At 39.7% G+C, this 144179-nt stretch overlaps 1 protein-coding gene, 1 long non-coding RNA gene and 1 pseudogene across 5 annotated transcripts; 2 read left to right on the plus strand and 1 right to left on the minus strand.

The window, feature by feature from the left end:
* Nucleotides 1-9031: 9031 nt before the first annotated feature.
* On the minus strand, nucleotides 9032-48720 carry E2F7 (E2F transcription factor 7). Its single transcript, XM_059186397.1, has 13 exons — nucleotides 48519-48720; nucleotides 47716-47808; nucleotides 40136-40411; nucleotides 36872-37040; nucleotides 32171-32461; nucleotides 30421-30579; nucleotides 28796-28930; nucleotides 19978-20163; nucleotides 19426-19498; nucleotides 16396-16864; nucleotides 15075-15330; nucleotides 13170-13591; nucleotides 9032-12053 (listed from the first exon to the last, which is right to left on the minus strand). Exons 2-13 carry the CDS (start codon nucleotides 47806-47808, stop codon nucleotides 11883-11885), a joined length of 2700 nt encoding a protein of 899 aa, XP_059042380.1. The 5' UTR covers nucleotides 48519-48720; the 3' UTR covers nucleotides 9032-11882.
* Nucleotides 48721-48864: 144 nt separating this feature from the next.
* Nucleotides 48865-108912, plus strand: LOC131839202 (uncharacterized). 4 transcript variants are annotated; one of them, XR_009356853.1, is made up of 9 exons: nucleotides 48865-48994; nucleotides 49888-49990; nucleotides 53758-53878; nucleotides 62311-62406; nucleotides 63863-63993; nucleotides 87063-87131; nucleotides 87670-87817; nucleotides 88384-88551; nucleotides 107225-108912. It is a non-coding gene; the product is annotated as an uncharacterized LOC131839202 (long non-coding RNA). The 4 variants fall into 4 exon arrangements; XR_009356854.1 differs by having other exon boundaries at nucleotides 88403-88551; XR_009356855.1 differs by lacking the exon at nucleotides 62311-62406.
* A 32270-nt stretch (nucleotides 108913-141182) lies between these two features.
* Nucleotides 141183-141283, plus strand: LOC131840037 (U6 spliceosomal RNA; annotated as a pseudogene).
* The last annotated feature ends 2896 nt before the right edge of the window (nucleotides 141284-144179 follow it).

The following is a 144179-nucleotide window of genomic DNA, read 5'->3' on the forward strand; positions in this document are numbered from 1 at the left end:
ATTTTTTTTTTTTAAAGATTTTCTGTATTTATTGGACAGAGATAGAGAGCAGAAGCAGGGGGAGCAGCAGGCAGAGGGAGAGGGAGAAGCAGACTCTCCACTGAACAAGGAACCCCATGCCAGACTCAATTCCAGGACCCTGGGGTTATGACCTGAGCCGAAGCAGACACTTAACCGACTGAGCCACCCAGGAGCCCCTAGAATCTTTTTTGAAAGAAGAAATAAAACATTGTAGATGAGGTTGAAGCCCGTCACCAACCTTGTCTCATTCCTCTTTTAAGCCCCTACCTTCTAAGAAATAACTATCCTGATGTGAGATTTATTATATTTATTATATTATATATATAATATGTTTATTACAAAAGTGCTTTAAAAATATACATAATGTAAAATGTACATGTCTTTAGCATTTTACTCTTTCTACTCAATATGGTAAATCTTAGATGTATCTGTGTTGATGCGTGCAGATTTAGCTATTTCACTGAAAGTATTCAGTACTATGTGATAATGAATATGTCACTATCCACATTGTTGGAACTTTCCTTATAGCTTCTTGTTATTACAAAAATGGAATGACCAACACCTTTATGTGTGTTTCTGTGTATAAGACAAGAGTTTCTCTAAGATTTATGTCCTCAAAACGATCAAAACACTTCACGAGTGGCCTTGCGGGGTTGAAAGAGCTAATTGCTTTTGCAAATCAAGTTGAAGCTTAGAGATGGCAGCTCCGAAGGGAAGAGTGAACAGACATGAGGTCCAGAGTTACCTGAAACCTTCTGGGCAGAGAGTCAGAGACAGCCTGACAAGACTTCTCTGGGCCCCTGAGACATGCACAAAGCAGGGAAGACCATCGCCCTAGAGAACTAGAAGTTTTCCTTGCGGCTGCCCGTGCTGTGTTGAATGTGGGCCTGAAAACCTGCCGGTAGCTGGATGAGGAAGACCCAGTAGGAGATACCGGGGAGGTTGAAGTGGGTCTAAGGAAGTCACAGTGAGTGTCAAAAGGGATAGGAGGGACCAGAGAGCAGAAGGAAAAATGTACATCTCCGCCGAGGTCAGTTTGAAGAGTCGAGGACTGAGAAGCCATTTGTCCTACCCCAAAATGCAATGCTGTGTGACTGCAGGGAGTCGGGGAGGACCATCGTGAAACTGCTCTGCAGGCCCGCATCTACTTCCTGCTTATTACATTCTGACGGAAGCCCGGTTTTGTTCAAGGGCCCACCTCGGCCCCTGCTGAGCCCCCATGCTTCAGTTACCGGGGCAGGTATCAGTGGAATAAAGGTAATCCTGTACCCCATACTGATGCTCGGTCTCGAAATGGACATGTTAGGCAATTTGTGCCAATAATGAGGAGGGATTTTCTGGAGGATCTCTGCAAAATGTCTTTCTTACTCCTCTGGAAGGCGTTTCAAGATATGTTTCTTCTCTTTGAACTTGGTTTGTGTGGAACTGTGATTGCTGCAGTCTGATAGAATTGGCATATGGAAAAAAAGAACCAAAGGGATTGGAGTGAAAAAGCTGGAGTCCTTCTGCCTCTAGACTTCCACTTGGTGCTTTGTAAGCACCAAGGCTCCTTGTTATTGAAGCCAGTCTGAAATATGTGTTGTTTTTTTAAAAAGATTTTATATATTTATTCATCAAAGAGCAAGCACAAGTAGGGGGAGCAGCAGGCAGAAGGAGAAGCACGCTCCCTGCTGCGCAAGGGGCTTGACATGAAGTTCGATCCCAGGACCCTGAGATCATGACCTGAGCTGAAGGCAGAGGCTTTAAACCACTGAGCCACCCAGGAGTCCCTGAAATATGTTCTTAAGTACTTGCCACTAAAAGTACTGCTCCGAGAGAGTGGCAAGAAGTGTGTGGTGGGGGAAGGGAACTGAATTGACCGGTATTATTCTGAATTCACTGAAATTAATTTATGCCACTAGGTAGAATAAAGGCTTAAAATAGAAATTAATTTCAATCACAGAATCTATATAAGCAAAAAAATAAAAATAAATAAAAAAAGAATGTATACAAGCAGTCCTTGCTTCACACTGACAGGCACACGTCAGTTAAATAACACCAGTCTCCCCGCCCCATAGCTGGCTTAGATTTCAGTTACTCTGATATAATATGCTATATTAACCTTGAGTAATTGCCTAAAGTACAAACTTTGCTGCTTCAGCCCACAAATCTCTACACCAAAAGCACATGCCTATCAGGACCAACATCCAGTATCACTCCTTGCCAGGTCTGTTGTTCACACAGAGTTCTCAGTTCACACAGACAGCAAAGCTTAGTCATGTTGCGTCTTCTTCCCAATGATAAGAACACATGACTTTTTTAAATAAAATGAATGCTCAAAACAGAGAATTTGTCAGCAAAGATGAAAGTGAGGCAAAGAAGCAGAAAGGGATAAGGCTTGAGTTAAAATTTGAATCAGATAATCCACACAGGAGGAAACAGAGGGCAGTGTTGATGTTGATATTGATGACAGTGTTGATGTCACCACTCGAGAGATACTGGATATAGTGAAGGTGAGCTTATCGGCATAAGTGACGATTGTGGGGAAAGGTTGGAGATGCTCTGGGTAAGGGCTGCCTGCAAAAACTTTACATTGAGTGAACTGTTGGAGATTGTTTATGGAATTAAACGTACAAAGAGGGTGCTTTGATGGCTCAGTTGATTGGGCATCTGCCTTCAGCCTCAGGTTATGGTCCCAGGGTCTTGGGATTGAGCCCCCACATCGGGCTTCCTGCTCAGCCAGGAACCTGCTTCTCATCTCCTCCCTGCTTGTGCTCTGTGTTGCTCTGTCTCTCTCTGTCTCAAATAAATAAATAAAATCTTTAAAAAATAAAAAAATTAAAGTAAAAGGATAAAATCTGGAAGATGACCCAAACTTAGAAAGGAGTATAATAATCCAGCAAGCTACAGGAAAGATGATCAGCACTTATCTCATTTATATGATAAGAAGCAAAAGCACTGGTCAAACGATTCTTGATATATTTTTTAAAGATTTCTGTGTTTATTTTAGGAGGAGTGGAGAGAGAGTAGGGGGAGGGACAGAGGCGGAAGGAGAGGGAAAAGGTCTCAAGCAGACTCTGTGCAGAGCTCAGAGCCTGACCTGAAGCTGGATCCATGATCTTGAGACATGACCTGAGCCAAAATCAAGAGTTGGACACTTAACCGACTGAGCCTCGCAGGCACCCCCTTGATGTTCTGATGTTTTAGATTACATATTTAACAAATATTAGTTTTACTATTTTTTAATTTCCCTAAATATTTATAGTCAATAGTAAAGGGGCTTAGATGTTTTGATAGAGATATTTATTTATCTATTTATTTGTGGGGGTAGTGGGGAGAGGCCAGAGGGAGAGAGAGAATCTTAAGCAGCCTCCATGCCCAGCGTAGTGCCCAATGTGTGGCTCGATCTCACGACCCTGAGATCATAACCTGAGCCCAAATCAAGAGTCAGATGCTTAACCAACCTGGTACCCGGATAGAGAGTTTTAAAGATGACAAAACAATTACAATTATTCCTCCATGCATATTTGCACCTCTGCCTAAAATGCTCTCCTCCAACCCCCGATGTTTCTGTCCTCTACCTGGCAATCTCCTATGTATCTTCTGAAACCCAGTATAAATGCTGAGGTTACTTTGCACAGTGTCCGCTTGCTGTGCAAAGAGAGCACTGCTTGTGTAATAAAGTCCCAACGTTCTGTACTCTCAAGTTAGTGATCTGTAAAATTCACACATGCTGAAAACTGGATAGCTTTGTACAGATGACTCCTTCAACATCTTGTTAAGAGATTTTGCCTTAGCTTGATAGGTGTGGCATGGCGAAGGGACAAAGATGCTGGATAGGAACATTTGGAGTCTTGGGTTCTGTCCTCAACCTTGTAGTTAAGTAGCTGTGTAACCCAGGGTAATTCGCTTAACCTCCTTGTTTTCCATTTCTTCTCTGGAAAATAGGGGAGTAAATAAGACGATGTTTAAAGTTCCTTTGGCACTACATTTCTATAATTCTGTACCATTATTAGAGAGAGATGGGGGGGGCGACTAGGTGGCTCAGTGGGTTAAAGCCTCTGCCTTCAGCTCAGGTCATGATCCCAGGGTCCTGGGATGGAGTCCCATTTCCGGCTCTCTGCTCGGCGGGGAGCCTGCTTCCCCCTCCCTCTCTCTACCTGCCTCTCTGCCTACTTGTGATCTCTGTCTGTCAAATAAATAAAAAAAAAATCTTTAAAAAATTGTTAAAAAAAAATTTAAAAAGAGATAAAGGGGCGGACCCCCCCCAACACACTCACCCAAGAGTACTTCCTTTTGCATAGTAATGGTAATATTTATTGAGTGATTGAATGATTAGCATGATTTCAATGGAGTAGAGCTATGTATGATCCGATGCTGGTTAGAAGCTGTTGTTTCTGGGGCCTGGATGGCTCTGTCAGTTGAGCGTCGGACTTTGGCTCAGGTCATGATCCCAGGATTCTAGGATCAAGCCCTACATCAGGCTCCCTGCTCAGCGGGGACTCTCTTCTCCCTCTGCCTGCTGCTCCTGCTGCTTGTGTGCACACACTCTCTCTCAAATAAGTAAATAACATCTTTAAAAGAAGAAGAAGAAGAAGAAGAAGAAGAAGAAGAAGCAGCTGTTGTTTCTGGTACTCACCATTTTCATGTTGTGGATGTGCGTAAAGCCTCCCCAATCTCAGGGTACACTATCATGTAGCTTCAGCTTGATCCATCTACTCACTGAGCATGGTGCTAGGCTCTAGATAAGAAAAACTTAATTTCTGCCTGGGAGCGTCTCACGGTGTGGTGGGGGAAACCAACTCATGCTTCCTGAGAGAGGGACATTTGAACTGGATTTTGGAAGATGCATATGCAACAGCCCACGAGACAAAGAGGAGTGGGAACACAGGAGTTGGATCTTTTAGGAAGAGAGGGTGGGTGGGGCAAAGGCAGGGATGCAAAAGGGAATATGAGGAATGTGGACGCAGAGAGTGACATGCTGGACAGAGGTGGCTGGAAGAGAAGAAGGGAAGAATGGTGCAGACAAGACGGCTGGGTTTTGTGTGGAAATTAGGAAACATTCTAGGTATTTCCAGCAGGAAGTTTTTAATACAGGAATTTGGTGCTTATAAAATCACTGAAGGCAGGGAAAACAGAAGTGTTCAGATTATGTCACCATGGCTGCTCCCCAGAGCTTGCAAGGGGTGCTGTTTCCTCCTGATGGTCGGGAACAACATGAAGCCATGGCCAGGATCACGGCTGGTACATGGTCTTGGACTAGACAGTAGCATCAAGTCTGGCTGCTGCAGAATCTCAGTGTGCGGCAGTCCGTGCTTGAGGAAGAACAGCCCCAGCTGCTTTTCTCTCTACCAAGTCCTGCACGAGAGGATTTATTTATTTATTTGTTTGTTTTTAAAGATTTTATTTATTTATTTGTCAGAGAGAGAGAGAGCAAGCACAGGCAGAGTGGCAGGCAGAGTCAGAGGGAGAGGCAGGCTCCCTGCGGAGCAAGGAGCCCGATGTGGGACTCGATCCTAGGACACTGGGATCATGACCTGTGCCGAAGGCAGCTGCTTAACCAACTGAGCCACCCAGGCGTCCCCCTGCACGAGAGGATTTATAACTGACAGAATCACAACTGGGACCTGGTAGCAAGGGGGTCTGAGAAATTTAGTTCCCAAGCTTTCAGAACCTGTGATAAAGAGCTTGGAAGAGGAATGAAATGAACGTAAGGGTCAATAGACTATTTCTAGGGTCTAGAGCTGTGAGGGGAAGCTAGGGCCAGACTGTGAAAGGACCAGAGAGCCATGCTAAAAGGGTCAGGAAAATGCTGCATGGGATGCTCTTGAAAGCTCAGAAGCAGGGTTATGACAATTCAATTTATTTTATAAGCATTGGTGGGCTTGGTAGAGGCCATTCTTTTGGACTAAATATGAGGGGATCCGGGGGGCTCAGTTGAGCGTCTGACTGTTGATTTCATCTCAGGTCATGGTCTCAGGGTCCTGGGATTGGGCCCGGCACTGGGCTCCGTGCTTAGCTCAGAGTCTGCTTGGGATTCTCTCCCTCCCCCTTCATATCTCCCTCTTCCCCTTTATATCTCCCCCTCTCTGCCCCTCCCCTTTCTTGTGCTTGCTCTCTCTCTAATGAATAAAATCTAAAGAAAATAATAATAAACTAAAAAAAGAAGAAACACAGACTATACTATTATTTATTAAACAACTCTTAGGTACCTAAAGCCATGCAACGAAAAAGCCTTCAAAGGTGGTTTTTTGTTGTTGTTGTTGTTGTTGCTTTTTCTTTTTAGTGATTTGTGGTAATTCATTCTCCAGTGTTCTTCCCCATTTTTAATTGGGTACACATTTTATGGAAGACACTGTGAATACAGATATAAATAATGTATGGTCTCTGACTTTAAGAAGCTAATATTGATCCCTTCTCTTTTCAGTGAAGTGTAAGAAAGTTTTAGAGTTGTTTGGTGGATTAATTTATTGCTTCTTAAGGTGACTTTTGCCAAATTCTAATTTTGCACATTAAGAAAAAAAAAAAATGGTCCCATTATCAAACCAGTTTAAAAATGTTGTATATATACTGTATTTCTTCTTGCAAAAATTAAGTCTAATAAATCCTGTAGTAAAAATAAATTAACTGTTTAATTTTAAAATTACACTTCTATTTGACTCTTAATATCTATTAATAGTTGAGTTCTTCAGGGTGTAGTTGGGGAAAGACTGGGTGTTTATATAGAAGAACCAGTTCAGCTGAAGACTATAAGCAGGCTATTTACAAAATGGGATGGAAAGAATGGAAGTTTATAACTATTGTAACAGGATGTTAAATAGCTTGGCTGTAGCACCAAATTCTAATAGATGCGGCATTCCAAAGAATCGATAGAGCAGGTTTTGCAAATAAGTTATGCAACTATGGATTTGCTTCACCATAAGCCTTTAGGTTGAGCAAATGGAAATCAAAATGGATTTTGTGATTTCTTTGGAGAATTGTACTGTGCCTCCAAACACCTCTGCCTCCGAAGCAGGAAGGAAGGGTCATTGCTTGCCTCTCTTCTCTGGGTCAGACTCTGGCTGATGTAGGGCATATGGGTGAGCCAGTAGCTCTGGCAGCAAAAGGAAGGAGATGCTGCTATGAATTTTGCCGGGGCTTCTCTCCAAGAATCAGGGCAAAGGACACCTCAGGTGGGCTAATGGCAGATGGTCCTAGCCTGGGACTGTTCTAAAATCCTGCCCAAGAGCCTGTGTGGAAGGGACTGCAGGAAAACCAGAGACTAAAGGAGAACAGCAGCTGGAGGAAAATGTATTGCCTGCATTGCGGGAAGTTCAGGCAAATGTTCCCACACTTCGACCTTGCTGGGCTTAGAAATCTATGCAAGTACGAGGAAGGGGAAATGCTCAGTAGAAGCAAAGATCCATGCCCTCTTTGCTCATCTTGAGCCCCAGGTGCAGAAGTTTTAAATGCTCATTTGCATAATAAATTGAGACTGTCTTTGTAACTTAAAATGACTGTTAGCAGTTCTATTATTGACTATAACCAGAGAAGACACAGCACCTGACCTAGTGTTCATACTGGGGTGAATGTGTTACCTCTGTTAACCAGGCTTAAAAGGAACACCGGGAGACAAAATCACTTTCATGATTACCTCATGAGTCCTGCTTGTTCAGTACACTTACACCATTAAAGACCAACAAGGAGGGGCGGATATTAGTAGGGAGGGAGAAGATATTAGTAGATGCCTGTAATAACAGCGCAACTCCATTATAACATGATATAACGCTAACTGTATGCTAGTGAGATCCTAATACTGGCGTTTGTGTAGAAACAATTTTTTTTTTTTTAGAATTTTATTTATTTATTTGACAGAGAGAGATCACAAGTAGGCAGAGAGAGAGGAAGGGAAGCAGGCCCCTGCTGAGCAGAGAGCCCGACGCGGGACTCGATCCCAGGACCCCGAGATCATGACCTGAGCCGAAGGCAGTGGCCCAACCCACTGAGCCACCCAGGCACCCAACTGTAGAAACAATTTTATGCTGTTTTCTCAATCAGCTAGCCCTTGAATGACATGGACTTGGACTGCACAGGTCCACTTACATGGACTTTTTTCAATACATACAGTACTGTAAATGTATTTTCTCTTCCTTATGATTTTAACATTTTCTTTTCTCTAGCTTTATTGTCGGAATACAATATCCAGCACTTATTTAAAATGTGTTGTTATTGGTAAAGTTCTGGTCAACAGTAGACTATTAGTTACATTTGGGGGAAGTTTGTTATGCTGGACTATTCTGGCATAGGGGTCGGCGCCCCCTAAACCCCGTGGTGTTCAAGGGTCAACTGTATAGGTCTTGTGATAAGGGAGGCTATGAACTGGGACAGGAAGTGATGTGTCAGAATGAAGAGGTCACAGTGAAATAATTGGTGAGAGAGGACTCAAACAGCCCTAGCGAAAGTGTAGGCCCTATTGTAGGGGGTCCTATAGTTCCTCCGTTCACCATTTTGGGGGTTGCTGAGTACCCAGACTGGATTTGATACTGGGGTTTCAAAGCTCTTGTTTTCCCTAGGGCCTCACAATTTAGCAGGAGGGACCGAAAACCACATAACCTAAATGACTCTGCAAGTATAACAAAGAAGGGAATATGAGATGAGGTCTGTTCGGAGTTTACCTGAAAGTGAGGGTTAGCAATAGTATTTGGCTCTGAACTAAGTAAGGGTAGGCATTTGTTAGAATGAGAAGCATTTAACCTTGCAGATGTCATGAGAAGTTGGGAAAGTGATTCTTAGAAGTGGATAAGCCTCAGATTCATCCAGAAGCTCTGAACCTGAGAGTCTGTCTCAGTGGAAATCCGAAGCTCAAGGGCATCATCCTCCTACCCTCTCAAGCTCCTGTACAATTGTAATATATTACGTTTTTTGTTTGGGAACTACCGGGAGGGCTCAATAAAAGGATCGGGTTTCGGAGGGCCTGGTTAGCTGTGCTGCAAGAGGTAACGGTTTTGCTGAAATTGGTACACACGGCCCACCACCAAATACAATCAACATCTCGTGAAATGAATTAATTTTTATTGCTAATTTATAAAGCTTAATATCTTTCTAAAAGAGAAACAAATCAGTTTACATGTAGTAAAGTTACAAGTAGATAGCTATAAATATAGCCATTAGAAAAAAGAACAGCTAAATAGTATGAAGATGAAAGCAGTAAGCAGCAATAAAATTAATACCTACACAAAACTAGCAGTGCAATAAGATTAGCTGAAAGCAGCTTTACATTGAATAAAAAAAAACAAAGTTACTTAAATACAGAAATAGCACCTTACAAAAAAGAATTGAGAAATGTAAACTTGGTAGGTAGATTCAAGTATAAACGTTATACTCCCAACTCTTGTACCAGAATGAAAGGGTTTCACAAACCCTGGACAGTGTAGGGCACACATACCTCCCTCATTGCCAAGTCAAAGCTGCATTTCCTTAGCAGGATCCCCAACAATTATTTTGTCTGTTACTAAGTTATACAATGATAGATTCAAGATTGCCATTGCTTCTTCACTACCCCGAATACCCAAGTCTAGCTTAGCAGCTTTGCTACGTTTTCCTGACAGAAACAACCCCTGCATTGTTTTATTTTGATCTTTTTACACATCACAAAGCCACATTAAAAAGCGGACACTGAATACAAAACAAGTTGCTTCTCCGTTTTCTGTTGCTGAGTATGGTCACAAAGTCATAATACTCTGATTTATGGGGTTGCTTCTTCACACCCCCCAAGAAACCGTGAATTCTCTGAGGTTTATATGGTCATATCATGAACAGAATTTAAAAAAAAAGAAAAAAAGGAAAGCAAAGAAGTTAAAATAGTAAGTGGCGAGCGTCCAAAAACAGTGTGGGGAAAATCAGATTGTGATTTCATCTAAATGTAGACCTCACAAGTGAAAATATTTTGTGGAAGTTTTTAAGCATGGTGGATTTAAACATGCTCATACCCTGTGCGGCTAGGGATGCTGTGTGTCCTGTACTTTCACTGAAAAAAGCATATTTTTGTTTAAGGGAACTCCTCATATTAGCTCCGGGTAATAGTTACTGGGAGATTGTGGATTAGAACCATAATTTTATCTGTTTAACACTAGAAAAGATTGTAAAAAAAAAAAAAAAAAAAAAAGGAAAAGAAAAAAAATGCCATCTTGTAAACTTCAAAAGTTTAGTGTTGATAAAAAATTTTATATAACAAATTTATTTAATCTGGCTACCTATCTCAAGTTTTCAAAAATCTTGTGGGTGTAATAATGCTAATAGTATCGTGTAGTTAATATAAAGCTACTTTAGTCAGACTCCCAGAGTCTCTTAAATTAATATTTTTATTTCATATAACATTTTATTGGGTCCAAAAATAAAAATAAAATAGAATCCTACACCAAGATTCCAAATCTAAGACAGAAGCTTAAAAAAGAAAGAGGAAAGGAAGGAGGGAAGGAAAAAAAAAGGAGAGAGGAAGGCATTTACTGGAAGAGACAAGATTGAGGTACGTCAATAAACCTAGGAATATAAAGAACTAGTCTGGCTTCTTAATGAAATCCTAAAGCAGTATGGTTTAACAAAGGGGTATTGCATAAAGTTTCCAGAATTGTATTCATGCTAGAACAATGAATCCCTGCACTCACCGCTCTTATTTTTCAGAAACGTTCTGAAAAATAACTGATTTGAATACTCTTGGATATTGAACATAACGTGTCCATATTCCCTCTTACCCTTCCACAAATAAAGAAAAAAAAAGCCAAAGGGGAAAAAAAAATAAAATGATCACCTATTGGTCCTATATCAATTTCTACATCATTATGCTTCAGAATTCTACCAGAAGGTCCCATCTAGGTTCCAATTTTCCATATAATCACTTGCTACCTTCCTGATTTATTCAATAGACAGATATCCTTCAAAGGCATCCATACCTGATACTCTACAGTTAATATTTAAGTTAAAAAAAAAAAAAAAAACAACCCATGGGGCATGTGGTGAAGGAAACTGCACATGGTAGGACTTTTACAAACGAACAATAAAACCTTAATGTTCACACAGGTCAGCTCTTAGGCTGCTAGCGTTCATCTTGCTTCTCATGCCCAGACAGGGTCAGCACAGTTCATGATAGCAAAGGTGCCGTTCACAGTTATTTTGGTCGTAACATTCCGTCTGCATACACATCTATCCACATTATTAGTAGGTTGTAAGGTAAGTGCAGGGCAAATTATAGGAAGAAAGTATAAACATTCAAGTCGTCATACCCTGAAAAACATGTATTTTGCTGTCGTTGTAAACTTCTTGCACTAAATCCCATTTCAGGAACAAAATAAATAATACCATAGGATTCACAACTGGAGTCGGCTTCCTGATGAAGCCTAAGGAAGCAGTAGCTTTTTATACACTGCAGAAAAGAAGTTTCTCTCACCACAGATCTATGCTCAGGGCGAGGGGAAAAACCTGCCAAGAATGCTCACCCTAGTTAAGTGCTAGACGGCCCCCTCCCCCAGTAGAAAAACCACAAGGCTCCAGTAGCCTGTTCAGATCGGCTTCCAGCAATAAGAGGATTCTTGAATCGAAACCACAGAAGTCAGTCGGTGCTTTCACTGTGACACCACGCACGGAGTCTGGACTCTAGCTGATATTAAATGCACAATTAATAACAGTTGCTTTCAAGAATAGATGATTCATGATGATGGGAAGTTAACATTAGAACCAGTGGGTGAAAGAGGACGATGTGTGCCGAAGACCGGATGGTCTGCGTCCTGCTTTGCATTCAGTGTCAGGGCATCACCTGGGACGGGGAAGGTCAGGTCGGGGCGGGGGGGCACCCCTATCTGGCACGGGGCGGGGTAGGGGGGCCCACACCCGTCTGGCACAGCGTCGGATTAGTCAGCCTCGCTGCTGGGGATTTCAAGTCTCCTCTGCGCTGAGCTGGTGTTTCGTGTCAGATTCCTTTCTCTTCTCCTAAGGACAGGGTCTCCCAGGCTGCCAGGCGTCTTGAAAAATGTCTCACGATGTGTTCGTCGGATGCTCTTGGGGGTCACGGGAACTGGGGACTAAAAGAGCAAACACAAACAGGCGAAGTCAAATTGTTCTCAGTTTCTGAACTAAGCTCTTTCTTGACCTGTGTCAGTACGATCTTTATGCGGCATTCTTCTTTTCGCTTTTCTGCCCCACTCCTCTGCTTTGTCTCCTCCCCAACACTTCCCACAACCGGAAATTCACTTGTTTTGTGTGCGGAAAGGCTGCCTAACGAAGAGGCTGGGAGCGTGCCACCAGCACGACTAGCTGGCTGACATGGGCAAACTACTTAGCCAAGCTGTGCCTCGGTGTTTTCATCCATACAGTGGGGGTGACAAAGGTGACGACTTCACGGGGCTGCATGAATTAGACAAGATAATATTTATAAAGCACTTTGGGCCATGCTAGGCATACAGTAAGTATGTGCGTCTTGGCTCTTTCTCATCACTTGCTACTATGTATCTTCTGCTATATGTTGCATATTGATCTCCTTAACGTGCCCTAAAAGGGCAGGGACGATTATCCTGTTTACTTTCCTATCTTAACTGGCTGGATGCCTGGCATATGACTGGTGATCAGAGAGCACATTCTCATCACCTTGTTTAAAAACTAACTTGTTTAATTTCAACATCTAGCAAACTTGGGAGCCTCTGACTATTTGTCTAAAATATTTTGGGCCACAACATAAAACTCTGTCTCCGTGAGAGAAAGGAACAACTCTGGACAATGCCTAAGGCACCAACACATGCTTGTTGACTACAAATGGGAGTTTGGGGGAAATACAGTACTGATTAATTAATATTGATTATAAAATTCATATATGTACATTTGTGTGTGTGTGCTCTCCTGTCACTCATCTAATGAAATGAAAGCCTGGAGAAAACATCGGAATATTCAGCATTCATCAACAAGCCCCCTGAACCATCCTAGAAATAAATCCCTTTAATTTTAAGGAACATACTGACAACTAAAAAATATTTTTGGATTCAAAGCACAGCATCTCTAGCCGCCAGCTCCAACAGAAGCTGGGTAGACCCTGACCTGGAGCCTCTGTACTACTGGCAGGAGACTAAAAACAAAGCTCATGAAATGCAGACTGAACTGACCCCATCGCAGAATGATGACCTTCCCGGGCTGACAGCACGACTCACCTGTTGTAATTTTACTATGGGGACAGGATGCCCCGCGTACACAGGGGATTCAGGCTGGATGATGTTGTGTGATCTTGGCATCTCTGGACTCATGTTGAGTGAGAGCGGACCCTGAAGCTGAGGGTCTGTGGAGGGGAGTGCTGATGATTTTGGATTAACCATGTTTGCAGGGCCGATGAGAAGATGAGCTGTTGATCCGAGGCCAGGCAAGCCAAAATTCACAGGTCCCGCATTTGGGAGAGCACCGGGGGCAGAGGAAAGCGGCCTGGCCATCGTGGGAGAATAGAGGACAGGGAAAGAGCCCAGCGTCGGAGATGGTAAGACCATGCAAGGAATGCTGAGGGATGGCAGCTGACCTGAAGGGGGTCCCACGGCATGGGGGTTCTGACCGCCAGATAAGAGCACATTGAAACCATTTAATCCTGAAACAGAAGAACAAGGTGAAAGTCAACAGAATGTACGTTTCCAGCACATGTCCCCCATGGCCCTTCCAAATGGGAACCCATGGTGAATGAATTCCACCTGACCAGGCCAACTCCCTTCCTTGCTCTCCCCACCCTGCACCGCTTCTCCCCAGCAGTGGACCCCCCCTGAAATCCCACCCCACTGTGGGATAATGTGGGGAAGTCAGTGTCTCCGGAGAGAGTCAATTAACATGTGTTCCACCGAATGCAAATTGAGGAGGAAAGTGAACTTGGCTGGGAAAAATTTTATCTTTATTTTTGTAAACTTCAAACAAATTTATATCTCCCTCAACTTGGATCACAGGCAACAAATCCAACAGTATTACTAGCACTGGAATTTGTCACTAGTAAAAAGCACATATATATTCCTATAACATTAGAGCTATGGGAGATTGTTACTAGACTGTCAAGGACATTACGACTTTGAAATTGTAACACTGGAACTACTGTCGGATCTTCTTATTACTATAATTTAAAAAATTATTTTTTCTAAGGGTATTTCAATATAATTGGCCTCCTTTGTTATCCTATGTATTTATTAATTCTATGCATTTTTAAAACATTCTGAGGAGGAATCCACAGGCTTTACCATAGTGTCAGCAAAAGCTAAGAATCCCAGTGCTGGGCTGTCATTTCCATTCAGCTGGGACTGAGTCTGTTTCTTGTTTATCGGTGTGTCTGCACCTTTGAATATCATGCTTATATCAAACCCTCAGAAAATATTTGCTAATGGAATAAAGAATGTTTTGTAGATAACTCAATAGTAACACCTACCTAACCTATGAAGTGAATGGAAAACTCAGGAAAATCAATTTAAGTCTTTGCATCGAGAGCAGATTTATGTACACAATGCGGGGTCTTAAAAATTAGGGATCTATTATATTTCAGCTTTATTTCAAAACACTGACAGCGTTGTGGAGTCTTACTGTCAGGCACTATCATCTGAAGTGTTTCAGATGATCAGATTATCTATAAAATGTAATACAGTTTTGAGAGCACCCACCCGGCACAGGTGCCATCGTTAGTGCTGCTTTACCACGAGGACGCCTTAGTATTGAAGTTCATGGAGGTAATGAGTGGCTCTAATGTCCAGCCCTCTCTAGACCTGGCCCTCGACCACAGTGACATGCTGAGTACCTCTGGATATGCAAGACATCAGCACGCTAGCTGTACAAGGTGGCCAAAAGTTTAATGCATTTAAAAAAGATGACTTGCCCTAATTATTTTCATAGTTTCCTTCAAGTTGGCCAAAGTGATAGCAGCCTCTACCTTCATTTCATTGATGGAGGGAAAGAAAGGGCCGAGAGTGAAATGGTTCAGAGGCTGTGTAGACAGCAGCTCACTGATGAACCACTTCGTCAGGTGACATGGAAAAGATGTAAAAATCTAATTTATGACCCGACCATCCCGAGGGGCCCTAAGACACAAGGACCCTCCTTACCGGCCGGTGACTGCACGTAAAGGTACTGTTGCAAAGAGGGCTCTTTGGTGCTTTCATTTTCTTTTGAAGACTTTTCGATCTCTGTGTCTCCCGAAGGATTTCCCCACTCAGAAGAAACAAAGCAGTTGGCTGTGGCCTTTGCCGAAGGCTCCTCTGCAGCTGAGACTTGGGCCTCCATGTGAATGTCTTCGAGGGGTACAGGGCCACTGTTACGAGGGGTTCTGGGGGAGGCAACGACTGTGGACTCTGAGGGTTTCTACGTACAGTCAATGAGGAACCGGAAAAGCAAGAAAAATCACAATAGCAGCTTTCTCAACACAGCGAACACATAAACAAACAGGTCAAAGACCAATGTGTGCCACACCGAATTGCGTGTGTCTGTTGTTTCTGTCATGCTTATTACAGTGGTCTGAAAATCATTGTCCCATCACGTACTTCTACAGGCTTAGGATTCTTAAGCATAGACATGATGGAGTTTTAACAATAACAGGCTGGCCTTTGTGTTTAGACAGAGATAAATTTCAGAGCTGCTGACACATAAAGGGTGTGGGTTCTAGACTTTGAGTGGCCCAGTAACGACTGCAGGAGGACTGGCCCAAAGCCAGTCTTGGTTATCTAAGACCTATATATACCAGTCAGTCTTTCACTGCCATTCTGCAACCCCAGGCTACATACAAAATTAGAAGGAGTCACTCTGGCAAGAGAAAGGAACAGAAGAGAAAGCATCCTCAGTAACAGACTGATTTCCATGCGGGTGCCTAGTGAACCCAGCACAGACGCCTGCCAGGATCGTGCTTCTGCTTCCTGAGTGTTGGACTGGTCAGATCTTGTTCACCTCTGAATGGCTACTAAGTGGGAGATGTGAACAGCTCATATTTGCATTCCCTTCGTTTGTAGCTGGGGAAACGGGATCTCTAAGCTGTGATGAGGACAGACACAGACACTGAAAACCAGCAGCCCCCACACTGCCGACTCTGGAGCTCGGGTGCATCCTGGATTCAGATGATTATGTCAGTGACCTCAACTCATTTAAGAAAAAAAGGATAAGCCAAAAGACGGGGAGGAATATACAAACACACTGACTGATTGACTCTATGTGGTAGGATTATGCGTCTTTTTTTTTTTTTTTTTACACTTTTTAGCATTTTATGCAAAGTGGGAATTTTATAAAAGTCACTTTTATTATGGTACTACTTTATGGCAAGATTTTATGGCAGAGCCAGTCCTGGGCTTAATTATATAAGCAACACATGAAATACCTCACATTTCAGACTCAATGGCTTATTAGCACCTGTACATCTGAACACCCGAACTCCCTTACCTTGGGCACGACAAGAGCTAGAGGGCTGTCTTCGTAGTCCCTGCTCTGTCTTTTAGTGGCTGGCTCCTCCTCCTGAGGCCTCTTCTCCTCCCCAAGGCGCTTCTGAACTGAGGGTGTGGATGGGTCCCTCTCCGACCCCGAGCTGGACCCTGGGGACGGTCCCTCCTGGAGGCTCCCGTACAACATGAACAGCGAGGTGGAGGGCACGTATACCACCGGCTGGCCGGCCAGCAGGGCTGGTTTCAGGGTCTCCATGTCCGAGGCAGCCAAAGCTGGTGAGACACTCATTCGTCCAGTCAGACTGTTCTGCATGGAGAAGGCCTGCAGGTCCGTTTGGGCCACAGAAAATACTTGGTGTGGTAAAGGATTAGCAGAATATTCTGAGTCAACAGACAAGCCATGGAAAGGAGCAGCAGGGTCCAGGCTGCCTGACGGAGGCATCACTCTCTTACTGACAAAGGCTTTCCTCCTGCAGTAAAAAGGAACATAATGGGTCCCATCAAGTTACCACATTCCACCAGATTCTCTGCTTTCCCAAAGAGAGATGTGCCAAAGCAGAAATGAGATAATGCTGCTCAAGCTGATACTAAAGTGTGTCCCTGAGCACCTACAAGCTGACTCCAGAGCAGATGACCATACAACCTGGACGGATAGTTAGGGATGAGGTGGGTGAGCCCTTGGGGGACTCTCAGCTTAGAGATCACACCGGCTCTCCCCTGCCTCCTCTATGTCTAATCGTTATCAGCACATAGTGACTGCTACCCCATAGCAGGCCCACAGATGCCCCATGACTAACACAATATAATAATTTTACATAATTATAATGATAGTTACCCCTTGCCAGTTGACGAGGGAGGAAAAGTGAGTGACTGAGTGATCAGTGACTGATCAGCCTATTGAATGAAGGTCAACCGGCCTGCTTGAATGTAAAGAAGACAAGGCTGACACTCAGGCACTGAATGACATTCTGGGTAGAGAGCCGCGACTGGACCAGAGGTTCATTTAAAGGACACATCTGGTTTGTCTCAAATCCACTGTGCGACAAATGGAGTGGGCAGTGAGTGAGGAAATAAAGTTATCTACTAAATTATTTTCTGTCATTCTTATTCTGCTCAGAGTTCCAATTTTTAGGCACAATTCATTCAAAATTAATCCCTATTTAATAGATTAAAAACAATGTCTGGGCCTTTTATACAGGAAGATTTCTAAATAACCAAAAAACATTTATGTCATTAGTGTATTTTGGGAAATAGATGAGGAAAACCCGTTTAAGACTCCTTTAAGAACAGTAAACAGAGGGGCGCCTGGGTGGCTCAGTGGTTCAATCCTCTGCCTTCGGCTCAGGTCATGATCTCGGGGTCCTGGGATCGAGCCCCACATCGGGCTCTCTGTTAGGCAGGGGGCCTGCTTCCTCCTCTCTGCCTCCTCTCTGCCTGTGTCTCTGCCTACTTCTGATCTCTGTCAAATAAATAAATAAAATTAAAAAAGAAAAAAAAAAGAACAGTAAACAGAGGAGAGGGATTTCTTTGAGCCTTTTTGATGGAATCAGTAAGATGTACTTTGCCTTGTCTTGTTGTCCACATGCTGCTGGGAATCAGATGGAGGGCCCTGGGCTGCAGAGATGAGTAAAGCTCTCTGGCCGCAGCCCCTCTGAATGAGAAATCACTACTACTCAGCTCTGTGAAGCTCAAAATACCCATACTGAATACATCCCCCACCGTCCTACCTACCTCCAGTCATCTACCTTCACCCTCTGCATCTCCACCAATAGCAGCACCATCATCTGAGACCTAGGTGTCCTTTGTGAGGCCGCTTTCTATCTTGGTGAGTTGTGCTGACTCACCGTCTTACATTGATTTCCACTCCTTTCCATCTGCAGCTGACACAGCTCAGACCCGCACCAGAATGGCTGCAGATGGGCCATTCCGCCTGCTTCAAACAGCCATAGTGTTCTCAAGGAAGTCTGCTGTAGGTCTTTACTGTCTGTCTCATAAACCCAAACTCTTCTACCTGGCTTCTAAATTTTTTTTTTTTTTTTGCCAGTTTGACCTATTCACCTCCAACACCCCGAGTTCTTTTTATGAACGAGGTTTCCTTTTGCTTTCCTATTTGTACAAATCTTTATGGCTAAACTTATCAGTGTATGGTCCCCATACTCCCTGACCCTTCCTCACAATCTGTTTCTTCCCAAATCAGTCATTAAAATCCTCTCTTATTCCCACATTAGCATTTCTTCTGCTTCCCCCCATAATATGTGATTTCTTTCAAAATCAGACCCAAAACTTGAGTCTGATGGCCTGGGTTTGAATCCTGGCTCTATCCCTTCTTAGCACTGTGCCCTTGGGCAAGTTATTTAACCTCTTTGGGTTTCTGTTTCCTTTCTGTAAAATAAAGATGAGAGTACCAATCTCAAACGACTGTTGTTGGGATTAGATGAGTTACTACACATAAAACTTTCAGAATGGGACCTGGTGGTTCATAAACAAAGTTAGCTACAGCAATGACAAATGATTCCAAGAACTACAATTATTGGTTCTCAGGGCCATGTTAGTAGTAAACTGTCTTTTATCAATGTATTTATTTTTATTTTTTTCCCCTATAAGCTTTCACTAGCTTAGGGTATAAATTTTTCATACTTTTTTGTCCCTGATGCTACACCCAGCACAATGATGAGCACAAAGGGAAAACCCAGAAAATTCTTAATGTACAAATGGCTGACTTAGGAGCAAGACTGCTAAAATTTACATTCTGATAGGTGGCATTTCAATGGAGTCAAAGTTAACACCAGAAAATAGAATACACTCAGGGCACCTGGGTGGCTCAGTCGGTTAAGCGTCTGCCTTCGACTTAGGTCATGATCTTGGGATCCTGGGATCGAGCCCACATTGGGCTCCCTGCTCAGTGGGGACTCTGCTTCTTCCTCTGCTCCTCCCCTTGTTCATGCTCTCTTTGTCTCTCTCTCACTCTCAAATAAATAAAATCTTAAAAAAACAAAAAAGAATACACTTAGAGTTTTTGAAGACTACTCACTGTGAACTGTCTTCTATTTTCTGTCGGTAAACAGCTGCCAGACTTCCAATTTCTAAGGAGTAGCCACCTGACCCTGAAAAGAAAAATAAAACTCTAACAAAATATGGCAGGGGATTTATGCACACCAATTATATACAGCTGGATTCATTATTCACTGCTCAGGGATTATAAGATTATCTGAAATCCATTCCGATTTTGATTTAAAGAGAGAAATTTCCAGATGCTAGCTGTTAATGGGGAATTTAGGTCTTATCAATAATTAGAAAGAAAAAAATGCAAGTGTTGCTTTGTAAATCTGATGAATGTCTGACATGCATCAAACAGACCAACCCTGGCAAACCAGCTAATCTTCACTGGTGGACTAGAATGAATTTCAGGCATGGGGCCATGTTCACTTCCTGTGAAGCAAGCAACTCTTTTACCCCCAACCATCATTTCACTTCAGGTAAGTGGAAGAAACAGGCAGGGCCTAGAGTCAGCTTATTTTAAAATGCCTGGGTAGAGTGACTGTTACAGGACAACTGATTCCACAGAATATGGAAAGGCAGATACCTTGTTCCTCTTTATAAGGGCTGCTGGGCTCCGAGTTCACTTTCCTCTGGATCCTCTCAGAAGCCTGAACTGTGCTGAAAGAACCATGTCGAGCCAGCCTCTGTTTTGCACAGACTTGAATCTGGCCATATGTTTCTCTTTTCAATTCTGGTAAGACAGATGCAGAAACATCCACTAGTTCTTCATCTAAATAAATGAGAGAATTGGTAGTGTTGTTATATAGCTGTAATTCTGGATAATTTTAGTCTTTTAAAGATATAGCTTTGAGAGCCTGTAATTGTAATGGAGCTTCTCTATAAATTAAAAACTAAGACAGTCAAAGGAATTTTATGAGCCTTGTCTCAAACCCCAATTTCTTTTGATGTACTAATTTTTTAAGAGTTAGTAAAAGACTATAAAGTGAAACTGAATCCACATATATTCTAAAATTATCTAAACTGCAACAAAAATAGAGCAAGATGTTCTCCAACCCAAATTAGAACGGACCTAACATTTCAGATGCTTTCTCTGGGCAGAGATATCAAAGGAAAACCCAACCATGCTCAGCCCAACACACAGATTAAGAGATTTTAACACTAATTGAGATCAGCCTCTTAGGCCACAGCTCTACCACAATAAGAATCTCTACTTTCTATTATGTTGCTTTATTATGTCTTTCTTATGCAGTAGTAAGCTTAGTTACTAAGTGACCAAGGGAATAAGGTCAGCAAAACCGTCATGGTTGAAATGCTGCAGAACAGTAAGAATAGAAGCGTTAAGAGGTCCATTTTATGCTTAAGGGAGCCTGTGTAAAATCAGGACAGAATTTTCTAGGTAGAACCAGGCCTATTTTCTACAGAGAAATAGTTTCGGGTGCTCAGTCATTCCTACCCTGTTCATTTGTGTGATTTTTCTAAGTTCAAAGCATGCACATTTTAATTATAAGACTAATTTAATAAGTGGAAGTCTCAGCTAGACTTACATTTTCTAAAACACACAAAAATTTTTTAAAAATCACTTATACAGTTTTTCTCATAACAAAACCCTCCAAAATGCTCTTTCTAGAAAATAAAAAATTACAAAATCAAAAAGAAAATGGGTCAAGATGGTAACAGGGAATACATTTACCCTCCTGCCTTAAACACAGTATCAGACAAAACAAAACAATGGCTCTCAAGACACTGGACAGTAGGAAAAAACAGGCAGTGATCCTCAGAGACAGGAATCAAATAAGGTGAAACCAATATTGCCCTCACTTGCTGCCCAGAGAATATTTCCTGGTTGGAGTATAGGGAAGGGAACCTGGACAGAGATTGGAAATCTCCCCAACTTGAGGTTGGAGCTGGAAGCCAAGGCAAGCCAGGGCAGCTAGAGTTTGCAGGGCAAAACTCCAGGGAGGAGAGCCATACCAAAAGAATGCTGAAGATCTGCAGAAGGTTCCCCCCTCCCCTGCCCCACTTAAGTGTTTAGTGGAGTACTCATGCATATGAGACTACCCAAGGTCAGGAAAGGAACCACTTAAAAGGAGAAGAAGGAATAGTGTTTGCAGCTCATCCAGGACTGGGAATAGTGCCTATTGCCAATAGCCAGCATGGAAAAATCTCCTAATTCATGGATTACTGGTTAGAATACCCTAAAAAGGGTATTATTGCCTCAATAGTGAGGGTAATGCACTGAAAATGAACTTCTAATGATCCTGTCTACCAAAGCTTAAAAACAAGACCTGAAAGGTTCACTGTTTCCAAGCAACTTCACTGCATTGCAGAACAAAGCTGAAGAACATTTTTAGAAATACTGGAATATCTAGCACTCAACAGTATGTAAATCTCACTGTCTCGTTTACAATTATTATCAGGTACACAAAAAAGCAGGGAAATATAACCCACTATGAGGACATAAATCAAGGAAATGGATTCAAAAGTGACACAATGATAGAATTAGTGGACAGGCACATTAAAACAGGTATTATGATTGTATTCCATGAATTTAGGAAACCAGAAGAAAGATTAGGCATATTAAGTAAAGACACTGAAAAATATAAAGACTCAAGTTAAACTTTGAGTGGTTAAAAACCATAATGCTAGAGAAGAAAATACAGGGGATTAATGGCAGATTAGACACTGTAAGAAAAAAGTAGTGAACTTGAAGACGTAGCAATAGGAACCATCCAAAATGAAGCACAGAAAAGAGAATGAAAGAAACAAAACATTGGAAAACTGTGGGATAATTTCACACAGTCAAATATAAGCATAACTGGAGTCTCCAAAAAACAGAAGGGAAAGAAAAAAATAATCGAAAAAATAAGGGCTGAAAATTTGTCAGTGGATAAACACTTCCAACCCATAGATCCAAGGCCAACAAATCCTAGTATAAGAGACATGAAGAAAGGAACCTCAAAGCACACATACCAAATTGTTTAAAACCAGTCAGAAAGAAAATCTTAAAAGTAACCAGAGAAAAAGATGCATTACATATGGAAAAGGAAGATGATGATAGATTTCTAACCAGAAATAATCTAAATCAGAAGACAGTGGAGTGACTTCTTTAAAGTACTGAAAGAAAAAACCTTCATCCTAGAATCCTTTACCCACTGAATATATCTTTCAAAAACAAAGAAGGGTGCACACTTCCAGTTACATGATAAGTACTAGGGATATAATGTCCAGCATGATGGCTATAGCTAATACTACTGTCTGTTACATTTGAAGTTGTAAAGAGAGTAAATCCTAAGAACTTTCATCAAAAGGATGAGAATAAGGAAATTTTTTTTTCTCTTTTCATTGTATTAAATATGAGATAATAGGTACTACCTAAACTTATTGCAGTAATCAATTCACAATATATGTCAAATCATTACACTGTACATTAAACTTACATGTGATATCAACAAGCATATCTCAATAAAGTTGGAAAAAAGGCAAAATAAAGATGCTTTTAGACACAGAAGAGCTGGAAGAAAGAATTCATCACTGACAGATCTGCACTATAAAAAATGTTAAAGTCCATTAAGGCAAGAAAAACGATACCAGATGGAAAGAAATCTACATCTACAAAAAGGAATGACAAGTACCAGAAATGGTGACTACTTGGGTAGATACCAATTTTTTCCCCTTATTAAATCACTTTAGAAAACAATAGACTATTTAAAACAAAAGTGATAACAATGCATTGTGGAGTTTTTTTATTGTTTTTTTTTTTTTTAAGATTTTATTTATTTATTTGATAGACAGAGATCACAAGTAGGCAGAGAGGCAGGCAGAGAGAGAGAGGAGAAAGCAGGCTCTCCGCGGAGCAGACAGCCCGATGCGGGGCTTGATTCCAGGACCCTGGGATCATGACCTGAGCCGAAGGCAGAGGCTTTAACCGACTGAGCCACCCAGGCGCCCCATTGTGGAGTTTTTAACATACAGAGAAGTAAAATATTTGGCAACAACAGTACAAAAGTCAGGCAGGGAGAAATGAAAGTATGCTATTGTAAGGATCTTATACAGTATAAACAGTATAATATCATTTGAAGGTGGCCTGTGGTAAGTTAAAGGTGAATACTATAAACCCTAAGGCAGCCATTATTATAACACAACAGACTTATAGCTAATAAGCCCATAAAGCTAATAAATCAATAAAGCCAGTAAAATGGAAGCATAAAAAAATAATAAATCCCAAGGAAGGGAGAAAAAGAGTAAAAATGAACAATGAGCAGATTGGACAAACTGAAAAGAAATAGCAAGATAGACTAAAATCAAACATCAATAATCACATAAAATGTAAATGGTCTAAAGAAGTCAACTGAAAAGCAGAAATTGTCAGATTAGATTAAAAAACTCTTGTCTGTAGGCTACCTACCAGAAACTCACTTTAAATATAGATACCAAAGGTTAAAAAGGAAAGAATGAACAATATACACTATGATAACTAATCAAAAGAAAGCTAAAGTGACTATATTACCATTAGATAAGGTAGATTTCAGAGCAAAGAATAACATCGGGTACAAAAAGACATAGTGATCAATCTTAAATGTTTAAGCTCCTAATGACAATTTCAAATACACAAAGCAAAACTCGAGAGAGCTGGAATTAAATCAGACATTTCAACATTCCTCTATCAGTGATTGATAAGACAAAGTTAGTGAGGATATAGAAGAATTAGACAACACAATCAACCATTTGATTGATTGATTTGATTGATAAGTTGTCATTTATAGAAGATTCCACCTAACAAAACAGAAGATACATTCTTTTAAGTACATGTGGAGAGATCATATCTGTACCATAAAACAAACCTCAATGAATTTGGAAGGATTCAAATTATATAAAGCATATTTTCTGTTCACATGGAATGAAGTTAGAATCTATAAGAAAAAATTCTGAAAAATTCCAGAAATTTGGAAATGAGCACACACATCTAAATAACTTGTAAATCAAAGAAAAAAAGGGGAATTTAAAAAAAATTATTTATTTGACAGAGGGAGAGAGAGATCACAAGTAGGCAGAGCAGCAGGCAGTGAGAGGGGGAAGCAGGTTCCCTGCTAGCAGAGAGCCTGATGCGGGCCTCGATCCAAGGACCCTGAGATCATGACCTGAGCTGAGAGCAGAGGCTTAACCAACCCATTGAGCCACCCAGGTGCCCCAAAAAGGAAAATATTTTACACTGAAAGACAAAACACATCAAAATTTGTGGAATAGAGATAAAGCCGTACTTACAGCAAAATCTATAGCACTAAAAACGAAAAAAAAATTATCTTGAATAAACTCCATTTCTACCTTAACAAACTAGAAAAAGAGTAAATTGAACACAAAGTAGAAGAAAAGATTACTAGAGATAACCTCAATAGTCCTATCGCTAAAGAAATTGAACCTTTTGTTAAAAACCTTCTTATGTAGAAAACTGCTCACCCACATGGCTTCACTGGTGAATTCTACCATAGGAAGGCATGTATGTGAATATTCATTTAGCTTTATTTCTAACAGCCCCAAACTGGAAATAATCCACATGTCCACTGACAAGTAAATGAATAAAGAATGATATATCCATACAATGGAATACTCAGCATATAAAGGAATAAAATTATTGATACATGCTACAATATTATTAGTTTGAAAATATGCCAAGTGAAAGAATTTCAATAAAAAGAGTATACAAACAACAGTCAGTTCTTGTTATTCATGGCAGTTATGTTCTATGAAGTTACCATGAACAATGAATTAGCAAATACTGAACCATTGCTCTTAGAATAATAAAGGGTTAGGTTGCTGCCAGCCTCTGGTCACATTTTTATCAACTGATAAACACATAAACCTGTTGTATATGTGTTTATTGTGCCTTATTTAACATATATAGTTGATCCACTAGCACTGAACTCTTAGCCAACAGCACTAGAACACACGCCTGAATGGGGCTCCTCTAAGATATGTATTTCCTGTGTAAGACACATCACTCCTTCTTGCACTCGAAATTGTTAGCACTTTAGTAGGACGCTTGGGAACTATTTTAACAGCAAAATCCCGAACACAGAGCACAAAAATGTGAAAACATGGCACTAAAAAGACCACGAAAAGGTCACTCGTTTAGGGTAGGAGAGCCATGTGGAAATGAGTATGAGAAACAAGAGAACAGAGTGTTTCCTTGTTTGACCTCAGCTGGGAGCACGGGTATGCTCTCAGCCAAAATTTTTTGCCACTTTGCAGGTCTGTGAATGACTTGAGAAAATACTGTGAGTACTGATTCTGGAATTATCACGTAATTTTAACATATAAATTTGCAAATATGCACTTTAAATGATGAGCATAACTCTATATGAGCCCCTTATAAAATTTTTTAGAAAATATGTACAAACCTAGAATGAAAGAGAGCAATCAGTGGTTGCCCTGGGGTTGGGGTTGGCGGGGGTGAGGGGCAAGGAGGGAGGAATTACAAAGGGGCAGGAAACTCTGGAGGGTGATGGGTTCATTATCTCGACTGTGGTGACTATTTCACAGGGGCCCACACAACACAAAACTTACCAAATTGTAATTTTAATGATGTGCCATTTATTCTGTGTCATAAGATCTCAAAAAAGCTGCGAAAGGATGAAAAGTCCATGTGGTAGGAAGGAGAAGAGGAAAAGAGATATTTATTAAGTTTATCTGAGTGGGAATCACTACTCAAGGAGTGAAGGAGAGTGAATTAAGAACATCAAAGGTAACTTTTTTGAAGTTCGGATTTGATGGCTGGGTTGATGATGACAGTTGTATTGTCAGTAACGAAACCAGATATACAGAAAAAAGATCAGTTTTCTGTCAGGTAGAGAAAGCGAGTTCATGTTGGGGTTCCTGACCAGGTCCCAAGTCTTCTTCTCCTTCTGAGAGCAGAGCTGTTCCAGCTGTTATCCTTTTGGTTACACAAATCCCTTAATTTCCTGACTCCTCAACCCCAGCTCGGTTCCCTGGCTACCTAGTTTCTTCAATGACACTACCACTTTTGAGTCCCTCTTCTGCTTTAATTTATCTAAAGATCCTTCGTCACTTCTGCCTGCTACATTTAGGACAAAGTTCTGGGTTTATTTTGAAGATTTCCAAAATGTGGTTCCAACCAATCACATTTTATGTTTCATTATTCCCTATCCCCAGCCCTCCACTTAAATCAGGGCGATTGTTCTCTAAACACACACCAAATTTGTTTTTAGGTGTCTGTTCCTTGAATTGAAAAGCTCTCTTTCCCTCCAAAACCCAACAGTCTTGTCCATTAAAACGTAACTTATATCCTCCCTGAGTTCCCAAAGAGCCAGGACGACCATGTGTACTGCTTAATTGTTCTCTAATTTTCAAATGTATGCTAATTATACCTTCAGTAGAAGCTCATAATCAACAAGAGTAAGTAAAAGCACTGATCTGGGTCTAACAGGTAATCATGGATGAATAAAGACCAAGTCTGCTTTTAACTCATTAGGAATCTACCTCTTCAGAAAACAGTTCCTTAAATGTCAATTCCTTAAATTTTTCCCCCTAAAATTCCTTATAATTCCTTAAAATGTTAAGCATAGTGCTACCATATGAGCCATCACTTCCACCCCTAGATATGCCGATGAGAGATGCATAAGATGTCCATATCAAAACTTCTACATCAGTGTTCAAAGCAGCATCATTCACAATAGCCAAAAAGTGGAAAAAATCGAAATGTCCATCAACTGCTGAATGAGGAAATGTGGCATGTCCATACAACAGTGTGGTATTCCACAATGGAAAGCAAGGAGGTAAGGACACACATTCTAATGTTGAAGGACCTTAACAATACTGTTCAGTAAAAGAAGTTGGTCACAAATGACTATATGTTGTATGATTCATTTATAGGCAATCTCTAAAATAGGTAAATCTATAGAGATGGAAATATATTAATTATTTTCCTGGTGCTGGAAGGGAGAGGTTGGGAAGAAGTGGAAAGTGCTAATGTGCACAAGGTTTCTGTTGGGGACTGTGACTTTGTTTTCCAAGTAATTGCGGTGATGATTGCACAACTCTGCACTAAATTTAAATTGATGAATTATATGAATCATATCTTAGGCAAAATTAGATGTTATACAGTTGTTAAAAATTCAAAAAAAGAAAAAACCAAACAAACAAAACAGACCTAGTCTGGTTTCAAATTTGTAGAGCTGCGGTGGAGGGGCGGTTGGGGGGGGCGGGTAGCGGCGGCGGCGGCGAGGACAACGATGGCAAGACTGTACCAACCTCCCTGAGTACAACAGGACAATATTAAATCACAATAGCTCCGGAGAGACAGTCTTTGCTCTGGGTGACCAGGGAAAACTGGAGGAGTTGACATTTGAGCCAGATCTTGAAAGATGAGTAGAATGGTTGCATGTCGAAAAGAAGAGGGCTTCACAGGTGAAAGAAATAGAAGCCAAAGCCAGAGGAGTGGAAAACGGCAAAGGTGTAGAATTCATGCAGGCGGGGATGGTGTCATACACGTCTTTAAACCTCTCGTGGCATTTAGTATAGTAGCTGAGCACGGTCCGCATGCAGTAAGTACTTGCTGGGTTGAATTAGTTATACTTGATTTTAAGTGGTTTCATCTAGCTCCTAAGTGAATAATGTATTCTAAGCGAAGTAGAGAGCTATATCTTTTATAAGCCTGGGTTAAGTGGCAGGAATTTATGCCTCGAATACCAAAATTGGAAGGGTAATTTAAAAATAACTTTAATGGCTTTTTTTTTTCCAGGCAGCATTGCTGTATGTTAAGTAGCTGGTACAGTAGGATCTAGTCCCCAGTTGCTCAGATATTACCCATCAAATAAGGAGAAGATAATACCCTTTCCGCTCTAGTTTAGTATAATTATGACATTTGTAACCTGTTAAACAAATTACCAAAGATGTGTTCATTACATCCATGCCATATTTAGAAGCCATCTTTACCACATACTCGTTTCGTGATAGTTACTGATACAATTTTTACATTCCCTGGAGTTTCAAAGAAAAATAATGCTTTATTCTGCTGGTGCAGAAACCACCAGAGTTCATAAGAAGGGTTATTTTTAATCCTTAAGCCCAAACTTCCAGGAGCTTTGGAATAAAATTAAAAAAAAAAAAAAAAAAAAAAAAAAAAGCTAATGAGCTATAATTTAATAGTTACAGAAACTCCCACATCAAAAGCTCTCAGGACTTCCCTTCCAGCAGGATGTGGGCTGTGGCACACACCACTTACAGACAAAGGTTCGCTATTTCGAGGGATACCACTAGACTAATTTTGAATGTGACGTGGGTTATGGAAATGAAGATCAATCTCACTGGGTAGAAGATGCATGAGTTGGAACAGGAATTGGGGACTGCAAATAAAAGAGATGCCTCGAAAAACCACCCGACCTTACCACTGGAACTGAAGTCCACAGGCCCGATCCATTTGAAGGCTGGTTTACGGCCTCGCTCTTCTGTCACGTGCACTTTCTTTATTAGAGCCAAGCTGGTCAGAACATTGGCTATATCATAGAGGCGTCGTACCTTTGCTTAAAGATATAAAACACAATTACAGTCACGCCATCTGTGACACCACTATATTTTAGTTGATGTGACAAGTCACTTTCCTCAGCCACCATATAAACCTCCAGCAGAAAGCAGCGGGGTGCAGCAGAGGCCGACAGCTCTGTCGTGCAGTCACCTGGGATTTATGTATCTGGTGTGTCCGAAGACACATTCTAAGGGAAGGTCAGTGTGTCTTTCCTCTTCCACAACTTCACAGCCCTTGTATGAGGCACCTGGTGACAGGCAGGGAGCGCTGAGATGGCAAAAACACCAAGGGAGGGACAGGGGCTGTAATTAAAGGCTTAGCGAATGTAATTCTGCTATGTGGCATGTCAAAAGCTTGCTCTGAGTTTCTCCCAGCAGGAGGTGGTGGCACCAGCTCGAGCAGGCCTCGAGCAGGCAGCTGGCCTGTGAAAATGACAGGGATGTCCCAGAGCTTCCTGTGAGGCTGCACTCCGGGGCACACAAGAGGGTTTGGGGGTCATGGTGATGAGGTTCAGCTGTGCCAATGATAGGTAGCTCCTCACCTGAATCCTAGTGTCTGGCTCCCTAGTGGGGGAGGAGTGGGATGGGCATTCCCTGAGTCTTAGGAAGTCTGGGAAGAGACATTTGAAAATGCAGGTACTAGAAGAGAAATTCAGCAGGGGTGGTAAGGCATTCGACAGGCAGGGCAATGCCCACAAAGTAATTTCTATTCAAGAAATTGATTTATAGGTAGGAAACCCACATGACCTTGGGCTAAGATCAAGCAAAGGAGCTGTGATTATGGTTCAGAAACATCAAACGTTCACCCCAGATGTAACCTTCTTCCCAATCCTGATAGAGCTGAATTTTATCTACTCATTTCTCCCACAGGTTGGCTATAATTCCACTGGAAACAGACAATGCAGAGAAAGCTGAGCTCCTGGCTTCCCAGGGCTTGAAAGGGCTACTGGTAGCCGAGGGTATTTGGCTCCAACCGAGGCTTGACAGGAAAAGAAGATGCCCTGGGTGTGAAACTCAGAAACTCTCTCCTTGCCCAGTAGCTCTGTCCCACCACCCCTACCCTACCCTGGTCATTCCTCTGGTTCTTACCTGCAGACAACTTTCATGTCCACCCATCAGAAGAGAAGGCAGGGGGTGAGGAAAAAAGGGGAAAGAAAACTCAGACATTCCGTCTTGGATGCAGCGATACTAAAGAGAAATGCAAAGTATCTTACACCCTCCCTGACCTGCATTTGTGGGATGGCATTCTGCTTCCACCATCCCCTCTGACTGCTGAGGAAAAGGCATCTGACAGAACTTTAATGGGAATTCTGGTATTTACTAACTTACCTCTCACAGCACCTTTCAAGAACCTTTATGAGTGCAGGAAAGACTGCACTTCTTAAGAAAAAAAAATTTTTTTTTTTCCAATCTCAGAGGCAGAAAATATCAACACATGAACTCCCACCCTTTTTGCACTGATAAGTCAATTTAGGTGAAGATAACTTACTTTTAAATTTACTATGGTCCGGGGTATCCTGGCTTTCTTCTATCAGTATTTTGGCAGCGACGTCGAGAGTGACAATCTTGGTTTTGGACACGAGGAACAGCATGACAAACTTCTGGCTCATAATTCTCAGAGACTTGTCTTTTCTACTGTTTGCAGATGCTACAAAGGGAATGAAACAAAAGCATCAAAACATATAATTTACCACATGAAAGACGGTACTTGGGGTTTGCCAGAACTGCGAACTCTAATAGCAGATGCAAAGATCACTCTGGTAACAGGCAGAAGCTTACTGGACACACATCACAAAGAGATGGCTGGTAAAGAAATGAGATGGACATCTTTTTCTTTCCTTTTTAAGTAATTTCTATGTCCAGTGTGAGGCTCCAACTCATGACTCTGAGATCAAGAGTTGTAAGCTCTACCTATAGGCAGCCTGGTGCCCGAAGAAGTGAGATAGATTTTCAAAGATTTTTTATTTATTTATGAGAGTGAGAGATCACAATTAGGCAGAGAGGCAGGCGGTGGGGCGGGGAGGGGGGGGGAGGTAGGCTCCCTGCTGAGCAGAGAGCCCGATGTGGTGTTTGATCTCAGGACCCCAGGATCATGACCTGAGCCAAAGGCAGAGGCTTAACCCACTGAGCCACGCAGGCGCCCTGAGATGGGTTTTCTAATGGCCTGTGCAACTCCTCTCCAGTAGGCATAAACTCTGAAATGCATAATTGAAACCACTCATCATGCTTTATACTCCCACTTCATAGAATATACAATCCATGAGGTAGTTTTCCTGAAGCAACTTTTTGAAAAGATTAATGGGGAAGGAAAATAGGAGAGGGTAGACTTCAGGGACTATTTTCAGAACATCAGCTCTTCCCTTAAGGGCGAGAACACTTGTTTTTATTTCTCTGTGCCTACAATAATTTGACTGTCTGAAACACAGTAGGCGCTCAGCCCTGCCATTGCTTTTCAGAAGGAAGGAAAAAAATAAGCTAGACATGAATACGAAACACTGATCAGACGTGTGCTGCTGTCGAAGGCAGGCGACCCATCCCTGACAGATGGCTGTCTCCTCTGGTTATTAGGATAAGAACTGGCTCAGGGGGTGGTGCTAAAACGCACGAGGCAGTAAATCTAATGAAAACGAGGCCCACGTTTCCATTCCTGTTGTATTTGCAAGTGAAACGTGATTGCCACTTGTACTTTATCGTCTTAGCAATGGGGTACAGGGTGAGAATGATGGAGATCAATGGTGACAATAGGGAGAGGAGACATAGGAGCTGACGGGGAAGAATAATGGAGACATACATTTAAAAAATGCTGCATCATATGACAGGAGAGATTATCTATCTTTCTTATCAGCATGTTCTCCAAACGGGGTTCTTTTCTAAGTAATCTACTCTAAGCAAAAAAATTGAATTCTCTGAAAAGATGGCTTCTTTCAGAGCAAAATTTCCTTAAAGGCTCACAAACGGACTTCAGCATGGGGCTGTCATTCTGAAATGGAGCACTGTCCGTGATCTTTGGTCCAAACATACCCAATACCAAACAAACTGCCACTAGACAGGCTTGAAGTGAGGCTGAGGGGGACGCCCAGTCAGGGAGCCATCTGTCTCCCTTTCTTCAGTAGATCAAATCAGAGGGCATCTCCCTCCAGGGCTGTCAGTCTGGCACTCCCCACCTTAGCAGTGAGTTTCTACGGGAAGAGACCATCCCTCCCTCTCGGCCGTTACTCGTGTGGTTCCAGTGCACTCACAAGAAGGGTAGTCGGGTTCTGAGAAATCCAGTAGCTGTTGATCTTGAGAATCTGGACAGCCGTCTTTTTTACGTTCTCCTAGTTTATAATCCATCAGCTCTAGCTCCTTCTGTTGGAGATGAGCCATCTGTTCTTCATATTTCTGCTCCTCTCCCAGTCTCTGGAGGCTCCTCAGGGTTTTTGGCAGGCTCTGCCGGCCATGCCAGCCATATTGATTCTTGGCCACCCGGCTGACCAGATGCAGTGATTCCAGCACATTTACAATGTCATAGATACGTCTCCTTTCAACGCCTGTTTGCGAAATAGAAGCTGACGGTCATGCAGGCAAACATTTTCGAGTAAAAATTCCTTGAGGGCCTGGACTGCGTCTGTAAACTAATTTACACGGTGCCCGGTATAATAGCCAGCCAGTGCAGATGCTCTAAAAATTCAACCTCTTAGGATACAAGCAACAGGAATTATTTTTCTTTCTTATTCTTGGAATCCAATGCTTAGCAAGTGCTAGGATAAAACATCTACCCAGACATGGACGATAGTTCCATCTCTATTACATGAACAGTAGTATGTTGTTTCTTTGGACTTGTTAGGTAAGACATGCCACCATTTCAGCATGTTTAAACAGGTGGGACTGAGCACCGCATGTACTAAAGTGTCTGATGGATGCCTGATGAACACTGTTGACTTGGACTTGTATTCCTAATTATGCAGACTATATAATAAACTGTGTCCAATGCATGATACATCATTTGGGCAATTCTAGCCTTTCCTGAAGTTTGAACGATGTGAAATAATAATCTTGCTAACTCTCTTAATGGCCCGGTTATGAAAACAGATGGCAAATATTTTGTTTCCTATTTCGCATTGGCAACTCAGGAGTCAAGAGCTTGGGCACCCTTCTCAAGTTGCTGGAGGAAGCTACAGCCACGGCTGAATAACATACAAGTTTCCTTTTGTTCATCTTGGCCACTGATACCTGTCCCTCCATTCCCATTCAGGGGCATTTGGGCCCAACAGCCCAGCAGTAAAGTACAGAGACTCTTCATGTACAGTTCAGGCTGACCATGAAGTTCATGGTCACTTTCCCAACACTCACAGGAGCGGTCTATCACATTTACCAAAATATGTACTGCAGTTAAGCCTGGGGACTTTGAGGTCAGACTGCCTGGATTAGAAGCAACCCTGCTCTATCCCTTAGTAGTTGTGTGATCCTTGGAAGTCACTTCATCTTTCTGTGCCTTAATATTTATCTCATAAGGTGATGAGGATTAAATGTGGCCATAAAGGTACAGGGTCTACAACAGAGTGTCAATTTTATCTACTGTTTGTATACTATTTTGTAAATACTTCCCGCACAGCATCGGAAATATCCCAAATCCCTGCTAGCCTGAGAGGTCACAGTAGAAACAGATTTTAAAACCTCCTCTGCCTCAGCCTGTTGTGCAACAGGCCCTTAGGCTTTTGAAACCCACTGGATCCTTTGTTCTTCTCTAAGTCCCCATAACTAAAGCCTCTAGGCAGCTCCCAGAAAACTGTCCAGCTACAAAGATGCCCTCTTTCTGCTCACTTGCCAGAAGGTGTTCTATAACCAGAGCAGACTCAGTGAACATAGCTTCTGGCCCTTCTAAGATTTAATAGAAAAAACTGACCAAATTATGATGAAAACTTCAGAGGTGAAGTGAAGTTCTTTCCTATGCATCAAGACACATTTCACAGTCAACCAGAACATTTCAGCTCCTGACCCCGAAAGGTTCTTTCTTCACCCTCAGAAGCTCAGGCTTCAGTGCCAGATGCCTGCTGGAAGGTGCTGGCAGGGGCCGTGAGCGGCCCCTTGTCCAGATCTGCCTGGTTTTCTATTCCAGTCTGTTTTCATATATTAACACATCTTGTTTAGAGTGTAACATTCTATAAACCTTCCCATTAGAAATGTCATGTGAATGCAACTGAGACACCTCAGGGCCAGCCATATGCTGGGCTGTTTTGTTATTTTGTATTTTAGATACAAACTGTTCCCTCTCCATCTAGTGGATAGGCATCCTAAAAAGGGGAAAATAAAGGAAGATTCTGACCACTTGGAGGGTGAGATGAATGTTTAAGATGTACAATGGGTGTTTAATAGGTGGTGCTGATAAAAGTCACACTGGCAGCTGCCTGCCTAGATAATCATCTTTTCAATCTGGACTGTTTAACTGCTTACAGGCTGGGGCACTAAAAAGTTCCATTTCACAGGTCTCAAGATCTTCAGGTTACTCTGGGGCTTGCTCTGTCGGGAAGGTTTTTCCTGGCACCCAGCCTTCCTTTTCTTTTGGATCAACACAATCCTATTAATCCTGGTCATGGCATTAGTTACGCCTCCCCAAGGATTTAACGGTCACTACCATGCTTCCCTGAGTCCTCAAGGGAGATAATCGAGAACATCTCTCAGCCCAATAAATTCATTTCTAAGGCTGTGCTATTATCCATTTACTAAAGTCACTCCTGGTTCTTTAACTTCTTTTTTTTTTAAAGATTTTATTAATGAATGTATTTATTTGAGAGAGAGCATGCTCAAGTGGGGAGTGGGGGGCAGAGGGAGAGAATCCCAGGAAGACTCCCTGCCGAGTGTAGAGTTCATCAATTGTCTACCCACTTTCCCAACACTCAAAAGAGCTATCTATCACATTTACCAAAAATACATACAGCAGTTAAACCCGGGGGGCTTTGAGGTCAGCCTGGCTGGATTAGAAGTAACCCTGGGTTTTAGTCCCACCACCCCGAGATTATGACCTGAGCCAAAAATGAGTTGGATGCTTACTTGACTGAGCCACCTAGGCACCTCTAGTTCTTTTTCTTACCTGTAATATCCATGTCAAATCTACACGGGACCACAGTCTGGGAAATAATGCGGCTGAAATGCTCTGAACATTCTTGGTTAACATATGTTCTTAGAGCTTGTGACCTGGGTTAGAGCAGGGAGTTTAGACTCAACCCCAAGATATGGTTACCACTGAAATAGCTTTAAAGAAGGGACCCCGTTTTTGGACATCACAGGAAGAGAGATGGCAAGGTCATTTGGCAAGTCTGGGTGATCGTGAGGCATTAAGAAGCTGTTTGTAAAAATCTCTGAAATTCTGCTCTGACCAGCCATAACACGGGCATCTGTGACTCACATGAGAGCAGGAGTCCCGTTTCCTGTCTGATCCCTCTCACCCCCAGATCTGTAACAAAGCCTTCCAACATCCAATCTCTTGTTTTCCCACTGATATCAGTTCAAGGTCCCTGATAGAAGTTGGTACAGGGTGGAAGCTGGCCTCATGAATCCCAGTGAGAAGGACACTGTGTGCTATTGTTTTACTCTCACCCTCTGTAAGACTAGTTTCTAGGACCCTGTACCTCGAATGGGTGTATCCTAAGCCTCTATCCAACTGGGTCACCTTCCCCTTCTTGTTTCATTGGCACCGATGCGAAATAATGTGTTCTACTTCTGGGCTCCCCAACCAAGACACCATGCTTCTCATCCTAGAGGTTGAGAGGACAATTTGAGGAGGGCAGGGCTATCTAATAAGAGTGGAGTAGAAATTATTCCACATAAGAGTAGCATTATCCATGCTAGGCCCTAAGTTAAGCATGTTGTTGATATTATCCCCAACTTTGCTAAGTTTCTGCAAGGCGCTGTGATCCTTGTGTTATAGACAGGAAAAGGTTAATTAACCTTTTTTAAAACTCTCATGGCCTGTAAATTAGAGAACTGGGCTTCAAATCCAACCCCATCTGACCCAAAGCTCAACCCATGGTCTTTCTATCATAACCTATTGCTTTCTCATTATCTCAGTATCTGGTAACTAAAATGATTTTAGCCATCAGTTTGAATAATTCAGATTGACAATCATCTACTAGGACACACTTCTCGGGGCTATGAGAAGAAAGAGAATTAAAAAAAACCCAAATTAAAAATATAATCTATCATACAGCCTGTTTAGTTGATTTTTAATTTTTTTCTGTATGTACAACCTCCTTGTTTTTTAAGGGGACACCCTCTACCACTGTGATTTCTGCTTATTAAAGATGTCAACAATGTTTACTCTGAGACCCATGTCCACTAGGGGTCTCTATCCTGAGACGGCTGTCTGCGTTATCTACAGCCCATACACCACTGCACATTACACACACCCAAGCCATGTGAACACATGCACTCCTCTTTGTTATGAGGTTTAGCTGTTTGAGTTATGTCCAGATGTGCTTTTCCTCGTTTTTCAGGAATATGCTGTGAATATGCTAGTATATGGCTTCAAACACAATCGTCTTGCTCTCAAATCCTGTTTGATAACAGAAATAACACCAGGTCTGAACTCTTAGAAGCATTATTAAAAATAAAGACCAAGGCATTTTTAAGTGTTTTTTGACTGTCTGAAATAATTTGAAATTAAAAATGAGATATTAATTTTTAGTGTGAGTCTTTTTATATAAATATTTTATAAGGTTAAAAAAACTTTTTTTTGTTTGTTTGTTTTGTTTGACCCTCAGGGCCAGAAGACTCCCTGGAATCCTAGGTATAAGGATGAGAAATTTGATGACAGAAGGCAGCTCGACTTGCTCCTCCATCCTTACTGTTCGGAGCCCACCCTTTGCTTAATGAGAAGCTATCCGAAGACTTCAGCCTGCCCAAGGAAACTGGTTTCCCACTGTGACTACAGATAGGACTGCAGGTAATCTGACGATACATACCAAGACTGACAGCAACTTCATCTAGGGAGATGGTTGTTTTCTCGGTTGACAAGGGATAACTTGGATAGCGAGCTAGAAACTTCTGGCACAGGAGTCCCAGACTTTTCTGTTTTCTGCTTGGCCTTTGCTTTTCAAATTCATCCACAGCACTGTCCCCAACCACATCAAGCTACAAAGGGCAGACAAAAGGGAGGGGAGAGATGTCATACTTAACATCCTAATAGAGAAATTGCATGAAAAATGCAAGAAAAATGTATAGAAAAATGAGAGTTATTAGCAAAGTGAGGGGGACATCTCAGTACGTATCATGCTAGATTTTCGTTAAAATACATTTCCTAATCCAATTTTCTTGATGTTTTACTGATTGTTTTCTTTGGGCTGAATTTTTTCTCCTTTGAAACTTGAAGGTGAGTCTTTTGGTTAAAAATTTAAAAAGTGAAAAATGAAGTTGTTTATCACTTGTTACACCCTTGCTACTAATGTGCTCATTAGATTAGCATCACCAGGAGCTTGGAGAGTCTTAGGCCGTATCCCAGACCTGATGTATCCGAATCTAGATCTTGGGTGATTCCTCCTAACATAAAAGTCTGAGATCCACTGGCCTGCATTGTGTCACCAGTGTTTTACTTTTAACAACTGACCAAGGGTAAATGGAACTGAACAAGGGCAGCTAAGTCTTACTCCTTTTTATTCTTTTTTATGGCAAGTACCCTGAGTAGTATCCTTGTCTCATCAACCCACATTTGAAAAAGGCTCAATTCAAGCCTGAGAAAGTAAAAGGCTTTTCAGTGAACAGATTCAAGGAGAAAAGTGATATGATTTTCTCAAAGCTTTCAGAAAAAGCATTTGCTAAATTTAATACTCATTCACGATTTTCAAAAATGCCTTAAAAACTAAAAATGGAGAACTTCTTTAATAAAAAGTGTATCCATAAAAAAATCCAATGGCAAACACATGTCTTAATGGGAAAATCTTGAAAGCATTTCCTTAAAATCTGAAAAATGATAAGGATGCCCATTATCACTGCTCTTCTTCAACACCATATTGAAGATCCTAGCCAGTGCACGAGGACAAGAAAAAGCAAGTGAGGCAAGGGATTAGAGAAGAATAAGCAAAACTTTCATTCTACAGAAGACACGATTGTTTATATACAACTCATAAGTATCTCAGACAAATTATTAAAAATAATGAGTGAATTTAGCAATGTAGCTGTAAAGGCAAAACAATGTATCTCAAAAATCACTTGTATTGCCATACAGTAGTAACAACAATGAAATGAAAAGACATTATTTACAATAACAATATGAGTGATGTTTTTAGGAACAAATCTAGCAAAAATCTATTTGCATAAAATATTGAAACTTAGATCTTTGAGAAATGCACTTAAAACTTAGAGAAGTATACTATCTTCATAGATAGGAGGGTGCATTACCGTAAACAGATTTATTCTTCTCAAATCAATCTACATGTAATGCAATTCCAACTAAAATCCAATCTGAAGTATATAAGGAAAAACAAAAGGTGAAGAATAGCCCATATATTCTGAAGCAAAATAAGTTGAGTCTTGCTTTCCCTGATACCAATGCTTATTACAATATGTTATTGGTGTAGGGATGCATAGATTGGCCAATGGAATAAAAGATAGCCAAGAAACAGATGACAGAGATAGCACTCCCAACTTGGGAGAACAAGAAGGACTGAGTAAATAGTTCAGGGACAATTGATTACAACAAGTAACATGTTAAAAGATATACACCAAAGTGAAAAGTAACACATTAAACTGATAGAGGTTTATTTTCAAGAATATACAATAAACTCTTATATATCAGCATGGAGAAAAAGAACCCAACTAAAATCAGCAAATTATGTGAATAGACACTTCACAGAAGAAAAAAACATTGTGGCCAATAAACATGTGGAAAGAGACAGCCTTATTGGTAACCAAGGAAAAGCAAATGAATACTACAAAAATACACAACTGTATACCCATTAGGTTGGCAGAAATTAATACATTTGACAGTGTCAAATGTCAGAGAGAATGTGGATCAATAAATGCTCATTCATACTTGGGAAAGCAATTACTTTGCAAATATTTGCATATCCAATGACTTAATAATTTCACTACTAGTATGTATAATTTCACTATCTAGTATGTATAATTTCACATACATACTAGATGTATACCCTAGAATGGTAGTCCTCAAACTTTTGGGTCTTAGAGTCCCTTTACATTCTTAAAAATTACTGAGGAATATCTTCTTTAAATGTATTCTTTATTACCTTTTGATAGAATATTTGGTCATATAAAATATACTTTTATATATATATATGCTCACATACACACACACACACACACACACACACACACACACACACACACACATTTACATACTTATTATGTACATAATATCTTTAGCACCCAAAACCAGATTCAGGACATCTTTTTCTCTTTTCCTGTCCCAATTTCTTCATTTTGGTAATATTTATAGCATGAAAAATCCCCCAAAGGAGAAATAACTGACTTTTCTTAGCAAATCTGAGAAGTTTAATGGGAGATTGAAAATTATTGACCACTGATTTTTTTTTTTAAATATAGAGATGCTGTTTATTCAATAGCTCTGGTTCCCTAGAGGACAGATAACTTAAAGATGATTTAACTTTAGAGTCCCAAACCAAAGAACTGAACATATATAAAAACAATGAATTTTCCCAGGTCTGAAATATACTATTGCCTTCAAAATAGGAGCAAAATTATAATTTGTGGCAACATAAAAAAAAGTCCAAGCTTCCGTATTAAATCAAAATTATAGTTTTGTTTAAATAATTGTTATTTTTAAAAAAATTATTTAAAAATTATTTTTAAAATAATAATTGTCAGTTTTAAAATGTGTAGTAGGAGTACTCAAGGGAGTAGCATATAGACGAGAAAAAAGCATTCATTGTGAAAAAAATGAGACAAAGTAAGAATTCCATTTTAGCTATAAATAAGATATTAAGTTTTGATATATTTTGATATCTATAAAAAACAGGGATTTGTAGATGAAAGATACTGCCTACCTAAAGGTATTTTACCATTACAGGTATTTGACATGCCATTAAATCCCCCCAATAGCAAGAATATACAAATAAACAACAAAAAAAGAAAGCATGTAGTTTAATACTGCTTTTGGCTCAATAGTAACTGAAGGATTGAGAATTCTATGACTTAAATAATCAAGTAAAAATGTTAAAAATCTATAAAGCCGGAAGATATAGCCTGTTTACCTGCAAAGAGTCTGTAAAGGCACCATCCTTGTTTTCAATAGGTCTGAATAGTCCCTTTTTCTTCTCCCGGTCTCTTATGTCAGGGCTGGCGGCACTAATGAGCACCTTCAGGTTAGCCGTGGGCGTCCATGGTTCTGCCTGCTGTCGGTCAACAAGCTTAACTGGAGTAATGGGGTTTCTTTCTGGAGTGAAGATTTTTTGCTTTGATAAATCAATTGGTTCATTTTTTATTGGAGTCTTCGGGGCCATCCTTGAACGATCAACAAATATATTTTCCTATTTAAAAAAAAGAGACCTTTTAGCGAGAAACAGAAAGGGCAGGTATAAGCTAAGAGCCTTTTGTTCCTATGACTCACCAAGACATGAAGATACAAAGAGACCCCATGTTTAGGGCTGAAAAATATCAGGCTAGGACTAATGAAAATAGACAGAAGGACTTGTGGAATCCAAGAGGGGCTCAGCGAGAAAATGATCATCATCTACTGCTTTTTAAAAGAATTTTATTTTATTTAAGATTTATTTATTTTAGAACAGGGAGAAGGGCAAAGGAAGTGGGGAAAGAGTCTCAAGCAGACTCCCTGCAAAGCATGTAGCCTGATGTGGGGATCAATCCCAAGACCCCGAGATCATGACCTGAGCCAAAATCAAGAGCCAAATGCTTAACTGACTGAGCCACCCCAAGTGCCCATCATTGACCACTTCTAAACATACTTCTCAGGCATCTCTGAGAACAAAGTCATGAGTTTATCTGTCACTGGTAGATGCTTGTAACAGTTGAGGATGATAAGGGCAACTGTGGGTTGAGTACATAGTGCTTCTCTGTTTATAAGTTTGCACGAACTAGTGCAGTACAATTATGCTTTTGTCATTCAATGTTCACCGGTGCTAATACAGCAATTAGTAGTAGGACCAATGGAAAAGTAGCTAACAAAATGCCACATGTCAAACCAACCTGGAGGGCTGTAATTCCCCTAGAGCAGTGCTTTTCTATCCATGGTGAAGGCAGGGTTTTTTATTTCCAAACTCCCACATACTGATGCGTGGTTTTTACTTCATAGGACTCACATGCCACTCCCACGACCTGTGACTCTCCGTTTGAGTTTGTCACTCAAACAACCTACAGCCTGCTCAACGGGAAGAGACCCTTAATCATAGGCTTAGATGCCACAGGGGGCAAGATCAGATTGCTACAGAGCTTTCTAAGCATTTGACTCAAGTTCTGTTCTTTTTTTTTGCAATTTTTTAAATTAACATATAATGTATTATTTGCCCCAGGGGTACAGGTCTGTAAATCATCAGTCTTCCACAATTCACAGCACTTACCATAGCACATACCCTCCCAATGTCCATCACCCAGCCACCCTATCCTTCCCTCCTCTCCCCTCCAGCAACCCTGTTTGTTTCCTGAGATTAAGAGTCTCTTATGGTTTGTCTCCCTCCCAATCCCAACTTGTTTCATTTTTCCTTCCCTTCCCCTCACAATCCCCTTGCCCTGCCTCTCAAATTCCTCATGTCAGAGAGATCATATGATAATTATTCAAGTTCTGTTCCTAGTTTTTTGCAGTTCAGTAATAGTTTATGGACTAGCCATGTGCCCCCAGACCACACTTTGAATAGACTTAGATAATTATAAGAAAAGATCAATGATGGATCCAATATGTTCCTTAGTCAACTATGAAGGACTGGCTATATGAAAGCCACATTTACCAAGCAATGAAAACAAGTTTCTTTCGCCTACAATAAGTATTTGTCTTTTGAAAACAGAAAAATTCTACTCGGTCTATACCAGATTTCACCTCCAGGCAATAATATCTCACATAATGATGAAGGCAGATGTGTTAAACATTCGTCATTCCTTTTCCTATACACATGTCACTCTGCAGCTACTGCATGCTTACGTTTTGGCTGGGGAGTGGTTTAAAAAAGATGCTTTCCTATAAATGAGCAGCATATGAAGAGAGGCAAAAAAGAGTGGAAGCAACTGGAGTTTGTGTTAGCAGGGCCAACTCTGGTTCCTTGGATCAGCAGAAGCTGCCAGCCGGCCATGGTGAGGCTCTGCCCTCGTGTCACTGGAAGGAAGGCAGGTGGGGATGAGGGCGATGATTTCCCACCACAGCAGCGGTAAGCAGCCCGCCCGGAAACTTCATCTATCCACATCTCTTAACACATCCCTACTCGTGTGCAGTTCTGATGAAGTCTTCTACAAGGGAACTCCAAAGGGAAAGTATTAAATGTTTCCTATGGGCCACACCCCTTTTTATGTACTTTACATCGATTGCCTCCTCATCCAATCCTGTGACCTAGGTGCTATTATTTTCTACATCCAATCCTGTGACCCAGATGAAGAAACTGAGACACAGAGAGGTAAAATAACTTGCCTGAGGTCACATACGACCTTCATTCAGTATAGAAGTCGTTGGTAGGCAAGAAAGAGCTGATAGCAGAAGTTTCTGAACTCCTGCATCTAGAAATGAGCAAACCGGGGGTGCAAACTGGGGGTAAGTTACCTTTACCATAGCTCCCACAAAAGGTACCCAACAGGCCCCGGATCCTCACTGACACCTATGGAGAGGCAGTATGGGGAAGGAGCTCTGCAGGCAGGCTCTTGGGATAGCTTACCTGCCTCTGCTACTTAGCAGCAGTGTGAGCACGGGTAAGCTGCTTGTCTTCACTGAATTTTAATTCTCTTCACTGAACATGAAGTTCATAAAAATACCAACCTCAAGGGTTATTAGAGTAGTTCCTGGCATATACTGAGCTCTCAATAAAATGTAGCTGTTACCTGTTCCCCTCTGCCCCATTCTTTATTCCTGTTCATTCTGGCACTCAGAGCTAATACAATATATAGCATGTCATATTGCTATTTAACTTCTCACGTGCATATCCTGACTCATTAATGAGACTGCACTTCTGGAGGTCAGGGAGCAAGTTCCATGTGTCTCATTCCTCACAATTTTTGGCAAAACGCCTTGCCCCTTACAGATGCTGAAAGAACACTATGCCTCGTTTATCTAGTTTTCCAAAAAGTATCCCTGTGGTAAAGGGTGTGGCCCAGACTCACTTAAGTGGCCAGAGATCCACCCTCCTTCTGTACTGCCTCTAGGGTACTTATTCTTGTAGGAATTATGAGCTCCTACTTTTTCCCTACGGAGGAACAATTTAGATGCATTATTTCCTCTAACACTTTGATATACTTTCACTACAGTTTAAGAAAAACTTAAAGCAGGAAGGGAGTTAGGTTACCTGCTAGGTTATGATTATAGCATACATCTACATCCAAAGGAAAAAAATGCCACGTGTATTTGCATTCTGAGATCTCAGATGGGCAGAAAAAGTCAACTGTATCCTAACCGGACCCTGCTTGGTCTGTCTAGCCTGCAATCCTCACACCGTGTTAAGCGGAAAGGGAGTTAGAATCTGGAGGTGTAGCTTTTGTCTCAGTTCTGTATCTTTTTGATTCCGGAACAAAATGCTTGTTCCATCTGGGCCCAAGATACCTTATCAATAAAATGAGGGGTTCCAACTATAGTAACTACCTCCAAGCCTTTTCCAGCAAGGCTTCCCAGCTGTGTGGTGGCCACAGGGAGGCACTGAGATCTCTTCAGGAACGAATGACTCAGGATGGCTCTGAGGGGTCATCCTAGAACTTCTAGTTGGGTTAAGTCTAGACCTCCCCTGAGACTGTGTTACAGATCTGCTTCTCCCTCTGTCCAGTTCGGCAGCCTTCCCCTTTCACCCACATGCCTGGACCCCCAGAATCCCCCTACATACCTCCTGTGCACTGACTCTATGTCAGATCTGCCTACCAGGAAATCTAAGCTGCGATGTGCAGGAAGTCACCTCCCTGGCTAGAGAGGGCCTGGGAAGTGTGACCATGAAACAGGCTCTCCAGTTCTCATATGCAAATGGAGACCACACAGCCTGGCTTACTTGCCATAGAAGTGCTGGGAAGGTGGGATCCGAGAAGTAACTTGTGAGTGCTTTACAGATGTGTGTGGTCATGAATTATACCAGATTTTGACTTTGCCGTACTCTGCCAGAGAGAGGCTTTGTAGTTAGAAGATCTTGGTTTGAGTCCTGCTTGTGTCTCAGATACAGCTTTGATTGTGTCCCTCAAATAACATATACGATGATCAGCCTTGTCCAGGCCCTTGGCAATATTTTGCCAGCAGCTTTTCCAGTTCCATCTCATGCCTACTCCACATTTTACCCAAATAGTACACTTGTTTTTCTTCAAACCTGCCCTATACCATGACTTTGTCTTTAATGCTCTCAGTGAAACTTCGCCCACAGAAACCCTATCTATGCTTTAGGACTCACTGTAAAGATGACACCTTAGGAAGTGTCTCCTTCTAGCTACCGACCAATAACTCTTTCCCTTCAGAGCGCACTTTCTAGAATAATCCACACCAAGGGTTTCCCCTGCTCATCTCCCAGGGGTTCCTCAAACCACCAGGCTCTTCTGATCTGTCACCTAGGTCACCTTTCACTGATCTTTCACCTTCTGATCTTTCACCTAGGTCACCTTTCACTGGCCAGTTCAATAGTAAAACACCTCACATGATCTCACTGCCATGGTTGAGACTGTTGACTGTTCTTTGCTCTACAAAACACACAGCCCTTCTAAAATAGCACACTTTCTCTCTTGGTTCTTTCTATTTCTTGGACTATTTCTTCTCAGTCTCCTTCCTTGGTTCCTCTTTTTCCACTCTTAAAATCTCTGCCCTCCAGTCTTCTCTGTTCGCTCTGGGAGAGTTCACCCACTCTCATGTCCATGGCTTTAAAACCAACCTGTATGCTGACAGTTCCCAAGTTTGTATCTGGCTAGGACTTTTCATGAATTCCACAATCAGACAACCAGTGCCTCCTGCACATATTTATCTACCTGTAATCACACAGGAACAAATATAGATATATTCCAAATTGAACTTAACCTTTTTTCTTAATTACTCCAAAAAGTTATGAATGACCTTCAAGGAAAACCTGTGCCCACTAAGTCTGGGTATTGTCTCCAAACATACCTGCTCATTTCTACTCCTTACCAGTTCCCTTCATCTATACTTGCTTAAGTTAGCATTCCTTTCTTCCAGCCCTTGTGAGGCATTATCTCTTTCACCAAGCACCCCAATAGCTTAATCCTTACTGCTCACCCCTGTGTGCCAAACCATTGGTTTCCTTTTGTCTTCCCCAAAAGAGCTGTGAACAACTTAAGAGGAGACTCTGATTTATTTCTCATAACTGGCCTCAGTAAACTTGGGTAATGAAATTGAAAGCTCTTATTTATATGTTTACAAAAATTTCTCCATAAGTAGCAAGAAAATGCATGCACAGTACAGTACTTACAGTTGTTGACCAATGTGCAGAAAGTCAAAAGAGAAATCCTCTAAATGCCAGCTGACCCACAAAACACTGTACTAGGCATTTCTCAGAGGGCTTCAAGTAACAATCCAACACCACTAGCTTCTGGCCACTCTGGAAATCTTGAGCATTTCTTGAATGCCTACACCTCATGTGGTTTCCTCTGCCTACAATGTCCGTCTTGCTCACTCTTGTTTTTTTATAGGTTGAATGTCCTCAGCCACTGAGGTTTAGCCCAGATGTTAACTCCTCTGTGAACCTTCCCAAATCTCCCAGAATTCCCTGCGAATTTATTTCTTCCTTCTTTATTTTGCCAAACATTTTGTGCCTGCTCCTATGATGGCACTTACCAAATCACAGTACAGTTGGTTAGTTTTGCATCTGAGACCCTGAAAGTCTCGCAGGTAAGGGCAGGGATGACTGTTTGGCTTTGGGTCACCAGTTCCACTGAGGATAGTGTGAGCAGCATGTATTACTGGGTTACAAATACCTAAAGAGGGACGTGCTATTTATTAGCTCTAATTTACGGAAGATAAAAACAGGCTTGAGAGAGGTGAGGAAACCTAAACCGCTGTGTCCCAGCACCTAGAACATAAATATTTATTGAGTGACTGAATAAATGTATTAATTCAAGGTTACAGAGCTAATAAGTGGCAGAGCAGGAAATCAAACCCAAATCTCCGTTACTGCAAATCCCATGTTCTTGCCATCACTAGAAATCCTTTCTTTACTACAGAGCAAAGTGAAAAAAGGACAAAACCCCTCCCGTATCCAGGCAGAAGCGCTGTTCTCATTCCTTTCCTTCTCTTTGAGAGGTGAAATAATCCCTGCTCATACATTCCATTTCAAACATTTTAACTGTTTTTCCGATCTCTTTTGAGTAATTTGAGTTCTTCTCTGCACGCATTAAAATGGGAAAGTTCAACTGGACATAGCCCTTACTGATGCTAACTAGAGTAGAGTGCCCTTGTGGAAGGCACTTAAAAAAATCACTGACCCAGAAGGAAAGAAGTGGACACTGACTCAGGCTTTATATAAATGTGTACACATTCCTTCAAGGCTGTTCCATCCAAATTATAAAGAAAAACAAAAAGTCTTGCTCTGAAACTCCCAAAGCCAAAACTCTCAATCTACATTTTAAAGTCTGGACATTTCATCATCATATAGCTTAGGTAATTTTTAGAAAGTCCTCTTGAAAACAATAATGTTTTGGCATACTTCTCCGAACAAAAAAATTTTGAATGCTAGGAACAACAATCTACAAAAAACATACAACTGCACACCTATCCAAATAAACAATCGTCAAGTATTCTTCAAAGGTCTACATAACAGGTGTTTTTCCACCAGGCAGTTTCACTGTTGATGCTAACTAAGCCTAAAAATAGAGACCTAGAAAAGATCAGTGCCCAAGTAAGTTGTGATGCTCAGATTTGTATGCAAAGTTTCTATATCTGGGTTTATTATATCTATTTGGTTTCTGCCTAAAAATGCTTAGACATTTGCTAACAAGCTACTATACCTTTTCAGTAGGGCACTGGCTGGTGAGTACAGCTGTGCTGATGTGGCAATAGTGATAGCTTAGACTATGGCCACTTTATTTCATTACATTTCTTGAAGACACAACTACAGTCTTAAAAATCACAAGGGGTGCAAAAAGGGAGGAAGAGGCTTAGTATAAAACCAGCAGTAGCACTGTCAAATATTCAGCGTACACTACTGGGCCAAGTCATTTTATCTCCCCATATACAGGAGGCACAGGTCATAATTTTGGGTGAATGGAACAGCCACTAGGAGATTGATCATTGGTACAAAAGAACATTCCACAGCACTTTAATAATACAGCTTTTACAGTATAAGGTCTATTTTTTTGGGAATTGAGGCTTAACATTCCTGCTCAGCATGAGCTAACTCCATTCTTGACAGCTATAAATAAGTATTACAAACTTTCAATTGTCGTGTTCAGCACATCTTTGATTCATATAAATTGGTTCCAACAATTACATTTAACTTAGCCTCTCTCCACTGCAAAATCAGTAAGAAACTCAACAATAATGGTTTGGAAGTCTCCATTGTAAAAAAAAAAAAAGTATATGTCTATAATGTTCATCAAACTAATTATTATGTTTACAAGACAAGTATGGGTGGCATGTTGGAACACTTTATTGAATAAGACACCACCATCCTAAATATGTTAGAGCTTTAAGGTATTTAAGTGCACTTACCTTTTGTGCATTTTCCCCATCTTCAATTGCAAAATCTAGTCTGGACTGCCTGGGGTTGATCAAGTCTTTTAGTGTTAAACAATTTACCTCCATCTGTAAAGCACAATTATGATTTTACAATTGGATGTTTTCTCCTCTAACAAAAATATCTATCCCTTGCACGTGAACATGAACTTCCCTTCCCTAAACTCATCCTGGGAATTTCCAGGAATGTAGCCACCCCCCAACTCTAAAACACACATGAAATGAACACGAACACTTAAAGTGTGCTTGGAAATTACTAAAAACCTGTGAAGAAAAAGAAATAGACAAAAATGGTAAATTTTTTATGAAGAGCAACAGCACAAAACAAAGTTACCAAGTCAGGAGAGTGCAGGGCAAATCTGTCAGAAAGTACAGGGTCTCCTGGGTCAGTTAATTTTGGCGCAAAGAACTGGGAGGAATTCGGCTTTGAGGGGGTTTTGAGTCGGGGGGGGGGCGGGGGGGAACGGGAGGGAAGGAAATCTGATCGCCAGACCAAACCCATTCAGCTTTTAGCGCAGCCCCTTCCCAGGCCTCCAAGCGGACCCCAAGGATAAAGTCTTCCAATGAACCCCTCAGATCTTGAGGAAAGACAAGTCTCTTCTACTGCTCCACGGGAGGCAGGAGCTGGTACCAGGACACCCCACGCACGCCTGGTCCAGTGGCAGAAATGCCTCGATCCCCGCCAGCAGGAGGGTGGCAGGCTGGCAGCCTGGGCGGGGGTGTCCCCTTTCCCCCCAATTCCCGCCTCCTCGCAGCGCTTAGGGCCGCACGCTACTTACTCCCACTTTGAGGAGGCTTCCTGCCTCTGGGGACCTCCACGACCCCCACACCGGCGCGGGACCAGCGGGACGAGGCGATCAGCAGGCGGGCGGCGACATCGGGCGGGGAAAGTGAGGCGCGCCGATCCCCGCTCCGAGTGCCCTGAGCTGGCTGGGACCCCGCGGTGTCCGGGCAGCGCCAGCGCTCCAGCCCTGGATCGCAGTCCCCGCTAAAACACCTCCTCTGGCGCCTTGAGACCGAATTTGAGAATCCACCAATCAGCGGAGGCTGGCGGGGCGGTCCCGGCCAATCACGTGGCGGCACGGCCCGGGCTCGCCGCCCCTCGGAGTCTTGGCGCTCCGAGCCGCGCGTTTGGCTCTCACCCGCCCAATTGTTGCCGCCTCAGCCCCCTCCCCCTTCCGGGTACCTGGAAACCTCGGGCCCGGGAGCCAATTCCTGCCGGGGACGCGGGCCCGGGCGGCCGCGGGAAGCCAAGGTGGGGGCGGCGCGGGGCGGCGGGAGAAGGAGGAGGAGGGCTCTTTTGTTATGCGTAAAAGGCCCGCTCCGGTCCCCTCGGCTTGCCGCGCTGGGAGACCGCGGGCACGGCCAGGGGTGGGGAAAGCAGATGGAGTTTGGAAAAAAACGAAGTTCGCACTCTGGACGCCGCTGCCGCCACCCCCTCCCCCCTGCAACCTGCGCGGAAGCGAAGTTGTCCAGGCTTGTTGGGGCAAACTTCCTAACACCGCACGCTGGTGTGACACGTGAACCATGGTTACCACTCTGCTGCGAGCAGATGGCACGCCAGTTAGTCCTGGAAACTAGACTGCAAGCAGAACCAGCTGCTTTTTTCTTTTCTTTCTTTTCTTCCTTTTCCTTTCCTTTCTTTTCTTTTTCGTAATTCCAGAAAAGTTTTTTTTTTTGGTGGTGTGCCTTTTTGAGAACATCGCCCATAATTAAGGGCAAAAAGCCTTATTAAATAATTCTTAGCGACATGCAGCAGCATTCTGGCACGTAGTCGAGAAAATTTCCTCAACATTACTGATTTGTATTAAATGCTTCACTTCCTTCAACTTTAGTTTCTTATTTGAAATATGAATATTGATAGAGACAGCTCTGTGTGTGTGTGTGTGTGTGTGTGTGTATACACGTGCGCGTGCGGTGTGTATTTTAGTAGACTATTGCTTAGAACAGTTTTACATTTATAGGAAGATTGAGAAGATAGGATGCAGACTGCCCCTACATCTGGCACCCAATTTTACCTGTTTATTAACACCTTATATTTGTGTTGTACTTCTGTTGGAATTAACGAACCAATAATGATATGTTATTCTTTAACTGAAGTCATTATTCAGATTTCCTTACATTTTTCCTAATGTTTTTCTCTTCCAGGATACTACATTTAGTGCTCATGTCTCCCTAAGCTCCTTGTGGCTGTGACAATTTTTCATACTTTCCTCGTTTTTGCTGTCCTCCATGGTTTTGAGGAATACTGGTAAGTCATTTTGTAGGATGTCCTGCTATTGGGATTTTGAGACAGCCTTTTTAAAGCATGTCTACAGACATTGCCCTACAAGTCATATACTTTACAGAAGGGATATTCTTCTTATCCTTTCTGTAACTAGTGCTCTGAGATCCACTCCTCACCTCCCAGAATTTAAGTGCACTGTCTGCAGAATTTAGAATGCTCAATCAAGTCCTTCACTTTGTACTCTGTTTAGGCTGCTGATAAATATAGCCTAAAAATCACTGTTAGATCATACTCAAAGGACAAGCATGGAAACATTAAACATATAGAAAAATAACAACAGTAATTTGACATTTTTATATTAGAAATGACATTTTGAACTGAAATTTATCTTATAGGTAGAAGCATGAGGAGAAAGTATAAAGAATAAAACTAATTTATTAAATTTTGTACTTCTGTAGAAGCAGAACATTGGATTAGGAAATTTTTTTCCCCCAACTGTATTAATTTCCTGTAGCTGCTGTGACAAATCACCACAGACTTTGATTTAGAATAATAGAGATTTATTCTTTCACAGTTCTGGAGGCCAGAAGTCGAAATTTAAGGTGTTGGCTGACCACATTCCCTCTGGGGCTCTAGAGGAGAATCTGTTCTTTGCCTCTTCCCGTCTTCTGGTGGCAATCCTTGATGTATGGCTGGCTCACTCAGATCTCTGCCTCAGTGGTCACATTGCCTGGTCCCTTTCTGTCTGTTACCTCTCTTGTGTATCTCTTACAAGGACAGTTGTTACTGAATGTAGTTTCCACTTGTATAATTCCGGATGGTTTCATCTTAAGATCCTTAACTCAATTACCTCTGCAAAGACCTTTTTTCCAAATACGGTGACAGCCATGGGTTCCAGGGATTAGAACATGGATATTCCTTTTTGGGACCACTATTCGCTTTTTAGACCCACATTCAAATTATTAAAGTTTGTTCATTTCTTTGATATTTCAGAATGATAGTGGTTGTTACTTTGAGGATAGGCAGTTTTGTTACAGACCTTTCTAGCATTTTCAGAGTATTTTTTCTGTTTCATTTCAAATGTAGCCACTATTCAGAGCAAGAAAAACTTGTGATGTAGCTTCCGTTTGCTTAAAGTAAGAGTGATCTTAAATTTGGAGGAAAACTGGAAAATGAGCATTTATTGGGCAAATTCAGAGACATTACTCCAATACACTTATTTACTTTGATGCTTTCGAGCCCCAGATTTTGTAGATAAGCTGTCAATCTCTCAGTTACTCAGTTGACAGTGATGGTGACTGGGAACTTGGGTGGAGCATCAAGAAGGATCCCTGCAGTCATGATCCCGGGGTCCTGGGATCGAGCCCAGCATCGCCCAGCATCGGCATCGGGCTCTCTGCTCTGCAGGGAGTCTGCTTCTTCCTTTCTCTCTGCCTGCATCTCTGCCTACTTGTGATTTCTGTCTATCAAATAAATAAATAAAATCTTAAAAAAAAAAAAAAAAAAGGAAGGATTCCTGCATATGGCTTCTCAGTGTAGCCTGATCTTTCTTCCTTATGGCCTGGTGGCTGAGGAAGTCGGACTTCTTTGGGGACTCAGGGCTCCAAAATGCGTTCCCAAGCCCACAAAGTGGAAATCGTATTGCCTCTTATGATGTAGCCTTTGAAAGAAGATAGCATCAATTCTGCTATATTTTTTGGATGAAATAGTCAAAGATCCACCCATATTTGTGAGGAAAGGACACACACACTACCTTTCTTTTCTTCTTCTTTTAGTTTCAAGTTTTTATTTAAATTCTAGTTGGTTAACATATCTGATAATACTGGTTTCAGAGGCAGAATTTAGTGATTTATCACTTACCTACAACACCCATTTAGCCCATCCCTCACCCACCTCCCCTCCAGCAACCCTCAGATTGTACTGTGTAGTTAATGGTCTCTTATTTTAGTTAGACCATTTAGACTATTAGTTAATAGTCTCTTTCTTTTTTCTTCCTTCCCCTGTGTTCATCTGTTTTGTTTCTTAAATTCCAGATGAGAGGAATCATATGGTATTTGTCTTTTTCTGTCTTATTTTGCTTAACATAACACACTCCAGCTCCCTCCACATTGTTGTAAATGGTGAGATGTCATTCTTTTCGATGAGTGAGTCATAATTTCATTTTACACACACACACACACACACACACACACACACACACACCTTTACTCATTCATCAGCAGATGGACATATGGGCTATTTCCATAGTTTGGCTGTTGTTGATAATGTTGCTATAAACATTGGGAGGCAGGTACCTCTTCAGATCTGTATTTTTGTATCCTTTGGGTAAATACCCAGTAGTGCAATTGCTGGGTCATAGGGTAGCTCTATTTTTAACTTTTTGAGGAACCTCCATATTGTCTTCCAGAGTGGCTGCACCAGCTTGCATTCCCACCAACAGTTTAAGAGGGTTCCCTTTTCTCTGCTTCCTTGCCAACATCTGTTGTTTCCTGTGTTGTTAATTTTAGCCATTTTGACAGGTGTGAGGAGGTATCTCATTGTGGTTTTGATTCATATTTCCCTGATGATGAGTGATGTTGAGCATCTTTTCATGTGTCTGTTGTCATCTGGATGTCTTCTTTAGAAAATGTCTATTCCTATCTTCTGCCCATTTCTTAACTGGATTATCTATTTTGGGGTGTTGAGTTTGATAAATTCTTTATAGATATTGGATACTAACCCTTTATCAGATATGTCATTTGCAAATATCTTCTCCCATTCCGTAGATTGCCTTTAGTTTTGTTGATTTTTTCCTTCGCTGTACAAAAGCTTTTTATCTTGATGAAGTCCCAGTAATTTATTTTTGCTTTTGTTTCCCTTGCCTCCAGTGAGGTGTATCTGGTAAGAAGTTGCAATGGTGAGATTAAAGAGGTTGCTGCCTGTGTTCTCTAGGGTTTTGATGGTTTCCTGTCTCACATTCAGGTCTTTCATCCATTTTGAATTTATTTTGACAGACCTTACTTTTTGGTGGAAGAAATGTCAAACACTTTGGTGCCATATTTTAAAATTGCCACAGCAGGTTTCATGCTGATTTTGTGATTCTACCTCTATAAGCTCTGCCTGCAAGGTCATTGACTTTGCAACAGTTTTGCACTACACACATGGCCATAGTCCTCAGGGCTCCACATTGTATGAGGCCTGTGGTTCTCAACTCTGTCTGTGCTTCAGAATCCCTTGGGGAGATTTTTAAAAATACCAGTACCTGAATCCCATACCCAGAGACTTCCAGTTTACCTGCTCTGGAGTTGCGCTTGGGTATTTCTTACCCAATGCCTAATGTCTTTTTCTTTACCATCATGCTGGTTGTATGCTTATTCATCAGTGTTTTTGAATGCTTCTGAATCCATGATTTCAGAAATCGAGCCTTCGGTGCCATCAGTGAAGATTTGGGTGGGTGTGTCACTTCTGGAGTAGGTGCAGAGTTGCAGACGGCTGGCTCTTACTTGTTTGTGGCTGTGTCACTGCTTATTGGAAGGGGTTGAGGTGGTCAGTGAGAATTCACGGGTGAGGTAAAAGTTTACCAGAAGAAGGAACAGCAAGAGCTGTGATCTAGAGAATATACACAGATGACCATGTGACCTTCCTCTGTGCAAAAGACTTGCTCCGTAGCCTCTCAAACTTGCAAATGGTCTTTTATCCTTTTGGGGTTCCAAATCCCAAGATTTATTATACATCATTCATGTCGTCAGTCTGAGCCATCCAGTTACTATTTCAGCTTCCTCAGATGTTGTCCTTTTCTTCCACTCCCGCAGGTGCCATCATCTCGGTGGAGCATCTGTTCTCAAAAGTGTAGGTCACAGAGGGAATGACATCCTGATTTTTCTCTGCACGGGCGACAGAAGGACCTTGGCTTCATATCCTGGCAATTCTCAGGTCTCTTTGAGTAGATCAGTTTAAGTTCTTAAACTGAGGACTCTCATTTAAAATGGCCTTTGTCTTCACCCATTCAGGGGCCTGGGAATGTGATACATTTGTTTCTCTAACTGCTAGCAAGTTCAGAGAAGACAGACAGTTTATTCTTGGCTGACTATAAGCAATGTCAGGAGAGTAAGTCCGTGATTGGTTCATGCTGATAGCCTTAGTAACAAAACTTAAAAAAAAAATAAAAAATCATTGTAATACCGAAGGGCAGTTATGGCTCCCATCTCAAATTGCATCCAGATGTCCAGCTGTTCTAAGAGAGGTGCTTAAACTGTGATTTCATGTCTCATAGGGAACAGAGGAATTCATTCTTTATCTTTACAGACTCCTTATCATCTTTAGCACTGTGGAGCAAGATTATTTTCCTTCGTGATCATGTAATTTGTGTTCTCACTGAACGAAAAGTTAGCATCCTTGGTGAGCATGTGTGGTACGTGTGTCACTGTGTGTGCATGTTGAAGGCCAGGATGTGGAGAAGGGGTTGTGCTGTAACAAACATTCTAGACCACAATAGCTAGGGTGAATTTTGAGCTGGACAAGGTGTTTCTGGGAATGTGATAGTGGAGACTATAAAATTGGGCCTCCCTTTATATGGTGCCATATTTATACTGTTGTAGTGGTTTGGAGGGATCGCAGTGAGTGGGACAGTAAAAATGGGAATTGAAAGTGCCCTGGTGGGGCGCCTGGGTGGCTCAGTGGGTTAAAGCCTCTGCCTTCGGCTCAGGTCATGATCCCAGGGTCCTGGGATCGAGCCCCGCGTCGGGCTGTCTGCTCTGCAGGGAGCCTGCTTCCTCCTCTCTCTCTCTCTGCCTGTCTCTCTGCCTGCTTGTGATCTCTGTCTGTCAAATAAATAAATAAAATCTTTAAAAAAAAATATTTAAAAAAAAAAAAAAAAAAAAAAAAGAAAGTGCCCTGGAATTGAGATTGTGGAGAAGATGAGGTACAAGCTGGCCAGCACTTGATGGGTAACCTTGAACAAAAGTTTTGCATACCTAGGCCCCAGGTTTTTCTTTAAAGTGATAGGGCTGGCACTATTGTTTTCAACTCTTGACTTTGGCCCAGAGCATCATCTCAGGGTCCTGGGATCGAGCTCTGTGCCAGACTCTGTGCTCAGTCGGGAGTCTGCTTGAGGATTCTCTCTCCCTCTGCCCTCTCTCTGCTCATGTGCACTCTCTGTCTCTCTCTCTCAAATAAATAAATCTTTTTAAAAATAAAAATAAAGGGGTAGGGTTGATTTGGAAGTCCTCCAAACCTGCCAATTCATTCTAAATACTTATTTGACACTTAGGTTATCATCTTAAAACCATATGGTAATAAGTCCTTATCACTTAGTATGGATATATAAGGATACTGCTGAAATCATTTTTTATTTCTATACTTGGTGAAACTGACTACATCTCTACTTATTACATTATGTGATGTACATACATTAATAAGGCGAATGTTAGAAAATATCAGGCCAAAGACTAATCTTTGTGACCTTTATTCTTCTAAGCTTAGAATTAGATGGTTGGATGTACTTTTTATACCTATCTAATAGCATGATATTCATAGCATTTACTCATTGTAATCCTTTGCAGGACCACATGAAGATGTTTTCATTGTGCACTAGAAAGAGGAGGTTGGGGTTGGAAGTGGTGGAAAGAAGACTTCAGGTTAGCAGCTCAGGACTAGAATCTTTTGTTTAAATACTAGAGATATTGCCTTTCCTAACCCATAGCCACCTTATCACATGCAAGGACTTCCACCTTGAAAAAACTAGAGAAGTAGAGCCAACTGGAACCCAAATGGAGATGTATTAGCCCAGGCCTCCTCTTAACAACCAAAGGCAAGTACAGAGGTAAAGAAGTTAAAGTACAGAGGTAAATGTATTGTCTACCAGAAGTCCCTGTTAAAATGCCAATTGTTCCTGGAGAGAGCAATCATTTAGCCAACATTGCGCACATAGCACAGTAAGACATCTTTCGTCAGCCCACCCCCGGGGATGAAAATAGGGGAAATTTCTCTGTAATACTTCACATAATACATTGGACTTTCTTTCTAGCCTTGTTTAGAGACTCACCCCTACCTCCCCAGTGAATGCTGGGAGTCCCTGGTCCTACATGCCCTCAAAGAGGTCCTTTCCGTCTTGTCTGATGGGAAGATCATATGTTGGTTTCTTTCTGCCCCTACAAGTGATGTGGGACAACAGGGGTCTCCAGGGAGTGTGGCCACATCCAGCCAGCAAAGCTATTGGCATTTCAGGTCTGGGAGACTCTGTGAAGCCATTGTGCCCCCATCAAGGGTGACAGCTGCCACTGCTGGCATCGCATGAGTCCAGCACTGGATCTTCACTGCTTTTAGGACTGGCCTTGCTACCGCTGCTGCTTCTGTGAGGTGCTATTCCCATGGAGTACGGGAGATGGCCTTGGGGTCCTCACACACCCTCCTCCCACCCCCCAGCAAAGTCGTATGAGGCCAGCGCCTCTCTGTGCTGAAATAGGGAGTCTGAGAACAGTCTTTGTTGGTAGTTATTTTTTTTACCTTCTTACCCCTTTCTAAGCATGGGGCCTGGGCTGGTGGCCAAATCTGGACTGTAGACACTATGTTCTTCTAATTGCTTCCCTCTCAATAGCAGAGACATCATGATTGGACCAAAGTTTGGTCTTTTTCCATAGATATTTCCCAAGATGCTCCTCTCTACTGCTTTGGTCACAAACTAGCATGGCTGCTTCTTAGGCGTATGCCCTAACGGCCTCATAGCTCTCAGCTAAGTATATCAGTGTGGCTGTAGAGAATAGGACCCTGAAGGCATCGGCCCCAAGAAGAGCGAGCTCAGGATGCCATAGTTGAGTGCTGCAGATGTGAGCAGAATGTGATAACACTGGGGTGGCAGTTGGTCCTTCTTCCTGGAGGAAGCCTTGAATGGGAGGAATCCTTGAATGGGAGGTGACAAGGTAGGAGGAGAGTCTCCTCATAAAAGGAGAAGGATTCAGAAGGTAGTGTGGACAATAGCAGCCTTCCTGACCAACTTAATAAAATCATTCAGGATCCCTAGATTATTATTCTTGTCAAAGATTTAAAAGATATGAATAAAATCTTCACTGGTTATGGAGAGCATGCCTAGCAAATAAATTGTTGCTTCTGAGATGGTAGAACCGAGACTTTTGTCTCTTTTTTATATTCAGCTGCACACATGTATGAAGAATGATACCATATCGCACAGGAACCTACAAGTCCCTAAGAATTAGGACATACTCTTTTGATCTACATTTTAGATTTTATTTATTTATTTGACAGAGAGATCACAAGTAGGCAGAGAGGCAGACAGAGAGAGAGGAGGAAACAGGCCTCCTTCTGAGCAGAGCCTGATGTGGGGCTTGAAGGACCTTGGGATCATGACCTGAGCTGAAGGCAGAGGCTTTAACCCACTGAGCCACCCAGGTGCCCCTCATCTCCATTTTAAAGATGAACTCACTTTAAATAAGTTTTCTTTCTCCCTTCTCCAAATGTTGTCTGTTATAAAAGGCCCATCAAAAATCATTGTGTTTTGGCCAAAAGAATGCCAAAAAAATTATGTTTCTTCTGTTTAATGTTATTTTTAAAAGTTGTAGTTCCTTATCCACAAGAAAGCATGATTTCCTTTATTTTATCTTATATTTTACATAGTTTAAGTGAAGTGACAATATTTTTCTACCTTTATGTGTTCTTTTATTTTTGCAAATAATATCTAATATTTTGTTGCATTTATTTTTCCCCCTTAGGCCTACACCAGCATAGTAAAATGGTCTCATATCCTGTGTGTGTGTGTGTGTGTGTGTGTGTGCGCGCGCGCGCATGTGAAAAATCCTGTTTATTTCAGTTATTCAACGTTTTTTTGGCTGATGAAATTAAATTTTGTTTATCCTTTTGATTCAAGGAGGATCTCTTCCTATTTTCACACCCAGTAAAACTGGGTTTCTTTTTGTTTAATTATCTTCCCACATGGCCACTTCTGTCTTCTTAAGCTCGCTAAAATTTACCCTGGAGGGGTGCCTGGGTGGTTCAGTGGGTTAAAGCCTCTGCCTTTGGCTCAGGTCATGATCCCAGGGTCCTGCGTTCGAGCCCCACATCGGGCTCTCTGCTCAGCAGGGAGCCTGCTTCCTCCTCACTCTCTCTGCCTGATTCTCTGCCTGCTTGTGATCTCTGTCAGTCAAATAAATAAACAAAATCTTTAAAAAAAAAAAATTCACCCTGGAAATGTGTTTTTCCATTTTCATGATCTTTACTTGTCTCATGGTTGTTAAATATTTTATTGATGTTTGCAATTACAGGGCATGATGCTGGAGTATCCACTTAGGGTAATTAGTATTTGCTCTTTTCCTCAACTTTCTGTAATCTTGTAATATTTTTTAAATAATGAAAAATTTCAACAAGATTTCACCTTAGTCAGTGTCAGTGTAAACCAAGCAAAATTGCTAGTTGAGGAAAAACACAGTTATAAAAATGATTTACCTCCCCCCACCCCCAACCCCACCCCCAGTGACTCCTCTATAGGAGGAAAACAATTACAAGCTCTGCTGAAGCCTAACGGGGACATGTGAAGGGAAGAAAAGCAGACGATAGTGCTGGTGGGGAATACCACATGTTGCAACTATCAGGCTCAAATTAAACATGTAAAAGCAAGAGATGAATTAAAATCTGCACACTAGTAAAAATAGTCTTGCGTTCACTATTCTCTGATGATTCTCTTGTTCAACATGCAATGAGAAAGTAAGAGAAAGAAACCTCCGTGTAGCCTGAGGGGAAGCTTCACTGAATTTCATGGCGATTAAACTGACATCTTTGTAGTTTTCCTATTTAAAAAGGTGGCCGATGTTTGCTTGTTTGCTTTAGAACAGTCACAGTTGACTGTTAGAATGAAGCCAAAGCAGCCTTCTCTCTGAGGCCAGTGACAATCTCATGATTAATATAAAAGGTGGCATGGAAGATGCATGTAGGTTAATAGCATTAAATCTCAGGGAGGAGTTCTTTAAGGGCTGGGACTCAGAAGGCATTCATAAAACCTTCAGGTAGTTTCATTAACATTTTACACATTAGTTATTAATACCCATACCAAGACAATAGCACTATTCCCTTTTCACTGCAGAGGACACCAAGCACTTTGTGAGCTGCTGGGAACCAATTTCTACTCTTTTTTTTTTTTTTTTAAGATTTTATCCATTTATTTGACAGAGATCACAAGTAGGCAGAGAGGCAGGCAGAGAGAGAGAGAGGAGAGAGAGGGGAGGAAGCAGGCTCCCTGACAGGCAGAGAGCCGGATGTGGGGCTCGATCCCAGGCCCCTGAGATCATGACCTGAGCTGAAAGCAGAGGCTTTAACCCACTGAGCCACCCAGGCGCCCCATTTCTACTCTTGGTGCACATATAGTTCTCTAATCTGAGCCACCCAGAAGCATAATGCCATGTGTGCCTGAATTTCAGACATACACCCTAAACATACTTTCAGAATCTAAACACCGACTACCACCACCACCACAACCTCCCAATTCCAAACTGCCACTGGGTCTCCCCTGGATTGTTTTCATAGTCTCCAAGCTGATTTCTCTGTTGTTCCCCTGTGATTTGTTCCTAAGCACCAGCTACAGTGATCCAAATTAAAATGTCAGGTCATGTCCTCCTCTCTCTCCCAAAACTTACAACGGCTTTCCAACCCATTCAGAGTAAAAGCTAAAGTCCTTACAGTGGCATACAAGGTTTTAAGGACCTTTTTACAACTCTGATCTTATCACCTTCAATTTTTCCAATGTTTGCTTCAGCCACACTCAGCTCCTAGCTAATCCTTAAACACAGTTGGTATTCTCCTGCCCAAGGGCCATGCATTTACTGACCTGTTTCCCTCTGCCTAGAGATGTATTGCTCTCTCCTTCACCTCTTTCAGGGGCACATTAATTCAATTAATGTGAGCTTCTGTAGCAAAGAAACTTTTTAATTTCAGTGATGTCTTAAAACAGATGTCAGTCTCTCACTCATGGAATAATCTGATGATGGTGTTCCTGGATGCCAGGTAGATTTCCTGTTTGTGGTAACTCTGGGATCCAGGCTCCTTCCATCTTTGTGTGCTGTCTTCAGACAGTCCACTGAGACCTCTGTTTTTACCTGTTGGAAGGAGAGATGGACAGTAGACAAAGCACATAGCCCTTTTACTCACTTTCTCTGAAGAGCAGGTGGTTACACGGATACACCAGATTTCGAGGAGCTGTGATCACAATCACTGGTTCTGTAGCATATCCCAGTGAGAACCAAACACTAGGGAAGGGAGTACAAACTCATGAGGCAGTTAGCTATTTCTGCCACAGACTGGCCTCTGGCCACGTATTATCTATGTGGCCTCCTTCCTAAAGGAGACAACATGAAGTTCCACCCAGGTATCACGTCCAGGATAAGGTCTAGGTGCTCTGGGTCCTGCATTCCTCTGGCTCAAAGACCTGTGAATTCAAAGGCAAACCTGCCCACCAACTCCATGACACGCCTCACATAAACATTAAGAGTCAAGAATATGAGCACAACAGAGACTCTTATTTGGAAAAGGGTAGACTGGGAAATCCATAACAGTAACTAGTCCATCACAATGGAGAATCTGACGGGTCAGGCGTTATAAAGGCTCCCTGCCTGGGAAGTGAAGGAGGTTCCTTCATTGGACTGTGGTTCTGGTTCATGGAGGAACTTGCTTGTACACTGTTTGCTGTGGTCCTTGGCTCTGCCCCCTGGGGTGTGCTTTCTTGTCCATTATCCTTTCTGGCGCTGTCTGAGATCAGCTGTAAGGAATCTGACTTCCTTGGAGCGTGCACAACTTACAAAGCCTGCATCCTGCTGTTGGATATTTGAGGTCCCTGGGAAGATGTTTCAATCACAGGCTTTTTAAGCTCAAATCACCTTGCTTTGGAAACATTATTCCCTTGATTTCTTTGGAAATATTATTCCCATGATTTCTAGTCAGTTCCATGTGCCAGTAACCACATCCAAAGTTCTTTCTTAAAAATTACTCTTAAGCTTGCTCTACTTTTCTTCCCCTTGTTGCCTCTATACTTATTTCTCTCTTAACATAATGGGGCTAACTTGAGGGCCTTGAAGCAAGAGGCTTGGTGGGAAGAGAATATGTTAGCACAATTTGTGTTTTAGCCCTGCAAAACTGTGCTTAACCAAAATAATTTAATGGGTACTTTTGCTCATTTCAGATGTTATCTCCTACTGGTTGGTATCTCCTACTGGTAGGTATCAGTCTGCTTTCCAAACCCACAAGGCTCCAAACTCACCTTAATGTCTAGGTTCTCTTCATTCTCTTTCATTTCTGCTTGCAAAACCAGCTGGTTCTTTCCTGAACAATTTCTTACTTGTCCTCTGTTCAGTGCAGAGAGGAGCCTGAGGTATCTTTTATGAACTGAATTGTGTCTCTCAAATTCAGTGTGACTGTATGTGGACACAGGGACCGTAAGGAGGTAATTAAGGTAAAATGAGAAAATAATGGTGGGAACCCAATCCAATAGCACTAGGGTTCTTGTAAGAAAAGGAAGAGATACCAGGAGCACACATATATGGAAGAGAAGACCTTGTGAGGACACAAAGAAGGCAGCTCTCTGAAAGCCAAGGAGTAGGTTCTTACCGGAAACCAACCCTGCTGGGGTTGATCTTGGACTTCCAGCCACAAGAACTGTGAGAAAATTGATTTCTGTTATGAGAGCCACCATGTCTGTTGTATTTTTTATTGGCAGCCCGAGCAGACTACCATAGCGTCTGTTGGCATTCTTGCTCTTTTCAGTGACTATAATGCTACAGGGTCACTGCTTTTCACAAGCATATAACATGAGTCTCTGATTTTCAGCTTCTAATGTCTCTTTTGTGCTACCTCTTACTTGACTGATAAGCCAATGCTCTATATTTCAGTTATGTTCTATACCACTTCAAAGAATCCATTTCTGCAACCAGTGAATCTCAAACCTTTGGAAGATACACACAAAGGAAGTTTATTTTTCCCTCACGTGATGATACAAGTGGGTGTTCCTGATTGATGGGTGGCAGTCCCCCGTATGGAGAGTCAGGGACCCACCTCTTTTCATCTATGGCTCCACCATCGTCTAGACTTCCACTGTCCAATGTGGTGCCCCATGTGGCTACTGAGGACTTGAAAAATGGCTAATAGTGCTGTAAGTGTAAAACATACAATGGATTTTGAGAGAAAAAAAATATAAAGGACCTCATTAATATTTTTTATCTTGGATATATGTTGAAAAAATTGTTGGAAATATTGGGTTCAAAAATGCATCATTAAAATGAATTTACCCTTTTTAAAAAAACATGTATTATTATTATAGCTATTGGAAAATTAAAAATAACATAAATAGTTCACATTATATTTCTCTTGGGCAGCCCTATTTGAAGCCTCAGAGTCCTCTGCTTCCATTGGCAGAAAAGGGAAGAGCCAGTGGAGAAGCCATATCGGATTCATAAAACCCTGGCTCAGAGGTAAGAGAAAGCATGTCTACTCAAATTCCAGTGGTGAGAATCACTTATGCAGCTGTATCTAGATACCAGGAGGGCTGGGAAATCTAGTCCTGACTCAGAGACTCCCTCCCCACAGCAATTCTCTAAGAAAGGGAGTGTAGAGTTAGGGGAGGTCTTTGCTCAAACATGACCTCCTTGAGTAAGTCTGCAACCACCCAGCCCCTTTCCCTAGCATCCCCCATCTTCTTTCCCTGTTTTGCTTTTCTCTAGGTCACTTTCACTGTTTGGCTTAGTACATGTTTTAGTTGTTCATTTCCTTTCTTCCTGAGTATGTGTGAACTCCTTCATGGAATTTTTTTTTTCATTTTTTTATTGTAAAAAATATACATAAAATTTATTATCTTAACCATCTTTTTTTTTCTTAACCTTTTTAAAATGTACTGTTCAGTGGTGTTAAGAATATTCATGTTGTACAACCATTCATGTTGTACCATCCATCTCCAGAATTCTTCATCCTGTAAAATCGAAACTCTATTACCATTAAATGCTGACTCCCCATTCTGCCCCATTCTACCAGGCCCTGGGAACCACCAAACTTTCTGTCTCTATGATTTTGACAATTTTAAAGACCTCATATGAGGAGAGTCATATAGTTTCTTTTTGTGACTGGCTTATTTCCCTTAGCATAAAGTCCTAAAGATTTATCTGGGTTATAGCATGTGTCAGAATTTCATTCCTTTTGGAGGCTGAGTAACATTCCAGTGTATGTATATTATCACATTTTGCTTATCTACTCATCTTTCTATGGACACTTGCATTGCTTCCATGGTTTGGCTAATTTAAATAATGCTGCTATAAACATAAGTGCACAAATATCTCCTCAAGACTGATTTCAGGGCACCTGGGTGGCTCAGTTGGTTAAGTGTTTGCCTTTGGCTCAGGTCATGATCCCAGGGTGCTGGGATCAAGCCCTGTATCAGGTTCCCTGCTCAACAGGGAGTCTGCTTCTCCCTCCGCCCCTCCCCTGCTTGTGTTTTCTCTCTTTCTCTCTCTCTCTCAAATAAATAAATAAAATTTTAAGGGGGAAAAAAAAAGACTGATTTCATTTCTTTTGAGGCTGCACCCAAAAGTGGAGTTGGTGGGTCCTGTGGTGGTCCTATTTTTTTAAATGGTAGTTCTATTTTTAGTTTTCGAGGAACCACAATCCTGTATTCCACAATGGTTGCACAATTTTACATTCCTACCTACAGTGCACAAGGGTTCCCACTTCTCTACATCCTTATCAACACTTGTTATTTTCTGTTGTTGTTGTTTTTTTAATTATAGACATCCTGATGAATGTGAGGTGGTGGCTTGTGGTTTTGATTTGCATTTCCCTAATGATTAGTATCAACGAGCATTTTCCCATGTATTTGTATGTCTTCTTTGGAGATACCTGTTCAACTCTGATGGCATTCATTTTTGTCTTTGTGTTCAGTGCTGTGTCTCCAGGACCTGGGACTGGGCTGCCATGTGCTAGGCACTTGAGGACCAAATACTGACCAGTGAAGTGGTTGAGCCGTATCGGTCCACTGAGCCACAAGCAATGCATCGAAGAAAGAATTTAAGGTACTTTAAGATGGCATAGTTCAGAAACGGACTAGTATAGTCAAGGTAAATGATATATCATTTTTTATCAGTACACAGGTATGAACAAATCAGAGTTAGACATTATGGCAATGTCAACTTACATCATAGATTTTAAACTGGAGCTGAAATTTGTCACCCTTGTACTTTGTTTGCTCTGCACAGTATTGAAAGTTTGAGTGGTTTTTTTTTTTTTTTGAGAATTAAAAATTTTTTTTATTAACATATAATGTATTATCTGTTTCAGGGGTACAGGTCTGTGATTCATCAGTCTTAACACAGTTCACAGCACTCACCATGGGAGGATTTTAAATTTTTATTTTTTTATTTTTATGTAGTGGCTAACTTTAAAGAATCAGAATTTTTTTTTTAAGATTTTATTTATTTATTTGTCAGAGAGAGAGAGAGTGAGAGCAAGCACAGGCAGACAGAGTGGAAGGCAGAGGCAGAGGGAGAAGCAGGCTCCCTGCGGAGCAAGGAGCCCGATGTGGGACTCGATCCCAGGACGCTGGGATCATGACCTGAGCCGAAGGCAGCTGCTTAACCAACTGAGCCACCCAGGCGTCCCAAGAATCAGAATATTTTTAAACTGAAAGATTTCCATCAAGATTTTACTTATTTAATCTCCTGTTTTTTAAGTTATGTGCTCTATTTATACTCTTTTAGTGGTTGTTATTTAATTTGTGTCATATCAGCTTACCAGTAATAATAATGATAATAAATACTTTGTGGGGTTAAAAAGGAACACAGAACCTAATTCTGGACAATAAATCTATGTAAGTCAGGAAGGAGGCTATGAGTTAAGTTTCCAAATTCTTTGTGTTATTTGGAGGGAGTTAAAATACTCACTGTAGACATGATTAGTTATAATGAATGCAAAATATTGTTTAAAAGTTAATAAAGAATAGATATGGAGTCTGTAATTTCTAATCAGTAGAAGGAAACAACCAAATAAGCAAGCAAACTGCAATTCCATTCCTAGGTATATAGCTCAAATAATCACAAGCAGAGACTCAAGCAGTTATTTGTAGACCTTTGTTCATTACAGCATTATTCAGAATAGCCAGATGGTGGAAACAACCCAAATGTTCATAAACCGATAAGTGGGTAAGTAAAATACAGTATATAGATAATTGGAATATTATTAAGGAAAGTAGTTCTGCTTATGCTATCACATGGATGAACCTGGAAGATTTTTTGCTGAGTGAAATGAACCAGACACCAAAGGACAAAGATGGTATGATTCCACTTATGTGAAATATCAAGAGTAGGTAAATTCATAGACACAGAAAATAGGGAAGTTTACCAGGGGCTGGAAGAAGGGAGGACTGAGGGAGTTACTGCTTAACAGTTACAGAGTTTCTGTTTCAGGTGACGGAAATAGATAATGGTGATGGTTGCACAACATTGTGAATGTAATTAATGTCACTGAATTGTACACTTAAAAGTGATTTAAAAGGCAAACTGGTGTTATGTATCTTTAACCCCCAGATTTCTTAAAAATGATAGTAAACCAATAATTTGCCTGAAGAAGTAAAGAAACATACAAAAATACAACAAAGTAAGAAGCACAAGCAAGATGATAGAAACAAGTCCAGGTAATAAATAATATCTATAAACCTGCTGGACTCATCAGCTAAAAGACAGAGACTATTAGATACAAACATGCAAACTCAATTTGCCTGTTTGTAAGAGACACACCTGAAACATAAAGACTAATAAAGATTGAAAGTAAAAGAATAAAAATAATTTAAAAATGTATACTGGCCAAAAAATGTTGGAGTCTGTGTCAATATTAAAGTAGAATAGGGACGGCTGGGTGGCTCAGTTGGTTAAGCAGCTGCCTTCGGCTCAGGTCATGATCCCAGGGTCCTGACATCAAGTCCCACATCGGGCTCCTTGCTCGGCTGGGAGCCTGCTTCTCCCTCTGCCTCTGCCTGCCTCTCTGTCTGCCTGTGCACGCTCACTCTCTCTCCCTCTGTCTCTGACAAATAAATAAAAATCTTAAAAAATAAATAAATAAAGTAGAATATACGACAAAAAGTATTGTTAAAGATAGAGTCACACCATAATGATAATTTCAACGGGAAATTCTAACTTTACAGAACTCACTAAAATACGTAAAATGCAGTATAAAATTCATAAAGTCTCAAAATATAGAGAGCCAAATTGATGTAATAACATAAAAGTGAACAAATGCAATATTTGAGTTGTAGACCAAAAGTGTAATGAATATATGGAAGACTTGAATTATATATTTAGCAACCTTGATTAATAGATACAGAGGGAACTTTGGTTTATAGAACCAGTGATTAAAGAATGTATATTCTTTTTGAGAACATAAGGAACAAACCAACCAACCTGATTATAGACTAGGCCATAAACTAAGCCTCAACAGATTGCAAAACACAAGTATCATACAGCTCATATTTTCTGTCAGCAATGCAATCTAGTATAAAATCAATAACAAAAATGTAAAGAGAGCAAGCATAATGCATTTGAACATTTAAAAATATGTATTTCTAAGTAATTCTAAATCAAAAGAAATAATGATGATTAAATAGGCTCAGAACTCAATGGTAATGAAAACATTAATAAAACTTGAGGGATGAACAAGAGAGGTATTTAGAGGGAAATTTATAGTAATAAATGCTTTCTAAAGAAAAATAAAGGTTGAGGGTGCCTGGGTGGCTCAGTCATTAAATGGCTGCCTTCGGCTCAGGTCATGATCCCAGTGTCCTGGGACTGAGGCCCACATCGGGCTCCCTGCTCAGCAAGAAGCCTGCTTCTCCCTCTCCTGCTCCCCCTGCTTGTGTTCCCTCTCTCTCTCCGTGTCTCTATATGCCAAATAAATAAATAAATAATCTTTTAAAAAAAAGAAAAAAGGTTGAATATCAAGAAGGAAAGCACACAGTTTGAAAAAAAAAAAAAGGAATAAAACCAAAGAAACAAAAAAATGTAAAAGTATAATAAAAGCAGAGGTTAATGTAAAAGAAAATAAAGATACACTAGGATAAACAAATCCTCAAGTTTCATGCCTAAGTATATATCTTATACAAGTCCCTACAAAGGTACACCAGATAAAAATAGACTTAAGTGACAGAAATGAATTGCTAAAATGGAAATTAAAATATAAATAAGTGAAAGTCACAAATAATAAAAAAAGATAAAATTTGAGTAATATTGTATCTTTTAAAAATTTTGAATTTATGATTAAAAGCCTTCCCACAAAGAAAACTGTAGTCTCAGATGGACTTCCTAGTGAATTTTATCAAAAATTTAAGAAAGAATCATACTGGTCATACATAAAAGCTTCCAGAAAATAGAAGAGATGGGAACACTTTCTGTGTCATTTTATGATGCCAGAATTTCCCTGAAAACAAAAGCATCAAAAGATAATGAAGTTAAAGGCCCAAATCCCTCAGGAACACAGAACAATTCTTGACAAAATATTAGTAAATCAAACCCAGCAATATAGAAATAGGATAATACCTCATGACCAAAGGAGATTTATCCCAGACATGCATGATTAGTTTAGCTTTCAACAATCAGTTAATGTAATTCACTGTATTAAAAGAATAATGAGTGGAAAATCAGATTATTACTGCCGTAGGTACAGTAAAAGTGCTACAGAATCAACACTTAATAATTAGTTTTAAAAATCCTGGCACTAGAAATAGAACACTTTTTTATCCTGATAAAGGGAGACTGAAGAACTTGCAACTACATTATGTTTACCAGTGAAAGACTGGATGCCTTGGGAGTAGGCAAGGGTGTAGCTTTTACCACCTTTATTCACCATTTTCCTGGAGATCTTAGCTGTTGCAACAGGCAAGAGAAATAAATAACAGTTATATAGATTGGAGAAGAGAAACAAAGCTTTCGATTTGAAGAAAATATGATAGTATATTTAAAAAATCCTAATGAGTCTGCAAAAAAGCTACTAGAATAAGTGAAGTTAGCCAGATGGCATGACACAATTTCAATATACAAGACTCTATTGAATTTTTTATACGAGTAAGGAACAATTGGAAAAAAAACAAATACTATGTATATAGCACAAAAATAAAGTACATAAAAATAAATTTAACAAAATATATTTAATATTTGCACCTAAATCATTACCATTTATTGCTTAGGAAAATTAAAGATCTGAACAAATGGAGATGCATGTCAGGTTCATGTATATCATGGAGATGTGTATCAGGTTCATGGGTTGGGGGAATCAGAGCTATTACAATTTCAAGATTTTACAGATTGTTCTATTCAACATAATCCCAATCAAAATTACTGTGTCCTTTCTTTTGTAGATATTGACAAATTTATTATCAAATTTCTATGGAATGCAGGAAATCTGGCATGTTGAATACAATCTTGAAAAATAATCAAGTTAAAAAACTTACACTGTCTAATTTCAAGATGCCATAAAGTTACAGAACCTTAGATATATCATGAATAATAGAATAAGAATAGTCAATGGAATAGAATAGAGAGTCTGGATATATGTACACAAATTAATTATAATTATATAGAAATATATAATTATATAGGAGTATATAATTACACAGACATGTAATTATGTAATTATAGTATACACACAGATTGAATATAAATTGAGTTTTGATTATGATTTCAAGGTAATTCAATGGGTCTGTTGCTAATATTTCAACAAGTGGTATTGGAATAACAGGATATCCACAGGAATAAAATGAATCTCAGCATGTACTTCACATTATATACAAAGATCATCTTGAAATGGATCACAGCCCCAAATGTAAAAGCCAAAACTATAGAACTTTTCGAAGAAAGTAGAGGAGACAATCAGTATGACCTTGGAGTAGGCAATCGTTTCTTTGATAGTACAAACCATAAATTCTTTTTAAAAAGATAAATTGGACTTCATCAAAATTAAAACCTTTTATTCTTTCAAAGAAACCACTGAAGAAAGGAAAGGCATACCACAGACTGGGAGAAATTGTTTTCAGTATTCATGAAAAAGGTAACTGTATCCAGAATATATAAAGAACTCTTATAACTCGAAAACAGGAGGACAATCCAATAATAAAATGAGCAGAGGATTTGGACAGATAATTGGCAAAAAAAAAAAAAGATAGATAAATGGCCAATAAGATACATAAAAAGATGCTCAGCATTATTAGTCATCAGGAAAATGCAAACTAAAACTACAGTGATAGATGACTTCTCACCCCCTAGAATGCCTTAAAAAAAAATGAAGATTAACAGTATCAAGTGTTGAAGATGGATGGGAAACATCTGTAACTGATACATTGCTGGAAGGGGTGTCTGATAGTACACACACTTTGGAAAACAGTTTTACAGTTTAAGCATACAGTTGTTAAATCATCAGATAATTCCATGTATAGGTATTTACCTAAGATAAGTAGAAATATATGTCAACACAAAGCCTCACCCATGAAATTCATAGCAAATTTAGTCATAATATCACCAAACTGAAAACATCTCAAAGGTCCATCAGCAAGCGAGTGAATAAACAAACTGAGGTACAACTGTATGGTGAAATATTGCTCAATAATAAAGACAAAAGAACACACAATGACATGGAAAACTCTCAGAAATATATGCAGCAAAGAAGCCAAAGAAGTATATGTACTGTGTGATTCTATTGCTTGACATTCTAGAAAATACAAAACTAACCTACTGGGAGAGAGAGAGTAGATGAGTAATTTCCTAGGTCTAGGAATGAGGTGGGATTGACTGCAAAGAGACACTGAATATTTTTCTGGGTGAGGAATTGTTCTATGTGTGGATAGTAATGATGATTACTAATTGTGGTAGTTATCAAGTATCAAAACTCTTATAATGGCATATTTATAATAAGTGGTTTATCATGTAAATTCTGTTTTAATAAAGGCCATTTAAAAGATGGTTGACAAAATCCATGTGAGATCTCAGCTTAGTCTAACACTGCTGTTCTGCTCTACCAGTGGGGTATCTTCCTGGAAATATGGCTACGAATTTGGGTGCTATGTCAGTCAGGCTTTGGGATTGCTGGTAGAACTATTCCCTTTCAGAAATTTCATGGATTATTCTTTTCATTAATATCCATTTTTGTTTTGGTGACTATAATAGCTTCTGAGTTGTCTGAAGATTCTAACTGGAACTTTAATAACCATTGTCTCCAATCTCTGATTTATCTCTATTTCTTGTGTGGCCATAAAGATAGATAAAAGGAGGAAAGTCCTAACTGGTCAGTTATTTTGCTTTCTTTTCCTCCATTCTCCTGACAACTAAGACCTTGCCTTGAAGTTAATGATGGAGGATCCCCTAATAGATAATATACTGACCTGGAATATAGTATTTGCTTCTAGAATCAAATTATAAACTGGATTTCAAGTTCTAGAAAGAATAGAGGATACTAGAAAGCTAAAAAAGCAATCGATTTGTCATTGTATTATTAATTATGTTTGAGAATTAGTCACGATTTTTATATATTTTTTTATGAACATAAAATGTATTATTTGCCCCAGGGGTATGGGTCTGTGAATCATCAGGCTTACACACTTTGCAGCACTCACCATATCACATACCCTTCCCTGTCCATAACCCCACCACTGTATCTCTACCCCCCACCCCCAGCAACCCTCAGTTTGTTTTGTGAGATTAAGAGTCTCTTATGGTTTGTCTCCTTCCTGATCCCATCTTGTTTCATTTTTTCCTTGTCTACCCCCCAAAACCCCCTGCCCTGGCTCTCAAATTCCTCATATCAGAGAGATCATATGATAATTGTCTTTCTGATTGACTTATTTCACTCAGCATAATACCCTCTAGTTCCATCCATGTTGTTGCAAATGGCAAGATTTCATTTCTTTTGATGGCTGCATACTATTCCATTGTATATATATATACCCCTTCTTCTTTATCCATTCATCTGCTGATGGACATCTAGATTCTTTCCACAGTTTGGCTATTGTGGACATTGCTGCTATAAACATTCAGGTGCACGTGCCCCTTCAGATCACTACATTTTTATCCTTAGGGTAAATACCCAGTAGTGAGATAGCTGGGTCATAGGGTAGCTCTATTTTAAACTTGGAGGAACCTCCATGCTGTTTTCCAGAGTGGCTGCACCAGCTTGCATTTCCCCTAACAGTGTAGGAGGGGTCCCTTTTTTTGGCAAACTCACCAGCATCTGTCTATTTCCTGACTTGTTAATTTTAACCATTATGACTGGTGTGAGGTGGTATCTTACTGTGGTTTTGGTTTGTATTTCCCTGATGCCGAGTGATGTTGAGCACCTTTTCATGTGTCTATTGGCCATCTGGAGGTCTTCTTTGCATAAATGTCTGTTCATGTCTTCTGCCCATTTCTTGATTGGATCATTTGTTCTTTGGCTGTTGAGTTTGATAAGTTCTTTATAGATTGTGGATACTAGCCCTTTATCTGAGATGTCATTTGTGAATATCTTCTTCCATTCTGTCAGTTGTTTTTTGGTTTTGTTGACTGTTTCCTTTGCTGTGCAAAAACTTTTTATCTTGATGAAGTCCCAATAGTTCATTTTTGCCCTTGGTTCCCTTGCCTTTGGCGATGTTTCTAGGAAGAAGTTGCTGTGACTGAGATTGAAGAGGCTGCTACCTGTGTTCTTCTCCAGGATTTTGATGGATTCCTGTCTCAGATTGAGGTCTTTCATCCATTTTTGAGTCTATTTTTATGTGTGGTGGAAGGAAATGGTCCAATTTCATTTTTCTGCATGTGGCTGTCCAACTTCCCCAACACCGTTTGTTGAAGAGACTGTCTTTTTTTCATTGGACATATTTTCCTGCTTCGTAGAAGATTAGTTGACAATGGAATTGAGGGTCTATTTCTGGGCTCTCTATTCTGTTCCATTGATCTATGTGTTTTTGTGCCAGTACCATACTGTCTTGAGGATGACAGCTTTGTAATAGAGCTTGAAGTCTAGAATTGTGATGCCACCAACTTTGGCTTTCTTTTTCAACATTCCTCTGGCTATTTGGGTTTTTTTCTGGTTCCCTATAAATTTTAGGATTATTTGTTCCATTTTGAAAAAAAATGATGGTATTTTGATAGGGATTCCATTAAATGTGTAGACTACATTAAGTAGTGTAGACATTTTCACAATATTTGTTCTTCCAGTTCATGAGCATGGAACGTTTTTCCATTTCTTTGTGTCTTCCTCCATTTCTTTCAAGAGTCCTTTATAGTTCTCTGAGTACAGGTTCTTACCTCTTTAGTTAGGTTTATTCCTAGGTATCTCATCGTTTTGGGTACAGTTGTAAATAGGATCAACTCCTTAATTTCTCTTTCTTCTGTCTTGCTGTTGGAAATGCAACTGATTTCTGTGCATTGATTTTATATCCTGAGACTTTACTGAATTCCTATATGCGTTCTAGCATTTTGGAATGGAGTCTTTTGGGTTTTCCGCATAAAGTATCATACCATCTGCAAAGAGTGAGAGTTTGACTTCTTCTTTGCTGATTCGGATGCCTTTAATTTCTTTTTGTTGTCTGATTGCTGAGGCTACGACTTCTAGTATTATGTTGAATAGCAGTGGTGATAGTGGACAGCCCTGCCATGTTCCTGACCTTAAGGGGAAAGCTCTCAGTTTTTCCCCATTGAGAATGATATTGGCTGTGGGTTTTTCATAGATGGATTTTATGATATTGAGGTATGTACCTCCTATCCCTACACTGTGAACAGCTTTAATCAAAAAAGCATGCTGTAGGGGCTCCTGGGTGGCTCAGTGGGTTAAGGCCTCTGCCTTCAGCTCAGGTCATGGTCCCGGGGTTCTGGGATCGAGCCCCGCGTCGGGCTCTCTGCTGAGCGGGGAGCCTGCTTCCTCCTCTCTCTCTCTCTCTGCCTGCCTCTCTGCCTACTTGTGATCTGTCTTTCAAATAAATAAATTAAAAATCTTTAAGAAAGCATGCTATACTTTGTCAAATGCTTTTTCTGCATCTATTGAGAGTATCACCAGGTCCTTGTTCTTTTATTAATGTATTGTATCACATTGATTGATTTGTGGATGTTGACTCATTCTTGCAGCCCAGGAATATATCCCCCTTGGTCGTGGTAAATAATCCTTTTTTTATCTTTTTAAAAATTTTTATTTTATTTTATTTTATTTTCTGTGTTCCCAAATTCATTGTTTATGTACCACACCCAGTGCTCCATGCAATGTGCCCTCCATACTGTTGGATACTATTGCTTTTATTGTATTTTGGTGAGAAGGATATTGGTCTGTAATTCTCCTTTTTGCTAAGATCTTTGTCTGGTTTTGGAATCAAGGTGATGCTGGCCTCATAAAATGAGTTTGGAAGTTTTCCCTCCATTTCTATTTTTTGGAACAGTTTCAGGAGAGTAGGTATTAATTCTTCTTAAAATGTTTGGTAGAATTCCCCTGGGAAGCCATCTGGCCCTAGGCTCTTGTTGTTGGGAGATTGTTGATGACTGCTTCAATCTCCTTACTGGTTAGGGGTCTGTTCAGGTTTTCTATTTCCTTCTGGTTCAGTTTTGGTAGTGTATATGTCTCTAGGTGTGCCTCCATTTCTTCCAGATTGTCAGATATGCTGGTATATAGAGTTGATAAGATAAGTTGATTAGAAAAAGAAAAAGAGGAAAGAATATGATTAGGTTAGAGCTAGATTTAGGGTATATTTTGATCTATTAGAAGAAATTATATCCCAAAATTTTAAAGAAAATAACCTACATGTATACAAAAAATAAGGTTAAATGCAATGAAGGGATAAGATATGACTTTAACAATGAAAATTTAAAAAGTTTTTTTAAAAGGTATTGATAAAATAGTTAAAAAAATGTTTAGAAAGGAAAGAGGAAAAGTTAAAAAAATAGAATAAGAAATAAATAAAATTTAAAAATTTAACTTTGCAAGACTGAAGAATCATGGGGGGAAAGCCATGAATTCTATGGATTGCTTTCTCTTAGCTCTGGAGTTACAGAGTTCTGGTTGATTGGTGAACTTGGTCTTGGTTGAATGTTCTTGCTGATCATCTGGAGAGGGGCCTGTTGCAATGATTCTCAAATGTCTTTGCCCAAGGCGGAATTGCACAGCCCTTGCTGGGGACCAGACTAAGTAATCTGCTCATATTCGCTTTTGGTAGCTTTTGTTCCCTGAACACTTTCCGTAGGGCTTGGGAGGATGGGAATGAAGATGGTGGCCTCTTAATCTCCAGCCTGGAGGAACTGAGAGCTTGGGACCCCACTCCTCAGTGTGCCCTCAGAGAAAAGCAGTCAATCCTTCTCTTCTCCCACCCACTCCATGCTTACCCGGCCTGTGACCGAGTGCTTCTGCCTCTGGCACACAGTGAGTCTCCAAACCCAGCAGATTCCTGCCTCACGCTCCTGCACCTGTCCTCTTCAAAGAGGAAGGAGGGGGTCTCTCTGGATCTGCCACTTGTGGGGTCCCTGTTCAAAGAGCAGTAGCCCGGCTGTGCCTTGGATCATGGTTTAAGGTAACCCCAAGCTGAGAGCTCACTCTTTGGCTTCATCTTTATAGCCAGCTTCCCCACTCCAATACCTGGTAGCTCTGCTACAGTCAGACACCCCAGATCTTTCTGTGACCCCACGGGTCCTGAGACCACATTGTCCCCACGAGGGCTCCACACCTGTGTAACCTCTGGAGCGACGTCCCTCAGTGGAACAGACTTCTAAAAGTTCTGATTTTGTACTCTACAGCTTGCCGGCTGCCGACCCCTCCCCCCCCATGGTCTATCTTCCCGTTGCTTTGGATTCACTTCTTCACGCGTCCTACCTCCTGAAAGTGGTTGATTTTTCTGTTCCTAGAATTGCTGCTCTTCTTTTCTATCTCCTATTGAGTTTGTAGGTGTTCAGAGTGGTTTGATAACTATCTAGCTGAACTCCTGGGACCTAATGCTATTTCAGTTTCCTACTCCTCCACCTTCTTGCTTCCTCTCCATGATTTTTATATTTATATTTGAGCTATTTCTGGTTCTCATTTTTCTATTATTCTCCACCATTGCTTTACAATTAATTTGTAAGTAATTATATTCAAAATTCATCTCTTTCTTAAAAAGATCTTGTGAAAATTAATCAAGAGAATATTTTCTTCCACTGAAGATTGCTTACAGTTCCTGAAACATTTTTAGTTTTCATATTTAATTTCAGTTCTGCCAAGAATTACAAAGTGCCTGCTATTTGCTGTGTACTCATTCTGGAACTGGAAGAGTAAGAGTATGTCCTCACAGCCAGAGAGACATAGAAAGAAGTAATTTGATAAAATGCAGTCTTCCATCATAGAAGGACATTTAAGAGGCTATCAGAATCAGTTGAAAGAGCAATTGATGCTGCCTTTTGATAGAGAATTAGAGCAAGTGGCTGTTAAAGGCTAAATTACCTAGAGGTGAAAGAAGAAAGGCAGTTTACATAGAGGGGAATGGAGTAAGTAAAGAATCAGAGTATTTTTTTCTCCCATTGTCTGGTAAAGTTGAATCAAGGAATGAGCTATTCCAACAAACTTCCCATGGTATTTATGATGATGATGATGATGATTTTTTTTTAGATTTTATTTATTTATTTGACAGACAGAGATCACAAGTAGGCAGAGAGGCAGGCAGAGAGAGAGGGGGAAGCAGGCTTCTTGCTGAGCAGAGAGCCCGATGTGGGGCTCGATCCCAGGATCCTGAGATCATGACCTGAGCTGAAGGCAGAGGCTTTAACCCACTGACCCACCCAGGCGCCCCTATTATTATTTTTTAAAGATTTTTTATTTGAGGGGCGCGTGGGTGGCTCAGTGGGTTAAAGCCTCTGCCTTCAGCTCAGTTCATGATCTCAGGGTCCTGGGATCGAGCTCCACATCGAGCTCTCTGCTCAGCAGGGAGCTTGCTTCCCCCCACCCCTCTGCCTGCCTCTCAGCCTACTTGTGATCTCTATATGTCAAACAAATAAATAAAATACTTTAAAAACAAGATTTTTTAATTTGAGGTAGAGTGTGTGAGTTGTGGAAGGGGCAGAGGGAGAGAGAGAGAGAATCTCAAGCAGACTCCCTTCTTAGCCCCAACACAGGGCTCCATCTCAGGACCCTGAGATCATGACCTGAGCTGAAATCAGGAGTTGAAGGCTTAACCCACTTATCCACTCAGGTGCCCGACATTATATTTTTAAATTGCATTCTAGATTTTCACTAATAGTCATGAACTCAACACCCCCAAACTGGGCTGCATTAAAAAACAAAGACAAGAGCATTGTATAGCTAGTACAGTGGGCTTTTGGAACTTATGAGATCAGCCCATGCAACAGTTCACTCATGGAAATGTTAGCCATCATGTACATCTTAATGGAAAAAATGTAGAAGCTTGGATTTATAACATCTAGTAATTCCAAGTGTCATTGAAATCATAATGAAGGAACACATTTTATTATGTGGGGAAAATGGAAAAAAGTTTGTGTAAGGTGAATATTAATAGGCACGGTATAGTTAACAATATTGGTACTGGACTCACTTTTCTTCCATACCCCCATCTCAGAGGTCTTCCTTCTGAAAGAAGAAAGAAATTCATAGGACCTTTGTGAAAGTTGGTTGAGAGTCAGGATATGGCCCAATACTTTGCACACATTGGTATAAGGGCAGCACAAGGTTAAGCAAGCAGTTCCAGACTGGAGTGTATCCTAGTGGGATAGGCCACGCCCTGACACAGTGGCTTAAAATGACAGCATTATAATATTTCTCAGGGTTGGTTTGAATTCAGTCAGAGCTTAGCTGTACTCTTCCTCTGCTTTATGGGACTGTAGCTAGGGTCAGTCATGTAGCAGAATCCCACTGGAAGCTCAGCTGGGACTGGGACCTGCAGGGTCTTTGGTACCTCAGGCCACTTGCCACATCGTTCAGTGTTTGGCTTGGCTCTCCTTACACTACTGTGGCTGGACAACAGTTTGTTTCCTCTTTTCATCCAACCTTTGTTTTATCCCTCCAGCCATTCCCTAAACTCTAAAGAAATATATTCACAGACATGCTCATGAAGCTCTTTCTTGCTAATCTGCATCCCTTTTGCCCTCTGACATCCCTCTCATCTCACAAAGCCCATCTCCACTATGACTTTCTTGATGAAACCCTAATGATGCTTTCTTTTCCACCTGCTTTATCTCTACCATCTGACAGTGGCATGGTAGCTTCTCTCAGCTCTCACAGAATGTTACTTGCCATTCTGTATTGTGTTTTGTTCAGCAGTTTTGTTCTGAGAAAAGCTTGGCCCTATCCATAAGTACTTATTCTATGGACGGACATTGTGTTTTCTCCTCAGATATATCCTCTTTATATGTCTCAACTTTCATACAAGACTGTCAACTCACTCCATTTTGACTGACCAATGAAACATATGAAATTGAGCATTGTAAAATAATTTGTGCTCCAAGATCTTGTCAGAGGTTATAACCTAGAAATCTCTGCTGCCCAGTACCTATCAAAATCTCAATTGTGAAAAGCAATATATATGGAGAATTGCCTGAAGGATATGCAGTCCATCCATTCTCTAGACACTCAATTTTATTCCTGGATTAAGCCAAACCAAGAGAGAGCTGCAGCCTGAAATACTTTTGTTTTAGTCCTCCAGAGAATAGCTTTTACCGATTTGTTCTTGGCATTATGCCATTGGCTTACATTTTGATGGACGTTTAAGGAAAAGCCTGTTCAACTTTTTGCCAATAAAGTTGAAAATCTACATTTTCTAAAAATATATAAATTATCAAAATTGACTCAAGCATAGTTAGGAAAACCTGGGCAGACCAATGATTGTGGAAGGAATTGAAAAATCTTGCCAAAGATTTATTCCCCTCCAGAGCTAAGTCCATATTTTGGGGGACAGATACCTACGGAGTTTACCTAACCACTATGTCTCTGCCTGCTTCTTTCTCTCTCTCTCTCTCTCTCTTTTTTTCCTGCTTTGGTCAGTACCATTCCTTCTTTTGGGGATAAATCCTCCCCATCCTCAATTATATGATACTATGAAAGTGGGGAAACACAGTACACTGATTTCTGGCCACAGAAACAAATCCATCATGTTGAATCATATTTTGCAAATATCTCTGAATATTTGAAAGTACGGCATGTGATCCAAATAGAGTTAATAGGAATTCTTTCCTATAATTTTGTATTTGCATCTATGGAAAAAGTTCTTTTCTGGATTTCTAACAGGGATCATGTGAATCTATAACTGGGAAGGGTCACAGATACCCCTTCCCACACAAATTAAGCCCATCTACAATGAGAGACAAGAGAGAGGGAGAGGAAGAGAAAGGGATGTGGACAGGGACACAATGACAAGGACAGACACATGGTCAGAAACTCTCTGAAAGATGGAGACTAAGACAGGAGTGCCCACACATACAGATATAACACTCAGATACAGATAGGGAAGTCAAGGAAAAGAGAAAGAAAGAAAAGAGAAAGATCCCAACATTGCTTGAGTCACTGCTGTCTTTCTTTCTTTCTTTTTTTACTGCTGTATATCTTACATGAAAAATAATAAATTTCTTTTTTCCCTTTTCTTCTCCTTCTCTAAAGCTAGTTTAATTTAGGTATCTTTCACCTTTCAGTGAAATACTTTTGATCATAATGGTTTTCTAAGGGAACCTAAAAGAGTAATTAAGGGACAGGTAATTGCTTTGTTCCTCTCACTATTCCAAATCATAGTGGGGGAAAAACCCCATAAAATTTGTCTACCCATTTTTAAGGCTAGCATAACTAATAGAAAAACTGAAAAATCATAGCACAAAAGGCAAACAATAAATGTACATGAGTATGGATGCCCATGTCCTGAATATAATCCAAAAGACATCTGCCTCCTTGTCTCCTCAGGATGACTCCATCTGGCCGTGCATCACTGAGTACAGAACCCACCCCCTTCTCTGGCTTACTCAGAAAACCCAATCACATTATATCTGTCAGGATACACAAGTTTTGCTGTGGTAACAAATAACCCCAAACGCATAGTGGTTTAAAAATATGAAAGCTTATTTCTTGCTTCCTCTGCTGAGGGTCAGCTGGGGACTTCTTCATACAGGGATGCAGGCTTTCAGAGAGTCGACCGTTTGGAAATTATTTAGTGACTGCTCGCAGAGGGAGGAGACATGGGGAATCATATTCTGGTTCTTAACGCATTGTCAGAGAGATTTTGTATATATATATATTTATATATTTTAATATTTTTATATATAAATATTATTTATAATATTTATATATAAATATTATATATATTTATGTCTACATATTATATGCAAGTACCTATCTATATAATATACTAATAATATAGATTTATGTGTATATTTATGTATATATAATTTTTATGTATATATAGTATATATATTTATGTATATATTTAGAATATATATAATGTATATACATGCATATATTTATGTATATTTATGTATATATAGTATATATATAATGTATATACATGCATGTATCTATATCACTAATTTCTACTTAGATATCATTGGCTAAGGCAAGTCACATGTTTCATCTAACTTTTACAAGTCAAGTAAGAACAAATTTGCCTTCATCCTGGAAGTAGAAAGAAATGCAATATTTGCAAATAGTCCTAATGATTACTAGAGAACTCCTTACTGGTTGCCAGTTATTTGGTTTACCCTCCTTTCTACATTCAAAGTCCATTTTTTTTTTTTCCTATCTAAGGGAGACTACTCAAAATTTCAATAGTCTAACAAAACCAGTGTCAAAGTTCAGGATCTCTGGGTGATGTGTGATAGTCTCTTCATAAAGAAAGAGGTAAGGCCTAATAGACGGTGTCAAGACTGGCTGTAGCTTCCACAGACTTCTGAACTAAAAATGTTACCTGCCCCTCATACACTCAATATATACAAAAGTTGGGTAACAGGAAAAATGCCCCTTTTATGGATGTAGGGACTTTTCCTCAAGCTAGCCCTGAGTTGGCTCCCTTGATCATCCATTCTTCATCACTGTTCTAGCTTCCACCTCTAAGAGATTCTTCTCTTATTCCCTTCAGTTATATATGAAGTGGGCATCAAGGACTATGACCTTGATTGAAGCAAACAGCTTTATTGGCCCACTTTCTATTCCATAGAAGATTGAGACCTGTGGTTGTCTTACAGTCATACTGTTTTTAGCCTAGGTTGGTAGTACTTTTGCAGTACAAGTCCCTCAGAAACATTGATGACTTCTTTCAGCTTCATGTACCAGTATAACCACAATTCTTTTCTGGACGTAATTCTCATATTTGCTGTATGCTTTTGTTTTTACTTTGCATAAAGTGATTTCTCACTGTATAAAATAGATTTTCATCTTTTCATGCTATAACAGTGTTTTTTCTTCACTGTCTATCTCCCATTCCTTAATCCAGTGCCAAATATTTTAGTGTTGTTGTTTTTAATACAGCAGCACTCCACTCCATACTACCAATTTCCTTATTGGTTAGGATAGACTGGGTTATGTTGTAGTAACAATCTAAAAATTTTAGTGGTCTAAGACAACAGAGATCTATTTGCCATTCACCCCATGTCTACCACAAGTAGACTGTGGACTTCGCTGAATATAGACCTCATTTATGGTTATACATGCCAGACATTCCATTTTCTGGAATATGACCAAAAGCCATGCCAGAGAAAAGTGAATATGGAAAACCATGTGTAGGCATTAAAAGCTTCTGTCTAGAAATGACCCACGTTACTTCCACTTACATTTATTCGTCAGTGGATGTCATAAGTAATTTTAAAGGTTGAGGAAATTAAATCCTACCAATGGCTGGGAGGACAAAAAAGTAGAATATCTATAAGACATCCAGTAAATAACACACACACACCTCTCACAACATTAATGATCTTTATGGACTTTACTGAAAATTTGGGGAGACCAAAGCAGGAATTATATCTCATGGTATATGGAATCTTGTAGAAAAATTTCTACCTGAACTTTCTCTTCTTCCCAGTTCCTTTTCCCAGTATCCCTAATGTTTTATTTTTCTCTCCTTCTTCTCTTAAGTAGTAGTCAGCCTCTCAGGCTCTATTCTGTCCCTCTCAGTTCTTCTGTTTGGGAATTAAAATTCCATACCCTTTCAATTATGGAGAGCAAATTCTATTATCCTTGTTATTTGCACATTCCCTCTAGGTCTTATATGCCACCCCAAGAGATTTATGAAACCTTTCTTCTGAACAAATATAGTGCTTTCCCTAGGAATCCTGGTGAATGCAATTTTCTCCATATTATTACATTAATAATATATTAGCAAGTCAAATCTAGCATTAGCAAGATTTTGTTCTAGGAATTAGGGTTGCTTTTGCATTACTATACCTATTATTTAAATATCTTCTATTAACTAAAAGAGAATATCTATATAATCATGTGGTTTGCTCTGTCCAACATGGTATATATTAGTCACATATAACTATTACAATTGAAATTTGAGTAACTGAAATTATATTATTTTAAAAATTTGGTTCCTCATTCCCACTAGCCACATTTTAAGTACTCAGTAGTCACATGCAGCTGGGGGCTGTGGAATTACCACAGAAGGGAACATTTCCATCATTGTGGCAAGTTCTGTTGAACTGTGCTGATCTGAATAAATGCTGAAGAGTCATTTGATAAAAGTAATAGTTATTTCTGATTTTAAAATCTTCATGAATTAGAGTTAGAAGGAAACTGTGCTAAATTGAGAAACAATATACATGAGAATCCAATGGTAAGTACCATACTAAGTAGTGAAACACAAGTAGTATTTCCATTATTTTTTTAAAGCGATTTTATTTATTTATTTGAGAGAGAGAGAGAGAATGAACACAGGGGAGGGGGCTGTTAAGGGTGGCAGAGTGGGTCTACTCCATGGCCTCTTCAGGTACCCAGATTTTTTCTATCTGGGTGTGGTCTTCCATCTCATATTTTAAAAATACAACTCAAGTTCCAGATAGCATATCTGTGTTTAAGGCAGAGGATGGAGAAAAAGACAACTAGGATAGGAGACAAATGTGGTATTTGCTAGTTTTTAAAGGATGCTCATGGATGTTACCACATAATTCGCTTACATTGATTAGTAATTGCTTCAATGGCTATTCTTTGTTGCAAGGAATGCTGGAAAACTGTAGCTCTTATTCTGAGTAGTCATGTGTCCATGTAAAAATCAGGGTTTCCTATGGACAAAGGGGAGAACAGATACTGGGGCAACAATACTTTCTGCCTTACCACTTTATTTTATATTGTTCTGGAAATCATAATCAAAGCAATGCAACAGGAAACCAAAGAAAGTATAGACAGTGTAAAGAAATGGATACAGTTATTTTTCTCTTTAGAAAATAAATGTCTCGAAATCCAATCTAGTTAACTGAGAATCTTTTAGAAGCAAATAAGAGAATTCAGTAAGATGGGATATGTATGAATCACAAACTTTCTGACTGATGTTTTACTTGAAAGGGGCAGGGAATATCATGAAAAACTATGGAAAAAATATAATGTCTCTGGATAAATTCAGCAAGAAGTATATGAAACTTAAATAACAAAAACCATAACATTTTAATGTGGGGGATAAAAAGAAGATCCAGGTAAATGAGGAGTCTTGGCATGTTCCTGGATGGAATGATACAGTGTTCTAAAGATACCAGTTCTCCCTCAAATTTGTAAATTTCATACAGTTCCATTCAAGGTATATATTTTTTTAACTTCTCAAGGTAATGATGAAATTTATGTTAAAGATGGACTGAGGAAACAGAAAAGAAACAATGAAGAGTATATATCACAAGTTACAGTAAATGAAAGTGTGATGCCTGCTGAGGGATTGATAATGGGACAGAACAGAGCTCAGGATAAGGTGTGCGCGGCAGAAGAGAGCACTATAGTGTGTAACCTTGGGAAAATCTTAAACTTTTGTTATTTCATATTTCATATCCATCAAACAGAGATAATGTCCATCCTGCATAGAGTTGCTGTAAGAGCAATATGTGTAAAGTATTTAGAATAATGCCTGGCATGTCATAAGCACTAGGATATTGTAAATGATTACTAATGCCAGCATTTTGTGTATGGTAAAATTGCCATTAAAATCAGTGGGGAAGAAGGCGCCTGAGTGACTCAGTGGGTTAAAGCCTCTGTCCTGGGATCGAGCCCGCATCAGGCTCTCTGCTCGGCAGGGAGTCTGCTTTGTCCTCCTCTCTCTCTGCCTGCCTCTGTGCCTACTTGTGATCTCTGTCTGTCAGATAAATAAATAAAATCTTTAAGAAAAAAATCAATGGGGAAAGAATTTTCATTTTTAGAGATTTATTTATTTATTTTAGAGAGATGAGTGTGGATTCTTATTTTTAGTATGATAGCAATGCAATAAGCCATAAAAGAAAACACTGTCATATTTTACTGCCAATGTAAAAGGAAGTTGAGATAAGGTGATGGGTGGGGTGATGGACTTTCACCTGACTGGTCCCGGGAAAGGTGGTGGATCTGAAAAAGCTTATTTAAGTACAATAAAAACTTTTATGTCCAATTTCTTCTGTAAATTGTGCTACTTCTATGGTTCAGTTTTCTGTTTTGAAGTGCTGCACTTTGATAGCAGAAAATGTCAATGAACATAACAGCTTTCACTTTTTAACTTTCAGGAAGATCTACTTGAAGCAAGTTCATTTTAAATGATTGCTTCTACTTTGAAATGGGTATTCAATAGCTCGTGTATAGTTTAAAAAATCAGATAAAAATGATGGGCAAAACATAACTATTTTAAATAAAACGTGTAAGATAGCAATATTGCAGTCAAATGCTCTACCACTGAGCTATACCCCCAAGATAGCAATATTGGAACAGTTTGGCTGCTCCAGATTCTAAATTGGTTGTGGGTTGTTTTGGTGAAAGGACAATAGCAATATTTATAATATTATAATTGTTTTTACAATGCACCATTTATGTTGGAAGTAACCACTGTAACAATCCTATTTAGTTTTATAGAAAATTATACACCTATAAAATTATATAAATACACAAGATTAAAGCAAAAAGGGCAGAGCTGGATACTGTATCAAATATACATTATTCATTATGAGGAAGAGAGCTATAAAAATGGAGAATTCCAGAGGGTATAGTTTTTATGCAAGAATTGATGTAGCAGATTGAAAATTTAGTTGGCAAATAGCTACTGACTTTTTAATTTAGGAACATTAAGATTTAGTGTGTCAATCTGGCTGCTCCCCGGATTGTGCAGTATTCAAAGCTCTAAATTAAAACTCTGTAAGATTTAAGTGTGAAAACATGCAATACAAAATGATCTTTGCAGAAAAAATCTGATTACTTGGATCACCCCTCCCAAGCCCAAGAGTTTGAACCCCATGTGAAACATTAATGGACCTCTGTATTTCACTTAAAAATTTTCACTGAGAATTACTAGGACATCAAAGTGACTATAGCTACTAATAGGTATTTTTTTAAGCTGTACACATGAAAGAAGCTAATTTTTTAAATAAAAGTTATAAGCAAGACAGTCAAGTATATATGATATCATTTGATTTATGAAAGGATACAAACAAGTTCAGGGTTTCTTCCCCAAGATGATAGTAGAGCTTTTTGAACAATTCATTCGCCATGAGTTCTAAAAGGAAAGGTTTGGGTGCCCTCTGTCTCTAATTAGAACTACTAAATTTATTAATACCTTAAAAACTTTGTTTTCCCCACTCTCCCCCCCCACACACCCTAACAAATTAGACAGTCACTGGTGATGTGGTCATCTTCTTTACCCTTTTCCCTTCTTCTTCCTCTTCCACATAAATAGAAGTTTCATAGAATAGGTCACTTCGTGGTCAACACTATAGCAGCTGCTACCTACTCTTTTGTGTTAGAAGAAGCTTCCATTTCTTCAACATTTCAGATCTGCTTTCCATGCTGGACATCCTTAAACTGTAATGCAGGTAATCCTTTGGAGGCTTGTATGTGTTATGGTCATCTCCACTTTTTCAAGGAAATGAGGAAAGGGTGGATATGATTTTCTTCTAACCCCCATCTTTAATCTTTCTCAAACAAAAAACAGAGTGGCACTTCATGTCCCACCTTCTAGCTCTACCAGAAGTTTCATCTCTGGATCTCTTTCTTCCAATGCCTTGCCTACAGAGGTCTCACAGGAGCCTGTTTAAAACTGCCTCCTATTGTCCAGAGTCCATGGGCTCCAAGGCAGTATTAGATTATTCCCAGTATTGCCTTTACCCCTGGCACACCATCTCTTTTTTATGTTTAAGCAAAATCGCTTTTCATTTTGGACATAGCCTTCTGTCCATACTATCATCTAGCTTGTTCTGGCTGTCATCCAATCAAAGTCACTCCAAATTTGTTGAGGATTTGGCAACTGGATGACAGACTTACAAGTCATGCCATGATCCTGGATGACTTTAGTATCTACATGGATGATAAAATTCAATACTTAGTCTTAAATCTTCTTGAACGTCCTATATTCCAGTTACCTTCATGGCTACCAGCTGGGCTCTGAAATCTTTAACATCATCTTTGCCCCTAAACTTCAGTCACCCAAACCTGACCCACTGATTGATATTGCTCTTTCCCATATTTTCTTACTCCCTTAATTCAGTTGTTCCTTGCAGTGCTAATATGCCCAAATATTTTCTGTATAGTCCATCCCCAGTCACAAGTCTACCACTAGCTGTCTTTAATATCTCCTATTCCCTTCTGAGTCAAATGCCTCATGAGAATTATCTTAATTTTTTTAAGTTTGAGAACATATAGTTGACACACAATGTCACATAAGTTTCAGGTGTACAGCATAATGATTCAGTATCTTTATATATTATGCTATGCTCACGGCAAGTATAGCTACCATCTGTCACTACACAATGCACTTATATTATCCATCAACTATATTCCTTATAGCTGTGCCCTTTATTTCTGTGCCTTAGTCATTCCGTAACTGGAGAATTATCCTTATTTTCTCCTTTGACTCATTCTTTGGGAGTCAAGCAACTGATTCCACCTAGTCAATGAAATTGCCATTTCTGGCCATCATCTAATTATCCAATCCAATGGACTGTATTCAAACTTCATTAGAGTTCATCTCTCTGCAGCATTTGATTCTCTGCAGTTGGTTTTTCTTCTCTGAGTTTTCTGGCACTCTTCTATCAGGGTCATCTCATGATTTCTTTCCAGTCTTCTTTGCCAATTGCTCCTCTTATTTTCACCCTAAAATATGGAGGATCCATTTTTCTCTTTTTTTGTGTGTACTCTCTGGGCATCTCATTCTCTTCGGTGACTTCATCTGCAGAAGAAGATGAAGATTCATGAACTCTAAAGGGAAGTGATTGTAAGTGTTTATAAACAATACATCTTGGGGCGCCTGGGTGACTCAGTGGGTTAAACCCTCTGCCTTCAGCTCAGGTCATGGTCCCAGGGTCCTGGGATCGAGCCCCACATCCGGCTCTCTGCTCAGTGGAGAGCCTGCTTCCTCCTCTCTGCTTGCCTCTCTGCCTACTTATGATCTCTCTCTCTCTCTCTCTCTCTGTTAAATAAATAAATTAAAAAAAAAACACAATACATCTTGTCTCAGGAATGATTTAAAACTGCTAATAAGGATATAAGAAAATACAACTGAGTAGCACAAAATCTGTATGAGACAGAAGGAACAAAGAAAAACAAGGAAGAAAAAATACCATTCAGGAGGAATGAAGCTAAATATGCTATAAGTTCTAAATTTAGCCTTAAATTTCAGAGAAACCAATGAGAAGAAGGTGAAATCTCATCATGGTTATGCAATCAAAAATGCCTATAATGTACCTGTTGTTTAGAAATCCACCCATTGCTGCACATTATGGTAAACACTGTGGAACAAGAGTTTCTCTTGGGTGGAACTGGGTGGAACAAGAGTTTCTCTCAGGGCTGGGTGAGGAGGCCTGCAAAAGACATTAATCAGATCCTCAATGTCATCATTGAGGACGTTAAGCATGAAATTCTACTCCATGGCAAGTATTTAATCCAACAAATTTATATTTCTGGCGTTAGTCTAAATACTTCGCAGTTATCTGCACCTTGATATGCCACAGGTATCTTAGTGTCCATAACTGCACCCATTATTTCCCTCTAGACGGATTTTTCATAACCCTCTGATGGAATGATAACATCATGCACCCAGTCTCATCCAGAAAAGTTGAAGGTACCTTAGACTTTTGTTTCTTTTCCCCCTTGTTCTTAAAACACAAACTACCCTCAACCTTCTAAAAAAATTGCCTGCAATTCTTCTGATACAGCCTCCTTATATCTCATATCTCTGTCCTGCTTCCTAATTTTACTGCCGCCGTTTTGGCTCTTTCAGAAACTTATTATTTGCCTGAACTACTACACCATTGCACTATTGTCTTAACTGGCTTCTTTGGTCCTAGTCTGGCCCTCCCTCCTCTAAGCCATTTTCCATCTGATTCCCTTTTGTCTCTCTGGCTTTACCAGTGATTAGCACATGGTAGGCAAATAAGGTATTTGTATTAGATGGATTCATAGATGGATGAACGATTGTACATGCATGTGGGTCTTATGAGATGCACTATTGTAATGCTCCTTTCTAATAACAGAAGAATTATATCTATATTCATTTATGTGCTGTTGGGATTAAGGCAAGTATTTGTATAGAGTGGTAAATAATGAAATGTTTCCCAGAGTCTGACTTTTTTCTTTTTTTCAATCTTTCCTATGGGCAGACACATGAGGAGGACACCAAAGAACTCACTTCTCACATTATTGTTAGAAGAAACTCCAAGAGAGGTCTAAAGAGGAGAGAAAGAGAAGGAGGTGGAGATGAGCAGCCTTACAGCAACTGTGAATCTGCCAACAGCCTGGAGGTGGGAGGTAAGGGGTTGACTCAGTAAAACTGTCAAGATTTAATTAAAGACCCAGGTTCATGTGAGGAGAACAAAAGAAAACTCACCTGGAACTAGCTGGTGTTTGTTGGGAAAGGATGAAGGGAAGACATTTATATGAATGTTAAGAATATGTAGCATGTGGGAGGGAGTCCATAGGGAAAGTGTGAGATAAGTGCATGAAGCACGATTGCTTGAGGGTTGAAGCAATGTTAAGAGAGGCTCTTGATGGAAGTAACTGTTCTAAAGCAGCTGATAGCTATAGCTTCTAGAAGTAGGGTGTGTTTTTTATCCAAGTAGAATGGTGCTATGAGTTAGCTAATCAAAGAGTGTTAGAAACCCATGCAAACTTCATCTTGAGCTCACCTCTACTCTCTGTGGGGAGAGAAGGGAAAGAGCAATAAGCATCCCTTTATTTATGACGCCGGCCCTGGAACTCACGGGAAGTAGTATGACTCCTTCAATAACCATCTGACAGAAAGACTAACCCGCACAAGACTGTAGGTTCCATGCTAGGTACTAACTCTGGTTAAAGAAGTGGATTATGATTTTCAGAACAGGCTCTGTCCTATAGGACCTCTGTACAGATCAACAGAGAAGATCTCCTGGAGGAAGAGCATTGACTTAAGTCATGGAACCACCTACCTCTTTCTACTTAAAGGCATATTGCATCTCTTACTTCCTTTTGGCCAAGGGACAAGAGGAAATAGAAAGAAAAGAAAGGTAAGCTTACTATCTTATTAGATCTCTGATGACAGTTAAAATTTCATTAAGAGCTAAAATGTTTTTAAACACTGTGTTCAGGGCACCAGTCTCAGAGCTTTAGTTGTATTTTTTATTTATTTAATCCTTACAACAACTTTGAGATAGGTATAATTTTGTTATCAGGACACACCTTACAGTGGAAGATCCTAATTATGGGAAGATCCAATTCCAGCTGATTACACTGCTTCTGTAACCAATCAGGTGCTCTAGGGGAGACTGTGTTGCTTAAAGCCTTGGTGTCCTCAACCTGTAATATGCAGATATAATAGCTATTATAAAGAATTACATTGATGATGAGAGATAATATTATATAAAGGGTCTAACATGGTTGTTAGCAGTGGTAAAGTGGGCAATAAAAGGAAATTATTGTCAGGTCCTCTTTGATTAGATTCTTTTTGTATTTTAAAGGCAGGATAAAATTATCACTATTTTCTTTTTCAAGCCCTACTTTAAAAAAAATTTTTTTTTTTTAATTCTCAAAGGGAGTCCTAAAGTAGGAGATCAACAGACCAGCTCATAGTGGGAATGAGAAGATGTTTTTGATTCTGGCTAATGATTTTTAGCCAGTTCTGTTCAATAGTAGACAAACAGAGCCCAAAGAGTTAATATTCTAACCAGGTATTCCCAGTTTTTCCCCAATTCATGACTGAAGGTCTAGTAGAGGCCAAATCAGAAAGAAAAGTTCCAGGAATGCGGGACTGAGCGAGGCCAGACTATTTTAATTTATTATTTGGCCTTCCAAAGGACAGAGCAAAGCACCAGTAACAGAGAGGTTAAGCCACAGGCAGTTCTGATAATATGTTTCCCCAAACTAGACTCAGGCAATCTTAGTAAAATAAAGTGGCGTAGATTGGTTTTTGATGACTTCAGATGGTCAGAGCATATTTGAGTGTTTTCAGGACAACAAAAGATAGAAGTGATAAGTTGCGGGGAGAGTGACCTATTGAGGGAATGGTTCATGAGAAAACTAATAACTCTACCAATTTCTATCATTAATGTCCTGGGGAAGCTACAGAATTATTCAGGGGCTTGGTCTTAATTATCTTCTAATGAAGATTTGATTTCATTTGCTTTTTATAATCGCTCATTCTTATTTCTTTCCATACACTTCTCTTGTTTTTAATTTCATAGTGTTGAAATGTTCCATGCTTAATATTCTCAGTACAGCAGCTGAGCTCTTTAGAAAAAAGACTATGTCAGTCTCACAAATAATATAACGAGTTATGTGAAGGCCTCGCTTTCCTACTGCTAGTCATATTTTTATGTGATGCATCCATTCAGTGAGAGGAATGAGGAAAGATTGAGGGAGAAGTAATGTGATATTCGCTCTTTAAATCTTTAAATCTTTTCAACTGCTGCTCTCCCAATTTGGCTTAGCTTTGTTAAAGATATATAGATATATAGATATATAGATATATAGATATATCTATATCTATATATCTATATATCTATATATCTATATATCTTTTCGTCTCTTCCATATTTTTGAAATAAAATTTCCCTTATATCAAAGTACTACATTGAGAGTAAAATAGTTCTATGATGCTCATTATGAAAAGCACAAACAACTTCAGAAGACTGCTGCTGCTTAATTTTCCAGTTGTAGATGTTTCATCCACTGCTTTCTGACCATGGGAGGTGAAGCTCTTTCCCTCCCCTCCTTGCCTATCCCCATCTCACACACACACACACACACACACACACGCACGCACACTTCCCTTCCATCCACTCTCCCATCCTCTCTATAAAGTTTTATAGTACTGAAAAATTTTATTGGATCTATATTCTGCATTAAAATAACTGTAACTATGCAAATGCTGGTTACACTTGAGTAACATAGTATACTATAATTATTTTTCATAGACAGCATTGGGATTTTCCTGGAATTGATAATTATCTTCATTATTGATGATTAGTCTTTTAATTTATCACAAATTTAAGCCCCAGTTCTCACCCAGTTGTCTAAATCTCTTATTAGTTTCATCTTTTGGAAGTAATGTCCTCAGGAACTTCCAACCCACTTAAATATATACAGTGGCTTTCGAGACTTGCTTTTAAGTCCTGCTGCTGGGCTGTTTTAGGATCTTATCCTGCGATTTCCCTCATTTTTCTCTTTATTGTATGTTCTGAGTCTTTTTCGTCATCTGCTTCCCCATTTTATAGGATAACATCCTCCAGTACCTTTCTGAGAAAGAAAGGATGGGCAGCAAAGGTTTTGCTTGTGTATTCTAAAATGTGTTTATTCTACCTTTGGACTTAATTATGTAGTTTGGAGTGATATAGTTTGTTGGATACAAAATTCTAGGAGGCAAGCCATTTTCCTGTGCAATTTTAAAGGCATTGCTCTGTTGTTTCGTAGCTTCTGCTGTTGTTAATGAGAAGCTAAAATGCCATCATTATTTTTGATGGTTTGTGTGTAAAACCTCTTGTCTCTGAAAGATTTTTTAAATTTGCTCTTCTTCCTACTGGCCTGAGATTTTACAAGAATGCACCTTAATGTGAGTCTGTTTTCATCCATTGTGTTGGGCGTTCAGTCTGGAAACTCAAGTCCTTCAGTTCTGTTAACATTTTTTGATATTGATTTTTATTTCCTATTTCTGTGTTTCTTCTGGAACACATGTATTATAATAAGGTTGGATCTCCTGAATTAACTCTCTGATTTTCCTATCACTGTTCTACTATAGACCACTTCTGTTATTTTTCTATTTTCTGAGGGATTTCCTTAATATATATTTCAGGATTTCTGTTGTGTTTTTATATTTTACAATCATTTAAAAATTTTTAAACATCAATTTTATGGTGATATAATTTATAGACAACAAAGCACACCCATTTAAGTGTACAGTTTAGTCAATTTTGACAATGTATATGAACCATTTCAATTATACCAAAACATTTTCCTGGGCTCTTGGCAGGGTTTCATCATGCATCTTTTTCATCCTTTTACTTTTAACCTATTTTTACATTTAAAGTGGCTTCTTGTACATAGTATATATTTGGGTCATTTTTTTTTCCAATCAGGTTGATAATCTTTGCCTTTTAATTGGTGTATTTAGACCATTTCCATTTAATGTACTTATTTATCTGGTTGGGTTTAATTGATGATTATGCCTTTGGCTTTCTATTTATCCAATTTAATCATTGGTTTTTTTCATATTTTTCAGCCTTATTTTTAATTAATTGAATTTTTTTAGTATTTCATTTTATTTCCACTCTTGGCTTATTCACTTTAACTCTACTGTCATCTTTAAACATTTTTTTCAAGAACTCTTTTATTTCCAAATAGCCTTTTAAAAATCCATCCTACTGGTTCATGGATGTATTTTTTTCTGTATCTCTGTGAATATATTAATAATTTGAAGGTTTTTTTCTCCCTGTATAGTTTTTCCAATTTGCTTTCCTCTATCTGTTTCTCTCTTTCATATCAGAGGCTTTCCTCAAATGTTTTATAATGTACCATAGGGGGGTTTCATTTTGGATAATGACCTATCAACCAAGTTGGATCCTTCCTTTTTGGGAACTTTTAAGATGAGAAACAGCAAGAGTAGTAGCAATGGTAGAGGGAGAGCACAACTGAACAGATGCTGAAACAAAGGGAAGCTGAGTCACAAGAATGAGTAACAGATGATGACTGCATTTCACGGGATGTCTGTTGTCTGAGTGGAGATGAAAGACTTATCAGGTTCAGAAGGGCAAACCAAATGGCTACTGAAAGACCTTTCTGGGTCTTCCAGTTCCTTGTGCATCTTTACAACCAACCCCTGCTACCAGGTTCAACTGAAAGTGCTTGTATCTCATAGCCTTAAAGGGCCTTCACAGATACACATAAGAAAATGTTTAATTAGCAGAAACAACTAATATAAAGTGTAAAATCTGAAGATTATACATGTGAAGCTGTTAACCTAACAAATAGGGCTACTGGCCCAGTTGTATAGGCTAGTAAGGCATATACAGACCAGGAGTGTGTTTTTGTGGTCAGAGCACCTGGATGTGAATCCTGGCTGGGTGACCTTTGGCATACCACCAAACTTCTCAATGTTAATTTCTCATCTGTGGGTGTAATAATCAGAGATAGTTTCAGAACTTCTATTTAGAAGTGGCTTGTGCTAGCAAGCTGATTGGAAAGAGAATTTACTATGAGTTTGCCTAGTACATTTAAAAAAAAGTCAGCCTTCCATATGAAGCTTGGAGAGTGGCTGATAGACTGAGTTAAAGATACCATTGGCACCATCATTCCTAATGATGCTGGTTGGTTTATTTTGAGGGTTAAATGAAATTACTTATTTTAGAAACTTAACATAATGCCTAGTAATAAATATTTTATACATTATTAATGATAGTATTAAGTCACTATAACATTTTTATTATCAGGCATATGAAGGAAAGAGATATGACAGAGAAGAACAGGAGTTTCTTGAAATGACAAGCAGGTCTTGGTGTCTCCTCTAAGTTGGATGGTTACCAACAGGCTAAATAAGCTTCTACTCTAAACCTGGAGTTAAATGTGTTGGTCTATCTGTTGTGTCCAATTCTATTTTGTTAGTACTCTAGAGAACTCCTTTCCCATGGTTACTACTTATGGTAGAAACTGTCTGCTTGCTCCATCTTTGCTTTATCACTGCATTATGGCATCTTACAGTTGTGTGGTCAGGGAATTCTCTCTCTGTTGTATGCAATGATTCGTTCCCCAAAGATGCTTTTTCTGATTTTTAAATTTGTGTCTTATCAGTGAAGTTCAGTTTCAGCTCCCTGTGGCCAGGCATCCTTTTTTTTCCCCCAAAGACTGTTCCCTGCATCAAGTCTTAATTTAATTTGCCTATCTCATCATGCCTAGGAGATGGGCCAAGACACTACATGTGGAAATACAACCCTGAATACGATACACCAGTAAATATTTTGTGATTTCCACAGATGGTTGTGGCTGAGAATACAGTGAAATTATACTGTTAATCAAATCTGAAAAATGTATTTCTCTCTTATTCGTGCTTATACAAAGCTTCCCAAGAATGCTCATGTAAGTTGAGGCATAGTTGGTTTTTTTATTTTTTTAAGATTTTATTTATTTATTTGACAGAGGGAGAGCACAAGCAGGGGGAGCAGCAGAGGGAGAAGCAGGGAGCTAAATGCTCCCCATAATCCCAGGACCCCAGGATCATGAGCTGAGCCAAAGCCTTATCCAACTGAGACATCCAGATACCCCAGTTGAGGCATAGTTTTAAAAAGCCATTGTTGCCGAGGCTTAAAGAGTAAATGCTCTTTGAGGTAGACTTGAGCATCCATTTGCCTGCCCCAGCTGTTGAAGGTGGCTCAGCATTCCCACACTCCACACATCTAAGGGCCTGAATTTGCTTTGAGTCCATCTCCTTCCTCACCACCCTGACCCTCACTTCCACTTATGTGCTTCTCTCTCCTTGCTAGATGTGATGCTCTTGCTCTGGTTTGGCTTTTCTGAGTATGTTTTAGCCTTATTTGACTAATTATCACTATGAAAACTTTACAAGAAACTCTGTGGTATAAGGGTGTCCACAGGTCTGATTTGTGGCCCTTCGAAAGGGCCCCCACTCTCTGAGCCTTCAGTGAGCCATCTGTTCTTCCCTCGTTCTGGATTGGAAGTGGGCGAATTGGACAATTTACAAATATTAAGGACTTTGGCTATCACAGAGATCACCAGTTGTCAACATTTATTTCCATCAAGACTTATGAAAGCTAACTTTCATACCAATAACACGTTCCCATGAGTGTAACTGGATTTTGTGAAATTCCTACTACACTAGTAACATTATTTTTTCTCTTGCTCATGCAGCTGAGAGTGTTAGTGAGAGTGACATTATTAATGGGATACTTTAAAATCCATTGTAATTTATGGAAAATTTATAAATCACATGACTTTATGATGCATGAAAAATTACTTAAGTTACATTTCGTTTTATTGATTGAGACACTTCATTGAATTCTAAATATTTTTCCGTTTTTTTAAAAAAAAATTTCTTAACAGTGGAATTCTTTTTAGTAGTGCCTATTTCCCAGAAGCCCGACATGTAAAAGAAATTGAGAGGGACTCTCATTATCCTATTCTGATAAGGATATGTACTTAGAACTCAATCCCTTCAGTGTTCTTTGGATCCTGCAGCACCTCTATGAAGTCCTTGGGGCTTTGCAGAGCACAGTTTGAAAACCCAATGCCTTTGATGATATCCTAAGCTCCAAGCAGTGATTCCATGAAGTTGAATCACGGTTAGAGTTCATCCAGGATAAGGTATCTAGGAAAGTTTTTAGGAGGACACGGTTGGATTGTGAAAGCAGAGTACCATTCCAAATGTTGCAACCAGACTCTTAGGCATTGCATTGTTCTGTTCCATCACTACCATGTCCCTCCCCCTCCAGGCAATGTGGTGATTTTCTGACTCTTCTCCTTTTGAGTCAGGATCATCAGCCAGAAGGCAAGGATGCCTGGCCTGCGATCTCTCCCAAACTCTCATCATTGTATCATCTCTATCTAAACTGGCCTCACCCCGCCTGGTTCTTGTCTTATTAATAGCCCATTTATCCACTGTGGCCTTTGGAACCCCTCTTCTCCTGTCAACACCCTCCACCCCATATCATGTTTTTCTCTTTTCTCTGTGTTCCTTTATCTTGGTGAATGACTCCACTGTTCTCCTCTTGCTTTCTGAGTCATCCTCTCTGACCACTCCCTCTCATATGCCCTACACTTCATATTCAGTCACAAATTCCTATGGATTCTAGATTTAAAAATGTGTCTCAGGGGGTACCTGAGAGGCTTAATTAAGTGGCTCAGTTAAGTGCCAGACTCTTGATTTTCACTCAGGTCATAATCTTAGGGTGTGAGATGGAGCACCGTATTGGGCTCTATGCTGGGTGTGGAACCTGCTTAAGATTCTCTCTCTCCCTCTGCTTCTCTCCAGTCCCTGTCACACACTCACTCACTCTCTCTCTCTCTCAAAAAAAAAAAAAAAAAAATTGTCTCTCAGGTGTAAGGACAATCTGGCTGTGATGTCTGTCACTCCATCCATCACCAGGGTTGATTTGGCCCATCCAGGTGGCTGGGTAGGTGTCCCCTTCCTCCCTCATTGCTCCGTGTATGCCCTTCCCAAAGCTGCACAATCGGTCAAAGAGGACAGCCTTCCCCAAAAGATGAATCTTCTCCAGTGGGGGTTATAGGAGTAGCTGTGTTTCTTTGCTAGAACCTCCAAACAAGCTCTCAAGGTCCCATTTCTAAGGGGAACATACGGTAATGAAGCTTCCAAGAATCCAGACACATCCAGATGAGGTGCTGCATGTGGCAGTCTGCCTTAGTTAAAAAAAAAAAAAAAAAAAAGGAAGTCTCTCAAATCTGACATCATCATAATCTCTAGGCTCTTAAAATAACTTTTTGCACAGAGCTTTGAATATAGTCTATACTCAAAAAATTTTGCCGAGTACATTATGTGTTAATTTTAATCTTTTCCAAATGTGTGTGGCCTCTTTTTTGCCTTCTGCCCTGCTTATTTATATTCTTCCTGGCCTCAATCTCATATTTGGATGAAGATATTTAAGATTTCTTTCTATTCAATATTTATGATGGGCAGTCTTTTGAAAAACTAATAGTTGTAACCCAAAGGTAGGATTTTCATAAGGTATAGAGCAAACTTGAGTAATTTGAGTCAATTTTCCTATGTAGAGCAGCAGTTTCCAACCTTGATGTTGTTTTGATCAGGGATTTCAGAGGCACCTGGTGTCTGAGGTGGGGAAACGTGAATAAGTGAGACCAACAGTATGATAGAGACCCTGAGAGGAGTATGGGTCAGCTAATCAGTTCTACCTGTTGTAAGGGAGTTGGGGAGGTCATAGAGGGCTTCAAAATGGGAATAGCTCCCACATTCGGAACTTGAATGGTGAGTAGGCATTTAGATAAAGAAGGGATGAGAGAGTTTAAGAAAGGTTAAACTAAAGAAGGTAAGATATGTTCATTTCACAGAAAAGATAGGAATTTAATAGTTATAAGTGGAAAAATGGCATATCAGGTGGAAAGAAAGTAATAATTAAGTCATGTGGTTTAGGGAATATTTGGGACTTATCAACAGCTCCTTGACCTCATGACAAGATGTACTGAGAGAAAAGAGTAGATAGACAGGTGGGTTTTGGTTACAGAAGGCCATGAGAACAATGGTAAGTAGTTAAACTTTAGGAAATGGAGAGTGCCAGAATGTTATTCATCATGGAAAGACCAACGCCAAAGCTAAACTGTAAGGTAAGAATTCTGGTGACCTGTGTAAGGACTGGACTGTGGTGGGGAGAGCCTGGTGGGCTGGGTTGACTTGATTTGTGACTGACAAATCTCTAATGATTATTGAAGATTTTGATGGGCAGTCCTCAGATGTCGTAACCTTATCTTCCATTTTAGGATGAAATTATTATGGGGAAAGAGGAAAATCGGGCAGATAAATATTTTGCAGAGCCCCCTCCAGTTTGATTTTTTGAGGAGACTGCTGTTGCTAATGAACTTTTCTTGTAGTGAGGAGGTGGAGTGGCAGGAGCAGAGAAATTGGTGTGGGGAGGATTGCTGCCTGCTACAGTGACTATCTTATCTCCTAAAAGATTTACATATTTCTTCCCCTTACGGGTTCCCTTTCCAGCAACCATTATCTTTAGCAAAAGGGAAGATATTATGGAAGAAAATTTAAGAAAAACATTAGGTAGGCATTTGTTCATGCTAGCAGTACTTGACATTGTACAGGTTCTAACACGTTTAATCCTCATAACAATGCTCCATGGTAGATTTTTAAATTCCTATTTTACAATTGAGGTAATCAAATCTCTAAGAGGGTATGTTAACTATGCAAGGTCACATAATAAGTAAGTGGCAGATCTAAGATCCGAACCCAGAAATATTCAGATTCAAAGCCCATTCGTTTTCAAACAAATGCCATTTTGCATTTTTGCATAATCTGAGGAAATGTTTTTCTCCTCTTATGAAGTATGATTGTTAATATATGTCTCCCAAGGGCACGTGGGTGGCCTAGTGGGTTAAGCCTCTGCCTTCAGTTCAGGTCATGATCTCAGGGTCCTGGGATCAAGTCCCGAGTCAGGCTCTCTGCTCGGTGGGGAGCCTGCTTCCCCCCTCTCTCTGCCTACTTGTGATCTTTCTCTGTGTGTCAAATAAATACATAAAATCTTTAAAAATATATATATGTCTCCCAAGTTGATATCACATATTCCAAACCTGGGTAGTACATTAAGGAGCAAATTAAAGAAACTCACACCAACAAACACATCCTTTTCCACTTTCATTCATGCAGTTTAATTTCTACACACTGAAAAGCCTGTTATCACGAAATTAGCCAGCCACAAATGTAAGTGACATTTTTCCCCCTTTGCTTGTCTGATTGCCAAGAGAATCTCACCTAAGATTAGAAAATATTTTGGTACATCACCTTTCACAGGAATGTAAAAATTAAATTGATAAATTTATGCACTGCTGTGAATTCTTTATGACTGAGTTGTCAATTTCTTTCTCCAGGCAATGAGCCAATGTTTATTAAGTAGCTAGAGTGGGCATGATGTTTGGTGAGGCTTTGTGAAAAGTGTCAAAGGAAATAGCTGTAGATGTGATTTCCATTACAAGAGGGTTATGATCCAATAAAGAAGATGAATAAAATGTATAAGAATACACGCGAACAAAAGTATATATATAATTCTATCACTAGAGCTCACGTATGCATCACTGTAAAACAATGATTATAACAATGATAGATACATGTCTAGAGACTGTAAAAATAGAATTTAGTGGAAGTGTTCTCCATAGACAGTATGCTAAAGTAGAGAGAACAGTGTTCAAGAAATTTTGTAAAATTGTAAATCAAAGAAGTCTGTCGTATTCAAATGCTCCTTAGACATTTTTATGACTTCTTGCAAACATTATGACTTTTAGTTTTTCCAAGTTGTATAGTCTGTGATTAATAGGTGATATAAAATTGAAAAACTTCGATTCAAACCAATTTAGCACACAATCCTTGACATTTTTTTTTGAAGCATATAAAATTCATTGTTTTTCAGAGTTTCTCACATTTAAATACAAAGATAACTAGAAGGCTACTAAGTACAAATGAAATAGTACACAGAAGCATCAGAAAAATACTTATGATATTATGATAAAAGTTGCTCATATTAACTCCTCATTGGAACATTCATTATTTTGAATTTAACAGTAAAATAAGGCATTGTATTGATGTTACACATCAGTGAAAAATATATTGAAGTGGCAGCTATTCTCTGGGTCTTTTGCCGTTTGAGAATAACTGTGAACAATTACTGATTAAGAATTAATAGTTTTATTCAAAAGAGCTGAATCAGTAGTGGTGATGGTTCATATTAGTTATGGAATGCAGCCACTTTGGAGTTAGGGTTTTGAATTCTGAATGTCTTTAGCTTTTATATTTCCATGCCATAAAAAAACACAAAACTTTATACTCCTTTAAGAAAAGTGTGATAGATGGAGCACCTGGGTGGCTCAGTGGGTTAAGGCCTCTGCCTTCGGCTCAGATCATGATCTCAGGGTCCTGGGATCGAGCCCCGAATCTGGCCCTCTGCTCGGTGGGGAGCCTGCTTCCCTTACCCTCTCTCTGCCTGCCTCTCTGCCTACTTGTGATCTCTCTTTGTCAAATAAATAAATACATACATACATACATACATACATACATAAATACATAAATAAATCTTTAAAAAAAGAAAGAAAGTGTGATAGAAGTTCCTGGGTGGCTTAGTTGGTTAAGTGTCTGACTCTTGATTTTGGCTTGGGTCAGATCTCAGGGTTGTGAGATCAAGCCTGGTGTTGGACTCCTGCTAGGCAAGGAGATTGGGTAAGATTCTCTCTCTCTCTCCTCTCCCTCTGCCCTCCTCCCCTGCCAAAGAAAGAAAAGTATAATATGGTGGCTCAAGTGCTGGGTGAAAACAGGGAATTATGGTTCTAGTTCTGGCTTTGATTATTAACTCCAAAGTCTTTGAGCAAATATTGTGTATCTTTGAACCTCAATTTCTTCATTTGTACTTTTATTCATTCAACAATTTTTATGAAGGCCTACAGTGTGATAGGCATAGTTATAAAGTGATCAAGTCAGAAGCATTCTTTGCCTGATTTGAATGTATATAATAGGAGAGAAAATAGTAAACCCAAATAAGAATATAGTTTCAGATTACGAAGGTTTTTAAGGGAAAATAATGGATTGCTGTGAGGGAGAACCGAAGGGCTGATGGCAGACCATTTTTAAGTTTGCTGGTGACAAAAGACACTCTGAGAAAGTGACATTTGAACCGAGACTTGAACGTTGATGAGGAGATGGCCAGTTTTGAGGGAAGAAAGGGGAAAGGCTGTTCCAGGACAAGGAAACAATGCTATTAAGAGCCTGGTGAGGAAGAAGGTGGCAAGTTTGAGGAACCTAGAGGAAGGTGATGTGGTCATATCCAAAGAAATAAGAGGAGAGTGGCCGGGCATACATCGCGCTGAGTTTGAGAAGCTGAGATCAGTGTAGGGACCTTCAAACCTCAGGGATGTTCAGGGCATTGGATTTGATTTTGAGTGACATGGGAAGCCACTGAGCAGATTTAGATGAGTGACATGAGCTTTCAGGCCTCTGTGTGGAGAATGGAAGGGAAATTAGAGGAAGAAAGAAGATCAGTTAGAAGACTTAATAATTGTCCCCTAGACATTGATGGTGGTGGAATTTCCTTTGGGGTTGATGATGCAAATGGACAGATCGGAAAGAACCAGCATGTATTACAGATGCAGAATGGACAAATGTCATTAATAAATGGACTGTGGGTATGGAGGAAAAAGAAATGTCCAGAATAACTCCCGGGTTCCTGGTTTGAGTCACTGGTAGACTGAGGGGCCTTTATTGACTTGGGGAAGGCTGGGAATAATGATAATACTTACCCCTCTGTGTTGTTTTGAGACTGCCTCTGGAAAGGTCTATAATTTTTGTGGGGTTGGTTGATATATAAACAAAAGCTATTTATGGAAATTATGTTCTGGTTCAGCATAATGTAATATATTTCAAAGGCAACCTTGAAAAAAATTGAGATAATGGATTCCCTCTTTTTACAGGAAGTAATATCTTGGGAAAATATTAATATTAAACAATACATGCTATTGCATTTTGAGGGAAATAGCAAATTTAAGGAAAAAAACTTAAGTCAAATGTAGCAAACATTGAAAGAATAAGATACATAAGTTGCAATTTTAGACCCAGGAAATCAGATCCGGACTTGAAATATAAATGGGGTGCGTGGGTGGCTCAGTGGGTTAAGCCTCTGCCTTCGGCTCAGGTCATGCATGATTTCAGGGTCCTGGGATAGAGCCCTGCATTGGGCTCTCTGCTCAGCAGGGAGCCTGCTTCCCCTACCCACCCTCTCTCTGACTCTCTGCCTACTTGTGATCTCTTTCTCTGTCGAGTAAATACATAAAATCTTTAAAAATATGTATAAATAGATTGGCCTATAAAGCTCCCTGAGGGACAATCTTCCTCCTTACTTGAAGAAAACTATTACTGTTTTCCTATCTTCAGCAGCTCAGTGGTTGGGGTAGGCCAAGAGGATTTAGTGGTATTTTAATGGAATGAGTGTAGGGAAAGAACCGGGATGCTCTTTGTAGATGTGGGGAGGGGAGTGATCAGGTTTTTCTTGTGGATGAGGACAGCAGAAAAGTAAAGTAAAATTTAAGGACTGTGCATAGGAAACAAAATGAGGGTTGCTTGAAGGGAGGGTCCTGGGGGGATAGGGTAACCAGGTGATGGACATTAAAGGAGGACATGGGATGTCATGAGCACTGGATGTTGTATAAGACTGAGGAATCATTGAACTCTGACTCTGAAACTCATAATACACTATATGTGAATTGATTGAATTTAAACAAGTTTAAAAAATTTAGGGATTGTAGGTTATTAGTTACCCCTTTCTCATGATAAAAAACTAAAGACAAAATGTACCATGCAAGTTCCTAAATTCATTCTAAATAGCTGTTGTTTTGTAGTGTTAGGACATTTCTGTATGACAGAGGGTGATCTGATTTAGTGATAGAAAAAGCACTGGGCTGGGCACAAGTGCCATACCTGCTATATACTCACTGTGGGGCTTTGGGAAAGTTTCTTAACATTACTCCATCTGTTTCTTCATTGTAGGTACTATAGTACCTACCACAAGAGTATCCTTGAAGGTCAAGTAGTATTTTCTTTTCTGAAAAGCCTGCTGTTGTGCCTGGAGCTTGGTAGACTGTCAATAAATATTTATTGAAGCAGAATCATGTAATTGCTCCTTTAAAAATAACTGATATTATAAATTTCTGGTAATTAAATCATATTACTTTTAGATTTAGATTTTTCATTTTTAAATTGGTATTTTAGGACACCCATGTGGCTCAGTTGGTTAAGTATCTGACTCTGGGTTTTGGCTCAGATCATGATCTCAGGGTCGTGGGATCAAGCCTTGCATCAGGCTCTTCACTCAGTGGGAGTCTGCTTGTCTCCCCCTCACTCTGCCCCTCCCCCCATTCATGTATGCACATGCTCATGCTCTCCCTCTCTCTAAAATAAATACAACGCCTGGATGGCCCATGGGTTAGGCATCTGCCTTTGGCTCAGTTCATGATCCCGGGGTCCTGGAATCAAGTCCCACATCAGCTCATTGCTCAATGGGGAGCCTGCTTCTCCCTGGGCCTGCAACTCCCCTTGCTTGTTCTCTTTCTATCTCTATGACAAATAAATGGATAAAATCTTACAATAAATACATCTTTAAAAAATTGCTATTTTATATAATACCCTATGAAAGTTCTTAAGTGCTCCATTTTTTGTAAAACTTTTATTCTGAAATAATTATAGATTCACATGTAATTGTAAGAAGTAATAGCGATCCTGTATGCCTTTGACCCTGTTGCTTCTAATGGTAACGTGTTCTGTAATTGTAAGGCAATATCACAAGTAGGAGATTGCTACTGATAAAATCCATTGAGCTTATTCATATTTTGCTGTAAGCTTTACATGCACTCCTTTGTATATGTGTGTACTTCATTCCATGCAATTTTATCCTATATGTAGATGCGTCTGAAACCAGCACAGCCAAGAGACAAAGCAGTTTAATCTCAGAGATTCCTTGTACTACCATTTTGTAGCTACATCCACTTAAAATCCTTCCTTTAACCTTTGGCAACTACTAATCCATTCTCCATCTCTAGAATTTTCTCATTTCAAGAGATGTATATAATTGGAATCATATCATATATAATCTTTTGAGATTGACTATTTTTCATTCAACACAATTCTCTTGAGAGTCATCCAAGTTGTTGCATGTATCAATAGTTCATTCCTTTTTATTGCTGAGTAGCGTTTAATGATTTGAATGTGCCCAAGTGTGTTTACCTTTTCAGTCACTGAAAGAGAACTTGGTTGTTTCCAGTTTTTGACTATAGAAATAAAGCTTCTATGAATATTTGTATATGTGGTGTGTGTGCGTGTGTGTGTGCAAGAATCCGAGTTTTCATTTATACCTTTTTTGTTTTATTAATTCATTAAGATAATTCATATATACAAATCAGCAGTGAATAGAGATTGTCTTTGTTGGAGATATTCCTCTTCATCAAAATAAGAATCATTCTGACATTTATGTCAATGAACTATAATTAAGTAATGTAGTCTGACACAGAGAAGCTCACATGTTGGCTACATATATATCCTATGTATTAGCGTCATATAACTATGCCAGCTGCTGATGGAAATGCATGGCTATATTTACATAGTAAAGATATTTCTATGCTAATAAAACACATTTGCTTGTAAACTGTCTCCCAAGCAAAACACTCTTCTAATTGTGACATGTACTAGTTTAATGCCTTATTACAGAGAAGTACAAACATTTTCACAATTTCCTCTATGTGTCTCCCTTCCCTTTGTGCAGAACGCACAGAGGTGTTAAAATAAGTAAAAGTGTTGGCACATTCCCAGATCACATCAATTCTTACTCATCTAGTGTCACTAAATGAGGAGCCCTTTGTCTGGGTGACTGGTAAAGTTACAGCAGCTAAGCAATTGTTAAATAATATTAACGGGGTAATTGGGTGATGGACATTAAGGAGGGCACTTGAAGTAATGAGCACTGGGTGTTGTATGAGACTGATGAATCACTAAATTCTACCTCTGAAACTAATAATACAGTGTATGTAATTGCATTGAATTTAAAGATTAAAAAAATCATATTAACATCCATATATAGTGCTTTCTATATGCCAATCACCATTTTTTTCCAGTGCTACTTATTAATGCAAACTAATTTCCACTAAAATCCTGTGGGGGTGTGCACTATCAATATCCTCAATTTACAGCCAGGAACACTGAGGCATAGACAGTGATTAAGTAACTTTTCCAAGGTCTCACAGCCAGCAATTGGCAGAGTGGGGAAGAACTCAGACAGTCTTGTTCCAAAGCCCATCCCTTAACTACTATACTCTTTGCAAGATAAGAATCAGTAACTCCAAATAAGCCAACACACCCAAATAAGATGTATTAATTAAAACTGGGGTTCTAGGTTTTTTTGCTTGTCAAAATGAAATAAGAACTCAAAACTTTCCTTCAGCTAAACTAAAGTCTTAAAGAAATGTGGAAACAGGCATTTCCAGCTAAAGCATTAGTACTATTTACCTTAGAATTAAACATATCAGGGCAGGTTCACTCAGAATCTGTTTGAAAGAAGTTCTAAAAAAAAAAAAAAATGAGGGAATGAGCTTATTCTAAGAGGAAAAAGAATTAACAAGCAAGCTTGGTAATCAGAAATGAGGACCAATTTTGAGTATAGCATGTTGTCTGCTTTTGCAATTTGCTTTTCAGTGTGATGCTTATCCATTTATCTCTAGGAAATCAGGGGCCAAAGATAAAAATGAAAAATCCATTTTCAGACACACATCAAAAAAACTTAGTAATTTCTATGTCAAGAGAGTAAGCAAGAGGAGTCTGGATGGCCCAGGGTGTTAAAGCCTCTGCCCTCAGCTCAGGTCATAATCCCAGGGTCTTGGGATGGAGCCCCACATTGGGCTCTCTGTTCAGCAGGGAGCCTGCTTCCCTCTCTCTCTCTGCCTGCCTCTCTGCCTACTTGTGATCTCTGTCTGTCAAATAAATGAATAAAATCTTAAAAGAGAGAAAGAGTAAGCAGCATTGCATTATTAAACAAAGAGCATGATACAAAAAAAATTGAGGGATGAATAAGGTGGGTATAGAGAAAATGATACTTTGATACATTTAGGGCACAGACACATTAGTAACACTTTACGTTTTAGCCACACCCTGCCCTTAACACCATGGGAACCCTCATAGCCTTTCATGGCAGCACCTGGCAAAATCCAAGTGTGAGTCTCGCTTTGGTATCTGGGCTCAATGGATTCATCAGTGGCATGAGTCAGTGCTTTGTGTCATTAAGAGGCAGTGCTGCTGGCACAGAAATCAGCACCATGGACAGCAGGTGCTGGCGGTATGCTAGGGTACACCCTCAAAAGGGTGCTGATGAGTGGTGGGGCAAAAAAACATGTTTATACTCATTTGATTGAAACCTTAAATAAGGCATTCTCAGAAAAATTGGGTGATATGGAAGGGAAGGTTTTAGAGAATAGTTCTGTAAAACAAGGTAGAACTATAGCTAAAGAAATACTGTTCATGGGGTGCCTGGGTGGCTCAGTGGGTTAAGCCTCTGCCTTCGGCTCAAGTCATGATCCGAGGGTCCTGGGATCAAGCCCCGCATTGGGCTCTCTGCTCAGCAGGGAGCCTGCTCCCCCCCCCCCCTCTCGCTGCCTGCCTCTCTGTCTACTGGTCATCTCTGTCTGTCAAAGTAATAAATAAAAAAATCTTAAAAAAAAAAAAGAAATACTGTTCATCATCATTAATGTTATATTATTATTATTTATGTGACTGCCACATTGATATAACAAGGCAAAATCGAGGTTACAGATCTAGTTGTGTTTTCTAGGAATATTTTTTGTCTTGTATATTTTTAATATAGTCTTAAAGATAGAAAGGTGTCTTACATTTCAATCTCAATGATGTAATGAATGATAATGTGTTCAGATTTGAGAACAGTAGTCTACTTTCTCTGTATTTTGTGTGATGTGTGAGAGAGCTGCAACGTACATACAATCAGTGTTTTCTTGTGATTTAGAAAATTCTATAGAAGTTGGCTAAATAACAAGAAGAGTTCTTGTGTCTGTTGCTGCATAAAAAAATAATTAAATCTTAGTGGTATAAAAAAAGCAACCATTTTATTAAGTTATGTTTCTTATGGGTAAAGAATTTAGACAGGGCATAGCCAGATGGATTATGTATCAGAACTCCACCAAAGAAACAGCACCAGCAGGATATATATGTATTAAGAAACTTACTGCAAAGAATGTGGCTTACATGATTGGGAGGGTTACTTAGGCTAGTCTGAAATCTTCAGGGCAGGATCTCAAGAAGGGCAGGCTTGAAAATCTTGGACAAGGGACTGCCACTGCAGTCCACAGGTGGAATTTCTTCTTCCTCAGGGCAGTCAGTTCTGTTCTTAAAGCCTTTCAACTGGTTGGATCAGGCTAACATAGTTTACCCCAGATAATGTCTTTTTACATAAAGCCAACTGATTGTAGATGTTAATCATGACTACAGAATTACCTTCATAACAACACCTCAGTTTGTATTGGATTGAATAACTGCGTACTATAGCCTAGCCAAGTTTGACATATAAAATTGACCATCACAGTTTGTCTCTGCTCCCCTATATCTAGAAATTTAGATATAGGGGAAGACACATGATTGGCATGATCCAAAAAGTTGGGAAACCATAAGGAGACTTCTTCACTAATGGGTCTGGTAACAGACTCAAAGGCTACCCTGTCATTTGGAGCTTCTAGGCATGCCCTCTTCACTTGGCTTTGGCTTCTCACAACATGGTAGCTGGGTTCTGGGAAGGAACAAGCTGAAAGGAAGTGCCCTAAAGGAAAACTGCAAAGAGAACAGGCAAAAGATGCATGGTTTTAACTGACCTAACCTCAGAAATCCTGAAGCTATACTTCTGCACATTTATTGATTATAAATATGTCACAAAGTCTGACCCAAGAGGAGGGAGCTAGACTCTGTCTTTAATGGAAGAGTGGGGAGGTCACATTGCATGAGAGCACATAGGATGGAGGATATTGTTGCAGCCATCTTTGGAAAATGTTGTCTGCCACAGGTTATGAAAATGTACAATGTCTCTGCCAATTGGAATAAAAAAAAGTTTAGAAATGCACTGTTCATAAGCTCACCTCAGACACTCAAAAATGGCATAATTTAATAGCATTAAAATTGATTTCTATAAATATGTTATACTTTCCTCACATTTAAAAACCTACCAAGTTGGGGCTTATTATTAAAAATATAATTTGGGACTGCTCTAGGACAAATCCACTTAATTTTAATGACCTTTTTAGAGTGTAGCAGATACTGGAAACTATTAATCATCTGTTGCTATGTAACAAGTTACAACAAACTTAATGGCTTCAAAAAACATACATCTATTGTCTTAGTGGCTTCAAAAAACATATTTCAGGAGTCTAGGCATGGCTTAGCTGGGTTTTTTTTTTTTTTTTCAGGTTCTCTCACAAGGCTGCTATCAAGATTCTTGGCCAGGGATGGGGTCTAATCTGAAGCTAGATTGAAGAAGGATCCTCTTCCAAATTTACATGATTGTTGGTTGCCAGGATTAAGTTCCTTGTGGGCTGTTGGACTGAAGGTTCCAATTCCTAGTTGACTAGTTGCTGGAGGCTGCCCTTGGTTCCTTGCTATGTGGGCCTCTCCATTTGGAAGCCTGCTTCATCAAAGCTAACAAGGGATAGAGTCTCCTAGCAAGATGGAAGTTACAATCTTGGGTAATAAAATCATAGACATGACAGAGCGTCCCCTTTGTTGAATACTGCTGGTTGGAAGCAAGTCACATTTTCCACTCACACCAAAGGGAGGGAACTATACAAAGTTATGAATATAGGAGACAGGGCTAATTTGGAGCCATCTTAGTGTCTGTCCATCATAGAAACATTAGATGCAATTACCAGAGGTTGGGGTAAGTCCTCTATTCCTAATCACAGTCTTTGTAACAGAAAGCCTTTAATATAAAGGTGGGAGTGGGAATCGAATCCAGGATGACAGACATTCTGAACTGATAGATGAAACATAGTAGTGGAAAATGTACAACTCACTTGAATTCTAGGTGATCTGGCAGATAGGTAGCCAGAGAGCCATTCATTTCAGGGAAATGTTTCAGTAACACCTGAAAGAAGATAAGGTCTAGATGTTGGTTCTGGGAGACACTGACAGGAGTAAGCCAGAGTGGATCTAAGTAGTTTACTAAAGTAGAAACTTATATCTGGGGGGAAAAAAGCAAAGTCCCATTTGCCAGAATTATAGAGTAAAGAACTTTAAAAATCTAAGTTCTTATCTAGGCTCAGATTTCTGTGTGGTCAGGGAGATTGTATCTATGGATTTATCAATAAGTATGTTAGATTTTGATTGTTCAAGGTGAGAGAGTGGGGAGCTTGCTCCTTTTGGGGAAGAAAAGCACCGATGGGCTCTCTGCTTATTGCTACTGGCTGAGGCCACCCTGCCATGGCTACCTAGGAAACCTGTGCAGTACATGGGTGTAAGGAAGCTTGGTGGTCAGAAATAGGAGTAACTGGCAGCTGCACTGTTGAACTACAGGTGGAGGCAACAAGTAGCCAGAAAGTGGATTCCCAATTCTGTATCTACTCAACTCCCATCATTTCTGCTATTCCTGCTGGACCGCAAGCTGAAAGTGGCTCATTTGCATACCATTTTTAAACATCTAAATGCACAGATCTAGCATTGAAAATAGATCTAGTTTCTATTTTTTTTAAACAAAGGTCTTTCAATGTACTCTTTCCTGATCTCCAAGACTTGGAAGCTGTTGAAATCTTTTCTGGTACTCTGAAAAATACAGAATTGTCTATGTAGTCCTCTCTGGATCAGAATATGAAGGTGAAAAACCTAGAATGCCTTCCAAGTACACACACAGTGAAGCATTCTGTAAAGAGACAGAGTTATCTATTACAAAGTCCAGCAAAGCCTTCTAGCAGCCTCCATCCTAACCATTCACCAGATGCTAAAACAAATAAATTGAATCACAACTCCCAGTTGATATCAGCTGGAAAAAAATTGAGAAATTGAGAACCATTTTTTATTTTAGTTTTCTTTGAAAAATAAATCATATATTATGGAAAGAGGAGCTTTCTATTTGTGTTTGAATAAAATTTTTGCCTGAGTTCTTTGTGGTAGTAATATGTATAATATGTATGACTTGGACACTTACTGTGGTTGATAGTTCTCCAGTAATTTTTTTGTAATAGGTTTTAAGGCATATATGCTGAGATACACAATTTCTCAAAATTGCTTCTCTAAAACATAGCTTTATATTTCTATCCCATTTCAATTGTACATAATACTATTTTCTATTTAGATACAGGTATCCCGTTTTCCTTTTTTAAAAAATTAAAATATAATGTATTATTTGTTTCAGGGGTACATGTCAGGATTCAATGGTCTTACACAATTTACAGCACTCCCCATAGCACATACCCTCCCCAATGTCCATCACCCAGCCGCTGCATCCCTTCCATCTCTCACCCCTCCAGCAATTCTGTTTGTTTCCTGAGATTAAGAGTCTCTTAAGTTTCGTCTCCCTCTCTCGTTTCCTAACGTTTCATTTTCCCTTCCCTTCCCCTATGATCCTCTATTTTGTTTCTCAAATTTCTCATATCAGTGAGATCATATGATAATTGTCTTTCTCTTACTGACTTATTTCGCTTAGCATAAAACCCTCTATGGGAGGGTTTTATCCACTTTGTTGCAAATGGCAAGATTTTGTTTTTTTGATGGCTGCATAATATTCCATTATATCTATATGTACCATATCTTCTTTATCCATTCATCTGTTGATAAACATCGAGGTTCTTTCCATAGTTTGGCTATTGTGGATATTGCTCCTATAAACATTGGAGTGCACATACCCCTTCAGTTCACTACATTTGTATCATTAGGGTAAATACCCAGTGGTACAATTGCTCAGTAGAGCTCAAATAGAGCATAGGGTAGCTCTATTTTCAACTTTTTGAGGACCCTCCATACTGTTTTCCAGAGTGGTTGCACCAGCTTGCATTTCCATCAACAGTGTAGGAGGGTCCCCCTTTCTCTACATCCTTGCCACTACCTGTCATTTCCTTACTTATTGATTTTAGACATTCTGACTGGTGCAAGGTGACATCTTACTGTGGTTTTGATTTGTATTTTCCTGATGCCGAGTGATATTGAGCACTTTTTCATGTGTGTCTTGGCCATCTGGATGTCTTCTTTGCCTAAACGTGTGTTCATGCCCTCTGCCAATTTCTTGATTGGATTATTTGTTCTTTGGGTATTGATTTGATAAGTTCCTTATAGATTGTGGATACTAGCCCTTTATTTGAGATGTCATTTGCGAATATCTTCTCCCATTCTGTCAGATGTCTTTTGGTTTTGTTGACTGTTTCTTTTGCTGTGCAAAAGCTTTTGATCTTGAGGAAGTCCCAGTAGTTCATTTTTGCTCTTGCTTCCCTTGCCTTTGGCAAGGTTTCTAGGAAGAAGTTGATGTGGCTGAGATCAAAGAGGTTGCTGTCGATGGATTTCTGTCTCACATTGATGTCTTTCATCCATTCTGAGTCTATTTTTGTGTGTGGTATATAAGGAAATGGTCCAGTTTCATTCTTCTGTGGTGTAAGGAAATGGTCCAGTTTCATTCTTCTGTATGTGGCTGTCCAGTTTCCCCAAAACCATTTGTTGAAGAGACTATCTTTTTTCCATTGGACATTCTTTCCTGCTTTGTCGAAGATTAGTTGACCATGCAATTGAGGGTCCATTTGTGTGCTATCTATTCTGTTCCATTGATCCATGTGTCTGTTTTTGTGTGAGTACCATACTGTCTTGATGATGACAGCTGTGTAATAGAACTTGAAGTCTGGAATTGTGATGCCACCAAGTTTGATTTTCTCTTTCAACATTTCTCTGGCTATTTGGGGTCTTTTCTGGTTCTATATACATTTTAGGATTATTTGTTCCAGTTCTTTGAGAAAAATTGATATTTTGATAGGGATTCCATTAAATGTGTAGACTGCTTTAGGTAGCATAGACATTTTCACAATATTTGTTCTTCTAATCCATGATCATGGGAAGTTTTTTTCTATTTCTTTGTGTCTTCCTCCATTTCTTTCATGAGTACTGTATGTTTTCTGAGTACAGATTCTTTGCCTCTTAGGTTAGGTTTACTCCTATGAATCTTATCATTTGGGGTGCAGTTATAAATGGGGTGGACTCCTTAATTTCTTTCTTCTATCTTGTTTTTGGTGTATAGAAATACAACTGATTTCTGTGCATTGATTTTATATCCTGACACTTTACTGAATTCCTGTATGAGTTCTGGCAGTTTTGGAATGAGTCTTTTGGGTTTTCCATATAAAGTATCATATCATTAGCAAAGAGTAAGAGTTTGACTTCTTCTTTGCTGATTCAGCTGCCTGTAATTTCTTTTTGTTGTCTGATTGCTGAGGCTAAGAATTCTAGTACTATGTGAATAACAGTGCTGTCACCACTAGTGTGTCTAGTGGACAGCCCTGCCGTGTTCCTGACTTTAGTGGGGAAGCTTTCAGTTTTTCCCCATTGAGAATGATATTGGCTGTGGGTTTTTCATAGATGGCTTTTATGATATTGAGGTATGTACCCTCTGTCCCTAATTGTGAAGAGTTTTAATCAAGAAAGCATGCTGTACTTTGTCAAATGTTTTTTTTTTTTTCTCTGCATCTATTGAGAATATCTTATGGTTCTTGTTCTTTCTTTTATTAACGTATCACATTGATTGATTTGCTGATGTTGAACCAATCTTGCAGCCCAGGAATAAATCCTACTTGGTCTTGGTAAATAATGCTTTTAATGTACTGTTGGATCCTACCTAGTATTTTGGTGAGAATTTTTGCAACAGAGTTCATGAGGGATATTGGTCTGTAATTCTCCTTTTTGCTGAGGTCTTTGTCTGGTTTTGGAATCCAGGTAATGCTGACTTTAAAAAATTAGTTTGGCAGTTTTCCTTCCATTTCTAGTTTCTGGAACAGTTTCAGGAGAATAGGTATTATTTCTTCTTTAAATGTTTACTAGAATTTCCCTGGGAAACTGTCTGGTTCTGGGCTCTTGTTTTTTGGAAGATTTTTGATGACTGTTTCAATATCCTTACTGGTTATGGGTCTCTTCAGGTTTTCTATTTCTTCCTGGTTCAGTTCTGGTAGTTTATATGTCTCTAGGAATGCTTCCATTTTTCCCATATTGTCAAATATGCTCGTATATAGTTACTTATAACATGTTCTTATAGTGGTTTGTATTTCTTTGGTGTTGGTTGTGATCTCTCCTGTATCATTCATGATTTTATTAATTTAGGTCCTTTCTCTTTTCTTTTGGATAACTCTGGCCAGGGGTTTATCAATCTTATTAATTCTTTCAAAGAACCAGCTCCTGGGTTTTTTGATTTGTTCTGTTGTTCTTTTGGCTCCTATGTCATTGACTTCTGCTCTGATCTTTATGATTTCTCCTCTCCTGCAGGGTTTAGGCTTTCTTTGCTGTTTTTTCTGCAACTCCTTTAGGTGTAAGGTTAGGTTGTGTACTTGAGACCTTTCTTGTTCCTTGAGAAAGGCTTGTATTGCTATACACATTCCTCTCAGGACTGCCTTTGCTGTGTCCTAAAGATTTTGAACAGTTGTGTTTTAATTTTCATTTGTTTCCATGATTTTTTTCAATTCTTTAATTTCCTCATTGACCCATTCATTCTTTAGTAGGATGCTCTTTAGCTTCCATGTATTTGCGTTCTTTCCAACTTTCCTCCTGTTGTTGAATTCTAGTTCCAAAGTATTGTGGTCTGAAAATATTCAAGGAATGATCCCAATCTTTTGGTACCAATTGAGACCTGATTCATGACTCAGGATATGATCTATACTGGAGAATATTCCATGCGCACTAGAGAAGAATATGTATTCTGTTGCTTTGGAATGGAATGTTCTGAATATATCTGTGATGTCCAGTGTGTCATTTAAAGCCTTTATTTCCTTGTTAATCTTTTGCTTGGATGATCTGTCCATTTCAGTTAGGGGGTGTTAAAGTCCCCTACTATTATTTTATTATTTTTGATGTGTTTCTTTGATTTTGTTATTAATTGGTTTATATAGTTGGCTGCTTCCATGTTAGGTGCATAGATATATAAAATTGTTGTATCTTTTTTTTTGGACAGACCCTCTAAGTATGCTATAGTGTCCTTCCTCATCCTTTATTGTAGTCTTTGGCTTAAAATCTAATTGATCTGATATAAGATTTGCCCCCGCCCCCAGCTTTCTTTGGATGTCCATTAGCATGATAAGTTGTTTTCCACCCTCTCACTTTCAGTCTGGAGGTGTCTTTGGGTCTAAACTTAGTTTCTTGTAGACTGTTGTAGACTTCTTATAGCATTTTGATGAGCCTTGTTTTTTTATCCATTCTGTACCCTCTGTCTTTTGATTGGGGCATTTAGCCCATTTACATTCTGGGTAACTATTGAAAGATAGGAATTTAGTACCATTGTGTTGCGTGTAAGGTGACTGGTACTGTAGATTGTCTCTGTTCCTTTCTGGGCTATTATTTTTAGGCTCTGTCTTTGCTTAGAGGACCTCTTTCAATATTTCCTGTATGGCTGGTTTGGTGTTTGCACATTCTTTTAATTTTTGTTTGTCCTGGAAACTTTTTCTCTCACCTTCTATTTTCAATGACAGCCTTGTTGGATATAGTATTCTTTGCTGCATATTTTTCTCATTTAGTGCTCTGAATATATCATGCCAGTTCTTTCTGGCCTGCCCGGTCTCTGTGGATAGGTTCTCTGCCAATCTAATATTTCTACCATTATATGTTACAGACCTCTTGTCCTGAGCTGCATACAGGATTTTCTCTTTGTCACTGAGACTTGTAAGTTTTACTATTAGGTGACAGGGTGTGGACCTATTTTTGATTTTGAGGGGTTTTTTCTCTGTCTCCTGAATTTTGATGCTTGTTTCCTTCGCCAAATTAGGGAAATTCTCTATTATAATTTGTTCCAGTGTGCCTTCTGCCCCTCTCTCTCTTTCTTCTTCTTCTGGGATCCCAATTATTCTAATATTGTTTTGCCTTATGGTATCATTTATCTCTTGAATTATCCCCTTGTGATGCAGTAGTTGTTTTCTCAGCTTCTTTATGCTCCATCGTTTGGTCTTCTATATCTCTAATTCTCTTTTGCCTCATTTATCATAGCAGTAAGAGCCTCCATTTTTGATTGCACCTCATTTATAGCTTTATTGGTTTCAACTTAGCTAGATTTTAGTTCTCTTATTTCTCCAGAAAGGGATTCTCTAGTGTCTTCTATGCTTTTTTCAAGCCCAGTTAGTATCTTTATAATTGTCATTCTGAACTCTAGTTCTGACATCTTACTAATGTCTGTATTGATTAGGTCCCTAGCAGTTGGTACTGCTTCTTGTTCTATTTTTTTTTTAAGATTTTATTTACTTATTTGACAGAGAGAGAGATTACAAGTAGGCAGAGAGGCAGGCAGAGAGAGGGGGAAGCAGGCTCCCTGCTGAGCAGGGAGCCCGATGTGGGGCTCAATCCCAGGACCTGAAATCATGACCTGAGCCAAAGGCAGAGGATTAACCCACTGAGCCACCCAGGTGCCCCTGATCTTCTTTTTTGAGGTGAGTTTTTCTACCTTGTCATTTTGTCCAGAGAAGAATAGATGAATGAGAGAACAAAATGCTAAAGGGTAATAACAACCCCAGAAAAATATACACTAAACAAGTCAGAGGAGACCTGAAACTAGGTGGGTAAAGAGAGACAAAAGAAAAAATACATATAATCAGGCTGGTGAACAGAGCAGAGTCACAGACTTGATTTTGGGTATATTTTGGTCTTTTAGATGAAACTTCATCCCAAAATTTTAAATAAAGAAAAACTTATATATATTTACAAAAATAAGGGTTAATATGATGAAGTGATGGAATATGACTTTAAAGAAGAAAATTTAAAAAAAATTTTAAAAAGAAATTGTTAAGAAGTTCATTGATAAAATAAAGAAAATTAAAAGAAGAAAATTAAGCAAATGTTTCAGGTGGGAGGCTAGAAGAAAGCCCTACACTAGATTTAGGATATATTTTGGTCTTTTAGAAGAAACTATATCCCAAATTTTAGGAAAAGAGAAACTTATATGTATATAAAAACTAAGGTTAAATACAATGAAGGCATAGAATATGACTATAAAAATGAAAATTAAAAAAAAAATTTAAGAAGGTATTGATCAGGGGTGCCTGGATGGCTCAGTGGGTTAAAGCCTCTCCCTTCAGCTCAGGTCATGGTCCCAGGGTCCTGGGGTCGAGCTCTGCATCAGGCTCTCTACTCCACGGGTAGCCTGCTTCCCTTCCTCTCTCTCTCTGCCTGCCTTTCTGCCTACTTGTGATCTCTGTCTGTCAAATAAATAAATAAAACCTTAAAAAAAAAAAGGTATTGATCAGATAAGATGTTGGTTAAAATAGGAGAGAGTAAAATTTTTTAAAATATAGAAGAAAAAAAATAAAGAAAATTTTTAAAGTTTAACTTTGAAAGACTAAAGAATCATGGGGAAAAAAAGCATGAATTCTACGTGTTGCTTTCCTCTAGCTCTGGAATTCTGCAGTTCTCATTGATTGATGAACTTGGTCTTGGCTGGATATTCTTGCTGATCTTCTGATCAAATGTCTTTGCCTGAGTGAAGTTACACTGCCCTTGCCAGGGGTCAGGCTAAGTAATCTGCTCAGGTTTGTTCTCAGTAGCTTTTGTTCCCTGAGCCCTTTCTGTACACCTTGGGAGGACGGGAATGAAAATGGCGACCTCCCAATCTCCAGCTCCGTAGGAGATGAAAGCTCAGGCCCCGCTCCTCAGTTCGACCTCAGAGAAAAGTAGTCAGTCCTTCCCATCTCCCTGGTCTCTGGCTACCCTCTGAGCTCACCCAGCCTGTGACCAAGTAGTTCTATCCCTGGTGCATGGCCCTGTTTGGAGTCTCTAGACCCAGCCAGTTCTTGCAGTGTGCTCCTCTGCTGCTCCTCCTAGGGGAGGAAGTGAGGCGTCTCCCCAGGTCTATGCTCAAAGAGCATTGGCCCTACTGTGCCTTGGATCACGGTTTAAGGTAACCCTGAGCTGAGAGCCCCCACCTTAGCTCTGTCTCTACAGCTGGCTTCCCTGCTCTGATACCTGAGAGCTCTGGCACACTCAGGCACCTCCAATCTTTCTGTGATCCCACTGGTCCTGAAGCCACACTGTCCCCACAAGTGTTCCACCCCCACTTAGCCTCTGGAACAACATTCTTCTGTGGGGCAGACTTCTAAAAGTTCTGATTTTGTGCCCTGCTGGTTTCTCACTTGCTGAGAGGCAGTCCCTCCCCCCACATTCTATCTTCCTGTATATCTCTCGGATTCACTTTTCTGCCCATCACACCTTCCAGAAAGTGGTCGATTTTCTGTTCCTAGAATTGCTGCTCTTCTTTTCTTCGATCTCCTGTTGACTTGTAAGTGTTCAGAATGGTTTGATAACTATCTAGCTGAATTCCTGGGACCAGATGAAATTTAGGTCTCCTACTCCTCTGCCCTCTTGCTCTTCCTCCATCTTGTTTTCCGTTTTTAGAAGGCATTTTGTTTTATTGAAGTGTAACATATATACCACACTTCGAATGAATTACAGAGGTATAGCTGGATAATATAGTGAATACCTCCAGCTAAGTACAAAGTACTTAGTACTAAGTACTAAGTATTAGAATATTACCATGATCCAATCTTTCTCTACAAAGAAAACTACTATCTGGATTTTTAACATCATGCATTTACTTTATCTATTTTTTTACTTCTTATAAATAAAGTCTTATAGTATGTCCTCTTGTATGTGACATTTTCATGCCCAGTTTGTTTAGAAAATGCATTCATGTTGCTGTGTGTAGCAATAGTTCATTAATTTTCAGTGCTGTATAGCATTCCATTGTATAAGGATAATGTGAATAATTTATTCTAATATCTGATGGAAATATCAGATAGTCCCAATTTGGGACTATCACAAATATGTTGCTATGCACATTCTTCTCCTTGTCTTTTGCTACACATTTCTGTGAGGCAGATACCTAAGTGTAGAATTGCTTGGTTACAGGGCATGAGAAGTTCAGCTTTAGTAGAGACTCCCAAATAGTTTTCTCAAGTGGCTGTACTAACTTATATTCCTGCCATAAAATGCTTTGAGGGGGAAATTGAGCTTGCCTTTCCACATTTTCCTTCTTTCTTGGGTATTTGTCCCTTAAATCCTCACTGTTTTGGAATCTCTCATATGCCTTCAATCAAATCTTTAAAAATATTTTGTCTACTTTTCTTAGTTCTCCTCTGTCCTAGCAGGAGGTTGCACTGCAGAAGTCAAATCAACTGTTACTCAGAACAGAAATCCAGTCTGCATGTCCTTTGAGCCTTTAATTTTTGTTCTCCTAAATAAAGAAATGAATGAGTAGGAATTAAAAGGCAAGGGAGTATAAACAGAAAATCAAGAGGGAATAGCAATCATAAAGACAAGAGCATAATGTATGCAGGGAATCATAAGTAATTTAGCATTGTTGGGTCATAAATTGTGAGATGGTAGTAGAAAAATTATAGAAGCCATGTTATAAAAGACCTTAATGCCATACTAAAGAGCTTGGGTTTTTATTTGAAAGCTAAGGGGAATCATTGGTCATTTAGTGCAGGAAATAATAGGATCAGATTTTAATTTTCTAAAAAGTTATGTTGAAAGCAGTATGGAAGGTATCTGAGGGGCCAAGACTAGGATCTAGAAAATTAGTGTTGTGAAATGGTATAAGAGAAAGGATAGAGCCTAAATTAGAGAAAAAGAGAACAGACTCAAAATATGTTTGGATGGTTAAGTGTGTAAGGAAATGAAAAAAAGGGAGAAATGACTGCCCCAGAGTCTTGCTTGGGTGAGCAGGTGGATGATGGTGTCAACAGCGGACACATGGATGACAGCAGGAGGGGGTGTCTTGCATTGGTAATAGAGGGAGACAATGAGGAATTCACTCTGGACAATGTCAATTAAAAGGTGCCTTTGGGGAACACAGGTTACATATGTGGGTATAAAACCTGAAGATATTGTGAGGGGCTGGAGATTAATAAGGTTTGGGAGTTAGCAGTCTGTAATAGGTAGTTGTAAAAGCCTTGAGATCAATTAAATAACTCAGATGAGACAACCCGTGTAGAGCCAGAAGGAAAATGGACAAAAGACAAAGCATCAGCATAAGAATGACAAGCAGGGGACGATGGAAAAACAAAACATAGCAAGTAAGCATTACCAGAGAAGCAGAAAGAGGACCAGGACAGAAAAATGTAATCAAACCAATGAGATGCATATTTTGGGGAAGGAGAGATTAGCAGTATTAAAGTCAGAGAGAGGATTTCTGAGATAACAAATGTGTTTATCATATTTGGACATTAGAATGTCATGGCTTATTTGACTAGAAGGGAAAGAAACCAGAACCAGATCACAGTGACCTGAGATATGAATAAACCTTATGAGATCTTCAGGTGAGAAAAAAATGAGAGACAATTATAAGGCCAAAAGATACTGAAGGGTCAAAGGATATTTTTAAAAATTATGGGGGATGTTTGCACATGCACTGGAATGGGTAGGGCTGTAACATGCAAGGACGAACTGGGCTGATCTCAAGAGGTCAGGAGAGGGTTAACAGAATGAGAAAATTTGAAACTATAGTTAAAGACTTTTTAGAAGTGTAACAATTCAGACTAATTGCAGGATTCTTTGCTTCTGTGTAATGTTTTTCTGAAATTTGAATTTTTATGGTCATTTGCATTATTATTATAACCAGAAAAGCAATAAAGATTAAGATAAAGATACATTGAAGCATTGGATTTCTGTAAAGATTTAAGAAAATCAGAGTGAGAAAAGTCCTCAAAATATGATATTAGATTATTGAATATTATTCTCCCTGACCTTTGTTATTTGAATTAAAACACTTATTTGAAAACCAAGAATTTGACTATTTGTGGGGGCATCATTTGGATTTTTTCCTAAATCAATAAAGGAGCATTCCTCTGAAGGGAAAAATCGTTTCCTAAATATACACGTCATATAATTCATTAGAAAACATTATCCTAGGAAGACTGCTTGTAGGCACTTAATCAGCTATTATTTTCTTCCTCTGAATAGTACTTGTGATATTATTTGTAGCATAATTTGCTTGATTCAGTACTATGTTTAACAATTCCAAAAATAACCTATTGATTCCAGCAAAAATTTGACAAGAAAAAGGATTTGGCAGAGAGAAGTTATACTTCATGAATTAGTGTCTTGTACCACTCAATCATTTTCTCCTTTTGCTAGATTGTCCCTTTTGGTCTAGCTCAAAAGCTAGCAAATGAAAAATGAAAAACTATTATAACTGAGTGATGGGAAAAGCAAGATGGCTAGGTGAAAGTCACAGAATATTATAGATTCATGTAAAATTTTGAGGATTCCTCTCTCGTCCTTCCTGCACTAGATGGACATGGGGCAGAATATCTGTTGTATTGCTGAGCATTGTACTAAGAAAACTGTATAAAGTCAGTGTGGTTGGTGCAGTCTGATCCAATCTGCTCTTTGGAGACAAACAGGATTCCTCCATGTTTCCTGTGTCCAGGGTGACAGACAGGCTTCATTCTGACTGCAACTCTGATCAGATTGTCCTGGCTGCTGGGGGCTCTATAATGAATGGGCTGGAGGCAGAGGGTTTTGGGAAAGTAGAAATGTCTGCCATGGCAGGTGGAGTAATGAATACCTGAAAACTAAAAAAGAAAGGTGATAGAACCTCTGCCTTTGAGATGGCCCTCAATAGAGATCCTGCTCACTGGTATGGGGCTAGCACATCATGAGGACTGCCTGAGAGGTGTGGGGGGGCAAGGGTTCGTGTAGGGAGGGTATAAGAGGAGCTTAGTGGATGAGAGAACATGTGGTAGCAAAGGGTTGATCTGAGCTCAACCTTTGGTGTGATATGACCTTGGGTAATTCATTTATTCTTTCATTAGCAGGAAAGAATGAGAATAATAATAATTTCCCCCCTTTTTTTAAAATAAAAAGTTGTTAAAGGGTTGGTTTATTCTGTACATATATAGATGAGACATGTCTGTAAACTCTCCACCACTATTAAAATTTTTAAAAACTGATTAGTATTGAGTGCACCTGGGGGCTCAGTTGATAAAGCCTCCAGCTCTTGATTTCAGCTCAGGTGGTCATCTCAGGGTCATGAGATTGAGCCCCATGTCGGGCTCCATGTCCAGCATGGAGCCTGCTTAAGATTCTCTTTCTCAGGGTGCCTGAATGTCTCAGTCGTAAAGTGTCTGCTTTCAGCTCGGATCATGATCCCAGGGTCCTGGGATTGAGCCCCACATCTGGCTCACTGCTCAGCGGCAAGCCTGCTTCTCCCTCTCCCACTCCCCTGCTTGTGTTCCTGCTCTCACTGTCTCTCTCTCTCTCTCTGTCAAATAAATAAATAAAATCTTAAAAAAAAATCTCTCTCTCCCTCAACCCCTACCCCCCCACTCTCTCTCTCTCTCTCAAAAAAAAAAAAAAAAAAGATTAGTTATGACATGTTTACAGATAACATTTATTGCATTTTGCATGAAATCATAGTGATAGGAGAGTAATATATCAAGTGCTGAGAGAACAGACAGGAGGGAGATCACTTCCTGCTGGAGAGATGGAGGAAAGCAGAGTTTCAGCCGGGCCTCAAAGCTTAGATAGGAATTTGGTAGTTGGAAATAAAAAGACTCTTCCGGGGCAGGGGGAAAACTGGGTGAGTGAAGTCCTAAAATGAAGAAAACAAAAGATACGAAAATAATAAATAAATCCTGAAGTTTTCATGGTGCTTTATGATTTACAATGGTTTTTTTGTTTGTGTTTGTTTTTGTTTTTTTACTGATTGGGAATAACCATGCAATTTGGCTGTAGCCTAGGGTATGCTTTTGGGGCTAGAGAGAGATAAGGTTGGGGATCCAGGCTGAGAAAATATTTGGAGGAACTTGAATTCTTTCTCAAGGAATATGCGTAGGAATGAACAATCCGCATAGATAAACAACGTGAACAGGGATTCCAATTATCTGTTGTCACAGTGGAGCTTACATGCGACATGTTTTCGGTATGTTAATAGATTGTGTATTTTACAGATGGGCTTTATTTCTCTTTTCTAGATACTTTACTACAGCTCTACACTTTGCGGGGCTTCAGTGATGCCTTTTGTATCTAACCCTTTTCTGACAACTTCCTATCTTTCCAGGGCACTTGTATTTCTTGCCTGGGCACATGGCTTTCAGTGTCTTCACAGCTCATACATTCAAATTCATCTCACTGTTCTTACTGTACCCCTCCCCTGTTCAGAATCCCACCGTGATTCTGCGTTATGTTCTGAATAAGGTTTGGGCTGCTTCACCTGACATTAGTCTTACCTGGCTGAAATTCACCTTTCCAGTTCTATGTCTGTTAGTCTCTGACATATGCCCTATATTTCAACCATTTTCTCCCTGCCCCTCCCTTTCTCGCCTTCTCTCTCTTCTCTAAACATAATTTGGGCTGTTTTGCCCTGCCCCTGCACTCCCTTAGCATACCTTCCATTTATACCTATCATTCAAGAGTAAACTAAAATGCCAGTTCCTATACAAAGTTTTCTCTGGCCTTTACATCTGGAAGGGATCATTCATGCCTTTAACTCATAATAGGTAACACTTTTAGATAGCTTACTATGTGCGAGGCACTCTCTTCAACATTTTACATGAATTAACTCCTTTCATCCTTGTTAACACAACCTATAAAGCAGGTATAATTACCGTCCCTATTTTATACATGAGAAAACAGGCATATCCTTGTCTTGCCCAACATCACATAGCAAATAACGCGTAGGTGTGATTTGAACCGAGGTACTCTGACATCAAGAGTTGTCATTGACAATAACATAACTGCTATGTTATTATATGGCCTCTGGCACCTTCTTATAATATTAAGTTGACATCTGACTGTGGCACTTAGTAGTTTTAATTTGATTTCTTGTATTTTACTCTGTTTGTCCACTTTGCCTGACCCTGGGCTCTTAACCCTTGGGTACCCACCTACTCTAATTGGAAGTGCATGCATTAAGAGAGAAATACAGGTATCCTGTTTCTGACAATGGCCAAAGCCCTTCTAATTTTTTTTTTAAAGATTTTTATTTGTTTATTTGACAGACAGAGATCACAAGTAGGCAGAGAGACAGGCAGAGAGAGAGAGAGAGGAGGAAGCAGGTTCCCCGCCGAGCAGAGAGCCCGATGTGGGGCTCGATCCCAGGACCCTGGGATCTTAACCTGAGCTGAAGGCAGAGGCTTTAACCCACTCAGCCACCCAGGCGCCCCAGCCCTTCTAATTTTTATCCTAGTCTAGACTTGGTCCTTAATTCTTGCCCCATTATTACATTTACTTTGATTTTGTCTTTGTCTTTGTCTCATGTATTGGCATTTGTACTCTATTCTCATACTCGATAGCCAATGTAACTTCTCATTTTCCTTTGTTTCCCTTGCTTGTGTTTTTGTGCTCCTTGCATTTCTACCATATCAGGACTTTCAGTCCTGAGATCCTGGACCAGCATGACTGGTACTCTTCTCCCAGGCTTCCTGGGAGAAGGAGTCAGAAACTGCTGGATTATAAATTCCTAAGGGCAGAGATTTTATCAGCCTGTATCCTACAGAACAGGTATGTGTCTTCCACATAGGAACTCAATAATCTTTTATTGAGTAAAAGGATGAGCAAATGAAATCAGCCACCATTTGCTTAGTGTCCTTGACTGCTAGTAATGCCTTCTCTGATGATTTTTCTCTTACCTGTTTCTCACACTATCCTTTATGTTGAATCCTGATTCAGCCTTGGCTCTCCCATCTTGTGGGTCCTGCTGTGACTGAGCTGAGTTAAAACAGCAGGTGCTTATTGGGCACAGAGAGGGTATGACACAAGATGCAAACACTGATTTTAAATAATTTCATTTTCATCATCTCATAAAGGCTTCAAAATATAAAAACTTATTATATTAAACATGCTACGTTAACAGTTTCAGATGAAAGTAGTTGTTATAAGTAGATGCATGACTAAACAATAAGTAAAAGGACAGACAGTGATTTGGGGGAAGAGGATGGAGTCATTTCAGACAAAGATGGCTAACAAAGGATTTCAGAAGAAGGCAGAATCTTAAAAATTTACTTTTTCTTTTTCTTTTTTTAGTTTTTATTTAAATTCCAGTTCATTAACATACAGTGTAATATTAGTTTCAGGTGCAGAATTTAGTGATTCATCACTTACATACAACACCCAGTGCTCATCACAGCAAGTGCCTTCCTTAATACCCATCATCCATCTAAACCATTCCCCCACCCACCTCCCCTCCAGCAACCTCAGTTTGTTCTTGATAATTAAGATTCTATTTTATGGTTTGTCTCTCTCTTTCCTCTCCCATATTCATTTGTTTTGTTTCTTAAATTCCCCAAGTGAGTAAAGTCATACGATATTTGTCTTTCTCTGACTGAATTATTTTGCTTAACATAATACTTTTAGCTCCATCCAGGTTCTTGCAAAAAACAAGGGTTCATTCTTTTTTATGGCTGAGTAATATTCCATTATATGTATGTATGTATGTATATATGGTGTGTCCATACATATATATATTTATACACACACATACGCGCACGCGCGCGCACACACACACACACACACACCTTTCCATTATATATATCTCCCACATCTTCTTTATTCATTCATCATTCGGTGGACACTTGGGCTGTTTCCATTAATTTGACTATTGTAGATAATTCTGCTATAAATATTGGGATACATGTATCCCTTTGAATTAGTATTTTTGTATTCTTTTTACTTTTATAATTAATTTTTAAAAATTAACAATGTATTATTTGTTTCAGAGGTAGAGGTCAGTGATTCATCAGTTGTATACAACACCCAAGGCTCATCACATCACATGCCCTCCTTAATGTTCATCACCCAATTACCCCATCCCCCAACTCCCCTCCCCTCTAGCAACCCTCCGTTTGTTTCCTGTGCTTTAGAGTCTCTTATGGCTTGTCTCCCTCTCTGTTTCATCTTGGTTTTTTTCCCCTCTCTTCTCCTATGATCCTGTTTTATTTTTTAAATTTTCTATTTTTGTATTCTTCAGGTAAATACCTAATAGTGCAATTGCTGCATCATAGCATAATTCTATTTTTAACTTTTTGAGGAAACTCCACACTTTTTTCCAGAGTGGCTATACCAGTCTGCATTCCCGCCAACAATTCAAGAGTGTTCCCCTTTCTCCACCTCCTTGCCAACACCTGTTGTTGCTTTTGTTGTTGATTTTAGCCACTCTGACAGGTGTGAAGTGATCTCATTGTAGTTTTGATTTGCATTTCCATGATCAGTGATTTTGGGCATCTTTTTATGTGCCTGTTCACCATCTCTATGTCTTCTTTGGATAAAAACCTATCCATGTCTTCTGCCCATTTTTTTTATTGGATTATTCATTTTGGCAGTTTTATAAGTTCTTTATATATTTTGAATACTAACTACCCCTCTATCAGATATGTCATTTACAAATATCTTCTTCCATTCTGTAGGTTGCCTTTTAGTTTTGTTGATTGTTTCCTTTGCTGTGCAGAAGCTTTTAATTTTTACAAAGTCCAGTAGTTTATTTTTGCTTTTGTTTCCCTTGCCTTAGGAAACTATCTAGAAAGAAGTTACTATGGCTGAGGTCAAAGAGTTTGCTGCGTGTGTTCTCTTCTATGACTTTTATGGTTTCAGGTTTAGTCTGTTGAATTTATTTATGTGTTTGGTGTAAGAAAGTGGTCCAGTTTTATTCCTTTAGCTATCTGGTTTTTAGCACCATTTGTTGAAGACTGTCTTTTTCCTCATTGGGTAGTCATTCTTGCTTTGTGGAAGATTCATTGACCATATGGTTGTGGGCTCATTTCTGGGTTTTCTATTCTGCTCTAGTAATCTATGTGTCTATCTTTGTGCCAGTACCATACTGTTTTGATCACTACAGCTTTGTAATGTAAGTTGAAGCCTGGAATTGTGGTGATATAACATAAAATTTGCTATCTTACACATTTTTAAGCTTATGGTCAATAGTGTTAAGCATATTCCCATTACTGTGTAACAGATCTCTATGACTGTTTTATCATGCAAAACAGAAATGCCTATACTTACTAAACAACTACCCATTTCCCCCTTCCTCATAGCTCCTGGTAGCCAGCATTTTACTTTCTGATTCTGTGAATTTGACTACTTTAGATCCCTCATATAAGTGAGGTTGTACAGCATTTGTCTTTATTTATTTATTATTTGGATTAAAATATACTATATTACTTGCCCCATGGGTACAGGTCTGTGAATCATCAGGCTTACACACTTCACAGCACTCACCATTCGACATACCCTCCCCAATGTCCATCATCCAACCACCCTCTCCATACCCTCCCTCCCCCAAGCGATGCTCAGTTTGTTTTGTGAGATTAAGAGTCTCTTATGCTTTGTCTCCTTCCTGATCCCATCTTGCTTCATTTTTTCCCTTCTGTACCACCCTAAACCCTTCACTCTGCCTCTCAAGTTCCTCATATCAGAGATCATATGATAATTGTCTTTCTCTGATTGACTTATTTCACTCAACATAATACCCTATAGTTCCATCCACGTCATTGCAAATGGCAAGATTTCATTTCTTTTGATGACAGCATAGTACTCCGTTGTGTATATATACCACTTCTTTATCCATTCATCTGTTGATGGACATCTAGGCTCTTTCCATAGTTTGGCTATTATGGACATTGCTGCTATAAACATTTGGGTGCATGTGCCCCTTAGGATCACTACATTTCTATCTTTAGGGTAATTACCCAGTAGTGCGATTGTTGGGTCGTAGGGTAGCTCTATTTTCAACTTTTTGAGGAGCCTTCATACTGTTTTCAAGAGTGTCTGCACCAGCTTGCATTCCCACCAACAGTGTAGGAGGGCTCCCCTTTTTCCGCATCCTCTCCAACATCTTTCGTTTCCTAACTTGTTAATTTTAGCCATTCTGACTGGTGCGAGGTGGTACCTAATTGTGGTTTTGAATTGCATTTCCCTGATGCCGAGAGCTATTGAGCATTTTTTCATGGGTCTGTTGGCCATCTGGATGTCTTTGTAGAAATGTCTGTTCATGTCTTCTGCCCATTTCTTGATTGGATTATTTGTTCTTTGGGTGTTGAGTTTAATAAGTTCTTGATAGATTTTGGATACTAGCCCTTTATCTGGGATGTCATTTGCAAATATCTTCTCCCATTCTGTCAGTTATCTTTTGGTTTTGTTGACTGTTTCCTTTGCTGTGCAAAAGCTTTTGATCTTGAGGAAGTCCCAGTAGTTCATTTTTGCCCTTGCTTCCCTTGCCTTTGGCAAGATTTCTAGGAAGAACTTGCTGCGGCTGAGGTCAGAGAGTTTGCTGCCTGTGTTCTCCTGAAGGACTTCGATGGATTCCTGTCTCACATTGAGGTCTTTCATCCATTTGGAGTCTGTTTTTGTGTGTAGTGTAAGGAAATGGTCCAGTTTCATTCTTCTACATGTGGCTGTCCAATTTTCTCCACATCATTTGTTGAAGAGGCTGTCTTTTTTCCATTGGACATTCTTTCCTGCTTTGTTGAAGATTAGTTGACCATAGAGTTGAGGGCCTATTTCTAGGCTCTCTATTCTGTTCCACTGATCTATGTGTCTGTTTTTGTGCCAGTACCATACAGTCTTGATGATGACAGCTTTGTAACAGAGCTTGAAGTCTGGAATTGTGATGCTACCAAATTTGGCTTTCTTTTTCAATATTTCTTTGGCTATTCAAGGTCTTTTCTTATTCCATATAAATTTTAGGTTTATTTGTTCCATTTCTTTGAAAAAAACTGATGGCATTATGATAGGGATTCGTTAAATGTATAGACTGCTTTAGGTAACATAGACATTTTCACAATATTTGTTCTTCCAATCCATGAGCATGGAACGTTTTTTCCATTTCTTTGTGTCTTCCTCCATTTTTTTCATGAGTACTTTATGTTTTATGAGTACAGATTCTTTGCCTCTTAGGTTAGGTTTACTCCTAGGTATCTTATTGTTTTGGGTGCAATTGTAAATAGGATCGACTCCTTAATTTCTCGTTTTTCTATGTTGCTGTTGGTATATAGCAATGCAACTGAGGGGCACCTGGGTGGCTCACTGGGTTAAGCCTCTGCCTTTGGCTCAGGTCATGATCCCAAGGTCCTGGGATAGAGCCCCTCGTTGGGCTCTCTGTTTGGCAGGGAGCCTGCTTCCCCCTCTCTCTCTGCCTGCCTTTCTACCGGCTTGTGATTTCTCTCTCTCTCTCTCTGTCAAATATATATAAATAAAATCTTTAAAAAAAAAAAGAAGAAATGCAGCTGATTTCTGTGCATTGATTTCATATCCTGACACTTACTGAATTTCTATATGAGTTCTAGCACTTTTGGAGTGGAGTCTTTTGGGTTTTCCACATAAAGTATCATATCATCTGCAAAGAGTGAAGTTTGACTTCTTCTTTGCTGATTCAGATGCCTTTTATTTCTTTTTGTTGTCTGATTGCTGAGACTTGGACTTCTAGTACTATGTTGAATAGCAGTGGTGATAGTGGACAGCCCTGCTGTGTTCCTGAACTTAGCAGAAGAGCTCTCAGTTTTTCCCCATTGAGAATGAAATTGGTTGTGGGTTTTTCATAGCTGGCTTTGATGATATTGAGGTATGTACCCTCTGTCCCTACATTGTGAGAGTTTTAATCAAGAAAGGATGCTGTACTTTGTCAAATGCTTTTTCAGCATCTATTGAGAGTGTCATATGGTTCTTGTCCTTTCTTTGACTAATGTAGTGTATGACATTGATTGATTTCTGGATGTTGAACCAACCTTGTAGCCCAGGAATAAATTCCACTTGGTCATGGTGAATAATCCTTTTAATGTACTGTTGGATCCTATTGACTAGTATTTCGGTGAGAATTTTCGAATATATGTTCATCAAGGATATTGGTCTGTAATTCTGTTTTTTGATGGGGTCTTTGGTTTTGGGATCAAGGAAATGCTGGCCTCATAAAATGAGTTTGGCAGTTTTCCTTCCATTCTATTGGAAGTTTTCCTTCCATTCTAATTTTTGGGACAGTTTCAGGAGAATAAGTATTATTTCTTCTTTAAATGTTTGATAGAATTCCCCTGGGAAACCATCTGGCCCTGGGCTCTTGCTTTTTGGGAGATTTTTGATGACTGCTTCAAACTCCTTACTGGTTATGGGTCTCTTCAGGTTTTCTATTTTTTCCTGGTTCAGTTTTGGTAGTTTATATGTCTCTAGGAATGCATCCATTTCTTCCAGATTGTCAAATTTGCTGGTTTATAGTTGCACACAATATGTTCTTATAATGGTTTTAATTTCTTTGGTGTTGGTTGTGATCTCTCCTGTATCATTCATGATTTTATTAATTTGGGTCCTTTCTCTTTTCTTTTGGATAATTCTGGCTAGGGGTTTATCAATCTTATTAATTCTTTCAAAGAACCAGCTCCTGGGCTTGTTGATTTGTTCTGTTGTTCTTTTGGCTCCTATGTCATTGATTTCTGCTCTGATCTTTATGATTTCTCCTCTCCTGCTGGGTTTAGGCTTTCTTTGCTATTCTTTCTGCAGCTCCTTTAGGTGTAAGGTTAGGTTGTGTACTTGAGACCTTTCTTGTTTCTTGAGAAAGGCTTGTGTTGCTGCATACATTCCTCTCAGGACTGCCTTTGCTGTGTCCCAAAGATTTTGAACAGTTTTGTTTTAATTTTCATTTGTTTTCATGATTTTTTTCAATTCTTTAATTTTCAGGTTGACCCATCATTCTTTAGTAGGATGCTCTTTCGCTTCCATTTTTGTGAGTTCTTTCCAACTTTCCTCTTGTGATAGAGTTCTAGCTTAAGAGCATTGCAGTCTGAAAACATGCAGGGAATGATCCCAGTCTGTTGGTACCAGTTGAGACCTGATTTGTGACCCAGCATGTGTTCTATTCTGGAGAATGTTTCATGTGCACTAGAGAAGAATGTGCTTCTGTTGCTTTGGGAGGGTATGTTTTGAATATATCTGTAACGCCTTTATTTCCTTGTTCATCTTTTGCTTGGATGATCTGTCCATTTCACTGAAGGGGTTGTAAAAGTTTCTTACTATTACTGTATTATTGTCGATGTGTTTCTTTGATTTTGTTATTAGTTAGCTTATATACTTGGCTGCTCCCATGTTAGGGGCATAGGTATTTAAAATTGTTAGATCTTCTTGTTGGACAGGCCCTTTGAGAATGATATAGTGTCCTTTCTCATCTCTTATTATAGTCTTTGGCTTAAAATATAATTGATCTGATATAAGGATTGCCACCCCAGCTTTCTTTGGATGTCCATTAGCATGGTAAGTTGTTTTCCACCCCCTTACTTTCAGTCTGGAGGTGTCTTTGGGTCTAAACCTAGTTTCTTATAGACTGTTGTGGACTTCTTATAGCATTTTGATGAGTGTTGTTGTTGTTGTTGTTTTTAAAGATTTTATTTATTTATTTGACAGAGAGAGATCACAAGTAGGCAGAGAGACAGGCAGAGAGAGAGAGAGGAGGAAACAGGCTCCCTGCTGAGCAGAGAGCCTGACACGGGACTCAATCCCAGGACCCTGAGATCATGACCTGAGCCGAAGGCAGCAGCTTAACCCACTGAGCCACCCAGGTGCCCTGTTGTTGTTGTTTTTTTAATCCATTCTGATACCCTCTGTCTTTTGATTGGGGCATTTAGCCCATTTACATTCAGGATAACTATTGAAAGATAGGAATTTAGTGCCACTGTATTGCATGTAAGATGACTGGTACTGTAGATTGTCTCTGTTCCTTTCTGGGCTATTATTTTTAGGCTCTGTCTTTGCTTAGAGGACCTCTTTCAATATTTCCTGTATGGCTGGTTTGGTGTTTGCACATTCTTTTAATTTTTGTTTGTCCTGGAAACTTTTTCTCTCACCTTCTATTTTCAATGACAGCCTTGTTGGATATAGTATTCTTTGCTGCATATTTTTCTCATTTAGTGCTCTGAATATATCATGCCAGTTCTTTCTGGCCTGCCCGGTTTCTGTGGATAGGTTTTCTTCCAATCTAATATTTCTACCATTATATGTTACAGACCTCTTGTCTTGAGCTGCATGCAGGATTTTCTCTTTGTCACTGATACTTGTAAGTTTTACTATTAGGTGACAGGGTGTGGACCTATTTTTCTTGATTTTGAGGGGGTTTTTCTGTGTCTCCTGGATTTTAATGCTTGTTCCCTACACCAAATTAGGAAATTCTCTATTATAATTTGCTCCAATATACCTTCTGCCCCTCTCTCTCTTTCTCCTTTTTCTGGAATCTCAATTATTCTAATGTTGTTTTGTTTTATGGTATCACTTAACTCCCGAATTCTCCCCTCATGGTTCAATAGTTGTTTGTCTCTCTTTTTCTCAGCTTCTTTATTCCCCATCGTTTGGCCTTCTATATCACTAATTCTCTCTTCTGCTTAATTTATCCTAGTAGTAAAAGCCTCCATTCTTTTTTTTTTTTTTCTTTAAAGATTTTTATGTATTTGACAGATAGAGATCACAAGTATGCAGAGAGGCAGGCAGAGAGAGGGGGGGAAGCAGCCTCCCTGCCAAGCAGAGAGCCCAATGCGGGGCTCGATCCCAGGATTCTGGGATCATAACCTGTGCTGAAGGCAGAGGCTTTAACCCACTGAGCCACCCAGGCACCCCAAGAGCCTCCATTGATTTCACCTCATTAATTCCTTTTTTTTACTTCAGTTTTGTTAGATTTTTGTTCTTTTTTTCCTCCAGAAAGGGATTTTATATCTCCAGACAGGGTTTCTCTAATATCCTCCATGCTTTTTTCAAGCCCAGCTAGTACCTTGAGAATCATCATTCTGAACTCTAGATCTGGCATATTACTGATGTCTGTATTGATTAGGTTCCCTAGCCATCGGTACTGCCTCTCTTTCTTTTTTTTTTTTTTTTGTGGGGATTTTTTCCACCTTGTCATTTCATCCAGATGAGAATATATGAATAAGGGGTGCCTGGGTGGCTCAGTGGGTTAAAGCCTCTGCCTTCGCCTCAGGTCATGATCCCAGGGTCCTGGGATTGAACCCTGCATTGGGCTCTCTGCTTAGGAGGGAGCCTGCTTCCCCTCCTCTCTCTGCCTGCCTCTCTGCCAACTTGTGATCTCTGTCTGTCAAATAAATAAATAAATAAAATCTTAAAAAAAAAAAAGAATATATTAATGAGAGAATAAAATACTAAAAGACCCCAGAAAAATATGCACTAACCAAATCAGAGGAGACCCCAAACCAGGGGGAGAAGAAAGGCGTTAAAAAGAAATTAAAAAATATATACATTTAAAAAATATATATACATACACACACACACACACACACACGTGTGTGTGTGTGTTTTAAAACAGTCTAATATGTATTAGACTGGTGAATAGAACAGAGCCATCCTTTTGCTTTTCGGTATATTTTGGTCTGTTAGAGGAAACTACCTACCAAAATTTTAAAGAAAGAAAAACTTATATATATACAAAAATAAGGGAAAACACGATGAAGGGATGGAATATGACTGTAAAGATGAAAATTAAAAAAAAAATTCTAAAAAGGAATTGATACGGTAAGTTGTTTGGAAAAAGAAAAAAGGAAAAAAAAAAGGAGGGGGAGAGAATGTGCTCGGGCTAGAGACTAGAACAAAGCCCTGTGCTAGATTATGGCATATTTTGATCTATTAGAAGAAATTGTATCCAAAAATTTTTTATAAAAAAGAAACCTCCTATATGTATACAAAAAATAAGGTTAATATGGTTAAATAAAGTTAAATATGATGAAGGATAAAATATGACTATCATAATGAGGGTTGAAAAAAATTTTTAGAAAAGTATTGTTAAGATAAACTAGTTAAAACACATTAAAAGAGGAAAGAGGAAAGTTTACAAAATTAGAATAAGAAAAAAATAAAATTAAAAAATCTTACCCCAAGATACAGATGTAGTGAAAAGAAGGGCCATCTGTACCTCAATGTTTATAGCAGCAATGGCCATGGTCACCAAACTGTGGAAAGAACCAAGATGCCCTTCAGCAGACGAATGGATAAGGAAGATGTGGTCCATATACACTATGAAGTATTATGCCTCCATCAGAAAGGATGAATACCCAACTTTTGTAGCAACATGGACGGGACTGGAAGAGATTATGCTGAGTGAAATAAGTCAAGCAGAGAGAGTCAATTATCATATGGTTTCATTTATTTGTGGAACATAACAAATAGCATGGAGGACATGGGGAGTTAGAGAGGAGAAGGGAGTTGGGGGAAATTGGAAGGGGAGGTGAACCATGAGAGACTATGGACTCTGAAAAACAATCTGAGGGTTTTGAAGGGGCGGTGGGTGGGGGAGGTGGGTGGGGGGAGGTTAGAGAGGACACAGATTGCATGGAGCACTGGGTGTGGTGCAAATACAAGAAATACTGTTATGCTGAAAATAAAAAAAATTTTTTTTTTTAATTTAACTTTGCAAGACTAAAGAATCATGGAGAGATAGCTATGAATTCCATGCATTACTGTCCCCTACCTTTTGAATTCTGCTCTCAGTGGGTTTGATCTTGGCTGGAGGTTCTTGCTGATCTTCTGGGGGAGGGGCCTGTTGTACTGGTTCCCAAATGTCTTTGCCTGAGGCAGAATTGCACCACCCTTGCCAGGGGCCCGGGGCTAAGTAATCTGCTTGGGTTTGGTCTTGGGAGTTTTTGTTCCCTGAACACTTTCCATAGAGCTCTGGAGGATGGAATGAAAATGACAGCCTCCCAATCTCTGGCCTGGAGGAGCTGAGAACTTGGGGTCCCTACTCCTCAGTGTACCCTCAGAGAAAAGGGGTCAATCTCTCCTGTCTCCCTGGTCTCCAGCCTCACTCCAAGTTCACCCAGCCTGCAATCAAGCATTTCTGTCTCCGACGCACAGCTCCATTTGGAGTCTCCGAACCCAGCAATTCCTTCCTCCAGAGAAGGAAGTTGAGACTCCCTAGATCTGCTACTTGTGTGGTCCCTGCTTGAAGAGCAGCGGCCTAACCGTGCTGTGGATCACATTTTAAGATATCCTGTGCTGAGAGCTCACTCCTTTGCTCCATTTCTGTAGCCAGCTTCCTCGCTCTGATACCTGAAAGCTTTGCTACACTCAGACACCCCTGATCCTTCTGTGACGCCGTGGGTTCTGAAACCACACTCTCCCTGCAAGGACTGCACTCCTTCTAAGCCTCTGGAGCGATGTCCCTCCAAGGAGCAGACTTCTAAAGTTTTGGATTTTGTGCTGCACTGCTGCATGGCTTGCCAGGAGCCAGCCCCTCCCCCACAGTCTATCTTCCCGTCACTTCGGATTAACTTTTCTGCATAGCCTACCTTTCAGAAAGTGGTCAATTTTCTGTTCCTAGAATTACTGTTCTTCTCTTTGATCTCCCATTGAGTTTGTAGGTGTTTGGAATGGTTTGACAACTATCTACCTGAGCTCCTAGGACCTGATGTCATTTCAGTCCACTAGTCCTCTGCCATCTTGTCTCTTTCCCAGTATTTGTCTTTTTAAGAAGAATGTAGATTTTGAGCTGTGTCTTTAAAGATGGGTGAATAGGTAGAGATGAAAGGGTGTACATAGTAAATGGATTAGTATAGATTGAAAAGGTATATTTCCTTAACCTGTATGGAGATTCATAGAAGCTGAATCATGTTCCGTATTTATTTGCTTTGGGGCATTCCCCTTAGGTTATGCATATTTTGGCTGCTGTTTCCTATGTATATTTATATCTGAATTTACCTGTGGTTCTCAACTCAGAGAATCCTGGACATTAGTTATATAGACTCATCAATGTAAATTTTGGTCCAGAGGATAAGAGGATTGCGGTCTAAAAGCATGGACACTTGGATTCATTGTTTTTACTTTAACTATGATAGAGTGGATGATAATTTGGCTTTGAAACAAAGGTTTTTTTTTTTTGTTTGCTTGTTCTTTAAAGAACCAACCCATTAAGATAGGAAATCTAAATATAGGTTTTTTGTAATAATGAACACAGTTACATGGAAAACAAATTTCAACACCTGTTTTACTTGTTGTGTTACTCTTTTAAACAACAATTCTCTATCATTAGGGACTGGTAAATACTTTTTTTTTTTTTTTTTTTTTACCTATGGTTTGCAAGAGACAAGGCTCTGACATAGTTCTGAGCCTGTTAGGTGCAATCTTCTTGAGTTTTGTGTTTAATCTTACCAGACAGATCACATGACTCTCCTTCACATTTGGATAATACTAGACCTCACATAAAGGACCACCATAAGTCCATGTGGTACTGTAGCCTAAACTAGGAAAAGGGCCTTTTCTTCAAGACACATAACTTCTATCTGATGGAATATTGTCTTGACAAATATCTGCTATCTGCTAGAACATTGTAATAATTTGGTTAACTACATGAACATTGGCCTGTAGGCTTGTGTAGTATACAGCATGCACAACTCTAGGTAAGAATCTTTCAAAAGCACAAAGGTAGTCAACAGAAAATGGAGCAGTGCAGCTGGGTCACTCTTTGTGAAGGCATAGCATTTTGCCTTGTAGATGTGTCAGAGTGCAAAACAAGATGGAAGCCCAGAACTTGGGTCTCAATATTATGAGATAGGTAGAAAATGAAATACCAAATTAGAGGAGTGGGAAGTTGGGTTTGCCAAAAGTCAGAACTTAGGTGGACAAGTGGAATGCATGTATGAGGATATTTGGGTAGGAAATGCAGGCATTTGAAATAGTTTTTTATAGAATTATAATGCCAGTTTGCACAGGGATGTGTAGTTAACTTAAAGGAGCAAGAATAGGGCAGATTCCAGTTTATATTCTCAGTAGTAATGAAAATAGCTGACATTTATGCAGTGCTTCAGAATTTATAAGATATTATTAATACATGGTATTCTATTTTGATATTTTTGAGTACCTTTTAGGGCAAGAGAACTACTATTTATCACAATTTTATAAATAAGGATTAATAAGTTTACATGACTTGTTCAAGTTCATATATATGATAAACCTAAATATTTTAAAGATTTTATTATTTATTTGAGAGAGAAAGAAAAAGAGAGAATGAGCAGGGGGAGGGGCAGGGGGGAAAGAGAATCTTTTAACCAGACTTTGTGCTGAGCACTGAGTCCCATGTGGGGTTCGATCTCATCACCCTGAGATCATGACCCGAGCTGAAACCAAGAGTTGGATGTTTAACTGACTGAGCCATGCAGGCATCCCAATAAAGCTAAATTTTTAAATCAAATACTTCTGAGTCCATGATATTTTTAAATATGCCATGATTTATGATTTTTTTCTGATAAACTTCCACCAAAGTATCCTGGTTAACTGTTCCCTAGACTTCCACTGCAAGTCAACAAATTTATTTCCTTTTATTTCTGTGCACAAAATACACACTCCATTCCCAGCTGCATTACCATACGGTATAAAATGATGTGGACCATTCCCCGGCCTGGGATGTAATGCAGTACTTGTCCCCCTCTCTGTTACTGTCTTAATGTCAATACCCATGGCAGCCTGAGAAACCACAGGTTGAAAATTGGAGAGTCTCCATCAACTTGAGTATTTGGATAATATTTGAAAAGAGCCCTTCCTCCTCCAAGAGATCATTTCTATTGAATTTACTGAGCAAGAAGTAAATTTCTATTAAGTTAAGCCACTGAGCATTTGGGTTTCATCTAATTCTTACAGCAGCCAATGTTACCTTAGTAATGTACTCTCTTTACATTATTTACATGTAGCCTCTACTACGTAAGCATTTCTCTCTTAGTTGCTTATCTGTGACTGAAGTTATTTGGGGTAGGTGCCCACCTTTTTCTTTAAGACTGCTTTTATATCATTACTTCCATTTCTCTTTAATCCCTCTGGTCATTGAAGCACATGGAATTAGGCCATATACTTTGCATCCCCCCCCCCTTTTTTTTTATAGTGATCTCCTTCCCTCCCCATCCTGCCCCCCATGCATTATAGATTTTAACCATTAGTTTGCTAAATCTCTCCTCATCACTATTTCTGTTTATTTTTTGACCACCTCTTCTTGCCTCGCCTGTTCACTTAGTGTAAGTAAGTGAGAGTGCTCCACTCCTGTAATTCGTGGATGCCATTGGGAATCCCAGTCCACTCACTTTACTGTTATCTCACTATACAACATCCACCTTTACCTGGTTAAAATTTCTAAGTCTATTGTTAAATAATATCCATGTATACATAGTCAGCTTCGTTGACCCACTCCTCATACTGTTTTTGTCTGGGAGAATTCCTACCTTGAGTAAATGCGGCTTTGTTACTATTCCATCACTGAGTCAGTACAACTGAGTGTAGCTGGAAGAAAGTGTAATAGTGCTTACTAGGCTAACTTTAAATTTATGATGACAAACCTCAACTGGATTTGGTGTCTGGCCCTCCTTTACTTTCCACATATGCTTTTTCCAGTGATTCCATCCAGGTCTATAGCTTTAAATATGTCATATGTGATTAACTCCCCAACGTGTATACCCAGCCTTAACTCTTCCTGCATAATCCGCACCTGGATACCCAATTCTCTATGTGTCAACATAACAGGCATTTCAAATAGCTCAGCAGCCATGGAGACCGGAATGTAGGCTTTGTTCAATTTCCCAGCCATTCCTGCAATATTGGCAAAGGAAAAAACAACAACAACTAATATTTAATCAGTGCTTACTTTGCGCTGGGTCCCTTACACATAAAAATGATCTAATCCTCACAGAAAATATATTAGGTAATACCATAATTATCATCTCTGCTTCAGGGAAGAGGAAACTGAGGTTCAGAGCCCAAATGGCGGAGTCGGTACTTAAATCAACTAAGCAAGAGTTAGCAGACTTTTGTTGTAAAGGGCCAGACAGTAAATATTTTCAGCTTTGTGGACCATACTGTCTCTGTTACAACAAATCAGCTCTGCTCTTTTAGTGTGAAAGCTGTCACAAAGAATGCATAAGTGATAGGATACATTTGACTTAACACGTGGTAGACTGGCAACCCCAGCTTTAAACTGTTATTGCTGTATTGGGTAAAACGAATGGTGGAACAAACAAATGGACCAATGAATGAATGAATGACACCCTCTTTGGCACCAGCCCTCCTCTGCTTTGTTTCCCCCAGTTCTTTCATGAATATTCATGAGACTGCTAGAGAGTCATGTCACTGGCAAGGGGAAAAACACATAATCGCTCTTCAGAGCTGAGTGAGGAGCACGAAGGGAAAAATCTTACAAGAGTAGTGTTTTGTTCCTACGGTGGGTTACGTGAGCAATGGATCTAGCTCCCTGAGGCTCTCTTTGGATGGCTGAGAGATCTAAATCAGGGAATATGTTCCCTCTAGGATGGAGCCCTACTCTTTCTCACCAGAAGCTTCATGATCTGTTCTAAGTGTCCAGTGTCCTTATGCTCTATTCTTAACCCCTCCAGCAACCCAGGAGACCTTGAAGATTTGGAACATGCAGGTTCCCTCTCACTTTTAGGTCTGTGTGTATCCTGTCCTTTCTGCCTGGTAAGCTAACTGCTTCACTTCAATGGCCAGGCTCACCAATTATTTGTTCTTTAGAACTCGGCTGGGATGCGATTTGTCTCCTGGAAGTTGTTCTAAACACTTCAAGACAAGTGGTTGCCCTTGTTCTGCATCTAATAATCTCATGCTTGTTTCAACAGCAATTTTTGATCACTCTGTATAGAAATTGTTCTTTTGCTAGTCTGTCTTCCTAACACGGCCAGTGTTTCGAGAGTGGGCACCATCTCTTACCCATTGTTTTAAGTCCAGCACATAATGCAGCGTCTGGTCCAGAGAGTGCCTCAGTAAATTTCTGTTGAGTGAGTGATGCACATCAGATTTTTCTTAGGAGTGGCTAAGAGCAGCTTTATTGGTATGGTGTTTAGTAAAGCTTGTTCCTGCTCTCTTGATATCAAGTGGTTGGAGCAATGCTCTCTGGGCCTTAGCTCAGCAGAGTGGGTAAATGACTGTGACTACTTCTAGCTGGAAAGCCACATGTGTAACATTCATCTCTCGAGTATTAACTGCTCAGAAAAGCAGGGCTTAGGCTGGGTGATGGACACTGGGTAGGGTATGTGCTATGGTGAGTGCTGTAAATCGTGGAAGACTGAAGAATCACAGACCTGTACCCCTGAAGCAAATAATACATTATATGTTAATTTAAAAATTTTTAAAACAAAAAAGAAGAGAGAAGAAAGGCAGGTTGTGTGGCTGGCTATAATCCTAGAAGTATTTAGTCAATAGCTATGCATGTAGTGGAAAAAGCTTGACCTTGGAGTCAGGCTAATTTAGGTTCACATATCATCTTTTCCACTTTTAAACTTCCTTGAAGTTCAGTTTCCTGATCCACAAAATAAGGATAAAAATATATGTCCTGCAAGGTTTCAGCAATGTGGGAAAGAGATTAAAGAGAATATGCCCAGTACAATGTCATCTGGTAGGTTCTAATCACGCATGGTAGCTGTAGCCGTGAAATGCTGTCATAATTCTTTGAAAACCACCTTAGAGAACTGCAGTGTCTAGGGTTGCTTACAAAACCCAAACAGGCTGTCTTGAGTTCAATGACAGCACCTACTTACATCATTATGGCAACTTCAGATGGGAATTGTCTGCACTATTGGGTCTCCCATCCCTCGTAGGATTGAAGTAAATATAAGAGGCTCTGAAGTTCCTATAAATACACTTAACTCTTGGCCCCTTGAAACAAAGCATGTCAACCTATGCACGTGTGAGTGCACATGTGAACACGCACACACACAGCATTTCTGTTTTTGTTATTAGTTTGCCATTTGTTAAGCGTATGAGACACGAGAAACATTCCTAAGTTAGATAATATTTTCTTCAAGAAAATAACACTAGGGTAAGGGCTTGGACTGAAATTTAGCCAGAAGGTAATTGGTCGACAAAAGAGTTAATCACTGCAGAGGAGAATGAGCAAGGATATAACTTTGCTGGTGGTTAGCTGTAAAGCTGGGGAGGAAAGCATAACAGGTGTTTTCCATGGCTTCCAGTAGTTTCCCTAATGTCTGGGTGCTTCGAAGAGGTTTTTCCTCTGCCAGCGCATTTAGTTTACAAGATGATCCTCACATAAAACACAGTGGTTACATTCATGAGAACATATGCAAAATTAAACAACTGACCCAGTAATCAAATAAAACTTTCCATAAATTATTGAGCACGTTCTTTGTTTTTCTTAAAGCAAACAGACCCTTTGTCCCTGAATTTTCCAAATAAAAGCTCTTGCAACAAACAGAAGATTCATGGGTCCAGAATAGGGTGCAAGTAACAGAACTGTGGCCTCCCAGTGAGCTCAAAGGCCTCCCTCTGCTTCCTGGCCACGGGTTCTTGTGCCTGGCTCTATTTACACAGGCCGGCCATGTAAGGCCTCACCTTGGGACATTAGTTGGTAAATCAGAACCCTGGATAAATTGGACATAAGGTCTCAAAATGTCTTGGATATCACCCAGACAGGCCTCAGGTAGAATCTGCTCCATATGTTGACCTATGTTAGGCAGATAAAATGCCTTGTTTGGCATCAACGGGAGCCTCTGTGTTTCTTCATGGGCAGCACAAATCAAGAACACACATGATAACGGACTCTCTATTATGTGTGATACTGTGGAGGAAGAGAGAATGGAAATATAAAACCTACAGAAGGTTTTTAATAGGTGAGTATAGATGTATTTAATAGGTTATCCTGCCCACCAACTATACATAAACTCTAACACATGGCAAAATCTTGGGATTTTACCATTCTGGTCATCTTTGGAGAGTTTCTGTGGTTGTTGTTTATTTTATCATGATTGTTATTATCAATCATCTAATGAGCTAGCTATGAGGCACCGTGGCCGGAACTATGGAGGATGCCAAGGAGGAAGTAGGAGACATAGTCCTTGCTGGAGATGACATGCCCACCCAGTCATGGTCATAGCTGCCTGGGGATGGCCTTCAGGTGAGAGAGGGAGTGCATGGGTCTCCGGGACTCAGACTACTTTGGGAATTCTAAATAAACCTCCAGAAATTCTGTTTATATAGGACACACAGTCTCTTTGGAAGACCGTCTAGGGAAAAGGGAGGCTTTGGCCCTGGTGAGTCAGGGTTTCAAGCCCTTGCTTATTCCTAAGGTTGGTGAATGAAAGCCAAGGTGAAAAGCTATCTACAGTGTAAGGCCGTATATGAGGTTGTACAGGTGTGTCCACATGGGGCACCCAGCTGCAAAGTACATTCTGGTAGTTGCTCCCAGGCAGATCCAGCTGGTGGAGGACTGGCCTATTGCAAACTATGCTGTGATTCTGTGAGTCCTTCCCAGGTTGTCCCAGGGCCACCTTCTCCTACATTTGATATTCCTTAACATTTCCTATAACACTCACAAGGAGATGGAGTCATTCAGATGCTTTTTGTGGCAGGAAACTGATGCGCTCAGGTACAATGGGAGAATTTCTTCTAGGTTTTCTTTGCTAGACATGACTCCACACTGACAGCTTCGCCCTCTGTGTTCTCATTCTTCTGTCTCAGCACTTAAAATATTGTGTTGCACTTAGGAGTTTCAACTTAAGTGGGCTAGATTATAAACTTCTTGAGGACAGGAACCACATCTCCTTTCACTTCCATATATCAAGTGCCTAGTACAGCAGCTGGTACAGGGAAAACCCCCATTCAGTATTCACAATTCTGTGAATGGGAATTGAGGAAGACTTCCAGATTATGGAAAAGGACACACCTGAACCCAACCCCACCCACCCTGATTTTTCTTGATCAGTGATTATGTCTACATTATCACACACAATTAAATACCAGCATAAACGGAGGGAACAAAGAATGCAGGGACTCTAAAATCATTACTCTGTGGTCTCAGGACACAATGGCAATAGCACTGCCTTACTTTCCTGGTCGGCTTGATTAATATTAATTAATGTCTCTCTCCTGACTGTATTTCAATTAATGGAAGGGAAAGCAATTCTCAGGTGTGTTGGATGCGGGACTGACTGGACTGTTGTTAACATTTCAATTGAAGAGTTTACACGCGGTTAAAAATCTATACCACTATGTATGCTTTGGTAGAATAAATGTTTATCATTTTCAGTATTTATTGACTGCCTACTGTGTGCCAAATACTCTCTTGGCAGGATGTTTCCTGAATGAGCTCATAATTTACTTCAGGGATTTGGCTATGGATGTAGCTTAACATGATTGTAGAGAAAAATGGCTCCATTAATCAAACTGGTGGATTTGTAAATTAAAATATATGAATCAGGATTTATGCCCCTGTAGTACATTTATTATAATAAATATTAAAATCTAGTGCTTGCTTGGGCAGCACATATACTAAAATTGAAACAATACATTAAAGATGAGCATGGCCCTTGCACAAGACACAAATTAGTGAAGCATTCCTTGTTTTTAAAAAATATGTTAGAAGTCTACATCTAGACTATGTTAAATTAATGAATATTTTAATAAAGAAAAGGTCATTGAAAAATTCACTGGAAAATTATTTAGCTTGTAGGCTTTGTCCCAAGTTGTCTGATACTTGAGAACATATTAAATGTGTAGGCTGTGCTTTCTTTGCAATTTGATTATTGTGTAAAATGATTATTTAGTTGTTGAAACAGGGTGGAGCTTCCTTTACTTAGAAGTGTGTGTGTGTTTGGGCATTTCTCCTGAGTTAGTTCAGAATGATTATTTTCTTTGCTCTGCTTGTATTAATATTGCCAAATCTTTTTCCAATAAGAGAAGCTGGTTGCAATTCCAGCTGTAAAATAGGCAAAGAACTTTCGGTAAAAACCAAAATTCTCTTCTATGTAATTGACCAGAAGGAGGCTCCCTTCCACCTCACAGCATAAGTTCAGCTAAAGCTTCCAAACTTAATTCTTCCCTGGCAGTTCTAATATTCCCCAGGCTATGTCTAGCATTGCTGGTGGTAGGGGCAGCACTATGAAATTTTCTTTTTCAGGAGCAGAATTTAAGCTTGCCTCATGAGTAAGAAGATTTCAGGGACTGTAATGTGCCCTTTCCTTACACCAGCTCATTTATAGATTTTTCTCCTACCTGAAGGACAATTAATTAACAAAGATGTTGGGATAAAATTTTCCTCACTTGGGATATCTCAATATTCTTTATCTTATTCCCAAGCTTTGTCTTCCTTATGGCTTTGTTCTATCAAGGTTGTCCAATGCAATACATTTTTATAAAATAACGTTTTGTTTTTTCTTTTAATTTAATTTTTTTCAGTGTTCCAAAATTCATTGTTTATGCACCACACCAGTGCTCCAAGCAATACGTGCCCTCCTGACTACCCACCACCGGGCTCACCCAACCCCCCACCCCTTTCCCCTCCAAAACTCTGTTTGTTATTTTATTTTTAAGTAGGCTCCATGCCCAATGTGGTGCTAGAATTCATGACCCTGAGATTGAGAGTTGCATTCTCTACAGACTGAGCCAGCCAAGTCCAATACAATATTTTAAAAATTAGTATTTTGAGATGAATCAACAAGGCATTTGGATTTTTTTAAAAGTGTTGTTGTCTCTACCTACCTATTCATCTTGGTCTCTATGCATCTGTAAGTAAGAGATACATGTTTTAAAACATAGGATAATCATATCTCACCACAGAGAATGTGGTGAATTCACACCACAGAGGCTCTAATTACATTGCGTTTGACAATGAAAAAGCCACTAGTAGATTTGCAACAGAAACAAAAAGTGCAAAATCTTTGGAGAGTAAAGAGGGATGTGAGAGGTATCCACTGCTGTGGGTACACATTTTATTATACGATGTGATGAGGTAATTTTGAATCAATTTATTTTCAGGTTGTTCTTCATTGTCAAGGAAGGCAGCTTATGGGGTTATTGTAAAAATAGCTTCGCTGCTTTTTTCAGAAGACTTGCCCTTTAATGATGGAGCAGAGCTGGTTATGAAATACCCAACTGTGACTAATTTTGGAGGAGTAACATCTCAAATAAATTGTCTCCTGGAAATGCTGTTGGAGCTAGTGAACAGCAGAATGATGATGCATTTATCTATGCTAATTGCTCCTTTGAGGGTTTTTTCCTAGACAAGGCACAGAGTAGACTGATGCTGTACTTCTAACCTCTCCTTGTCACAGAGGTTTCAGTTTTGGAGAACGATGATAGGCAGAATAATGACCCTCAGAAATGTCTGTGCCCTAATCCCTGGAACCTGTGAATATGTTATCTTGCATGGAAAAGGTAAGGGGCTTTGTAGAGGTAACTAAGGTTATAGCTATTAAGATAGGGGCCATAAGTGGGGCCAATCTAATCACATGATCCTTTGAGAACAGAGAACTTTCTACAGCTGGGGAAACATGTAGCAGCAGAAAAGGAGAATTCCAAGTGTGCTGTTGGTGGTTCTGAGATTTAAGGGTCGCATGTGAACTTGGAGAGAAGCCTTTAAAGAAGGACAGCCCCTGGTTGACAACCTGTAAGGAAATGGAGGCATCGGTCTTACAACCCCAAAGAACTTAATTCAGCTAATAGCATGAATGAGCTTGGAATTAGATTCTTCTGCAGAGCTCCTGCTAAGGAGTGCGGCCCTGCCAACATTTGGATTATTCGTTGCTAATACCCATGTCAGACTTATACCCTACAGAAACTGTGAGATCATATATTTCTGTTGTTTTAAGTCACTGAGTTTGTGTTAATTTTTTACAGCAACAACAGAAGACTAAATCACAGGATCTATTTTGAAGAAACTAGTACTTGGGTTGGATTGTCACTGTGGTGGTATACTGTTACAACAAACCATGTCTCCATGATTTTTTTCCAGTGACTCTAGGCTTTAGCCATTGAGTGTTAACAAATGGGTTCAAAGCAGAAGCTTGACAAATGTATTAATTTCCTATTGCTATTTTAAATTACACCAACTTCCTGGCTTAAAGTTATTATCTTATGGTTCTATAGATCAGAAGTCACACTGAGCTAAAATCAAAGTGTCCGCAGGACTGCATTCCTTCCAGAGGCCCCAGACGAAAATCTGTTCCTTTACCTTGTCCAGCTTCTAGAAGTTGCCTGCATTCCTTGGCTTGGGGCCCCTTCCTTCATTTTCAAAGCATAACATCTTCAAATCTGTCTTACTCCTACCTCCCTCTTATAAGGAGTCTTATGACTATTTATCTCTCCCAGATAATCCAGGCTAATCTTTCCATTTTATCTTAATCACATCTATAGTCTCTTTTGCTATGAAGATAACATATTTACAGGCTTCAGGGATTAGTGCTTGGTTACCTTTGTGGGGGGCATTATTTTGCCTACCACAAAAAGTGTTTGCATGCCAGATTT

This window comes from Mustela lutreola, chromosome 8 (genome assembly GCF_030435805.1).
Source record: "Mustela lutreola isolate mMusLut2 chromosome 8, mMusLut2.pri, whole genome shotgun sequence".
Lineage (NCBI taxonomy): Eukaryota > Metazoa > Chordata > Mammalia > Carnivora > Mustelidae > Mustela > Mustela lutreola.

Coding starts and splice junctions, on each gene's coding strand:
- E2F7 (XM_059186397.1), bottom strand. CDS start 47,808: ATGGAGGTAAATTGTTTAACACTAAAAGACTTGATCAACCCCAGGCAG. Junction 28,931..30,420: donor GGACCATAGTAAATTTAAAA/GTAAGTTATCTT, acceptor TATATCTTTAAG/CAAAGGTACGACGCCTCTAT. Junction 20,164..28,795: donor TGTGGACTTCAGTTCCAGTG/GTAAGGTCGGGT, acceptor TCATTTATTTAG/ATGAAGAACTAGTGGATGTT.